The 103110-nt window shown below is 44.2% G+C and overlaps 1 protein-coding gene and 1 long non-coding RNA gene across 6 annotated transcripts; one reads left to right on the top strand and one right to left on the bottom strand.

Moving 5' to 3' along the window:
• Positions 1-2201: 2201 nt before the first annotated feature.
• On the bottom strand, positions 2202-88071 carry hipk2 (homeodomain interacting protein kinase 2). Of its 4 annotated transcripts, none has more exons than XM_074631783.1 (15): positions 87649-88071; positions 67295-68474; positions 27902-28025; positions 27088-27207; positions 25369-25455; positions 21227-21411; positions 20950-21112; positions 17938-18163; positions 17266-17387; positions 14325-14455; positions 11874-12056; positions 11415-11738; positions 10000-10244; positions 9733-9893; positions 2202-8484 (listed from the first exon to the last, which is right to left on the bottom strand). In XM_074631783.1, the coding sequence occupies exons 1-15, from the start codon at positions 87665-87667 to the stop codon at positions 8023-8025; spliced, it is 3732 nt and encodes a 1243-aa protein (XP_074487884.1). In that variant the 5' UTR covers positions 87668-88071; the 3' UTR covers positions 2202-8022. The 4 variants fall into 4 exon arrangements, with proteins under 4 accessions (XP_074487884.1, XP_074487886.1, XP_074487885.1 ...); XM_074631785.1 differs by having other exon boundaries at positions 10024-10244; XM_074631784.1 differs by having other exon boundaries at positions 14325-14452.
• LOC141765670 (uncharacterized) lies at positions 17386-48099 on the top strand. 2 transcript variants are annotated; one of them, XR_012593541.1, is made up of 3 exons: positions 17386-17716; positions 22941-23022; positions 47250-48099. It is a non-coding gene; the product is annotated as an uncharacterized LOC141765670 (long non-coding RNA). The 2 variants fall into 2 exon arrangements; XR_012593542.1 differs by lacking the exon at positions 47250-48099 and adding an exon at positions 23842-23947.
• Positions 88072-103110: the final 15039 nt, after the last annotated feature.

Here is a 103110-nt window from a genome sequence, read left to right as displayed (position 1 = left end):
AGCTTAGCAAGGTTTTGTGGTTGAAAATAAATGGAGATGATCAGCACAACCTAATCACGTCAGTGCCAGTTTATAGGGAGCAACAATTTGGTGCACACCGCCACCTAGTGGTAGAATAGCATGAATGACTGCTGATGCTGGATCAGTCTGGCTTTCAATTATATGATCACATTCAGTTGGTATTGTGTGGGCCACGGTGTCATGGAAAATAAAATCCTAAAATTTTATTTATCTAAGTATTTAAAAAAAAAAAAAAAAAAGTAGATTTATATCATTTCATTTATTTATTGACTTACTTATTTTTATTTTATTTTTTTAATTTCTGTCTTTCTTAGTTATCCATTATGGAGGACCACAAGAGTCGCGTAAATAGTAATAGAGCATTTAATTAACACATTAATAGATGTGTTTACAAATTAATTTATTAATTGTACAAAAAAATAGGCATTAATAAATGAATAAAAAAAAAATGCTAAAATATATTTGGAAATAAATTAATAAATATTGGAATGAATAAATACAAGTTGATAGTTAAACAGGACATATAAAATTAAATGTTAATTTATTTCTACATTGTTGTCTATCTATGTTTTCTTTACTTTTTGGCTGAGGCAGTGACAGTTGTGGGAGAGGATGACATGGAGCAAAGGTCCGCGGGTCGGATTCAAACCCACAGCCGCTGTGACAAGCCTTGATACATAGGGCGCTTGCTCTACCAGAAGAGCTAACTGAGGGTCCTATCCTCATGTTGGTTTTGTTGCTCATGCTGATTCTGCTGAAATAAATACATAAATAAATAAACTGAATTACTGCTGATTTATTTCAAATATTTCGATGGTAAATTGATATCAAATGCACATTCAATTCTACATATTCCAATATTATGAGAAAACTCAAGATTCAAGAAATAAGTCTTGAATGAATCTTGGGTTTTCTCCTAATGTTGTTATGATTTTAGGATATAATCATTAAAAATGCTGTATTGAACATAATGACGGTGGTGTGTCAGTGGTGGAATGTAACTAAGTATAGTTACCTAACCACTGTATTTAGGTACAATTTTGAGGTACTTCTACTTCCCTTGAGTATTATCAGTCTATGTCAGTCTCCCCTGCATTCCAGAGGCGAATATTGCATTGTACTTTTTACTTCACTACATTCATTTGACAGCCATAGTTACAGTTACTAGTTGCTTTCCAGAATCAGATTTTACATACAAAACACACAGGATGAGTTTATGCAAAATATTATAACTAACCAACAGTATATAAAGTAAATAAAATGAGCTCTACCTTGACTAACTATTAGAATACAATGCTACTTATACATTTATGCATTTGTGTTAAAAGAAAATCCTATAATATAACACCCACAACGGATATGTGTCTGCAGTGATGGACTGAGGCTCTCTGAGGTGCAGGGAAGAAAAAATAAAAAGGGCACCAGCGTGCAGAAAATTTGCTTGCAAGTAGGGCAGCCTATAGGGCACTGCATCATGTTTTCTCCATTCAAGGGTACCTACCGTACTATTGCACTGCATTATGTTTTCTCCATTTTAAGGCCACTTGATCTTGTTTTCTCCATTCAAGGGCACCTACTGTATTATTGCACTGCATCTAGTTTTCACCACTGGAAGAGCACCCTAGAAGTCACTTAATGTCGTTTTCTCCACTGGAAGGGCACCCTAGATGGCACTTTATCATGTCTTATCTCCCAAGAAGGCACTTTATCTCGTTTTCTCCACTGGAAAAGCACCCTAGAGGGCACTTTATCATGTTTTATCTACCACAAGTGCATCCAAGAGGGCACTTTTGTTGTGTTTCTTTTGAATATGGGGGCTCCAAGGGGGCGGTGGCACTTGCAACATGTTGCACTTTTCCACATAATTTAGTATTTTTTATATAGTGGTGTCTCCACTTTTACTTACGTATGTAAGGGAACATAATCTTCTTCCACGACTGGATTCAATGTCTTTCTATAGGGCCACTCCAACAGGGTGTATAAGTGAAATAAGTGAAAAATGGCCTTTAAATGTTTTTTCAAACAAAACAATTACAAATTTTGGAGTAGTGTGTAGTATGTTTGCTTATGATTGTATGTTTTTATTTCCTTTCTGATTTAAAAGATTTATCATGCTCAAGCACTCACAACAAACCTCAAGCACAAACACACACACCGCAGTAGAAAACAGGAGACTGGTGCCGTGACTTAACAGTTTAATGTAAATCCAAGACAAAGTGTGATTACATTTCTACACATATACAATATGCATATGTGAGCATACAAATTCTCATTAATAACTCGATTCACCTCGGAGACCGAAAAAATGATCAAAAGTAACAGTGAATAACAAGCTATAACATAGTTCACCACAACGCGAGCCCCTTCTCACCCTACAGTTAGTAAAGAGGACAATTAAAATAACTCTATTCTTCTATTTGACGAAGCTGTTTGTCTGTTAAAATCCTCCCGTGAAATTTACAACGCTATCATTAGTTTTTTTTCCGAAGCCTAATATAAATTCACTCCATTTTTCTACAACGAAAATGATTAAGAGAAGCACACAACATCATAATGGTAACACAAGCGCTTAGTAGCAAGTACTCAACTTGTTAGGAGGTTTAATTAATCCTTCTTCTTATTGTCATTATTATATTTATTTAAACATTCTATAAAGCCAGTAAAATATCCATTCTCATAACATACTTAATAATATTAGGCTAAGGAACAGGGTATACATAGAACGCTACGTCAACAGATTGAAATAATGAGACATCACACCCCGATAAACAAAAGTAAATAAGAAAAAGACAATTAACAGAGAAGTATACTAGGAAATACTGCAGCACACGTTAGCTTTATCGACAAAGAATGAGATTTTACACCGTTGAGAAACCATACAGCAATGGACACAAAAGGGGGTCAGGGTTTGATGCACTCTTAGGTCTTTAGAAAACGCAAATAAACTGTTGTGCAGGTAGCTATTTGAGAAATTGAGCTACGCTAATTTACAATTTTGAGAAAAGGGATTTTAACTTTTGACATGACCTCTAGCTTTAGATGAATATTTTTGTAGTGTACATCTAGCTTTGACTGTAGCTTTGGTCTACCACTTCTAGATTTCGTTTATGAACACCACAAAAATAACAGTCTTTGGCTAGAAATCTCTCTGAAATGGGAAAAGCTACATTTTTCAGTTAAAAACAGCAATTTAGGGGATTTACGGTGGTAAAAATGAATCCACATCCTCACCTGGTTTTAAACAAATTAGAATAGATGAAGATAGTAGGAAAAAACAATCGTATTTCAATCAGTTTTGGTTCTTAAATTCATTCATTGTAATCGAACACTCTCTATCAGCAATGGCATCAAACCTTGACCACCTCACCCTGAATTCCCCCAATGAATAGCCAGCGAAAGGAGCAGATCTCCTCAACGAAAAGTTTAAAAAAAACATACACTCTCATCCGAAAGGGCTTTAAGAATGCTTGTGTAGCTAGATTATGAATTTGAGAGAACATCAGCTCGTGATTAATCCACCTAACACCTCTTCCTAACCCCTTTGTACTTTGGGAGGCAGCTGCGACTTTGCCAAACGGTTTATACTGAACTGAGTGTGTGGGTTTGATGTTGCGAGCTCCAAGTCACCTTAGAGGAGTCTGTCTGAAGACTTAATGTAGCACTATGCGCCATCATGCTCTCAGGAATGTTTCTCAGTGTTTTCCAGGAGGAGGAGTATTCATGTTAACACCGTGAGCAAAGCTGGAAGTTTGAGTGTATTTCATAGAGAGTGAGACACTGCCTTATTTAGTCTTCTCTAATTTAAATGTCACCTTAAACCCTTTGGAGGTACTGTTGGTTATTTGGAAGGCAGTGCTCTAACAGTAAAGTCGCTAGCTGGGAAGGCTCTGCTCACCTCAACAACACAAAACATCTTTACGCTCTACTTAAGCACATTTTGGTAATTGTAAGGTCACTCGATCTACGTTAATGCTCACATTTCTGATTCCCCTTTTTTTTATAAAACACAAAACATTGGTTATGTCTGAACAGAGTAATAGACAAAAAGGTATCACACACATCAAGTAATTTTCCACATTGTTGCGCATACCAGGCCTCTCTTAATTGGATGTTTCATTTGAGAAAATAGCTCAAAATTATTTGACAGCCCCCTAATCGTGAGGATAGTGGTCATTTTACATTACTTCTCTCATATGGGATTTTTGCTGGAGATCAGATGTGTAATTATTGCATCATGCGTGGCCACAAACGGTGTAGAAATCAAACGAATGGTCACCCACTGAGAAAGATCTAAAGCCATTTCAGACGTCGCAGGTCACGTATTACATTCATTTTTGTGTGCGGGCGACCGTAGTTTTTAAAGGTATAGTTGGTACATTTTTTTGATTAATTCATTTTTTTACAGGTCATTCTATTCCATGGCACGCTAATGTAAAACAAACTTTTTTAAGTTTACAAATTCATTTTTCGTACAACACCGATAAAGCTACAACATCAACAACGTAAAAAAACAAACAAAAAAACAACTGGCTTAACAATTTGGAGAGAGGTTAGATAATTATTGATCATCCAACCTAGACAGGGCGCAAGTGTGAGGAGTAATGAAAAGCTTTAACACAGACTGCAGCTCCTCTCATAGTTGAACGTCCAGATTCTAAACAAATTAATGAGTATGCATTGAGTAGGTTAAATCCTCCTTGTGTGCTCGTACATCGTGTCCACACATGCATTTTGCTTAACAACATGTCCTCAAACTTGTAGCGCGTTTAAAGATGAGACCAGAAGTTATTGCCTGTCTGCTGCTGGAGGATTGCTTGTACTATACTATACTGTGCTGTGCTGTACATGATCGATCTGTTGATGTCTTTGGTGGGAGGAGCGAAAAGAAAAGTCCTAGAGTAACAATGCTATCCCCTCGCTGACAGGACAGGAGAGGGGACAGGACAGCAGTGTAGCATGTGTTAACGCCAAATTCCCTCAAACAGTGGAATGTTTCAGTAGTCTGTCTCATAACAGAGGAGCCAAAAGATTTCAATGGAAAATCATCTCCCTTATATGCGTATGTGTGTGTGTGTGTGTGTGTGTGTGTGTGTGTGTGTGTGTGTGCTTAGGCCCCGATGACCTGGAGGAAATTAAGTAGATAAAATAAAATAAAATAAGACAGAACAGAGAAGAATGATGTAACCAGCAATGTACTATGTAATCACATCTTTAACTTTAACCCTAAGGCTTGCATGCTGGAGCTGACGGGGAGTGGAGAGGGGAAAGTACCAGGATGACAAACCACTCTGGGGCCCGTCAGGGGGATCGTTGTATTTCAAATCCTGGCTGTGGCTGTGGCACCCTCAAGCCAAAAGCATCTATAGCTATCTATCTATAAGGGCCCCATTGGATTATCATCAACTTTACTATCGCCAGCAGTGTTGCAACACTTTTACACAGGTGCACCCACCTCCACGGAATACTAAACATCACTGTACATCAACCCCCGGGTTACAAAATAGAAATGACCCTGAAATATAATAATAATAATAATAATAATAATAATAAAAACACACACATACTCTGATAAAACATCCACGAGAATTATTGCAACAATCTCTAAAAAATAAACACAACATGTACTACAGCCATGTCAACAAAAAAAAAGTTCAAGATAATGTTAAGTTAAAAAAAAAGAAAAAATCACTTCAAATGCAAGTACTATGGCATACCATGAAGGAGAGAGGGGGTGGGAGAGGGGGTGGGGGGGGGGGTTGAGGGCTTTCACTAAACCACCAGCAGTACTGATGTGCTGAAGAGGACAAATGAAGAGAGGAGATTATTTGTAATGTTGGCTACGAGAGAAAAAAAAAAATTAAATGAAGCAGCAAACACACAAAGTGACAGCCCTATTGGTTCTCTAAGTGTTCAGGTATCCCGTTCGGCTGGCGTGGCGATGTCTGTGGTGTACCTGGCTTCGAAGACAAATGGACAGTGGCGACAAAAATCGTCCACAACAAGGTGCCCTTCCAGGTGTACGCTGCGGCATTTTTCCCTTCTGTTCTGTTCTTGCAGCTCTGAGATGCCAAACCTCAAACGCAACTTCCAATTATCTTTGCTGGACAACAACAACAACAGGATTCATGTCGGAATTCTAAGTGTGCATTCAGGTAAAGGTAGTGCCACTTCGGCTTCCTACCTACCGACCGACCGACCACCCGGGCTCAGTGTTACTATCAACCTGCTCAGTGCCAACTTCTGCTACCATTTTAGTCCCATTTAAGATAGAGTTTCACCCGTGCCCTCCACAGTCCCTACCTAAACTGACCCTATACGCTCTCAAACAGCCACCTCACTCGTGCCTACACAGTATCTCTCTCGAACAACCCTCGATACTCTGCCTCCTCTCTGCAGCCTAAGCCTCCGGAACCATCCTCGTGGCAACAATAACTTCCTGTCAGGCCCCTTCTCTCGGACTAGCTTTTAACGACCTCTACTGTGTCTCAAACATTGTACTGTAACTCATTTCCCTGTACATGAGCTCTGTGCTCCGTCGTCACGATGCATGAATTCCCTTGTGTGATTATATTAAAAAAACAAAAACAAATATATTCCAAACTAAAGCCACATTTTGGGTGATAGAGGTTTACAGCTACAGCTATACTGTACATTTTTTCATATTTACATTAATATCCAGAGCAAAAATGTAACAAGAATTTATCTATGACTTTGGTTAAGTACCCCAGGCAAGTTATCTCATGCACACATAATAAAATAGCTCAGCGCGACATCAACTCTGACGTTAATCTTCATCATTCTATAGGATGCTGTCGTTAAGGGCAAGAAAACAGCGAGGGCTGAGCCTACACCTGGAAGAGAGCTACAACTGCCCCGACTAGGATGTCAAACCAGGGGGAAACATGTCTCTCTAAGTATAGCTATAGTCTCTCGTGGCTCTCAGGATCCAAGCCAAGTAAACTGTGTCGTTATATCTGTAAGGCACTACGAGGGAACAATGGTCAAAACCTAAAAAGACTGAGGAGAGTTTTGAAGGAGGTGGACTACACACGCATGGCTGACAGTAGCACACACAGACAATCACGTTGTACATGCCTATGTTATTATAACCACTTTGTGCAATCACATTGAGAAAAAAGAGGAACAAATAAATCTATTGGTATCAGGAGAAAAAAAAAATTTGAAACAAACGGGTGCAGACTGCTACATTCTAAGAACGGGGCCCAGCTAAGACACCTAGAGCTAAAACTGAAGTATCGTCATAAAGGTGAAACATAAAGGAGAAAAAAATATCTATAAATACACTAAAAAGTTTGTTGTCTTCTGTTGGTTATATTTCCAGAAGCCTCCTCGGCTGGAGAAGGTGGAGTGTGGTGGGGGGGGAGTTGCCTCTCTTTTTCTCCCCCACACCATGAATGATTTGGAAATATTAAGACAGTTCAAGGCCATCAATATTTTTTTTTCTTTGAAGAGCAGCAGGTTTCCGTATTTCACCTTCTCCCAAGCCTCTTGGGATCCCGAACTTCCAGTCAGTAACCCCTGTTCAACAGTCACGTCCCAAATTTAAGAGGGGAAAATAAAAAGAAAGCAAACCAGAAAAGCCTCCGCTTGTCCCAAAAGGTCTGTTTCAAACTTCCCTGTAAAACTAATGAGACATTACTGTCCTCGTAAAGTAAAGCGAAGAATAGACAAATAAAAGCAAAAAAACTGGCCCTTTCAGGAGAACAAAAAGAAAATTGAAAGAAGAACTGTACCCCTCTGAAATTCAACTCCATCTTTCCCTTCTAGAGAGGCTGTGAATCTTTTTTTTCTCTTTTTCTCTCTGTCGTTATATCTTCAAGTTATACGTGACAGTTTCATGAGGATTGCATGTTCCTCTGTCTCTGTTTATGTCTGAGGTCGAGGAGAGGATGTTTAGGATGTCGAGTGGGTTCGGGGGTGGGGGTGGGGGCAGCAGCAGCGGCGCTGGGTCGGGCTCTCCAGTGTCAGTCAGTGTCTTCTCTAGAGGTAAGGGTACTGGTTGACCTTGGTGGGGCTCAGCGGGTATCCAGTGTAGACAGTGGAGGCGGGCGAAGCGCTGATGTAGGCCTGGTGGGCAAACTGGGCCTGGTACTGGCTGTGGTGCAAGGTGGGAGAGGGCAGCACGCGGTGGCCCATGCTGACCGGGACCTGGTGGACGATGCTCGGCGGGTAGCTCCCGTGCTGGACCGCGTGGCGCGCCGAGCCCTGCGTCGCCACCAGGTGGGCCACGGTGCCGGTGGAGCCCAGAGCGGCGGGGGTTGTGTAGGTGTAGAGGTGGGGCTGGCTGGGTATGTGTGTGGCGGCCAGGTGCGGGTGGACGTTGCCCGTGTGAGAGGGGCTGTTGTGATGGAAGGAGTACGGGACCTGAGTGGCGATGGTTGGGGTGATGTAGGCCTGCTGGCGCCGATGACCATTTCGATCAGCTACCATATGCTGCTGGGCCTGAAAGAGGAGATGATAGACGGGCTGAATGTCAGTTTTATTGTTCCTGAACTGTCACAAATTAATAATCAACCTTAAAGGTACAGTCTGTAGGATTAGGCGACATCTAGAGTATCTCCGCTCACTCCTCCCTTTCCGAGACTGCGGTAACTTGAGCAGCCGAGTGCAAAACCAGGCCACCCTTACCATAATGACACTACTTTAGTACTTTAGGAGCAACTGAAGTCAGACGTCCGCTGGCGGTACCACGGTTTTGCACTCCACGCTCACGTTACCGCAGTTTCACAAGCGTGACCAACCCCCGTTCTAGGGTTAGGGTTCAACCCCCCAGAACCTTAACCCTAGCCCCGTTAACTGCAACACACATCAGACATCAAAATTGTTTTAAGAGAAAAATTAAGATTTTTATTTTCATAAATAACTGTATTTATTATAATATATATAAATAATTAGTCCCTGATATTGTTGGCTTGAAAGTGTTTAGTCAGTTTCACTACAATTTAAACTTAACACATTAACAAATAAGTGCGACCGGGCAGATGAAAAAGTGTGAGAAAGAGAGTTACAGGGGTGAAAAGTGTATTTCTCTCTTTCTTTCTTTATTTGTTAATTTGCTATCTCAGTGCAGAAAATGAGGAAGGGTACCCACTGACATTTAATAAAAAAATATTATCTTTACGACCAACGCCCCCCAGAAGGTGGCGCCCTAGGTGACCGCCTATATGGCCTTTGCCTTAAGGCGGCCCTGCCGCTTCCTATATACAGAAGATATGAAGGGCTCATTCTAAGATAATGTACACACAATGATTCTTAGTTTCAGGTGATTATACACTAATGAAAACATAGTTATGAATATTATATTCCATTTCTGCTAATCGATCCCCTGAAATGAACACATTGTTCCTTGCTTATTTGCTTTCTTGCATAGCGTTAGATGAGAGGATCAATTACATTCTCTTTTGTTACCTTTGGACAGAGCCAGGCTACCAGTTTCCCCCCCAGTTTGCAGTCTTTGTGCTAAGCTAAGCTAACTGGCTGCTAGTGGTAGCTTCATATTTACCATACAGACATGAGGGTGGTATCAATCTTCATCTAATAGAACATGAAAAAGCTTATTTCCCCAAATAAACTATATACATACCACAGTATATACTATATATACTATTCCTCTTAATCATGATCCTAAAAGATCTGAGGTTTCATACACACATATTCACACGCTGACAGTGATAACATGTTTCCCCATACCTGGCTGAGATTGAGAGGCTGGTGCTGGAGGGGGTGTAACCCAGAGCGCTGCTGTCGGTAGGACCCGCCTATGGCCACGCCCCCTGGTAGGTGATTATTGCCAGACATCAATACATTGGAGGATTTGAACTTGTAAGCTATATTCTGATGGTTCATTGCATCTGTACAGGAGAGGATACAAGTTTGGTTAATTGGGAAGCTCAACACAAAACAGCTTAATAGCTGTGTATCGGCTGTGTTTTAGGGTTAGGGAAGAATCTGTCACACCTGGCATCAGGCGCTCACACTCACTGGGGACCTCACTGTTCTGGGTTTTGAGAGGGGGGATGATGATGGTGCGGGGGTTCCCATTGTTATAGTTGTCCAGGATGGTGGTCTTTGTATCGTAGCTGTTGTTGTTGGGGGGTCTGGACTCCACAGTGTAGGGGCTGTTGTTGCTGGAGCAGTCGGAGTCGGGCGAGTCGTGGACCGTCACGCAACTGATGACATTCTTCCTCTGCTTTGAAGATGAACTGAGAAGAAACAGAAGAGGGGGACCAGAGAGGACAGTTAATACTTAGAAATCAACTCCAGTGACTTAGGTAAACTCAAGGTCACCAATGTCATAATATCAAATCTGCTGGCTGATTAGTAAAATGTATGGGTGTCAATTGATTAAAATATTTTATTGTGATTAATCGCATGATTGCCCTTAGTTAATCACGTATTTAATGCTCTTATCAACATGGGAATCAATTAACGACACAAAACGACGACAAATATTGTTCAGAAACCCTCACAGGTACTGCATTTAGCATAAAAAATATGCTCAAATCATCACGTGTGCTGATTTGACCATGACTTGCCCAAAACTGCATGTGATTATCATAGAGTGGGCATGTCTGTAAAGGGATTCCAATGGATACCTTTGGATATGATCCCAGTATCTTCACTCTAGCTTTAAAACTGAGGCCACTACAACCTATAAACCGCAAGTTGCGTTAATGCGTTAAAGAAATTAGTTGCGTTAAAACAAATTTGTGTTAATGCGTTATTATAGCGTTAACTTTGACAGCCCTAGTAAAATGTAATCAGATTTTACATCCTCTCTTTAATTGTATATTGTATGCTGTAGCCAAGTATAGACCTTGAACCATACAATGTGTGTCAAAACATACTTGTAAGTTATTTTTGCAGTTTATAAATCATTTGTCATGATTGCTGACTGCTTGGCTTTCTTTTTCTTCCTACTCTGCGACTGCTTACTTTGTGTTTCAGTACAGCATATCACAGCACACAGGAGTTGTCTTTGGCACATCTTTTCTTTTTCTCTTGTCAGATGACTGTATGGTTATAAAATTGATTTGATCAATGGTCGCGAAATACCATTAACCCCCATTAGCATTTTATGACTTCAGATCAAATTACTTTTATAGTCGCACAGTCTGATACTAGATATGTCATTGAAAATGCCTTACAGTATATCATACACAACTATAAAACCAAAATATGTGAACACAGAAACAAAGTAAGATGGCAGAAAGTTGGCTTCTTAGTTAATGGTGAAAACATGTCTCTATCCCGCTAAGTCAAAGCAGACGCATGGCGTGCTTCGAAAGAGGTCTTGGGTTTCCTCTGACTTCTTAGCCTGTATCAACTGAGTGAAATAGAACCACGTTAACCTCTTCAAACCTACAACTGACCTCTTGTTTTGTTTGTGGTCGTCTTCCTCATCTGTGTCACTGCTGATGGTGATGATGCTGACTGCTGGACTGGGCGTGTCGGGGATGATGATGGTCTGTCTGGGGACGTGGTGCTGGTGCTGGTGGTCGCGGGTAGTGCTGGAAGCCTGCTCTGCTTCGCCGGCCCCCCACCCACCGCCCCCACAGCCCTGCAGGGGCGGGCAGTTGGAGGCCGGGCCGTTCTGTAGCACGGCGCAACGCGGTGGCGTGTTCTCCTTCACCCGCTTGGAGCGCTGCGGGGACAGCACCACCTGAGAGGACGACACCTCGTAGGCCGACATGTTCCTTATAGGAAGACAGAGAAGAGGGTCACATAACGGTGCAAAATACACAGATACTGAAGATCAAAAGAAAAAGCAAGGGGATGACTTTTAGCTACCAGAAGGACAATTTACAGTCTTATGAGTCATGTGAGAGTACCTGGCAGACATCTGGTGCTGTTTGTTCTTTTTGGAAGAGGAGTTGTTATTGGTTGAGGGCTGCCTCATAACGTGTGCCACTCCAACATTGAGCGTCTGGTTGGATGGGAGCGTGACGTGGCCGGCCAACAAGGCTGGCTGCTGCATGATGGGATTATAATGGCTGCCATGAGGATGGGAATTCCTGCAACACAACACAGTTAAATGTTACCACAACAATAAAAAAAACTCCAAGTGAAGCAGCAAAGGACAAAATGCTGAAAAAGTGCATTGATATTAGGGCTGTCAAAGTTAACTCCACTAATTTCTTTAACGCATTAACGCAATAGATATTTCGGTCGTAGCAGTCTCACTTTTAAAGCTAGAGTGAAGATACTGGTATCATTATGAAACTAGAGAAACCTAAGGAATCCATCTTGTCGTGAAGGAGGCTAAATAACGCTCCAAACTTACGATAAATTTTGGCGAGGAAAAACTGGGATGGCCATTTTCAAAGGGGTCCCTTGACCTCTGACCTCAAGATATGTGAATGAAAATGGGTTCTATGGGTACCCACGAGTCTCCCCTTTACAAACATGCCCACTTTATGATAATCACATGCAGTTTTGGTGAAAGTCATAGTCAAGTCAGCACACTGACACACTGACAGCTGTTGTTGCCTGTTGGGCTGCAGTTTGCCATGTTATGATTTGATCATATTTTTAATGCTAAATGCAGAACCTGTGAGGGTTTCTGGACAATATTATTCATTGTTTTGTGTTAATTGACTTCCAATAATAAATATTTACATACATTTGCATAAAACAGCATATTTGCCCACTTCCATGTTGATTAAATACTTGACAAATTTCCCTTTAAGGTACATTTTGAACAAATAAAAAATGTTAGATTAATTTTTGATTAATCGCGATTAAATATTTTAATCGATTGACAGCCCTAATCGATTTATATCAGGATAATCAAACTGAACATTGGTGAGGAAAATAAAAAGACAGGGCATGTATTTCCCACAGGAGCCAGCAGGTGGCAGCAGCTAACTTTTCTAAAGAAACGAAAGGAGGAGAGCGAGGAGAGAGCAGAGAGGGAGGGCAGAGGAGCTGACACCAGCAGCTGTGGAGCGATAGCTCTGCAGAGGAAGTGCGACACTTTTCCCAATCGTCTCTCTGAGGACAACAGAGCCGCCACTGGACAGGAAGGGGAGGGAGAGATGGGGGAGGTGGGTGTCTGGTCACAGACGGACAGCTCCCAATGAATCCATGCATGCATGGGCCCCCAGCAGTCCTCCGCATACACATTATATACCTGCGTCCCCCCTTATCTCCCTGCAGATCGCCTTCTCCAATCTATCCATCCATTTATCGAGCCATCGAGGTGACAGGCTATACCAGACATGATGTCTCAACATGTACATATATATCCCATCTCCCTGAGGTGAATGTGCTCTTATAAAAGCACGTTGCGGGGACTGTGATTCATTGGCGATAAAGGACAAGCTGTCAGGGAGGTGCAGGCTCCTCGGTCAATCAGTCTTATGCCGTACCATCTTCCTATAGCACATTCTGACCTATAAAAGCCATAAAACCACCGCTGGCCTTTGAAATCAATTTATCTGACCCGACCTACAGACTTGCCCCCGATGTTGCGTGTATAAACTTGATTGTGCAAAGTGTTTTGTTTTTGAAGCTTGACACATGTCAACTCTATTAGATAGAGTTGTTCCAATACTGATACCAGTATCACAAATGCGACGGATACTGCCCAAAATTCTGTATCGGTTATCGTCGAGTAGAAAACAGTGGAAAATCTCGTACTACTACTAAAACGGCGATATGTACAGTATGTAAGGCTTCCGTTTCGAGGGGTGGCGCTAGTGTTGCCGATTTCAACACCATTAATCTTATAAAACATTTGATAAAACATTTGAAGACGCATCACACGAAAGAGCACGACGACTTCACCAAGGCATAGGGGGGGAAAAAGGACGAACTGCAGCAGCAAACGTTGGAAACCGCATTCTAACGACGAGATAAATTCCACAGAGATAGCCCAAAAGTGACGAAGATGACCGACAAAATTGTGGAATTCATTGTTTTCTGGACGACCAACCTGTCGGTTGTCGAAAACGTGGGATTTTGCTGCTTAATGGAGAATTTGGAGCCAAGGTACAATTTGCCAGGTTACAAATACATCTTTGACACGGCCATCCCATAATATACGAGACAACAATATATTTTTTTTATCACGCTGGTATCGGATCGGTACTTGGTATCGGCCAATACCGCAAGTTTAGGCATCGGAAAGGAAAAAATGGTACCGGAACATCTCTACTTTTAGATTTACTCATCCAGCTATAGATGGATTCTGAAACTGTAGGCCTCAATATTCAGACATCAATAAAAGGTTTGGGATTGGGCTGGGGAGCAGTTACAAGACAGAAAGCAGTGCTGTTCACCTCCAGTTGGCGAGAGGCTGTGTGCTGCTCATGGAGTCGGGGATGACAGTGGCGTGCTGGACTGAGGTGTGGGTGAGTTGCTGCCAGGCTGGAGGCAGCAGGATCTGCTGGGTGCCGCTGGGCCAGGCCTGCTGAGGAAAGAGAGCACAGAGAGGGGGAGAAAGGACAGAAAAACAGTCAGCTGTCGTGCAACAAAATATCCAAATGAAGTCTGTCAGAGGACTGCACGGTTACACATGATTGAGTCTTTTCATTTAAACATTATAAATAAAGGAACTCATTTAACTCATTGATTAGTTTCAGGGTGTTGTGATAAATGACAGTATCTTTTCCAAAGTGCATAACAGCTGGTCTTAAACCAGCATGCAAAATGAACTCCGCCAGCTTCAAGGAGACATCCATCGACAAAAGAGATAAGACCAGGACTTAATAAAGATGTACAGCAGCTCCTTCCTTTGTCTGCATGCGTATGAGTGAGGGTATGTGTGTGTGTGTGTGTGTGTGTGTGTGTGTGTGTGTGTGTGTGTGTGTGTGTGTGTGTGTGTTAGTGTGATTATGTGTTTGACTTGAGTCAAATCAACCTGTGTTCTAATTAAATTCTCAGGCCCATTCAAGCCGCTGTGAAAGAGGCTACTTTGTATTTCTGATGCGGAACAGGAGGAGAGTATCCGGCATAATATGCCCCAAGACGTGCCAAGATGTGCGTGCATGCATGCCTGATCGTGTTTGTGTGTAACCCTAATAGTTTAATGCAGTTCTATTGATTAGCACTTTAATGTCAGGGCTAATGAATTGTTCCTTTAATACCATTTGCACATCTATTTACAACGGCATCAGTATGTGCTGCAGCGCACGCACACGTTTAAATAGAGAAAGGGAAAGACAGAGAGAGAGAGGGGGGGAAGAGAGAGAGAGAGAGAGAGAGAGAGAGAGAGAGAGAGAGAGGCACCATACAAAATGCTAAGCAGATAATCTGTGCATATGCTACGGTAACTTTATTTTTACCTTCATCTTTTAACTTTATCTTAACCTTTATCTTTGTATTCACATATTTGCTTTTGGAGCTGTCTGTTTCCATTACATTCTCACACAAAGTGTTCTGTATTCTGCCTGCAGGCTCGTAGAGAAGCTGAATTGTTTTTTTGTCTGAGGCAGGTTGCAAAGTCCAAACCGAGCAGCCTGTGGTTGAAGTGCTGCAGGGGGGCATCTGCAGGCCAGCAGCGCTGCCTCGTCTGTGCACTGATGACTGACATCTCTAATGGAACATTCTGGAGCTGGAGATGGTCTTTACATCTAAGACCACATCCAAGGCCTTTTATCAACATGCCATTAAGAGACTGTAATACATCCATCCATCTCCCGCTCCTCCTCCTCCTCCTCCTTGCTCGCTCTATCTCCATTCCCGGCACTCTACGTGCCTCTCTCTCCAGGCGTCTGCGTTGTGTAACCAGCCTGTCTGCCCTGAAATGGTAACCCAGTTAAGAGGCCGTTTTCTTTCTACTCAGAGTACACCATCGCTATCAGCAGGGCCCACCGCCTCCCACCTCGACCTACGCTCCCCCCGGGTTGAAAACCCTTTGTCACCTCGGGGCTTTGAAAGCCCCAGCTCTCACTCCCCAATTGTTTCCACATTTTCTGCATTCCTGCTCCAGATAAAGGTCCTGCTGGTTTCCCTGCCTCCCTGCTTAGAGCTTCCTTCGCTCTGTCCCCCCCCCCACCCTCCGCGCACCCAGGGAGCTAAACGTGCATGGGTCCGATGTGAGCAAAGGGTGCAACGGTGAGCAGTGGGTGGGTGAAGGCGCAGGTGGGGGAGAATGCAACCACAAGGACTCAGCCGAGCCTGTGAGACCTCCCACCGTAAAGGAATAAACACGGAGAAACACACACCACACACCCAGTTATTAGGCGTGCTGCTCGCTGGCCTATATAAACCATCTGCCTGTCTTTGTTTAACATGTGTGCAGACAGAGGTGAATACCTGCAGAGCGCGGCAGCAATGTGTGATCCGCACTTGATATATCACATATTTTCCTTAATGACACGTTTTTATTTGATTTGGCCTCCGATAGATCCATCACATCCATGGATCTGGTGAAGTCTCTGGTCATGCAGAGACTCATCTGAGCTTTTCCCCTGACCTCTCTGGATCCTCTGAGGCCTGTAATTTGGAGCGCCTGACTTGGAAGCAGCCCTAGAGCTAATCACCATTTGGTATCTGACAGATTAACCCACCATAGAAACACAGGCACACACACACACACAGACACAGAGCTTTGCTGCCTGTCTGCCTGCCTACTGCATGATTAACTGGAGATAAGGGAGTGCTTCAAACTCCCTGGATTCACAGGGATATTTAAAGCCTTCATGGAAATTTCCATAGGGAAAGAGGTGGCGTGGTGATGGAAGTGGTCTACAGTGTGTGTGTGTGTGTGTGTGTGTGTGTGTGTGTGTGTGTGTGTGCGGAGAAAGTGATGCACAGTCACTCTCTGTTACATCCAACAACTGTATATTAGCAGCTAAAGCTTCGGCCCCACTGTGCAGGCTCCAGTGAAGGCCTTCTCTGTGTGAAAAGGCTCCTGCCTTTGTGTGCATCAGACCGTGGCAGCCTCAGCCTCCAGGAGAGCGGGACAGCAGAGAGAGCGAGCGAGCAAGCAAGCAAGGGGGGAGAGAGTAAGAGAAGCAGGGAGCAATGCACAGGAGAGCTTGGTCTGACTACGCTCAGGAAAAAAACAAAACAGCTGCCAGCAGGGGCAGGGTCACGAACATTGAGTGATTTCCAGCCTCCATCGATAGATACTATTCTTAGTGAAGGCTTATGGAAAAAAAAGGATGCAGAGAGCTCTGTTTGAGCAGTTCCAAGTCTGACAGGCACTGTTATTCTTCAGAGCCAAAAAAAAAAAAAGAACTCTATTAGTTCCTTTTCTGTGATACTCTTCCCTACCTGTGTAAGCAGGCCAGGTTGGATCTGCAGAGGCTGGGCACCGGGGGCCTGCGTCACTATGGGAACAGCGTTCTCCATCCGCACAGAGTAACTGGTGTGCTTGGAAGGGGACGCCTGCAGCCCTAAACAAAGCACACGTACAGAAGGATGTCAACAACGCCGTCACCAATAAACAACATATCTGCAAAATTAAGAGCGTGTTTTGTATGCACACTGATTTATGTGCATTCAACAGATGTCGCAACCCTTCTGCTGCGTTCGAATATAGCAACGGCGCTTAGGAAAAAAAACAAAAAAACAGTAGTCATGGCAATAGTATAAAAACAGTCTCTAACAATGGATTTATTTTTAATTTATCACCCATTCCATAAAAAGAATAAATAAACAAAGAGAATAATGCCTTAGAGCTCTTCTGCCCTCCCGGTGCAAACACAGAGGAGACAAACAGAGGGTGAGTACGCCTTAAACAAAGATATTCAATTTCCTTTCACATGATTAATAGCCTCATCAAGTTATCATTGAATCGCTGTTTGTGTGGTGCGATTGACTCTACCTGTGGCTGCAAAACAAAACAAGATAGAACTGAACCAGTGATGTATGTATCGCACCAGATAAATGCTCTTTAGTTGTGTTTTTATCCTTATACCACGGCCTGTTCTCAGACCTCCTTACCTTGGAAGCCAGGTGGGCAGACGATGAGCGCCTGCTGGAAGGGGTCGGGCCGGGCGGCGCAGAGCTGAGGAGGTCCCGGCTGCAGGGGCATGCTCCTCTGGGCCACGGCCGCCATAGAGGCAGCGGAGGGCTGGTAGAGTGCAGATTGGTAGTTTAGTATGGAGACATCGGGACTTGCAAAGGAAAGGGTGGCATTGTTGGTGGAGGAGGGAACCAGGTTGGTGGCCTAAAGGAATGACGGGACCAAAATAAAAATCATGAGAGTGGAGGCACTGATGGGAATAACAGGGAAGCAGTGGAAGGGGAGGGTTGAACAGCAGACGTGGTAAAAAAAACAACAACAGAAAGATAACAATATTCTAACAAAATAATGCACACATAAAGATGCAACACAAGCAGCAGATCGAGATAGGATGGGTGGTGGTGGCGGCGGTGGTGGTGGTGGCGGCAGGGCATCCATCATTGATGAGAGCCGTTGGAAGAATAAAGAAATTGGGCGACTGATTTGAACACGTCTTAAAATATGCGGACTGTTGATTTGATTAATTAGAGGGAGGGAAGAATGCGAGGAGAGATGCAATCAATGCTACAAATCTTAGAATAATCAACCATCAATGAGCGAAATGCCACCAGAGCACATTTAGACTGATCATTTTGCATCATATACAGCATTTAACTGGCAAACAAACTTGAATTCTTTAGACTGAAATGTATTATATGTCTCAGTTCACAATTTAGCAGCAAACAAACCCCACGGCAGCGTAAACATCTCCCTCATTATCCCGCTTAAATGATGAGTGATCAGGATCATATTATAAGACTGTTTAAATGTAAATGTTACAGAATCAGAATGAGCCAATTTAATGAGCTGCAGCAAGACTTGACATTTCATGTCACAGCTTCACTATCTGGCCGCCAAATCAATATAACTGACAGGAGTAATATTTCACAGTCGACCAGTCATTCTATAATTATGTAACGTTAGGTAACTCCAGCATGTCTTGACCATTAATAAGACATGTGGCAAACTGCTGGAACATCCAAGGTACAAACAAATCCTTTTAAGAGACACCGTTTGCTCGGCTCGTAAGTAGTATTTGCTCCACGAGACACCGTCTAATTTTAGCCCTTTCATTAAGCGCGCATAGGGGCGGAGGGAAACACGGAGACAGCGCTTTCATTTTTCATTTGCTCTCTTTAGCGTGTTCGATGAACACCAGGGGAGGGAACATAATCAATATGGCACTGTGGCATTCATCATAAAACAAGCACGGAAGCAGCAAAAACACAAGCCAGAGATGCATTCCAGCCCTCGCAAATGAATCGAGCCGAATAAATCACTAACTTAAGTCTGTCTATATGCCCTGAGAGCCGGGTGCGGAGGAAAAAAAAGACAAGCTGAGGGAATGTTAATCCATTTAAATCACAGCAAGATGGGGTTTTTGTCGCATGCTACACAGTGTGAGCTGGCTCGATATAGTTGGTGATAAAGAACTCTGTTTACTAAAGAGAGGGGTGGGGGGGGGGGGGAGCAGGAGTTGTAACTAAGCACAATCTGGAAAAACCTTGCAACACGACGCTCGGCGATTCCGGCATAAGCCAAAAGTCAGCAGTTTCGATTCACAGAGCGTACGGGAACGAAGCGGTAAAGCACCACGGGCTCAACCCGGGGAAACGGGAGGAAAGAGGAGAAGACAGAGGAGGACAGGAGCAGTGAGAGGAGGGGAGAAAGAGAGGAAGCCTGGCGAAGGGATTCTTAAGGCCTGAAAGCCCCAGAATGCAAGGCAAGCAGGAAGTGGGGCTTGTCATGTGTGTAATCAGCACTTTGTGACAATCCCACAGGACCTGGGGCACAGACAGAAATGCAGGCAGACAGATATACATGCGCCAAGGCAGAAAGGCAGGCAAAGGAAGCATGGAAACGTGCAGACAGACAGGAAGAACGGACAGAGAGAAATAGAACAAAGAGGAAAACAGCCGCTTCATGGGCTGCTGAGCTGTTACACGACTGACAGTTTAAAAATACAATTATTTGGTTAAAGCGACAGTAGGCAGAATGTTTTTTCCATAATAACCTTTCAGCATATTGTGATTCAAGTGCTCTGAGAGAAAACTAGACTTCTGCACCTCCTCATGGCTCTGTTTTCAGGCTTTAAAATATCTAGCCCGTGTTGGGAGACTTTGGCCAATCACAGGTCATTTCAGAGAGAGAGCGTTCCTATTGGCTGTTCATTAACGAATGCAGCTGTCATTCACTCACGAACTCCGGTCAAACTAGGCAGCGCTGATCAAATATGAATCAATATTCTGTTACTGTAATGCCTATTTCTCCCCTCGGATGTTTTCAAAAACATCTTGTAGTGTACTGTTGTACTGTGAAATGAGAAAGTTTGCTCCAGCTGGTGGGCGGTGCTTGGTATTTCCTCAACTGAGCAAACTTTCTCATTTTACAGCTAAACAGTACACTACAAGATGTTTCTGAAAACATTTTATGTGAGAAATAGTCATTACAGTGACAGAATATTGATTCATATTTGATCAGCGCTGCCTAGTTTGACCGTTTGATCAGAGTTCGCGCGTGATTGACACCTGCTCAGAGACGGCAAGGCTCCAGCTCATCTCTGATTGGTTGTTTTCCTCCGGTCTGTGAAATCCTGCAGATGCTCTTAAGAACACCGGAGGACGCAGAGGTACATGATTTTTATATAGTATAGTTTTGATATAGTGACCATTTCATAAAAATAACTTTTTTTAATCATATTTGCTTCAATCTGCCTACTGCTGCTTTAAGACAGCACCTGACTGGATATATAAGCAAGGTGCATCTTTCGTATTGTTGCTTGAGGGTATCAGCTCGGCTTTAATTATCCATTGTGATACATTTATGTGATGAATATTCCACACTTGCATCTACGCTGCATTTCTTATGTTATTTTAAACCATAGCTAAAATAACATTTAAATACTTGAATCTGTCAGTGGTTGCCTAACATACTGATGAGTGAGGTGTTACCTGGCTGTGCACAGTGTTCAGCTGGTTGTTGAAGGTCATGGTGAGGTTGGTGGAGGTGCTGGGGGCCACGTGGGTGATAAAGGGCGTCTTGCTCTGGTTGACCGTGTCGTACATGTTGACACGACGCTTGCAGATCTCCATGTTTTGGAAGCACGACTTCACACTGCACGGACAGACAGACAGGGAGGGAGGGAGACGGGAGAAGGAATGAGTGTCTTATGACAGCGGCAGATGTTATTTCACTGTTCGAGATGATAATTATATAAACAACACGTACTGTGTGCTGTGTGGGAAATCGAGGAGGTGTGTCATAGTAACAAAGGGGTGGTTGAGCGTTTCGATGGGGGTGATCCTCTTGTCTGCGTCGATGGTCAGCATCTTGGTTAACAAGTCGATGAACTCCCTCCTGTCGGCCTTCTCCGCCAGCATTTCGCTCCCCTCCAGATCTGACGACATGTTCACCTGGACGCACGGAAACAGAACCACAGGCATCTTAGCATAAAATACATACTAGGGCTGTCAATCGATTAAAATATTGAATTTGTGATTAATCGCAAATTAATCACAAATTTTTTTATCCGTTCAAAATGTACCTAAAAGGGAGATTTGTCAAGTGTTTAACACTCTTAACAACAAGGAAGTGGACAAAATGCTGCTTTATACAAATGTATGTATATATTTATTATTGGAGATCAATTAAACAATGACAAATATTGTCCAGAAACCCTCACAGGTACTGCATTTAGCACAAAAAATATGCTCAAATCATAACATGGCAAACTCAAGCCCATTAGGCAACAACAGCTGTCAGTGTCATTGTGCTGACTTGAATATAACTTGTCCCAAACTGTATATGGTTATCATAAAGTGGGCATGTCTGTAAAGGGGAGACTCGTGGGTACCCATAGAACCCATTTTCATCCACATATCTTGAGGTCAGAGGTCAAGGGACCCCTTTGAAAATGGCCATGCCAGTTTTTCCTCGCCAAAATTTAGCCCAACTTTGGAGCGTTACTTAACCTTCTTTGTGATAAGCTAGTATAACATGGTTGGTACCAATGGATTCCTTAGGTTTTCTAGTTTAATTTGATACCAGTATCTTCACTCTAGCTTTAAAACTGTGTTGTAAAATTAGTGGCGTTAAAAGGAATTTGCGTTAACGCCTTATTATCGCATTAACTTTGACAGCCCTAATACATATGTATTGAGTATTCAAGGTTTTTTAATGTTTTTGCAGACGACGAGGAGAAAAAATCTCTCCCAAGACTCATTCCCATAGAGAGGCCTATTAATACTCACAAGGCCTCGTCAGTTAGGGTGTCAGTGTGAGCGTCGCGGGGCCCGGCGATAACCTTGCACCTTAGTGACATTATAAACATTTGCACTGGTATTTATAGCGCCACTTGAAATATCTCCTGGCGCCTTTCGCTGAGATTTTTATCTATTCCTGAGATGTGAAAACAAACAGAAAACACGGACCCAATAAATGCTGCCATTGGCTTATAACACTTTCACAAAGGACACCATTTTGTGAGAGCCCCTGAGAAACGCTGACAACTTAACCTAAATATGTTTCGAATTCTGGCATTGGAACATCGTGTCGCTTCATCTCTGTTAAACATTGCGGCTTACGGTTGTGGATGGCAAAGCGGCAGATTGCTGCAGATTTTGAAAAGCTACATAACTAGCAGGGGTTGATTTGTGTTAGGCAGGGGACTTGTTCTGGGTTTACTTTTATATGAGGAATGAAGGAAGTGGGACAAGGTCGTGATATAGCTAGTCTGGGTTTAAAGCGAACAAGCAGATTGCAAGGACGGAGACAGGGACAGTGGCAACAGACAGGCAGCCTTGTTTATTGTGACTGCCATGCAGAGGTAGCACGGCTGTTTTTAATAAAGACGCAGCGCTTATCTGTGGGCCTGCTCCAGGGGCTATCAGATGTGCTGCCAGTCAACACCGCGAATCTGATTCAATTCTCTTTCTCTATGCAGGTTATTCAGGCTCTGTAACCATTCCCTCTCTGCTGCTCGCCACCTCCGCCGCCTGCGATAAAGGAATAATCTGCAGAATGAGGTGAGAAATAATCACGCCGTCCTCTAGCTAGTGGAGGAGATGACTTTGGGAAACGCATACAGTTTGGCTGCACGTGCATAGCATGGTGGGAGTTGGCTGAGGCGTGCCACAATAATAATCAGACTGGATAAGATTTTCCATTAAATTAAGATATGTGAATTTACTAGATAGAAAAGGTATTTTCATGCTTCATTTTCTTTCCATAACAGCAAATAGGCAACATTTGACATTTTCTTATCTTCAGTGAAAATTAAAAAACGGTAACATAAAGACAAGGGTTCTTCGGCTAACACGGTCAGCTCCTTCGTGCCTCGCATGTCAACGGCTGTTTATGGAGCCACATCTGTGCCGCGGGGAGCCTTGACATGCCACTCTGGAGTAAGGGCAGGGATGGCAGATGTTGAGCAGCGAGACAGATCGGGCTACGCCTCGGGAGATGTGGGATGCAGGTCTTAGGCACAGCAGCACTACGAAGTGTGCAGTGTACCCATAAAACTTAGTTTTCTAAGCGGGGAAAGCAGCAGAAGAGAGTGAAAGCGTGTTTGTAAGTGCAGGTAATAAAAGAACGCTAAGGTGAAGGCCGCGCTGCTCCTCCTCTCCTATCAACGGAGATATTGAAGGATTGCAGATCAAAGTGAATCCATTTTGGAGCAGGTCTTCCTTCCTTCCTTCCTTCCGTCCACATCAGGCCTCAAGCGGGGGTCCTGCATTCGCTCCAAGTTGCTCTCTGATTTACTCAAATTAGATATACTTGTGACTAAAGCCTCCCCACATTTCCCACGACTGAGAGGAGGTTCATTATCTCTTCCTGGCACCCAGCCTCTCTGTCTTTCAGGGCCTTCAGCTACATCATCCATTATACACGCGGAGACAGATGTCCACAATGCTGACTTGTTTATACGGTCGGGGATGGCGAGATGGGGGCAAACTAGGCAGTTTTCTCCCACATTAAGCTTGTGCTGCTCCCCTCCGTGTTTTTGTAGTAAGCCGAGTCTGGCTGCAGCAGTGAGAGGAAGATGGGACACAGAGCTTGAAGCGTAGGAGACAGAGATGACCCAGGGGATATCATACCAGCGCAGGTTGGTTTCATTAAACTCTGCTGCTGCATGTGTGTGTGTGTGTGTGTGTGTGTGTGTGTGTGTTAACTGTAAACTCAACAAGCCCAGGCAGCGATACTATCTCGTCCCAGCCGACAGCGTGTTATTCCAGACGGGCCTGACAACGGCCCTGGGCGCTACTGGACAACCATAATTGTCTCCATCACTTAAGTCACTACTTATCCACATGGACAGTCTCCAGGAGCTGGTCGCGTACCAAGATGACCATTTTCACAAAGAAAAAGATTCACCTGCTTAACTCTTATCTCTCGGCTCGTCATTATCGGAGGCAGGATCGAGGTGAATATGACGACGAGAGAGTATATGTCACAGATTTCGAAGCAGCTTGGGAGTATAAACATTGTAATTTTCCATCATCGCCGTCGTATCTGCCAGCAGAACCGGTATTTGGCCGAGTGAGGGTGAACAAAAACAACACTCGCTATCATCTCCCTGACAGGCACGTCCTATCAAAAATGTCATAGCTACATGTGAACTTTCCCACCGTGGAGAGATAAAATTCACTCCGAGTCAGAGAGGGAAGTGACATTAGATGTAGCAGTGTTTTTCCATATAGAAGTCTTGCTATGAAAGTTACTTCCTGTGGTTACGTAATATCTTCTGAAAAGGTGACATGCAAGGGCTGCAAGGGTGAGAGGGGCTAACCAGCTGAGTCAGGAAGACACAACATGGTGCGGGTCCCACTGAGTTGGTCTGAAAAACTGGTCGGGACCCTGTAGAATGTGTTATTGTGGGGGTGTATGCGTTGCCCCCTACATGCTTATAGATGTACAAAGTGAAGACATAGCCACAACACTCGCTCCGGCTTAAATAAGAAAGCAAACTGTATATATATACGTTAACCGCCCTCACCACATGTTCAGCTCAAATGTCTGCCTGTGACTTATTAGATAGCGGTTAAGCAAAATGAAGAGCAGAGACAGGAGTCGAGGAGCGGTTTCCAGTGAACAGCTGCTTTCATTTCACTCTGTAAAATTCTATATAGAAGCCGCATCTGGAGATCAGGACCTGGCAGGATAAATATTTTAAAGGATTTCAAATATTTGATAGATAATTCTCGGGGATGTGATGGATCGAAGTGATGCGAGACCCCAGCAGACCCATCAGACCGGAGCTTCAAATGCGAGACAGGTGGATGTGATGCAAGCAAAACAGACAAAATAATACATCTATCGTGCGATTCGTTTGGGGAAAGAGTCGTTGCTTTGTGTTACTGGAAACAGCATACCTGCGCCATATCATCCAAGCAGTTGAAGATGTACTTGCGGGCCTCCTTGGACTTGATCCCCGTCTCGCCCTCATGGTCCTCTGGAGTCTGCGGGAGACAAGAAGCAGATGTTCCACTCAAATCCCATCACACTTCCCCCTCTGGAAACGCACTATTTACATTTGGCTCATTACAGCCTCTTGTTGTTGATGTGCAGCAGGACTCGGCTCGCCCTCCGAGCAACCCCGGGGTAGCACACAAACACTCATCTAGCAGCCGGGGAAGACGGGGGAGGCGGCACGCGGAGGCGCACGCTATATCACTGTGACAATATGCAGAATATAAAACCGCACATGCACGCTTGGGTGCACATGGACACACTTTTTCAGACACAAGTATAAACACGTGATCGTTTCTTTTTCAAGGGGATTTAAAAACATACCCAAAACTAATCGGAGACGACTACAGCAAACCTCCTGACTGAACACATGATAGTTTTTAATTACAGTCAGCAAAGCGATGCAGCTGCTGTTGCGTGGAAACACATGGCAAGGTCAAATTAAAGCTGAGCAATCACTCTTCGGAGTGGAAAAAAAAAGCGGTCAGGATGCTTGACGTTTGATTTTCCACATAGCAAAGACACTAGAAAATCAAGAGGAGTTACAGCAGTGGTGTCAAGTGCAAGCTCGGTGTCTTCCCCACAATGCTGCTGTTAACTCTTATCTCCAGGACCCCCTAAAGCCCATATATGTCATACAGTTTTCCAGAGAGGACTGAGACATTCTTGAATTTGAGCAAAAACATGACAAGGTTGCGCAACTTTTACCTGACAACTGCTAAAAGCCCATGGCTCGAGAGCATGTACACTATGCACTCTATGTCGCTATATGTCTTCAGTTAATGGGCAATTATCATCATCAGTGTTGTCAGTGTGGTACTATGTTGATGGGATTCATAAGAAATAAACAAACTTGTCTCTTTTCGAAAAAGGTCAATCCTATGGGCACAGGCGGAGCAGACACGCCATACCCTGCAGGAGGTGGATCAGTATTTGCAGTTCCACACAGTCAAGAACTCAGCGAGTAACAAAAGTTCAACTCAAGTTAATGATGGTAAAAAAAGAAAAGGAGCGGACTTCCTTATTGAGTGGCCTACATGGAGGGACAGTGGGAGGGGTTAGAGCTGGATTCATCAGGCTGGGCTTCCATTTGACGAATCCTCTCACACAGATCCATTTTGCTCTCGTTACCCTCTGAGTTTGTTTACAGTCAGCGCCGTCAATGCCTCACACAGAGGGTGTCAGACATTTGGGAGAATATTAATGCAGCCCGTTCGCACGACAAAGGCGCATGAAATGCACGATAACGGGCAAGGTATTTAGCGTGCAATTACAACGTTTCATTTGTATGCCATGTAGTCTGTACTGACTGCAATGTAAACGCACCCACGTGAATATGCATCGCTCAGAGCTAGTGACGTAGAATAAATTATGGCGGGTGGGTGGGGATGTGGGTGGGTCCATGAAACACGGAAACCAGTGTTCGAGAGCGGTGTCTTGTTTTTGTAAGGCCCTGTTCAGACCTGGTATTAACATGAGTCCCGTATTCAACAAAGCCGTGTAATAATATTACAGACATTGCTGGCAAAAATATCACCTGCTCCTAGAAGGATGTTCTTGATGCTACCGGAGGGAGTTTGTGTGTTTGTGTGCATGCGTCTGTATCATTCAATCAGCCGTACCTTGAGTCTCCAGAGAGGATAGGTGGAGTCGGGGTCTCTGTTGAAGAACCTGGTGGTCTTTGTCCCCGCACTCAACAGATACTCTGCAGGCAGACCCTGTGTCTGAGAGATGTACCGGATCTGCAGGACAGAAGATGAAATCGGCATTAGAGACTTTTCGCATCATATGCATGATTGAACCATATTATGTTGTATTGAATTGGGGAGGACGGCGAACCCGTCCTACTGATGACAAAAAAAAAAAATGCCCCAAACTTTAGGATTGATGGTCTTTTTGGCAGATTGAAAATCTAGGCCGACATTAACTACTCCAGACTCATCTGGCTGCAATGTGCGTAGCACCCCAAACATGACCTCAGCTCGAGAGCCGTAGACTGATTTGAGACTTGTAAATGAGACACTTTGCTAAGTTTTTCGGGGGCTTGTGAAAAATCAGGCGAGCTTGTTCGGTGATGGAGCGCAACTCGCTCAAGGTTTTCCCGCTGAGCCCTCGTCTGACTGATAGAGAAGGGAGGGGGGGGGGAATGCGGCGATGTCTTGCTCTGGAGCACAGGGGCTGCGCTAATTGGACAAGTGGCTCTGTGGCATCTGTTCAGATAAACAGGGAGGCTGCGCAAGAATCATCGGGGGCTGTCAGGGGGATAGGAGAAGCATCCCACCCTCCCAAACACACTCGCGAAGAGAGAACACACACAAATGCACACATAACCGCCCTCAGATTCATGGGTATGCGAGCGCCCAGATGCACACAATCATTGTTGCTAAGAGGTCAGGAAGACAGTTTTGGAGGTTCCAAGCATCCATTATGTGTTACCTGATCGTACTCTGAGGCTCCGGGGTAGAGGGGCCATCCCAGAAAGAGCTCGGCTATCACACAGCCCAGGGACCACATGTCTATGGCCTCGCAGAACGGCAGGCCCAGGATGATCTCCGGAGCCCTGTGGGTAGAGGAAACACACATACATTGTTAGACATAAATGTATGAGACCATACTGAGCAGAGCTGGAGCTGTAACAGGATTCTGCTGTGACCGACTCAGAAAAATGAGACATGCTATTATAACTGTGACATGACTGCTTTGCCATTTTCAATATAAAGTCATATCTGCAAAGGCACGGCGAGGAGCTTCTTTTCACACTTTTCTTTGAGCTTACGGAGGGCAGCCCAGTCTGGTACGCACGGGGTCAGAAGAGGAAATAATCAACGTCGCATATGAAGGAGTGAGCTGGAGACGGTCCACAAATTTATATTAACATTCCCGAAGCCAACGAGATCTAATTAGACGACACAGAAGTAGGGCTGACCCGAATGCTTCGAAGCTTCGTCCGTTGCCATGGTAATCAAACTCAAAATCACTTTTCGAATGCTTAGTTTTAAAAAAATATATATATATTATTTATGTATAAGAATGTAATAATAATGTATAAATCCCAAAATGGCTCATGAAATAAGGAATAATCCCACAAAATGATTCATTATCCTTCTGTGTGGAGTTTGCATGTTCTCCCCGTGTTTGCTTGGGTTTTCTCCGGGTTCTCCGTTTTCCTCCCACAGTCCAAAGACATGCAGGTCAGGTTCATCGTTGACTCTAAATTGCCCGTAGGTGTGAATGTGAGTGTGAATGGTTTTCTGTCTCTATGTGTCAGCCCTGTGATAGTCTGGCGACCTGTCCAGGTTTTACCCCGCCTTCGCCCCAATGCCAGCTGGGATCGGCTCCAGCCTCCCCGCGACCCTCAATAGGATAAGCGGTTGCAGATAAATGGAGTAAATGGTAAATGGAGTTGCATTTATACAGCGCTTTTCTAGTCTTCCGACCGCTCAAAGTGCCTTACACTACGTGTCAGCATTCACCCATTCACACACACATTCATACACTGATGGCAGATGCTGCCATGCAAGGTGCCAACTTTGCCCATCAGGATCTAATCTCCATACTCCATACTCCATACTCATTCACACACCGATGGCTATGCCTTGGGGAGCAATTTGGGGTTAAGTGTCTTGCTCAAGGACACATCGACATGTGACCGGAGGAGCCGGGGATCGAACCACCAACCTTTCGATTGGTGGACAACCTGCTCCACCTTCTGAGCCACAGCCGCCATTATAATGGGTGGATAGTTATTCACAGATGGATATCGCTTTATGCTGTGTGTAGAGTTGCGTGTGTGTACAGTAGTGTAGCAGCAGCTGTCCTGGCCACTGAAACAGGGGGAGATGGAGACAGACAGAAGAACATGTCTGCCTGTAGCGCTGATCCGAGAAGCTTCGAATACGTATATTTGTGACCAAATCTTCGAAGCCCAATAAATGGTATTCCGGACAGCCCCGCACAGAAGTACACATTTTGTTTTGCACGCAAACACACATTTGCCAGACAGACAATCGATCCATCAATCTTCGTCTGAAGGCTACGTTATGTTATCTTAACATTGATCACTCCATGTAGCCTTGTAGGGTGTTCCTTTTTCATATCACGTGTCTAGGCAGTTTCCAAGGTGCCACATTGCAAGATAACTGATAGATAAGCGTGCAGGAGCACCAATCGCTGAGCCCCATCTCTGGTAGGACCACGGAGTTCCACGGTCCATGGCCACGAAGCAATGTGGAAGCAATTACGCCAAGAAAATACAAGCAACATCAATGTTTTGTAGAGCGAAGCTTTTAGTAGGTTGCATTTCAGACAATAATGCCAGTGCTTAATTCCTAAACACTGGCCTTTCCCAGTCACACAGTGATCCCCACAGAGACCATTTCAGTGGAAGAGGAGATAAATATCTATGATTTGATAAAAAAAAAAGAAACATTGCTTCGGTTATTTGAGCAGCTCTGCAGTCCAAGACAATTGCCAACTTCCATTCAACATGTTTTATATCCTGTCAGAAAGACTAATGCGCTTCTTGTGAGCTCACGTCTCTGATGGGGCTTAAAATAACCAGGAACACAGTGACTCCGCTCTCGAACAATCCAAAGCCCTTTTCAAGTGGGTTTCTGGCCATCATCAACATATGGCGGGGACGTTTCTGGTCCAACATGTTACCTACTGGTGAAATCTAGTCACTCTATCACTATAAATCTGAAACAAATCCTTCTTTATCTATTAGTAACATATCAACAGCATGACACACAGATCACAGGATCTCGGAAAGTTTCTCATTCATGGCCGAGATCACAATGCTGATTGCCGTGGCCATGGTAACCAGGCTAGCGGTCCCCCCTAAGCCTTGGCGGGCTCTGGCAGGGTTTTCGGTCGCAGAGGGGGCCTGGCCTCAGTCCCGATGGAAGTGTAGGTACCAGGGAAACAGAGAATGTGGAAAACAGCATGGGGGGACGCTATAGGACTTTATACGCCTGTAGGGAGGGGGGGGGGAGTGGTCCAAGGGCAGCTGGGGGGGGGTTTGGAGGAGAATGAATGAACATACCTCACATACTTAAAAGCTAATTTCCAACTGTAGCTCCCTGCCCCTCTATTCACTGCTCGCTGACAAAAAAAAAATGAAAAGAGGGCACAGGCGATTCATTGTATACTGAGATGTGTCTAATATAGAAAGGCAGAAGACGCCACGAAGACAGACGATGAGATAAGAGAAACAAAAAACCAGAACGAGAGAGTTCAAGAGAGGCAGAGACACAAATAAAGCAAATGAGGGGGAGGGAGCGGTGAGGAGCTCCTGTCACAGAAGGTGGTTATTGGGGTCTCGAGGGCAGCGGTGGAACAGACACCAAGACAACACTCTAGCAACAGTATCTCAGGGCACCGTTACAAAGACACCTTCGCACACAATGAGCCCAGACGTCTATCAAGGGGCTGCCAAAGAGGCATAAAGGAGCCTGCTACGAGGCGATAGATAGCATGAGGGAACAGCGAGGTCTGGGGAGTGAAGAGATGGAGACGCCATGCAGGACCTGGGTCAGCGTGATCCTCCTCTAAGAGCCTGCTAGAATGGCTGGACTTTCACTGTGGACATAAGGGAGAGGGAACAGCTGCACGCACATGTGGACAGGTAGAACACCACACAGAGAGGCGAGCTCGCTAGAAAAGTTTAGGGGTTTAAGAAAATATCGATACACAGGGGTTACCCTCTAAAACAATCCGACAGCCTGCCGGCGGACCCGGACACTATTCTGTCTCTTTTGGAGGTTGTAGCTGACGCATTTTTAAGGCTATAGTGAAGGTCCTGATATCATATCAAACTAGAAAACCTATGTAATCCTAAATAACGCTACGAAGTTACACAAAATTCTGGCGAGGAAAAACTGGCATGTCCATTTTCAAAGGGATGTGACAAACAATGTAAGGTGGTCGCGCACATCAAAAAAACGTAGTGCTGGACCGGTAGAAGACAGCAATGAAAAACGTAGAAGAAGGTCGACACACTGCAGCTCCCTTTAAGTACAATTTAGTGGCACATCTTAGTTAGTAAGTGACGTTTTGAGGACACTGACTCCAGTTATAGCTGTTGTTTCCACCCTCGTTTTATATCCATGGGCTCATTTGTATAGATTCCTGCTCCTATATATGTTTGAGGTACATCCTGTTTTTGTTTTTTTATATAGAGGCGCCTCTATTTAATTCTAGCCAATTAGAAAGTATGACAGCCATGGGCTTGATGTTATTCTTATGAGCTGAGAGGTACATTACGTTTGATTACATGTGGAATACTTGGGTCACTGGCGGTATCATGTGACCATCATGTGACCGAGCTCAAGATATGTGAATGAAAATGGGTTCTGTGGGTATCCACGAGTCTCCCCATTTACATCACTTTATGATAATCACATGCAGTTTGGGGCAAGTCATAGTCAAGTCAGCACACTGACACACTGACAGCTGTTGTTGCCTGTTGGGCTGCAGTTTGCCATGTTATGATTTGAGCATATTTTTTATGCTAAATGCAGTACCTGTGAGGGTTTCTGGACAATATCTGTCATTGTTTTGTTCATTTGTTTTGATGTCAGATTAATTTGTGATTAATCGCAATTAAATATTTGAATCGATTGATAGCCATCTAAATATATACCGCTTTATTTGTGCGAGTACGAGTTTTCCAAAAAACTCATCTGACTTTGAGAAACCCCAAATCTGTACAAGCCATTGCGAGCTGCAAAAAGGCAGAGGCTGTTCTCACAACATGAGGCTGTTTTTTGACTCGGCTCGACTGCGAGGAAATTCTTCCCATCAAAACGCATTGTGGAGATGAAAGCCACAGGAAACTCTTTCATCAGATGGTCCTCCAGATCACTGTGACTCCAGCGGACACATGCAGACCCCAGGACCTTCAACTTTTTAACAGAGACACTGAACTAAGTCGCTTCAAACACCAGGCAGTCACCACCGTGGTATGTAATTCATACTGGCTCACAAACAGGCCAAAAACTGACCCCAGTGCCACATTTGATGTAAAGAAAGATGGCTTTCATAACTTCAACAGATTTCATTAGAGCAAGAATTAGTATTCAGCTGTAGTGCAACGTTTCTATGCATGTGTATATAGCTGTGCGCCGTGACCACATGGACTTTGCCCTTGTGTGTGATGGACAGATTTGCTAGTGTTGATGTTATGCTTGGATCCATTTCAGCTTGAGCCTTCCTGGGTTATGCTCCAGTGCTCCACTTTGGCTGTTCTCATGGCTCCTCTGCCTCTCACAGAAAGCTCCTCCCGTTCAGCGAAAGTCAGACAGCGAGAGAGAGAGAGAGAGAGAGAGAGAGAGAGAGAGAGAGAGAGAGAGAGAGAGAGAGAGAGAGAGAGAGAGAGAGAGAGAGAGAGAGAGAGAGAGAGAGAGAGAGAGAGAGAGAGAGAGGAAGAGAGAGAGGGAGTAACGTCGTTGCTCATGATATGAAACCACAAATGCAAATCTGCCCCTACCAATGCGCCGCTGCCATCGCATGCAAAGCGCCCCACAGCTGCTGCTGCTGATGCAGGCCTTTCACTGGCAGTGATAAACAGCACACACATCTGCGCAGCTCACAAACCTTGCTCCTTTCCTGTCCCCCCTTTTCCTTCCTAAGGTGGCAGAGCACATGAGATTGACAATTTATGCAGATATTCTGTTTTTGATGCTAAATAGGATGTCATGGTTAATCCCTAGTGAAGGTGAAATCAGCACACGAGCAGCCAGGTGTTTAGTGGGCACATTTTTGTTTTTTGATCGTTCGGTTAACAGAATTCTGAGGTATTTCAAAATTTAAAGCAGCAGTGGGTAGAATTGGAGCAAAATACGATTCAAAAAAGTTATTTTTATAAAAAGGTCTATATCCTGACAGTAATGCATGAGACAGGTGAAATGAAAAAAATGATGTGCCTCTGTGTCCTCTGGTGCTCCTAATGGCATCTGCAAGATTTCACAGATTGGAGGAAAACAACCAATCAGAGCCGAGCTGGAGCCTGCCGTCTCTGAGCAGCTGTCAATCACTCGCAGACTCTGATCAGACTTCAGAAACATCTTGTAGTGTACTGTTTAGCTGTAAAATGAAAGAAAGTTTGTGACCCGGCAGCCATGTTGAGATCAGTTGAGGAAATACCAAGCACCGCCCAACAGCCGGAGCAAACTTTCTCATTTTACAGCTAAACAGTACACTACAAGATGTTTCTGAAAACATTTTACAAGAGAAATAGGCATTACAGTAACAGAATATTTATTCATATTTGATCAGCGCTGCCTAATTGGACCGTTTTATCAGAATTTGCGAGTGATTGACAGCTGCCTTCGTTGAATGAACAGCCAATAGGAACGCTCTCTCTCTGAAATGCCCTTTGATTGGCCAAAGTGTCCCGCCACGAGCTAGATTAAAGCCTGAAAACAGAGCCATGAGGAGGTGGAGAAGTCTAGTTTTCTCTCAGAACTCTTGAATTACAATATCCTGAAAGGTTATTATGGAATTTTTTGCCCAATGATGCAAAAAATATTCTGTCTACTGCAGGTTTAACAGAATTCTGGGGTATTTCAAAACTTCACTAAAGCACTTAAAAACAAAAAAGACACCAGAAGAATAATAAATAATTACTGTTTTGTCTATCAATGTCTCTTTGTGGGTCAAAGACTGAACATGCTCGGGGCTCTGTGAGGCTGTACTTACTGAATGTACAGCAGGTCTTTTAGATGAATTTTAATTTGAAGGTATTTGGTGAAAAACATCCAATTCAAGATTTGACCTGGTAACGTAAGATGATCATCAAAGTTACTACAAATTGTCCTGAGGTGGACATGACCAAATTTCATGGCAATCCATCCAATAGTCACAGTTAGCCACAAATGTGAACCTCATGGTGGTACTAGAGGAAAATCAGGGGATCACGTTGCCATTCAACTAGAGAGCCCACATCACTATAGCGTGGCTAAAAACGTCATTCTCGCCACCTGGTAATCTCTAAAATCGAGGTGCTTGGCTGTACCATCTGAGCGAGCTACATTCAGCTGACATTGCCAATTTATCACCCTTTAAGCTGTGCCCCACCTAGCCCATCTCCAGTTGGCATGGCTACCGCAGTCGGTGCCTCTCGGAGGGTGGTGGTGAGCTCCTCGCTGCAGACCATGGATGTCAAATAGAGTACAGACGGTGTGCAAACCAACTGGCTAGCCAGAGGCTTTCTCTGGATCTCAATGGGGACCCAACTGCATGAGAGGCCTCAGTGTTCGGGCTAGTGGCTCCGACAGCACTGGCCCTTGACAAAAGAAGGAGGGAGGGTAAGATGGAGAGAGGGAGGGAGGGAGAAAGTCTGCATGCTGACATCCTCCCAGCTGGCCTGGTCATTGATGAGATCCCAGTCCCCTTGGGAGCCAGAGATGGCACGACTCATGAATGGAGCCTTTCTTCTGCCACCCCAGCCCACCCCCCGACACCTCAGCCCCTTCACCCACCCCCCCTCTGCCAGCGCGGCCAACCCCTACACCTCACCCAGCCTCCCCCCTCCGTACAACCCCTGTGCCAGCAAAACCCCCTTCAAACCCCTCAAACTAGGGCGCTGCCGAGGCCAGGCTACAGCGCTCCCTCCCCACTCGCCTGTCCGCCCTCTGCTCTGCTGAACCATGCCTGCGCTTGGCTGGCCTGCCAGCGCCCACACACACACACACACATAAACACACATGCGGACACACTGGCGCTGACACGCACACACAGCTGACATCACAGGCTGTGTGCATGTCAGGATGTATCCATCAGGCTGACCTTCCCTTAGCTTGGCTCCAGACGGGAGACTGATGGATCCCTGGAACCCTGCAGCATTTACACACACATATAAACACACAACACACACACACACACACACACACACACACACACACACACACACACACACACACACACACAGGGGTCAGCCAGTCTATGGTAATGGGTTTGATCTCTTTCCTTTCTGTTTCAAAGACTTTCTCATTGGCCTTTATGCAACTATGTTTTATTCAATAGGCATGCAGCTATACGTAAAGAGCAGCATGTACACTGGAGGTAGATAAGATCTTATACTGGGTATGTTGAGAGCACTGTTATGACATGCTGGTTTGGGAGAGAGATAGCCGTCCGGTACTAAAAGGAAAAAGCACTTCATGAGAAAAGAGCCTGCCATTAACTTTTCTCCCCTCTATCTCCCTTCCCTTCTTTCCCTTTCCTCCCGTCTCTTTGCCTCTTCCCCTCTCTCCATCCCACGCTTTGCCCTTGCCTAATGTAAAAGGCTCGGGCACGGCGCTGTGAATGACTCCCTTCCTCCCCCGGGGTACTCATCTACATATTCATGCCCTGAAAAGTTCCCTCCACAGCCTCTTTGAAGACGCACCATAGAGAAACACTTTTCTAGATATATTGCATGGTGGTCGCTGACTGTGAAATCAATGTGCAGAGCTACATCCCCTACCGCGCACCTGTGGCTCACAGGAGCCCGCCCCAACCCAAGACACACACACACACACACACACATGCATATACACTATACCTCTCCAACCGCTCCACCTGCTGCTCCCATCACATCAGAAATTGCCGCACAGCGCACAAGCCAGGCATTGCAGTACTCATGTAAATGCACATTTTATGTAGACTGTAGATTGCATTTAAATGTAGAGACTGGGTGTTCCAGGTGGTTTCAGGGGTGGAAGGGAGGAGGGGGTGGGGGGGGGTATCTGGACAAGGTGAAGTTTTTCACAGAGTCCTTGAGAAATGTTGTCTCACTCTCTTAGCAGGGGCGACATTCCTGGTGCTCAAGGTCCTGAAAACAGGCCTCCCTCTCTCTTTTTTTCCCCTCACTCTCAGAAAAAAGGCGCAGTGAAAGCGCTGACGAGGCTGTCACTGTTTTACCTGTTAAAGTATTAGCATTCCCTGTTGCTCTAGCAATGCATTACAACAAGGCATATGAAAGCCTATGGAAGGTAAGGGATCAGCATCCAAAGATTTGGAACTGTTGATAATGCGAAAAGCAACAGGGAGACTTACAGACACATATTAGCAACCTCCATGGACGGATTACTGGGCACAGGCCCATGCAGGGGCCAAACAGGTTAGGGAGCCCCTGGGCCCCAGCTTCTGTTTGAAGTTACTGCTCACATTTCTTGTTGGGAAGTCATAAAGAGATGCAAAGCAAACAAAAAGAGAGACAAAAAAACAACTACAGAGACATGCAAAACAACCAAAAAGAGATGCAAAACGACTACAAAGAGATGCAAAATTACCAAAAAGAGTCGCAAAACGACTACAAAGAGATGCAAAATTACCAAAAAGAGAGGCAAAACAACTACAAAGAGATGCAAAATGACCAAAAAGAGACGAAAAACGACTACAAAGAAGCAAAAAACAATTACAAAGAGATGTAAAATGACTACAAAGAGACACAAAACGACTACAGAGAGATGCAAAACGACCACAGATGCAAAATGACTAGAAAGAGATGCAAAATGACCAAAAAGACACGCAAAACGACTACAAAAAGATGCAAAATGACCCAAAAAGAGACACAAAATGACTACGAAGAGACGCAAAACGACTACAAGGCAATGCAAAATGACTACAAAGCGATGCAAAATGACTACAAAGAGATTCAAAATGACCACAGAGAGATGTAAAACGACTACAGAGATGCAAAACGACCAAAAAGAGATGTAAAATGACTACAAAGAGACACAAAACGACTACAGAGAGATGCAAAACGACCACAGATGCAAAATGACTAGAAAGAGATGCAAAATGACCAAAAAGAGACGCAAAACGACTACAAAGAAATGCAAAATGACCAAAAACATGTCTGTGCCCATTGTCTAATAATCTGTCCATGGTAACCTCAACTTCTACAGAAGTGAGAAGTTGTGTTGGGATACATCCTCTCACATGGCATCACCTGATGGCATTACACACAAGCTGTTTTTTTTCAAATGGGGCTGTGTTCATAGCAGCATTAGATAACATATCAGATTTACAGTTAGGTAACCGAGAACATCAAACACATGTTTTATTGGCCTGCTATGGAGACTTTCTCTCCCCTTGGAGGAGCAGTGTAGTACCCTCTTCCACCCGCCCTCTCTCTCTCTTTCTTCTCCCTCTGCTCGCAAAGCTTCCATTAGCAACGCTAACAACTACAAAAACCAAACAATGAGCGCAGCTACAGCGCCGCAGCCCAGTTGTTCGCTGAGACGTGTGTGCAGCGCTTCATCGTTCCCGGCTGGTAATTACCTCTTTCCTGTGGTTATTATTATTCTCCGGCATGCTGCTGATCCTATAAGTAATACATCTCATTTCCACCTGCAGCCAGCGGGCTGTCCACACAGTCCACCCTGCAGCACCCTCTATACCCCCAACTATACCCCATCGCCTGGTGCAGGGGTCAAAGGGACGGACCTCTTTCAACTAGGTGGAGGTGGAGGGAGAAATGACAGAAAGGAGATGAGGCAGGGAAAGACGGAGAGGGTGGAGTGGGCACAACAACTGGAAGATGGATGCCCTCTCGATCAACACCCACCCACCCACACACACACACAACCACACATTCTGTCCCTTCTGCCTCTCTTGTCAAAGGGAAGAGTGCCGGGAAGGATTTGCGATCGGTAAATGATGGGTATCTGTCATACAGTGATGCTCTCGGGCACAGCAGACAGCCTGGAGAGAGGATGTAGGGGACGCAAACAGGGAGCCTCAAGTCTCTCCAGCCCTATTAGGGTAGTAGACTGACAGTCAGACAGTATTAGGCCAGTCTACCAGCCACTGGCCATACACTGACCCAACCCTCAGGCATGTGCAGCTCTGCTCCATGAAAATCACACTTTTAGTGGAAACAATAACTTGAAAATGGATAATTGATATCACATCCTGGCAAAAAAAAGAGTATATTTCAGAAGAGAAAAGTGTGACACGTTTCTTGGAAAGTATTAAAACGCCGCCGCTGACCCCTTCAGAATGATGCCATCGCACCCTCATTCTCTGTTTAGTCTCCACTCCCCACTGTAAACAAGCCCGGAGGAAATATGTGGGTCACACGGAGAGCCGGCTAGAAGAGGGTGAAGCCGAACTAAAGGCAGAAATGCAGACAGACGATAACACATTCTAACATGCAGTCAGTCAGTCAACCAGCCTAACCAGCTGGCAGGCCTGTCAATGCGGCGGAGACGCTCACCAAAACGGACAGGGAAGCAGCGAGACGCACACTCCGTGGACGGGGCGCAGGCGGTCAGTCAGGCAGATGAGATTGTGTCCGCTCGTGGCGAAGGGATGCTAAAAACCGAAGCCTTGATTAGAGTGTACAAGGGATTCAGTGAGCTAAAGACTTTTCCTCGACTCCAATCAGTCCAGCACAGAGCAGGGCAGCCCGGGCCCCAAACTGCAAAATAGACTGTATATATATAGTATAACGTAATATTCCATCTCAGTCGAAAAGCCCAGCATGACAGTTGTATAAACTGCTGGCCAAACCAATCACAATCTCATCTGCTTGCTTTGACTGACTGTCTGTCTGTGTGCCTCTCTTGCGGTTCGTCTGTATTTTTATGCTGTCTGCTTGATGGGCATTATTGTCGTTTTTATTGTCTAGTTTTCCTCCAGCAGTTGCTTTAGTCCAATACAGTCCGGAACGAGAAATGGCAAGGCTCTGCATTGATACGTCCCATTCTGTTGATTTAGGGTGACTAAGACAGAGATCAAGTGATGGGGGGGAGGGGGCACAATCAATGTGGTTGGCTGGCAGAGCCGTACATACTGGATATATGTGGTAAAAAACAACAGACGGAAAAGAAAATCCATTTGAAACGCGGCGCCTGAGAACATATAGCTAGGAGCCATGGGGGCGCCGTCCTCCCGTAATGACATACGTCTCCCCGCCATTCAATACACGCAAACACACATGCACACCGTTTCAATCATAAACGCTGCTCTGGTTGACTAGTTCCTTATTTGAAAGAGCACATGGGGGAGACATTTGCAAGGCAGACTGAGAAAATTCCCCTCCACCTTTACTTACCCCCCTTACAGCCTGGCGGCATGCACTGACATACAGTACATGCGCTACATTTCTCTACCTCCACCCATCCCCCCCCTCCCTCTCTCTCTCTCTCTCTCTCTCTCTCTATCACTATCCCTTGTTTGACTACCGTCTTCCTTCCTCCCACCCAGTCGGGCAGTAATACCATCTCCTGCCTAATCAAATTCTACTGTGTGTGACATGAATTCTCGGTGCCCAAGGCTGCGCTGCCTCGCGACGAGCTACGGGGCCGCGGAGAGCAGTAACTAAACCTCACGCAGGTTTTAGAGCGGGCCCCCATCTCTCTCTAAAATTTAACACAGGGAGAGCCCTCCTGGATATGATTCACCGGCCTTACTCCTTCTTTCTATCTGCCTCGGTGTCTGTCTCTCTATGTACAGTGCTGCTCTCTTCTTTGTGGTGCATGCGTGTGTCTCACTGAGTCCCCGGAGTGCAGCAGGCTCATGGTTAATTAGAGAGTGGATGGGACAGACCGAGGCTGATCCAGATTATCACCCAGATGTGGTCAGATCACAATGACACATCACGCACGCATGACAGCAATCACACGAGCATACAAGGAAATAAGCACATCCCTAAACACACTAACGCCCTCCAGAGCGTCCTTCGGGGGAAAGGTGAAGCCTCTACCGATCAGATCACGAGCCTCCTCCTCCAGATTCGCGTCCCTCTATCTGCCCCAGCGTGCCGCCGGCCCGCTGTGCCTTCAGACAACTCTTAACACCGTTTGTCACGCTGCATTCTTCCCTGACAAGAATTAGAAATGTCATCACGTAGAGAAACAACAGCAGGATTATTAAGGCTTTCGGGAGGAATTTGGACGAATAGGACGTTCCCTCATAGCCTCATCAGAGGACAGTGTTCTTGCTAAGACAAACAAAGACGGATAGTGATGTGTTTTTGGGCTTGGAGCTGCAGTTTCTCATGTCAGGATCAGTCTTGGAAGAGGCAAAGCCATGTTTCAACCTAGGGCTGTCAATCGATTAAAATATTTCATCCCGATTAATCGCAAATTAACCGCACCTTTTTTATCTGTTCAAAATGTACCTTAAAGGGAGATTTGTAAGTATTTAATACTTTTATAAAACATAAGAGTGGGCAAATATACTTGCTTTATGCAAATGTAAATTGGAAATCAATTAACAACACAAAACAATGATAAATATTGTCCAGAAACCCTCCCAGGTACTGCATTTAACATAAAAAATATGCTCAAATCATAACACAGCTGTCAGTGTGTCAGTGTGCTGACTTGACTATGATTTGCCCCAAAACTGCATGTGATTACCATAAAGTGGGCATGTCTGTAAAGGAGAGACTCGTGGGTACCCATAGAACCCATTTACATTCACATATCTTGAGGTCAGAGGTCAAGGGTCCTCTTTGAAAATGGCCATGCCAGTTTTTCCTCGCCAAAATGTAGTGTAAATTTGGAGCGTTATTTAGCCTTCTTTGCGACAAACAAGTATGACATGGTCCTTACGAATGGATTCCTTAGGTTTTCTAGTTTTAAGTAGTCATAGTAGTAGTAATGCAATAAAGAAATTAGTGGAATTAAAACATATATGCGTTAACACGTTATTACTGCGTTAACTTTGACAGCCCTATTTCAGCCACATTAATACACATGGCTTGGGCTGAGAAACTACCACTGGTAATTTTCACACACTTTCATGGATATGTACATGCACGGATTTATAAAACAAGATGATATTTCTCATGTTTATTCAATACACTCTACTTCCTTTAAGAAAGAGCAAACACAAAACTCAAAGCAAATCTCTCTCTGAGCCACATATGAATTAGAAAACAGGCGCACACAACATGTAATTTGGCTTTTTAACTCCTCTATTTGTGTTTATGTTGCCACTGCATGGTGGAATGCAGAGTGAACTCCTTTCTAGGAGCAGACAATAATAATAAGACATGTCTTCAAAAACAATCAGTCACAGTGACAGGTAATTAATTTGGCCAAGCAACAGTGGCCTGCAGTCATTTGTAAGTATAGTCACAGTTAATCACCTCTCAATGACAATACCCCTGCATTGTTTTTCCTTCCCTCTGTCATATAGAGAGCGATCATTTTCTCCCATCGCCTATATGGTCCGCCATGACAAACAATGAAGGCACGCTCGCCATTTAATATGCCATACAATGTCTATTGAGGGAAAACAATTACTGTACAGCAACAATCAATACGACATTATCCTTTTCATGTAGCCATACTTGAAGATTCAATTATGATGGACAAAATGACATTGTTATTTCTGCTGCCGCGGCCTCACTCAAGGAGAAAGCAGACAGCTTTGATTCTAAATAGTAATTTGATTCAGATTGCACTATCTATTCTGGCTATCACATTTCTATGTCCACCATGTAGGCACAGAGGGGGAGAAATTAAATACATTTATGTGTCTGATTAAGGAAGGGGGTCTTATCATTGTGGCGGACTCACCAAGAGAGGGAAATCAATGTGCGATTGTAAAGACAAGTGAGGGTTAAAGACGACCTATTATGCTTTCCCCTTTCCTTTAGTGTGTTATATACATTTTTGTGCTTGTAAAATGTCTGCAAAGTTACAAAGCCCAAAGTCCAGGCCAAAGGCAGTTCCTCTCCCCCACAGAAACACTACTCCTGAAACGCCTTGCTCGAAGTCCCGCCTTTTCTTCCGTAACGTGATGATATCACCAAGTAACACATTTGCATAATACCTGCCTAGCAGCTAGTTTGGCACGCCCTCAAACAAAGCTAGTTAGAGCGGAGCTGGAGCGGAGGCCGAAGAGTGTGGTTCGGTTGACCAATCACAACAGAGCGGAGCAGCTGACCAAACAGAGCAGACTGGGCTTTTTCGGGAGGGCGGGCCGGGAGCTCAAACAGAGCGTTTCAGACAGAGGGTGAAAAGAGGTGCTGCAGCACAGCCGGTATGAGAAAAGTGAAGCGTTATTTTGAACATAAATCATGTAAACAAAAAACCTGAAAATGAGCATGATAGGTCCTCTTTAATATACATAAATATACCTCTAATCAACGGGTTAACACTGAAAACAGGTTCTGGGTCAAGCTTGATAAGAATTAGACCTGAAATAAGCAATTATTTTCATTATCAATTAATCTGTTTTTAAATTTTTTTAGTTAAGTGGTTCCCAACCTGGGGTCAGGGCACCAAAGATCACTGTGGGGGGGGGGCAGGATTTGTCTGCTCTGTTGTCAAAATCATCATTGCTCATGTATAACTAAAATCAGAATATCACACTTAAAAGTCTGTATATATAAATCTATTTAAAAGATACATTGTTGGTACTTAGTAGCAAAATCTAATTAAATGATGTTTGGCCTTTCAAAAACAACATTTTCACTGCGAAAACCCTTTTTGCTCTCCCGCTTCATGCACAGAAACACCATAAATTACATTTATTCAACCACAATAACAAAAAGTCTATTTTGGTTCTAATGCTATTATAATAAATGAATTAAGTTGTTATAAAAAAAAAAAAGATCATATTATGTACCTGCATTTGCTGAGCAAATCCGTCAAGACGTCATCGCTTAATTTATATTGACGAAACTGACAAGTTCTATTCATTAAAGAAGGTTGATTTGATTTAAAAAAAAGACTAACTCATTTAATACACTGAATCACTTTATTCAAATTGAAGATTTCGTTTGAGGATTTGTAATATAATGTAATGATGTCCGGGGGGCTCAGCTTTTCTTAGATACAAGTAGGGAAAAATAGGTTGGGAACCGCTGGTTTAGTTAATAAAATAGTGAAATACGCACGATTTTCCCACAGCCCAAGGTGACGCCTTCAAATTGCTTTTGTTGTCAGATCAACTGTGTTGGTTATTTTTATGATCTAACTTACCCAGCCTAAAACATGAAATGCTGCATGTGAGCTGTAATGAATAGAGAGCACCTCGTGTTTTGTGGCGGCCAGGTAAGTTAAGTGCCCTTAAACGTGATAGTCTTTGGTTTTTATTTCGCCCTGAAGTTAAAAACCTATAAACAAAGATACAGACAGGGGGTAAAGGTCACGTTTACGAGTCAGATGATAGAGTATAAAAAAGAAGTGATAGCACCACCTGAGATTGGAGACTGTTGTAATGACAGACGAGATAGTTCGGCTCTTTCATGGATGATATTTTTCCACGCCAAGACAGACCAGGGAACGGAAGACAAATATGCTTTCATCGTGGTTTGCATGTGATAAAAACAAAACATTCCACACAGATATGCATGTCCTATGACAGCTCTGTAACTGATGGTTGCCTTCCTTAACCAGGTGTTTTCCTGTCTTAGCTTACCTTGCCCAGAGGGAAGACCGTCCCCTCTCACTGAAAACACACACACACAACAAAGGCATTCTGGCTCTGAATATTTCTTTTTGTTGTCGAGTTGGAAGCAACAGACAGTTTTACAGTGTGAGCGCAGACTGTGTGGAGCAGCAGCAGCACTGGAGGTGCCCGCTGGAGTCAATGTGAATTTTAAACCAGTGCTAAACATGACACATTTACAATTTCTTAGGCAAGAAATCATAGCGCACTGAAGGCTGTGTACAAAGGAATTCTCGTCTATTTGTCTCCCCTCTTCTTCCTCCTTTTCTTCCCCACTTTTCTTCCTCTGCTGTCTGTGCGAGCGCTCTGAGGGTGCTGCTGGAGGGAGTCCAAAAGGACACAGTGTGAAATGAACACAGCGCTGACCTCCCAGACACCCCCGACACAGCCAATCAGATCACTTCTCCCCGACACATAGGGCACTATAATTGGTCGGTGGGTGGGAAATATGACCGGTGGGGATTGGAGTGGCGGGAAAAAAAGGGGAGGAGGAGGAGGAGAGAGGAGCGGCGCTGTGGCTCCTTCGTGCACTTTAACCGACCCCTTTGCCCAGGACAGGACAGGAAATCTCCAGAACAAAAGCTAGCTGTCATCTCCGCCTGACGGGCTCCCTCTGAACAAAGCTGCTCTCAGCTGACACGGCGGACCGACCGATCCTTGAGGGAGGTAGCTTGTTGTAATCTGGTCCTGTCTCGCATTCCAGACGTCTCTGGTGAGCGAGGCGAGGGAGCGTGCCCTGAACCCTCAAACAGGAAATGAGTCCGAATGGCGTTCCTTTTCCCTGAGACGGGGCCTCAGCTGTGGCCGACAGAGGGTCGCAAACAACACTGCATGTATAAATACAAACATGCCCATAAGCTGTTGCACACATAGAGGCAAAAAACACATGAATGCATCCACAAATTGTCACACACGCACACACACACACACACACACACACACACACACCCTTCTCCCAGACATCACCGCTCACAGCTGCATGCCCCGGGCCTTTGCTATCTCCAGCCCAAACCCAGACTCACATCAGCCACATTCCACAGCCTCCCAAAGCCCCCAGGGGCAGCTTCACAGCTGGGCACCGAGCTGGGCTGTTCCCTGCCTCCCTGGCTCCACTTTCACCATCACCATCATCCCCCCTCCCTTCTGCTCACCATCTTACTGTACACACCCTAAAACAGAAACACCCCTGCATCAGTGTTTCTTCAAATTGGTCTGGACGAGAACGTCAGCTCATTCACAGTCAACAAACACGATGAGGTTAGGCAGAAGTGGCCGAGGCCACAACAACAAGTGGATCAAAATGACAAAGAGCTGCCCGAATGTTAATGAGGTCTTTCGAAATTCTGCTGCTATTGAATATGGTTTTATTCTCTTGTAGTAGCGGTTTCTTTAAAGGGTCTTTTCATGTTGACATGTGAGCAAACCGACGACATAATCTAATAACTTCATCTGTGACTGGGAGGCTATCTTGTTGCCAAGTGAACAGCGACGGCAGCCGACCTGTGAAACTGACCTCATAATGCAATAAATAAAAGTCTGAGACAAGTTGCGAAGCCCCGCAGAAACAGGAACATGGTGAGACACGACACTTCTCTCTTATCAGCTCCTCCTCTCTTCGTATACCTGCTCAGCTGTGACGTATACAGTAAGACAGTGTGTGCCATCATTTACCAAACTACCAATTAAAGAATCAATGTATAATATATCTATTTTAATAAATCATAAAATGACCATGATGTGTCATCAGAGATTAAGGAAACATGCTAAATTGAAATACTGGTTTCTCTGACAACGTTAGGTTACAGCCGGCATGTTCTCCTTTGAAATTTCCATTCCGGTCCGCAACATCTGTTTTTGTTTTTCTCCGGTGTGATCCCGTCCACTGCCCATTTCAACACCCCGTTGCCACATATGGCATGCAAACACAGCCTTCTGCAGCCATGGAAGCAAGCAAACGAACTGGATCAACAGAGATAACGTTAACATTAGATTCTACTCGACCTGAAAAGCCTCGGCAACATGTCTCTGTGGTCCGTGTGCAGCTGGGTTATCAAGGCAGCGAGAATTTGAGATACACAGCCGGTGAAGTGATTACGACTACTGCTGCTGGCTAGAGGCGTAACGCGGTCGTGTCTAGAAGGTAACCCTCAAATTGCGAAAATGTGTGCTGCTATCAGTCACACTGGAGGAGCGGACAGGCGACGGTTCCAATGTTTTGAATTTGGATTGCTGTTACCCATTTTAAACGCTAGCCATCAGTGCTACATATTGTTCCTTTAAAGGCGAGAATGAGTTGACGGATAGTTGAGTCAGGTCTGATTAGATATCAGCATCAGAATATGTTTGATACTCCAAAAGTTCCCACAGCAACTCTGAGATCCAGATGTAGAAAAAGGCAAAAAAGCACATTAACCACATGTGCAAAACTGCATTTCTGAGAAACAAACCCACAAAGAAGCCTCAGTGACATGTGTCCTTCCTGTCTCACTGGCTCCAAAAGTGGGAAAATAATGATATCCAGCAGGTCAACTGGACAAAAAAAGCTGGATCCACACACACCTGACATTCACAGTAAAGTACCCCCCCCCCCCCCCCCCTAATCCCCCCCTCCCTCCCCCAACTGGTAGTACATTTACATGTCTCTGAATGGGAGTGTGCACACATGAGTGGATTAGTGTCCATGGATGTGTGTGTGTGTGTGTGTGTGTCTGTAAATAGTTAAGGCCGGGGCTCTGTTTTCATCATTTCGGTAAATGCCACGCTGTATATCAGTCTAACTGCATACGTCTCGGGCCATTTCCATATCTGTAATAGAGAAAGCCCATCTCCCATCAGAGCCGCTCCTCCACTGCGCTCAGAGAGCCCAAATAACACACAAGTGTCTGCACACACACACACACACACACACACACACACACACACACACACACACACACACACACACACACACACACACACACACACCGCATCTCTGATGAGCTGACACAGAAAACTAGATTTATTAAGGGGAGGGAGAGAAGGAGAGATGTGGAATGCGTGCGGGGGTGTAATTTCAGCAATGGACACAGGTTGTTGTTGACAAAAACACACACACACACACAAAAATAAAAACACAACCCCCCCCCCACGCACACACAATCGCAGCCGTAAAGTGCATCACTCTCCTCTAAGAGGACCTGTTTATTTCAGACCTGTGACACAAAAGCCACAGCGGCGTGCAGGCTTATCTCTCCGCATCCCTTGAAACGTGGCGCAGCCCCCAAAGAGCTCCCCGGCGCTCCACATGCCACTTTCAATTAGTTCCACAAAGAGTCTTCCTCTACCAAAAGGAAGATGGGAGCTCATTACTGAATTCCTCTCTACTCTCCGCTTTGAAATATAGATCAGGAGGCTGCGTCTGGCTGCCGGGAGCCCGGGATGTGCCACTCGCCGACCGTGCCACGCCAGTCCGGAGCAGAGGAGCGCAGAGGAGCGCAGAGGAGCGCAGAGCGCGCGTCTCATGGATTAAGCCACTCCTCAGGTTTAACAGCCCCTACAGCTTAACCCTCTATCTCACCATTAGCTCTCTTTCTCTCATTTGCTTCTATCTCTCCGCTAAACAGCCTCCCCGAAGCCACGGCTCTCAGCAATAAAAACCCACAAATGGGAAAATACCAGTTCTAATAATCTGATGAGAGCGTAAGGGAGAAGCAGCGGAGCAAATGTGGATATCATATCGCACAGTGGTACTATTATAGTAAGCGTAGACACGGAGGCAGGCGCTGATAAGGCGATGCAAATTTCATTCAATGTATTCTAATGAAAGTAAAGCTTAGCAAAGCTGCAAAAGGTGGAGTTCATTAAGGTTTCGGTTTGACGCATTAACATCCAGTGACTCAAAAGTACTCAATGATGACAAATACGGCATGACTGCTCATAAAATAACGCATAATTGTGAATTCCTCGGACGCACGGTTACAATTCTGTCATAAAAAAATGCCAGCTGCATTCGCCCAGAGATTAAACAGTCGGTGGGAATCTATTATCTGTCCGGAGCAGAGAACACAATAGCCGCCGTGATGCTAGTTAATGGTTTCCCCTCAGGACCGAACACAGCACGTTCACCAACATCTAGCTGTTTACTTTTTGACTGATAATCTCATTAACTACACATGGGCCTCCACGCTGCTGCGCCACATCCACCGCATGCATGTGTGTGTCCGGTATATGCACGTGCTGTAGCCGGCGTGACATCTTTATCCGCACGCGGTATGTTTATACCTTCAATTAGCAACCTCCATTAGCGGCATCCTCGGTGGAACGCTACCAGCTAGGTTACAAACAGGCAGTTAATTAGAAGCTATTGGCTGGAACTAGAGGATGACCATTAGGGATGGCGCAGGGAAGACGCACGTGACCCTGTGACATTTTGGTCATGGAAAATAAAATCACTGGGTTTGTGCCCTCCAGTTAGTCAATTCAGCCCAATCAGCCACAATGTACAGGAGGTATCAGACGCAGGGGTTGAAGTTTCGGTTGCTAGGCCACTGATGGAGGTTCGGCGTAGCGAAGGGAGGAATGGAGGGAGGGGCGGAAGTGAAAGGAGGTAGGAAAGGAGGAGTGGGTGGCTGTAATGGCAGCTAGAGAAGAGGGGTATAGGGTCTTGATACTCGCTCTGATTCGCTCTCTATGCAAATCACAACAATCACAGGAAATGCCTGGGCCTTGGCTTCGGCTAATTGCCACGGCAATAACAAAGGAGGGCTTCCTTTGAGCGGAGAGGCAAATTAAACATTAGTTTAGAGTTTTCTTGGAGACCGAGGGATGTTATAATTACCCAGAAACCAACACATCAGCACTTTGCACGCCACGCGTCCCACTCTCGTAGCCTGGCGGAGGAAAACAAATGTATCTCATATTCGGGAAGAGAGGCGTTTGGTGGGGTTGGGGGGGGGAGTACCAGGAGAGAGATGGAGCAGGAGGTGGGGGGGAAATGGAGGAAAGAAGATAGTGAAGGGCATGGAGAGAGATGAGAGCAGAAAGCAGGGGATGGGGGGGAGGACAGAGATGGAGAGAGACGCGGGGGGATAATGAGGGGAAAGGAGGTGGAGAATGATAGCCTGTCTCTCCAAACCACTCCATGCTGGTAGCGAGGCATCAAAATGTACACCCACTATTAGCATATTGACCCCACCCCTCTCCTCTGGCCCTTTTTCCCCCTCATTATCATCAGGCATGGCGCACGGGATGCGGGAAAAAACACAAGCCGAGCTCATTTCCCATCACAAGTTAAGCCTAAATGTCACGCCATGACGATGAAAATGAGAACACGGAACAAATGGCGCCGCGCAAATAAATGCGTGTGCTAGTTTAGGCCCCCGTCTAGCTATGCCACCCAAGGGTTAAGTCCGCGAGCGCTTCGTTAATGTGGGTCGGTGCAGCGGAGCATGTTGCAGGCGAAACAAACAAGGCTGGATCTGGCTGAGATGTGCAGCCATGGAAACTTCAGGAGACGTCCTTGGATCCGCTTCCCCTCCAGGGGGGGAGGGAGGGAGGCAGAGTCGCCCGCCCCAGTCGGGAGAGGGCCGACGCTAGGCCTTGAGCGATGCGATGTGTCCTGGATGGCTGGTTCTATGTTTGATCTATGTGTGAGGGCAGACGCAAACCCTGCTGACACATTCACCCGGTCTGTCTAACCTAAATGTTCACTCAAAGGGCTGGTCTCTCCCTGCAGCCAGACCCTGCCCTCTATCCGTCTGTAGACCCGGTTTCTTACCAATCTGCTAGATTGCCTGTCTCTCTCTCTGTCTTCCTGGTGCTCTATCTGTCTATACGTCTGTCTGTCTGTCTGGCTGTTTGTAGGTCAGGCCTGCTCACTTGCCAGAGAACGTCTGCCTTGCCTCACACCGTATAGATGCAGGAGCTCATGCGAGCCACTGACCATGGCCTGGAAATCTAATCACCCAGCACAGTTGGATGTTTGTTTGTGCTTGTACACACAGATGTGCATACAGGGGTGCAAACAGCCAGCCATGTACACAAACAAAAGGAGTCCCACCCTGCTACGATAGGTTTTTTTGTTTTTTTTCTAAAGCAGAGCCCGGCTGTTATGTGTTAGTATTTGTACTCTAAAAAGCACAGGTTGTGTGTGTTGTATTAGTCACACAATGCTAACCCCCATTTACTCTCACACACACACACACACAACAAATCCCTCTTCGTCAGCAAGCCAAGCTCGTAAAGCACTCGCCCTCTAATTGGCATCTAGTAATTTCGCTAGTTCTTATAATAAAAGAAACTTTTTTTTCCTACCCCAATTTCTTCTCCATGTTTATGTAATGGGGCTTGTTATTTTCTGCCTTTTAATATCACCCCCCCCCCACCCCCCCTCATATAACTGTAAGCTATGTGAGTAACAGCCTTAATAGACCACAGGTCCTCGAGGATTTGTTACTTTAAGGGAAAATCGGGGCTGCAGTGATACTGTGTTTGCAAGCAATCCGGAGCGGTGACATCAGTTAATTACATAAATTGGAGCGGGATCGGGCCAGGCATGAGAGAGATTATGACACAAGGGCAGACTGAGCGGCTAGAGGGACACAGCTCGGTGTTTCTGACACCGGCGTTCAGGGGGGAGAAGGAATTACATCACTGTGTTAGGGGGTTATGTAAAACACTAGACCTGCTGTAAGACTCAAAACCTCCTCTGAGCAAAACATTTACAGGGAAATAACTCCTTATTTAAGAGGGACGGAGCGAGCCTGGAACCAGAATGTTTTTCTCTTTGTGTTCAGGATAGCCATGGTACATCGGGAAAAACAATCAAGAAAAGACTTTTGCATTTGCTCTATATTTATGCATCATGAATAAAGAAAATTGCAACAAGAAAAATTAATATCACCCTGACACCCAGGCCTTAAGATATGCTCCGTGTGGTTAAAAAAAGACCTGCTAGCGAGCCGGCACTAGAGGGGGTATGAGATCTCCACCTCCTCATCAGCAGGCCTAAAGTCTATCCCGTAGACGCTCAGGAACCCAGAGGGGAGATCAAAGCCTGTGTGATCCAGTGGCTGTTATATCACCCCCAGCCTGCTCTCCCACTGCGGGGCCTCCTGTTACGCCGGCGCAGGCAACAGGGAAGAGAGAGGGAATACAAAACACTGACCTGGTCCCGTCTACACATGCAACCTTCCAGGATCTTTAGCGAGGATTTAAATCCTACCCTCCACCACCACCTCTGCAACTACATTTACATTCCACTTTGCATTCCATTAATTTCCATTTGACCACACTTGCATGTTTTTGCAGGCCAACATGAATAGTCATGAGCTGCACATGCGCTCACATAAAAAAAAAAGATACGTAGCTTCAAGAGCAAAAATAGGTTGAATCTGTTTTCAGTCATTGTTCACACTTCCAGTAAGGGGTTAGCCTCTGCAGGTAAATGTGTTTTAATTAATCGCACATTTTTTATCTGTAAAAATGTACCTTAAAGGGAGATTTGTCAAGTATTTAATACTCTTATCAACATGGGAGTGGGCAAATATGCTGCTTTATGCAAATGTATGTATATATTTATTATTGGAAATCAATCGACAACACAAAACAATGACATATATTGTCCAGAAACCCTCACAGGTACTGCATTTAGCGTAAAAAAATATGCTCAAATCACAACATGGCAAACTGCAGCCCAACAGGCAACAACACCTGTCAGTGTGTCAGTGTGCTGACTTGACTATGACTTGCCCAAAACTGCATTATCATAAAGTGGGCATGTCTGTAAAGAGGAGACTCGTGGGTACCCATAGAACCCATTTTTATTCACATATCTTGAGGTCAGAGGTCAAGGGACCTCTGTAAAAATGGCCATGTTGGCCATATCATGCCAAAATTGACAAGGATGACATGGTTGGCACTAAATTATTCCTGAGGTGTTCTTGTTTCATATGATACCAGTATCTTCACTCTAGCTTTAAAACTGAGCCCACTACGAGATCAAAGTTGTGTTAATGCGTTAAAGACATTAGTGGCGTTAAAATTGATTTGCATTAACGCGTTATTATCGCGTTAACTTTGACCGCCCTAGTTTTAATTCAATATTTATTTCTTGTCAATTATGAAAAATAACCGCCTGCTGCTTCCTGCTATCCCCTCTCCATTGTTCACCTTGTTATATACTCTGACCTCAAATCAGCGCTGCCTCCTTTTCCACCGTCTTCTTCCCTTTTCCCCCGTGTGCTTCCAGATGAAACGAGGAGACGGGCATGATTGGACCCCGTTTTCTTCCCTCAGCGGAAAGGCATCTCAACAGGCCCCGCTATTGACCACATCCACCAGGGGAGGGAGCGGGTCAATGTAACAGAGAGCAGGGGACCATTTTGGACCACTTAACTATAATCAGTAAATGCACCCCAGTTGCAATTAGCGCGGGGCCACCCTGAGAGTGTTCGTTTTGCTCACAGCTCTGTCTGTGTTTTATTCTGCTCCACAGGAACCTTGTAATGCAAATAGCACTCCTCACTCCCAGCTTAACAACGGGAGAGGAGGCGGGAGGTGTGTCGGAGCATGCTGCTGTACTAACTTGGAGGGTGTTTCGACGAACACAGTTGCTCTATACTGGCAGAAGTAACCTATAAATCCTTATATATCCTTATAGTACATTGTTCTGCTTCAGCCGACGTGCTGTAAAATAAACCTTCGGGCTCATGTGGTGGGAGCAAACTGAGGGTCATCATCTGTTGTACGCAGGCTCAACATTCGTGGCCAATGATTTGCTCTGGACCAGCCATGCTTCAGCTGTCTGCAGTATATCTAAAAGGGCTGTTACATGACTTATCCTCAGATGCTTCAACAGCCCGGCTTTATGCAATTAGCCCCACAAAATGGCTTCTTTTCATAAATCAAGACTTGGCGGAGCGTGCGAAAGGAGAAAGAGGAGCTTTTTTAGGCTGGAAAAAACAAAAGAGGAGACAGAAATGTGACAGGTAGCTGGTGCTATTGCACTGAGCCTCTCCACTGCACCAACACTCTCCTCCTCGACTCATTTGTGATTCACTGCACTTAGTCATCCATTCTCCTCCCTGCTCCCGTGAAGAAAAGACAAACACAACAGACAGACGGACAAACAAACAAACAAACAAACAGGGGTTCTCCTTTTTAACTGACGCTGGCATTTCTGCAGAACGGGTGCTGCTGCAGTTATGATTGATTTGAGCTGCAGCGTGCGCTGACGATTCAAAGACGGCGAGAGACCCGAGCGCATAGACGTGCGTGCGAGTTCAAGGAGTCTGTTAAACTCTTTCCTCCCGCGGTAACGCTCGCCTTTGACTGATTCAAGAGCGGCAGAGTTAACTCCGCCACAGCGAGCGTGTCTGTGATGCTTGTGGGTTCAGATACTTGACTGTAGGACACCTGTTAGCACGCGCACACACACACACACACACACACACACACACAAAGGAAGGCACAATAAAGTACCTGACCTCCTTTTCCCTTAACCACCTGTTTACGGTGCTTAAAGGACAGAACAGTACCCGTACTGTACTTCTTCCACAACTCCTTTGTGCCACATAACACGCACATGTACACGTGAAAAGATTTCAGTTAGATGTGTCTTTATATTCAATGCACCTACACTAGCCAAGGATCGGTTGAATGTTCTGAAACATGCTCCTGCTCAAACACCGCACGACGACTGTATGAAGAAATCCAATACTGGCACATATACCGATATGGCCAGCTGAGAGGGATGAGGCTTTGTGGTCCCATATGTCCTCTGGATGTGCTGATTGAAATGCCAGGCAGATATGTGCCAGGGACAGAGGTCAGGATAAAGGAAATGGAGAGAGGAAGGGAGGGATGGACAGAAACAGGAGGACGTCGGGGAGAGGGAGGGTGGGAGGTTAAGGGAGGATGACGACGGACGGAAAGATGTAAAAAGAAGGGGAAAGGGGGGACATGGGGCAGGGATCACTAATGAAAGTTCCCTGCTGTTTTCTCAGCTGTTCTTCTCGGTGCCCCGAGCTGTGCTACAGTGCACGAGGCCAGAAAGTCTGGGTATGCTAACTGGGCCATCTCTCCCTCTTTCTTATACTCTAGTCTGAAAAACGAATGGCGATTGAACACACCTAAAAAAGCACATCTCTTACTTGAAGCCTTATTGTCACCATGGTGACATTGTGAACAACAGGTGTGGGACTTTGGGCCTTTTTTTTTTTTTTTGTGCTCCTCCAACACCATTACGTGTGTTATGTCAAGAGTTTGGCACACATATTGACCCAGCATTCTGGGGGCATATCTAACAGCACTGCTGACAGCAAAGTCACGCCAAAGACTTTAATAAGAAATTAGAAATCTACTCTGGAGTTGTAAGAGAAGAAAGGGGTTTCTGCGAAGAGAGCTTTGACTCAAAGCCAATAATAATAACATTGTCATGGGTAAAAATCTATACTTTTTTCTTGCGCTGACTGAGAGGGAGCGTGAACGTACAATGCACACAGCTGGTAACGGGCTGCAGATGAAAGCCAATTTGGTTTTCTTTGTGTAAGCGAGAGCTTCAGTTGGACCACAGGTCCCTGTGGAACAAAGACAGAGAGAGGCAAGGGAGAAAGAGGAAGAGATCGAGAGCAAGAGAGGGAATGAGATAGTGAAGGGGAGGAGAAGGAGAGCTGGGCAGAGAAGAGAGAAAGAAAGAAAGAGAGAGGGGGGTGGGGGAGAAAGACGGGGCGTCCTGGCCCACCTGGGCAAACAATAGCAGCAAGATGAGAGTGTGGCTCAAGGGCCCTCCCTGTCCCTAAAGTGCACAGCTGTTGGTTGGGGCGGGCAGGCAGGCAGATCAAAACAGCCCCGGTCTAATTCAGGTGTTGCACCTTCAGAGGCACATGGTGCTTTTGGAACAAGAGCCTTGGTTGCTATGGCGACGGCCGCAACAGAGAGACTTTTTTTTTCTTTTTCAGAACTCGTGTTAAATGATGCGTGTCAGTGTTCTTCATTCATTTCGACGAAAAACGCAGAAGAAGAAAAGATTTGTATACACTTTGAAAAGGCGCAAGGACGTTTTATTTAAGTCGCTGAATGCATTTCCTGCTCGAACGAGAGTATTATGCTGTGGTTTATTTGCGTGCTGAAAGCAGCTCGTGCAGGATCCAGGGTTAATGGATTTGTCTATATACTGAGCCTTGATTTCTGCTGGAGGTATTCAAGCCTTCAATGGAATACGTACAGAAAACTCCACTTTCATGTAGCTGCTTTTGATGAGTGAGAGACGTCTGTGAAGAGTGTAGTGTGTTGGTGAATGGACAATGAAATCCTGCGTCAAGGATGGTATGCATGTTGATGGCATGTATGTATGTAAATGCAATCATAAATAGAACCACGGGCGGGGGGGGGCTGGGGGATGCATGTAATTCCCCATCGCTGGTTACAAGGACAATACCGTGGCAGGATCTGGAAAGATGAGACCTGGAGGAGCAGTAGGGCTGGGACGATACGCCTATCTCCCGTTTCGATACTATCACGATACTTGGTGTCGATTCAATATGTATTGCAACTTTTAAGTCTTGTGATTCTACAAGTATTCCGATTCAATATTATGATTTATTAAGATTTTTAAAAAAAAATATATTTTTTTTTTTAAACACTAGACCATGGAAAAAAGGGAAATCATACACTTCTAGGGACCTTTACTTTGGGAAATATCTAAATTAATACAGTGTTTGATTTTCAGCATGTATGAAGTCAGAGATGTCCTGAGATCAAATATATCAGTTATTGTCAGGAATTATTTATTATTTTTTTTCCAGCAACCTAAAATTAAAGAATAAACTCATTTCCCTCACAAATGAGTGGTATTTTATTTTAATTTATAAGGGACATGTAATGTCTCATACTTCTGGTGAATATAATGCAATCAATCTTATTTCCATATACTGTATGTATTTTGTATATACAGTTCCCTTTGTTAACATCTTATTTTGAAAACCGGACATAGTCACACATGTATACTTCTCCAAGGTGGTCTCTAGCTCTGCCGTCAGCTCCGTTCTCTTTATACATGCATGGTCAGCTCCATCGGGGCCGTTTGAATGCATTTAACATAAATGTCAGTATATGGGTGCTCTACAGTTGTAGCGTCGGCCCATCTGACCACGGAGATGAGAGTGACGACTGGTTTGACCGCACGTTACCGCGATACGATAATGTTTTTTAGCATGCAGCTCTAGCCATGATGTCTAGCTCTGCTTTTCCTGCAATGTGTGAAACCCAAAGTGTTTCCATACTTTACTGGATGTGTAGTTACATATGTGTAGTGTTACAGGTACGGAACGGATATGACGTCACGTTACTCAGACTACAACAATAAAAGCGGTAACTTCCTTCTACCTCCACCGAGACTCAAATGAAGCAAATATATCGATTCTGGCATTAAAAAATCAATTTCAAAATCGTAAAACAAAAAATTATGATACATAGGTGCATTTCTTTCCCCATCCTTAGAGAGCACACAGTTATAGCAGGAGCTCTTAATAAGATCTCATCTTTCCAGACCCTGACTCATTTGTCCTGCACTGGTTTGAGCTTCAAGTTGGCTGACGCGCTGAGACTCCTTCACCTCTATACAACAACACTGTCCTTGTTTAAAGAGAAGCCATCTGTTTGATGATATATACAGTAGATTCTAGCTGTAATGAAAGACTGTGCGGCGGTGTGTTGCTGCCTCCCTGACGTCCCTGCTGTGTTTAAAGGGGTGATGTGAGTTATGGTCCAGTTCATGCTGATAACACACACTGAGATTGCCGCGTTCGCTCAGCTCTCCGGTCGGGGCAAACCCGTTGCCACATTGCGTGCGTTTACTGTATGCGGGCGGCCACATTTGAGGATGTGAACAGGTTGTGTGTAGCGGGACGGGACATAACCTCTGTGTTTAATCAGCCAGTTACACACACACGCCAAATTGCCTGGAACGGTTGAGCAGCTATACTGTTCACATTTACAGTGATTCATTTGCCTATTGTTCTTCTTTTTTCTCTTCTATTTTATTATTGTAGTATTTCTGCTTTTTCTTCTTTTTCTTATCTACAATCTCACTAGAACATCTTTTTTTTCTTTTCGGTTTCCTCCGGCAGGCTGATATATAGCGTCTTAATGCTCTTTGGTGCCTCCCAGCTTGTGCACTCAATAACCAGCTGAACTCAACAGACAATCCGACGCTCCCTGCTCATAAAACACTGGGATTACTCTTCAAAGCTTGGTGGCAAATAAAGAGCACATAGGAGAAGTTCATTAGTTTGCATTGCTGTTTTTTTGTGTGAAATTTAGCAATGTAACAGTTTGAATATAAAAATAAATAGAGCAGTTTTTCCACCCATTTGTGACAGCATGTCTGCAGTAGTGATGTCTAAAGCAACGGGTTTGCACACAAGTAGACTCAAACACCCTTGGATGCTGCCCCATTCCTAATGCTAACCCTTTTAATATTTAACCAGGATCCAATTCAGGAGTAATTATTTTTCCAAACAAATTACGCCTCGGGCCCGAAACCACCGCAATCTGATACACCACAGCGATACATTCTCTGTCACAAGGCACTATTAGTCATTTTAAATTATTTATCAAGCACTGGGTGAAATAGGATTTGCTTCAGACCTGTTTTATGACTCGCATAGCGCTTGAACAGAATCTTGAGTGGCCTTTATATTTCCAAAAAAGCAATTTCTATGAAAAGCTCCTCCGGCTCATCCTCAGAAAACCCCTGAGACGTCCGTATGTGAGGAGTTCACCGAGACACAAGGTCAATAAAAGAATGACGATGCCTGACGTCCATTTGAGATTGCTATAAAAAGGCTTCACCCCCAGACTACTGCACAATGATAACAGAGAGCTACATCAGATCCTTTGTGTTGATAAATGTCATGTCCTAAACTTCCCTTTTGTTGACCCATGCATTTCTTTAAACGGTTAAAAAACTTCCTGTAAACCAGGACTGTATTATGCATCTACAAACCTGAAATACTATTTTCCTTCTTTGCCATGTCTTTTTCTTTGCAGATTTCCTTCTTAACTAAAGCAAACTATCTTTTATAAAACATCCCTGCATGATCCTATATCTGAAACTGACGACCGCAAATGTGAACAAAGCAAGGCGTTAATAATTGGAATCTAAAAGTCACATGGCGACGTCGCTTTTACGACTTCACGAGCGGCGCTGAAAATAGCCCCGTGTGCGGTAAGAACAGAGCCTCATTTAATTCTGCCTTCTGCAATGAAAAATAGCAAAATTTTTATAGAGCGACAACTGTCACCATGAACTTGAGCTATGTTTAACCGGGCCCGTCGTCACACGTCTTCTATCAAACACGATGAACACATTTAAAAAGGGAGAGGTGGGGGGGGGACATAAAAGCAAAAGCAGATAAAATCGTTAAAATGGCAGTTAGAGGAAAAATCAAGTTATTGTGTTGAGTCAGGGATGATACTAAATGAAGAGAGAGAGAGAAATGAGAGATGGGAGGTGAGGGTCATCAAAGCCTCTTTTTCTCTCCTACACAGGGGCCCCAGCTGGCTGGCCGAGCGACGGGGAGCTCTGCCCACTTGCCTGCCGCAAATTAGCCAAACTATTTACCCTTGTATATGCACATTAGCAAATTCCTCCAATTGAGAAAACAAATGCATCTGTTTTGTTCTGTTGAAAACTTCATGGGAGCCTGCATGGGCCTCTGCACACCAGGCATTCTCTGTCAAAGTGGCAGTCAGTCCCAACACACACACACACACACACACACACACACACACACACATACACATACACGGCCAGCATGGAGCCAATTGCAGGTCCCTGCCGGGCCTCCCCAATCCCCCCAATCCTCTCCCCAGCTGGACAGCTACAGCTCGGATCAATCTCTTTCTCTCTCTCTGCGTCTCTCCTGCCCTCTGTGTCTGGCTCTCTTTCTGACTGTTGTGTTTTTCTCCATCTTTATAACTCTCGCCCTCAGTAATTGGACCACTCTGAATTTCTCCAATACTCCCATGACCTGAGAAGGGAAATTCAGGGTCCCAAAATGAACATTTCTTTTTTTTTTTCCTCTTCAAGTCTTCATTGCCCTTGCTGCATATTTTCCACCCTGGTGCTAGCTTTTAAATATTCATGCAAGTGGATGGAAAAGGTGAAGGGGGGGGGGGTGTGAAGTGAAGGAAAGGGGAAGGTGAGGGGAGGTGGGAAAGAAGAGAAAGGGGAAGGAGGGCGGGAAGGAGCTCGCAGTGGTGGGGGCTACCCTCGTTCTGGAGCTCCCTGCGGAGGGATGGCGGGCATACAGGAATGGTGGAAGGATGGGGGGGGGGATCAGCAGGAGGCCTCATGATTTATTTAGACCCGGGGGCACCTGTGCCAGTCAGCCGCTGATGGCAGCCATCACCCTGCCAACCCACCGGCGCTTGACTCCGGAAAAGAAAGACAAATCTGTGGCGAGGAGGGAAATTAATATACGACTACCGCTGGGAGAAATTTCACCTGTCCAGTTAATGATTTTCAGACTCATAGTGAGAAAAAAAAATCCCATTGTTCTGCGGCCGTAACCCTACAGTTGAGTCTGGACATTTTAATGACCCTCCACTTGATTTTCCCCCGTTAGCCCGCGGTGTGTCACGCCAGCAAACTCTACAAACACCTGTAAGGTTGAACAAGTTCCTGCTCGTGTGCTGCTGCTGCCCAACATTTGCTAACCACCCCGAAAAAGCTTAGGTGGAGGGAAAAAAAAAAAATCCGATGTTTCAAATAAGCCAATCAATATAGAGCAGACAGATTGCAGCCTCGCTGAGCTTAAGTGGGTGGCTCGCTGCGTTTTATCAAGGCGGCTTAATTTCCGTCAGCTTAATATCTTGGGAAATGTATGGAAATTGAACTGTGAGGGAGAACAAAGACAAGTAGCCGGGATGAAACGATGTGGTGGAACTCAGAGAGCTCCGTCTTATCGCAGCAGTGCCACACACACACACACACACACACACACACACCCGGGGCAGCCTGCATTGATAGGTGTATCCGTGAGCTATGTGGCCAAGTTCACTTTTTCCTAAATAATTCTCATTCATTATTCTCCGAAAATGACTGCTAGCGGTTGACTACTGTATATGTTCCGATGCATATGCTTGACTACCGGTAGTTAATTAGCCTAGCTGCTACATGTCTCCTGCTTGCCGGCTTGCTCTGTGGAGACACATGGAAGAGCTGCCCAGAGGCAAATGATAAATGAGAAACAGGTTATTAGGATTCTGTCATGCATACTAAAGGGTTGTGACTGTCATAAAAAAGCAGCACACTAGTGAATACAGGGAGCAGTAATTATCATTCTTGGGGTCTTTTTTAGTATTCCTGATAATAGCCGATGATTTCAACACCTACTGTCAGCAACAACACGGTGGCCCAGGCCCTGAGTGGTCATGAGCTGGAAATATAAAGAACGTTAAAGTCAGCAAAAAAACATAGTCACAACGCGGCGCAGCAGCCACCCAGTCAGGCTGAACTTAATGAAAGCTCATCTGCATTAGTAATAATCTACCATGGCTTGGGGGGGTTGTGGGAAGAGCGCTGTTCCAGGTGCTGGTGAGGAATGCAAAACAACGACCTTCTCCACACCCCCGCCTCCGTCCCTCTACCCTCTTCTCCCCAGTTCCCCTTCCCGTTCAAGATACTTTCTCGAGGATCTTCGCATAAACAACACCTGCACTATTAACAGCTCCGCTGCCACCGAGCGAATCTGCCTTTCCGTCCTTTTCTAATCCATCTTCCCTCTGTGGCAACCCGATCCTGCGTGGCGTTTACCTACCTCTCTGTCACACACACACACACACTTTAAAACACGCTTCGCAGAACAGTAACTAATAGCAACCTCATTCATTAAAACACCCCTTGATGTTTTCGCACGGAGGCAGGGTAAATGTGCTGGAACGCCTGCCCTGTCTGTCTGGTTGTGCAACGCTAACAACAGATCGAGAGACAGATAGACAGGTGGGGCAGGGGCTCGTCTTACACTCCAGCCGCCTCAGCAGCGAGCAGGCGACTGCGCCGCCCCTGATGGAGACAGATACATATTTCATCAGTTATTAAGGCTTTCGACATAAGCCCGGCGGTGTCGGGAAGATACTGCCGTAGCATCAGCTGCACCCATCTTTACTGCCAACATGAATAAAAAGATACAGACTCTGAAAGTAGAAAGTGCGGAGAGTTCCATAACATGAGCTTTTTTGCGAAGTTTCCATCTGGATGCATTAAGATCTCTTCTGCCAGAGGCCTTTTTTCGCCTCACACTGATGAGCACTGAGAGTACACAGACACTGGCCACTTCAGATCGCTGGTGACATCAACAAGCCCTTTCCTCCCTCTCAGACGCTGTTGACTCATTTTCCTTTCACCCACAATGTCTAATACGGGCTAAATCTTCTACTACAGCAGTGCCATATAGGTTTCTTCTAACACACGTGTAAGTATGTAAGTCTGTGATGTGTGCAGGTAAAAGCTGGCAGGTGCTGACATGCGTGCAGTATGTGCAATACAGCTTCCGGGTTGTTAATATTAAGATGTTTTAATTACTAGAGGAAATTGCTGTGTCTCTTTCTCTTTCCCTCTGACTTGTGGCAAATTAGGCAAGCCTCTGTGAAACTGCCACCGTGAGGGAAGCCTTTTCTGTATGTGCACAGAAAAAGAGACTGTGGAAATGAAGGCAAAAAAGCTGTTTACAGCTGTTCCGAACGGCCGCACTCAGAGGTGGGGTGAAAAGAGAGGGGCTAGATGCGATAATGAATTATTTAAATATGGGGATAATGGTGCACGCTTTCAGACGGTGTCTCTCTGGGAAGCCGTTCACAGTGTTGCACTCATTCATGCACACAAGAATGAAAAGAGAGCTTGATAAAGAGGTTTATAAGCTCTGCGTAATTTCTCACCTGCTCTGCACACCTTGGCCTGTTGCTGCGTGAAAGGCGCTGTGATTGTGGGTTTACTAAATTTACAGAAATTGTCAGACGCATTCCCCCCAAATTTTGACGCTGGGAAGGTGTGTGGGTACGGGGTTTCAGACACCATTCGACCACTTCCATGGAGGTATGCTGACCCCTTAAGTGTATGTCTAGGCGTTCTATGATGAGGATTTTTTTGCGATTTGCATGAACCGACCCTTTAAAGGAACAGTGTGTAGCATTTAGGAGGATATATTGAAATGGTATGTTTTCTTTACTGTATAATCACCTGAAAATAAGAATCATTGTGTTTTTCTGCAACATATTCTCAAACAACAGTTCGTACGAAAAAGTTATTCCTCATTTTTCGTGCGTTTTCCTATGAATGTCCAGCAACAGGTGTCAGTTTCCGCTCGTTAAATGCATACAGTCTTTTCAAAATAAACTTCTGTCTTCACAGCAAACAACTTCCTTAGATTTAGGCAAGAAAATTACTTAGTTAGGTTTAGGAAAAGATCGTGGTTTGGCTTAAAATAACTCAGAAAGTGGCGTTACTTAACGCTAAGTTACATGTACGTAACTTACGTGACAAATAAATCAACGTTGACTTCTGATTTCACACGGGACATGAATGCCGGTCTCCTGGGTCGAAAGTGTGGTGTTTTTTGACCCACCCAACCACCGCGACCTCCTCCCAGCCTGCTTTACATTACCTTAGAATGAGCCGTGTATATCTACATACAGAGCGGGTCCTCTTTACGGACCCGGCCTCCATGTTTCTACAGTAGCCTAGAACAGACAAACCGAACACCGGCTCTGGAGAGGGCCATTCGAGTTTTCACGTTTTTGCGCCGGCCCCTGTAGTTCTCCCAGGAGCTTAGCACAATGGAGAAGTTTCAGTTGGTTGCAATCTGCAACCACACTGCTGGATGCCGCCAGACCCTACACACTGCACCTTTAAGTATAATATTGGTTTGGATTCAGCTTTCAAATTTGGGAACCCCGGTTAGACCCAGTTGGTATTTATGTCTGAAAGTTGCAGGTGTGGACCAGACACCAGCTTCAGTTCCATAACCATGCAGACCTCTCCTGGATATACTGTACATAAAGGCATGGAAACAGAGCAGTCCTTTGGAGTCACTGAAATCCCATAACCTAAATAACAAGGCCGTTGTACAGTCCAGCAGACAGCGTGTTCTCCTCACACCCCTGCCTCCGTCTGCACGTTACACCTCCCTCTCTCCACCAGCAGCCACCACAAGGCCGGCTCCTGCCAGCTGCACCGCCTCAGGAAACTTCACATAAACTTAAATAATGTCTCACTGCATTCCACCCATCTCATGGCCTATACCTGATGAGATAAATAGGACAAACATGCCCAACTGGGACAAGACAATAATCCCTTTATCTGGCGCAGGGTAGGCTTGACTAGCCCGGCTTACCTGTTACATCATTAGCTATGGGCGAGAGGGTAGAAGGGTGGCAGGGGTGGAAGAGAAGGATAAAAGAAGTAGGACCGGGGTTAGGTCACAAGTTGATGTAATGAGGACGTAAACAATAATTAAGAACAGGACGGAGAGACAACGTAGCAGAGAGCTTAAAGTCATAATATATTCAAATGGGGAGGCTGTACTGAAGTACACCGGAGTGTGGAAGTGCTACAGACAGGCCTGTTTGACAAGGACAGATGAGCTCAGCTACATGAGCCTGTATTCGCTAAGCACTGAAGCGAACAAAGTTGAAACTCTAAGCACCCTGAGAGCTGTTCTTGCAAATAGCACATCACTTGTTTACCTTGAACACTGGTGTTTTATTTGCATGAGTCAACCTTGTGGAAAATCCATAAGTCATTTGCGAGGCACTTTACAGCACACGTGACGCTATCTATGGCATCCAAAACGCAAACAGCCACATGTGAGGGACGTGAACTTCCCACACAAACGGATGAAAGCAAAAGCGAGTGATAATGGCTTAGTGTGTATAATGTCTGGGCTTAAAATGACTGTTTCCTCACTCTCATGATATGAAATGATCTCACAATTCCTCCCCTGTCATATCTCATGTCATTTTCACCGCAAGAACAGGGCTTGTTGAGAAAGGACGAGACACAAATATTTTATTTAACAAGAGTCAAAGCAGACGACGGGATGTTTTTGCTATTGCGGAGGATATAGAGTAACACAGAGCCGGCAGGTTGGAGCTGGCAAATCCCACCTGTGTGTAATCTCTACCCTGTAAAAAAAGGTACCGTCTGCAGAACAGAAACAGAAACCGTCCTGCAATCTCCTCATCTGAAATCATCAAAGATGGTTTGATGTTCTCCTCTAAGCTTTTGAACTCGCCGTGAACTCTACCCGCAGCCCAAGTTTGTTTGCTGCCCAAATGGCGTGCGATGCCGAGACACCCGTAGCGCTCGTCTCCCATGAGCTCATGCTTTGAATTGAATTGTAAGACTTGCCTCATTCCTCACAAGGAGACCCTGTAAAGCAAACACACTCTTGTTGATGACATACTGTACGTGCATGACTTAATACAGTACAGAAAACCGTCACACACACATACCACTCCCAATGCCTCAAACCAGGGTCACCAAGGTTTTTGGTGGCTGCTGGGTAATTTTCTGGTCAATGTCAGCCTTTCTTTCCCCTCCTCCGCTGCCAAGAGGAAATGAAGGGATGATCTCTCCGCTCTCCTCCGCTCGTCACTCCACGAGAAAACAAACAGGAGCATTTTACGGCCCGCTTGTTGACCTACAGCCCAGGAGCAACAACGGGCTACTAGTGGTGTTTACTTCGGGATGAGCTACTTAAACTGATCTAACGGCACTGCCCTGTTGACACCAACAATCCCATTCCCTTACAGCGATCTTAACATAGTGTAGGTTTAGGAGACAGTTGGGGAGAATACAGTTCAATAAACACTATACAGTAGCTCAGATAAAATAATACACCTGTCAGGTGTGATAACAGATCAGGATCTTCAGGAGCTTAATGATATTTTTTTATCTTGCGAATGCAGCAGTTTGAATCCCCATTACTGTTCACAAGTTCTCTCTACTGTAAGTCTTGCCACCTTTAATCCTCTGAGACCCACAATAGATTTGTTTTAGTCTTTTTTAGGGTGGTAGAGGGGGTCTTTAGGGGGAGATAGCAGGTCAACAGTAGATGTCACATAGAAGTGGTGTACATCATCTGAAAGCTGGGAACCTGTAGATGAATTTGAGATGCAGCTCAGCACTGTGTGTCAAGTTGTTCTAGTCATAAATCAGAAATAAACAGGAATTCATGAATTAATTAATTAATTAATTAAAATACATTTTAAAAGTGTATAACGGCTTAGAACATTATGGTCAAAATATATGAGTTCCATTCCCATGTTCTATTATGTCTCATAAGTTGTTGCAGCAATTTGGGGGTTGATACAATTTGTTACACAGATGTGGTGCTAAATTTTACCACTTTTTACGACTCCAGAATTGATCAAAATGATTAATAATCCCTCCAAAATACCACATTAAGACACCAAGACCTTGAGAAACACCATAGAAAAAGCCATGCTGTGATTTGGTTTCAAAAACTTTGGAGATTTCTGAAAGAATTGCATTTTTTCGGCGATTGAATAGCGAGCACTTCTGTTGTGTAAACTGCTCAGAAACCTCCTTATTGTCAATCTAGCTAGGAAAGTCATCCATCCTCTGAATGCTCTAAGTCTCTAGTTTGTGGCTGTAAAGTTTCATGAGGCTGTAATTATTCTAAAGGTCACAACAGGTCATTTTGTACAGTGAGGTCAAGTTTTTTTTAAAAATGGTCTCATTACAATGAAATGGCTTCTATGGGGATTAACATCATCACACATGAATACAGTTGAGCTCATTGGATCCACAACAGTCCCAGCTTTACAGTGATACCCAATTTATGTAATTCAAAGACTGTTTAGGGACCCCAGTATGCAGAAATACTCAAACACATCATTTTAGAGTAGGCGGAAATAACCCATTTATACTGCATTCAAAAAACTGCATGTTTTTTGCCCAAAACTGCATGTCATTATCGTAAAGTAGGCATATCTGTAAAGGGGAGACTCGTGGGTATTCATTCACATATCTTGAGGTCAGAGGTCAAGGGGACCCCTTTGAAAATGGCCATGCAGGTTTTTCCTCGCTAAAATCTTGCCTACATTTGGAGCGTTGTTTACCCTCCTTCCTGACAAGTTAGCATGACATGGTACCAATGTATTCCTTAGGTCTTCTAGTTTCATGTGATATCTGTACTTTCACTCTAGCTCTAAAACTGAACCTGCTACATCCCGCGGGCCTCCGAGGGTTAACAGGAAGCAGTGAGCTTCAGAATAGCACATTTCAAAAGCCAGTGATAAACTGTAAAGATAACAAACTCAGAATCCACAAACTTCTCTCCACAGAATCGACACTAGTGCAGTTGCAGAGACACCACCTGGCATGTGTCTATGGGTATATATGTGTGTGTGGGTGTGTTTATGTGTGCGGTACCATGGCTCATACACACACACACCTGTTCTTCCCAGGCACCAGGCCTGAGCCCCCAAAACAAAGCTTCTCTCTGTACGGAACATGGACACTGTTTGATTCCTCGCGCAGTTCCCCCCAACACTGCCTCCGCTGAAACCTAAACACACGACTGTTTAAGAAGTACGGGGAGGAGAAAGAAAAGAAAGGGCCTTCCCGGAGACTCATCTGGTTCTAATGCAGGGCCCGCTGGTGTGGATTACAGGCACATATTACAGGAGAACTCGGGCTGACCCCTCATCTCTATCCCGGGGGGAAATGGGAGCCAGCTAGCTATGGTGATGGGGGTCTGAGGGTCCGGGGGCCTGGGGAGCAGAGGGCTGAATAGGAGCCTGTGGGCACGCTGCCCACCGCACATGATTGGTGCCCTTCTTCAATGAGAGAGTTTCTCAAAAAAAACTCTATTGAAAAACAGGAAAACACACTGTCTTGTCCCCTGAACCTCTCGATGACACTAAAACATCTTCAAATATTTCCTGCGTCTTCACCAGAGTTTCACCAAGTTGTTGGAGGAACAAAACAGGCCTTTGTTAATCTTCAAAGTAACATACAACATTGCTCGTTTTTTCACATTAAACACAATAAGCAGCTGGCTACTCAGCAAGCCTTTTGAGTTTTTACTGTTCTATCCCACATTGGTTGACTACGGGGGTAAACAAGCTAACAGGAAAGAGCAGAAATCGTAGTCAAGAGAGAGGACTTCGGCAGCAGCTCATACGGCTGGCAGCAAATCTGTGTGTTTGGCCAAATAATCAGCCCAACTAGGAAAACATTCCTATTAAAGCTGGGATAAATCAAACAAGATGCAGAAAAGCACAATGATTGTCCAAACAGAGCGAGCAGGAACAAACAGAGGGACACGTCTCTTTTTTCTCTTTGCATCTGCGGCCTTTCATAAAAAGTCTTTCATTTCATAACATAACATCATATCATATCAAAGTTGCAGCTCTTACCTGTAGTATCTGGACTGTAGATAAGTGGAGCAGACCGCTTTTGACACATGGCTGGCCGAGCCAAAGTCAATGACTTTGACCCTGTAGGGCTGTCGAGACGGGTCCACGAGCATGATGTTCTCTGGCTTCAGGTCAGCGTGGATCAGCCCCAGGCTCTTCAGTTTCATTAGCGCTGTGGCCACCTGCTGCAGCACAGGTCGGATGTATTTGAGCGGCAGAGGGCTGAACTTGTTCTGCTTGAGGAAGTCGTACAGGTTCTGCTCCAGCATCTCAAATACCAGGCACGTGTGGTTCTTGTGCTGGAAGCACTCGTAGGCCCTCACAAAGTTGTAGTCGTCCGCATTCTCCGTGCTGAGACGCGCCAGGATGCTGACCTCGATCTGACCTTGCCGTGCGTACGAAGGGTGGTTCTTCAAGATCTTGATCGCCACGATCTCGTTGGTGCCCCTCTTCCAGCACTTCACCACCTGTCCAAAGGTCCCTCGCCCCAAGAACTCCAGCACTTCGTAGGTGTTGGTCATGGAGCAGAGCACTTCGTGCTGCACCAGCTGGTAGTCCCCTTCGCTGTTGGATCCGCTGTTCTTGGACGTCGCGGTGGAGGTGGCGGTGGCCACCGTAGCCACCGTGGCCCCGCTGGCCGCTCCGTTCTGGATCATCGGTGGGCCGTGCTCCTCAATGATCTGCACACTGCTGTTGTTGTCAAGCTCCTCACTTTTGCGTTTAAGCCCGCATCGCTGGTAGGTGTCAAGGAGACTGACCGTGCTGCGGCGCGTCAGGTTGTGAACGCCGACCACGCCACCCACACCACTGCCACCGCCGCCACCTCCACCACCGCTGCTGTTGCTGTTGCTGCCTCCACCCCCGCTGCCCAGCAGAGACCCCAAGGCCCCCGAAGTGCTGCTGGCTGAGGCGACCACGATGTGGCCCGCGCTGGCTGGGAAGATGAGCGCCTGCTCGTAGGGCAGGGTGGAGCTGGCGACCTGCAGGGAGCTGTTGATGGCGAGGGGGCCACCGGCGGACGACAAGTTCTTGCTGCTGTTGTGGCTGTAGACTTTGCTGTGTGTGCCGTACCCTGTCATATCCCAGTTGAAACTCTGCTCCACCTTCAGTTTCTTCACGCTAAAGAAGGCACTTGATTGGAGAGTGTGAGGGGAGAACACTTGCACTTGCGAGGCCATACCTGTGACAAGAGGAGGGGGGGACAGAGGGGAGGAGCAAAGAGGGATGAAAGTGAGAGGTTAGGAAATTGAGAGTGTCTGAAACACGAGTGGTAGCCAGTAGCTTTAAATAAAGACAGCTCGGGTCAGAGCAGGTCATTAAAACACCAAGCGTGGATGCTGATGCGTCAGCATGTTAACCTCTTGAACTCTTTAACATCACAGTAAAGTAGCGAGCGTGAAATGACCTTCAAAATGTCATTAAGCATTTGATGCTTTGGCATTAAATTGTTTCTCTGTAGTACTGCGTCATCAAAACTGCTGGGAATTTAATACAATGCTTTTTTTTATACCGTTATATAACATAAATAAAAGCCAGAATGTTTAGCAGGAAGATAAGCGGGTTTAGATTGAGTAGTGCTTATGCAAACCACTGGTACATGCTGAGGAAATGCCATTTCCCCCACTGTTCCCATCTGCAGCAAAGTAAATAGGCTGAGTGAATACTAAAAGAATATCCTTTCAGGGGACACTCCACAGAGACAGCGGAGCAACACAAAAACCGTACACAAAAACAGGCCCCACAAAAAAGTCTCAAGGAATGATTGCAATTTCCCAGCCCTTGCATTTATTGGCACACAATTACTCACTTTAGGGGAAGGTGGTGAAAGAAATTTTGTTCGAGCAGCTATGAGAACAGGAGAGGGGCGCTGAACTCCCTCTCAACCACAGATCCCGAAGACAACAAAACAAAAGCAAAACAAAAGCAAAACTGCAGCGAGGCTGTGCTCTGAACTCCTGGGAACGAGCTGCCTCAGAATAAGCAAAAGCTTCTCCAAGCAAACAAGCGCCCAAAAATAGTCCCTTTCTTTATCTCTCGCTTTGCAAACAGGCCTGTTTGCAACATCCAAATGATTATTACGGCACAGGGAAGATTATAGGAGACTTGTAGTAACGCTGTGTTTGAATAGTTTCCAGTAAAACCCCCAAATTAGTTTACTGCTAACAAACTAAAGAGCTTCCACCTGGCCGTGCCGACGCCCACGCACAATTAGGCCCTCGCTGTTGATCAACCGATCAAACAACGCTCCGGTCGCACACAAACACTAACAAAAATCCATGCATGCAAACAGCCCCCTTTAAACTTTGTTTGCTGCTGGGTGGGAAAAAAAAGCTGCTTTTGTGTGTTTAATAGACATCTTGTAAGCTGGGAAGTTTTGTTCTGCTCAAAGAGAATTAGAGGAGCATTTCCCTCCCAAGATGGGAGGACTTCCATGATTGTGGGCTCGCTCTCTCGTCTGCGGACAGAAAGAAAGTGGAGAGGAGGGGACATGCCTGGTCACTTTGTCATTATTAGCCCTTTGAGTGGTGGTGATGATTAATTCAGTAGGAAGCTGGCAGCCCTCCACTCCACTTTGCCTCATTTGTTTTATTTTAACTCTCCTAACCTCTCTTCCTTCTCCTTTTTTTAGTCGCTCCTCTGGCCTTGCTCGGACTTACTCGTTATCTGCGTGGTCATCTGGTCTTAGCCCTAATGCTGCGGGATTGAAGCTGCAGTGCACATTAGAGGGCTCACTGTAAGCTTGGTGCGGGTGTTGCAGTAGCTGACGTAGCATGTAGCATGTAATACTTATTTAAGCCTTAAAATATGATATCTGATCATATGTGCTCTGAACATATACATTTTTTAGCTTGAAGTGCCCACGCCTAGCCACTTCACGACCAGCCCTGAGAGGTAATGAAGATCGTCCGCTTGGCTATTAGGGGCAAGGCTCTCTCTGCTAATCACATAAGCCCTGAAGGCCAGATGTCACTCCTTGGATTACCGATTCCCTGTGCCTGGACTTTACGCTAAAAATAATTTGAATGATGGGTTGCGTCACTGAGCAGCGTCGACAGTGTGTGACCGGGGAGCCTGACGGGATAATCACAGACCGACGGACACACACAAAGATGGATGGACGGACACAGGGCCGGCTTGTTCATCTTATGGAAAATTCCTTGCGTTGCATATCTGCCAGCATGATTATTATGGATAGCTCAGGGGTTGTGCAAGGCCAGATCGAGGCTGGCTGCTCTTTGCGTTAGCATCACATGAATTCCTCCTCAACCCTGATCTTTTAGTCACTCATTGACTCTCTGTCAGTTTTAACACGGTGCATGGTCAAAGAGTTCGCTTGACATGGCCTGCACGGTGCAATGAACTGAAGGCCACACATGTTCCCCTTAAAGCCTCTAAAGAATAAAGCTGAACATATTTAGAAATGAGTATCTTCAAGACTTGGTAAGAAATTCTGCACAGCTGCCACAAAGCTGTTAGAATACAAACAGCGCCGCAGTTTTGAGCCCTGTGCGGAACACAGATAAGTAATTAAATGGAGCAAAAGTAAGAGGTCAAATGGCTGGAATGTTATCTCATGACAACATACACAGGCAACAATGTGACCAATTATATTTCATTGGGAAAGGCGGCTCCGGTCCTCATGAATCACTCTGCATCCAAACTGAAGTTCAAACATATTTATGATGTCGAATCTGAACAGCCAAACCCTCTATACTGCTGTCAGAAACAACACGGTGCAAAAAAGACCTTCGCTTGAAAACGTCCTCTTGAAGTTTATTTGAATTTCTGAACCCTATGTCGAGTGCAAAACTGTAAAGGTCCATTGTTGCACGTTTACAATGTTGGAATGCCTTCAGTAGCCAAGGCTTTCCATTTAGCATACCTAAAGGAAGACTGTGTGTCCCACATACTGCAATTAAGCATACCAGAGAGGCATTTTCCACTGTTTAGAGGCAGCATGTTGAAATGGTAGGAGTCAATGTTTTCAGAGAGATTACTTCTCTGTCAGGGCTTTGTTAATCTTCTTTTTTTGGGAGGATCAGGGCCGTTCTGCATGCCATGCGAGGGCGAGAGATGGACTGAAAGGGAGGGAAGGAGAATAGAGCGTGGAGAGAGAGCGGGGCCGCGGCGAGTGGCCCTCGCATTCTCGCCTGTGACCTGCTTCTGTTTGCTCTCTTTTATTAAACCCGTCATTTATACTCCGCTGACAACATGACAGAAGAGTATTGATGAGGACGCCTTTAGACGCCACCAAACCTGCCAAGTAGTCCTTTTGTAATTACAAATAGGCTTTTAATATAAAACCTGCTTATCATTCAACTCACCCAGGCCTCTCCTCACAGCTCTGTGCTTTATATAAATCAGGATTTAAGGAGCATAAGTTTAAATATATACCCCCAGCCATCACAGAGGAGAGACTATCCAGAAACAGCAGTCGGGTCTGTCTGGTCGATGTTCCCTGGCCTGGATATATTTGGACTACTTCCTGAGGCCTAATGGCTACCGACACCGACGGAGACGCTCTGATGACCCTGTCTCTTTACTGGACATCCCAGTGTCTGCAGGACTGGAGGGTGAGGGGGGTGCTGGGCCAAATCGCTGGCTAATGAAATGACTTCTGACTGTCTAGACAAAGCATTATCTCACCCTTCGCTGCTGTTTGCATGTGGGTGTTGGAGCACTATACTCGCCGTCGCCTCCCTCCATCCCTTTTCTGAACACCCTGGCACATGCACACGGAAGACAAACTAAAGGAAAGACCACCAATGTAATGTCCATCCATCCATCTGCAATGGATTCTCCAATGTAATGTGTCTTAGTAAAATATTGGGCCACCAGGACACCTTCAATTCATCCTGTTAGAGATTCCCAAAGGAAATCTTCTGGAGGAACATAGAGGTTCACCTACATTCACCTATGTATCGCTTTTTTTCCCATCGATATATTTGCTTCATTTGAGTCTATGCGGAGGTAGAAGGAAGTTACCGCTTTTATTGATGTAGTCTGTCCATTTCAATAACCAAAACAAAGCCGCTGTGAGCCGAAGCGAGAAAGCAAACGGCGGAGGGTCGGCGTGGATACAACCTGAACCCTCACATGTTAAATCCAAAGTGGTAAACACTACACATCCAGTAAAGTATGGAAACACTTTGGGTTTCACACATTGCCAGGAAAAGTAGAGATGGACATCACGGCTAAAGCTGCATGCTAACTCTGTCATGGACAGGAAACGTTATCGTATTGTCGTAACGTGCGGTCAAGCCGGCCTTCACCCACATCCCTGTTCTCAAATGGGCCGACGCTACAACTGTAGAGAAGAGCACCCATATACTGACATTTATGTTAAATGCATTCAAACAGCCCCGATGGAGCTAGCAAGGATGTATAAAGAGAACGGAGCTGACGGGGAGTATACACGTGTGACTACATATGGTTTTCAAAATAAGGTGTTAACGAAGGGAACTGTATATATAAAAATATCTATGGAAAGTATAAAATAAGTTACATGTCCCTTATAAATTAAAAAGAAAATACAACTAATTTGTCTTTATTCTTTTATTTTTCGGGTTGCTGGAAAAAATTAAATAAATAATTTCTGACAATGACTGATATATTTGACTTCAGGACATCTCTGACTACATACAAGGCTGAAAATCAAACATTTTTACGGTATTAATTTAGATATTTTTCAAAGTAAAAGTCCCTAGAAGTGTATGATTCAACTTTTTCCCATGGTCTAGTGTTAAAAAAGTTTTTTTTAAAAATTGAAATAAATCGTAATATCGAATACTTGTAGAATCGCAATACTTAAAAATCGCAATACAAATCGAATTGGCACCCGAGTATCGTGATAGTATGGAATCAAGAAGACAGGCCTATAGCCCTGGAGGAACATCATCCTTCCAAAAGACATTTGCAAGTTTGATGTTCGTGGTGACAAACACGTTGATCCAAACTCTCTCAGACAGTTGGGTTGACTGCAAAGGCCCTAGCATGCGACTCACATCTATTTTGTACTCAAGCCATTCAGTGAGCGCCTGTACTCTGTATGGAAGCATTTGCATTTTCTTTCTTAACTCATTTATCCATTTTTTTCTTGTCATTTGTCACACATCTGTACATGCAGATGTACCAACAGTGAACGCACCACTGAAGAGGAAGATATTGTCCACACAGAGCAGCCTAGCCTTGAGTTTCTGCCTCCTGTCTGAGCTTTGTCCTCAGTAGGGAGCATAGTCTCTCTCTCTCTCACCCCCGGCCACTATTGACCATCCTGTCTGCCTTTTTAGCTCCCTCATCTCTGCTTATTTATAGAATAATGCATCAGACGAGCTCACGGGGAGACACTGTCATGCAGGCTGCCGCTCCATCGCCCTTTACGCTCATCCTGACCACAGTATTTGGCCAGTTGGAATGGGGCTCGTCCGTGTCTCTCTCCGTTCTAACACACAAAAAGAGGGCAAATATCCATCTAACATATTGACGGCGTAAGAGGAAAATGTGAATGCCGTTTGACAGACACATGCAGGACTTCTCAGCTCGTAAAATCAGCAGCATGCCTGCTGTAAATGTGACACTCCCCTCAACTCTCCCCTTCCTGGAAGCAAACAGCCAAAGATACAACGTGTTGTGTTAGCTGTGAGATAACATGCTCCGGCCGGTGCTTGTTCAAATGCACATGCATAGATAATACAAGAGGCGCACACTGTACAGCCACACTCATTCACATCAGTCGGCGTGGCGGTTATAAATGTTCTTTTATAAACCAGGCAATGATAAAAGTTAAAATATTAACATTTCTAATCTGAAGCAAAGCCGCAAAGCCCCGGTTCCCCCGGGCAACTGTCAGGAGATAAGGAGGCTGCCATTAACGTTGTAAGTGGCGGTCATAAAAACGGCTGGTGTGAGAAAAACATTTGCCTTGTTTATACTGCCAGGTCAGCCTTACCAGGCACTGAACCGAGGCGCAGGGAGGAGGAGAGGAGGAGGAGGAGGAGGAGGAGGAGGAGGAGGAGGAGGAGGAGGAAGAGGAGGAGGAGGAGGAGGAAGAGGAGGAGGAAGGGTGCAGAGTGGCTCTGGATTTCTTATTAATCAAATCACGAGTGTAGCAAGTGTACAAAGCGCAGCGCCAAACTTCCTCCCCACCGAGAAAGAAAAGAAAGAAAGACAGACAGAGGCGTTGTAATAAATGCTGCAGCTTAATGTTGAATGTGGGACAGAAAAACGATTTGTTCTGTGCAGACGTCTCGTGTGTGGCGGCATAAAAATGAGCAGAAGGGGGCTGAAAACCAATGGCACCTGTTAACTCGGGGCTCGACCACACCACGCCATTGACATCCACCGTGTGCGTCGTGCCGCGCTGCTTTGACTACAGTTGCAACAACAGTGCAGGGCCACGCAGGGACACCCACCTGATAAGCAGCCATTCTCCAGAATGCTTATCATGTACACACAGCACGAAACGCCCCACTACACCGCACTTCCTCTTATGTCATTAGGATCAACAATGACAGCTGGACACAATGTACTAATATAATGAGATCAACATTATGAGAACTGCAGGCGAAAAAACAGTAACCCGACACAGACACAACAATGGGGGAGGACACACAGATGAGTACAATGTTGGTACAATGGCAAATTGATTTGAGGGTGGGGGGGGCAGCGCGGTATGGATTTTTGCTGCGTGCCGACCGCGTCGCGCTATAATCTACAGACAAAGTGTGAGGTTTTTAGTGTGAATGCGAACGGCGGCCTTGTTTGCTGCCCTTGCAAACGTGCCGCAACCTGAGGTTTTTTGAAAGGACGGCGCTTCAGCGAGCGAAGGACAAAAGCCGGCAATACGCAAACATAAAATGGAATACAATGAGGCCGATGTTCACAAGGGGACACACACACACATGCCTGCATACACAAACACAAGGAGCCGGGTTCCTGTTAGCTACAGGAGTAGAATGAGGTTTGTAAAGGAAACCTTTTCCGAGATGGAGACCTTAATTTTATTTCTAAAAGGGTTTAACCTCTTCCTGGACTCACAAATATGATTATATCCTCAGACAAAGACGGTCAATTTTACAAATAATCCACCACAATTTTCATTTTGTGCGATCCCTAGTTATTTATGCATGGGTTTCCTAATATATTCCGAACAGGTATTCACTTTGTGAGGTTCAGATCTGTATTAACCCCTCTAATATGATTATCAAATCCAAAGTCTTAAGTGAGTTAACAGTCTTCGCTCTTTACTGCATTTCTGGAGCACTACTTGCAGTTGGTGCATTATTGATTCGGAGTGCAAAGTAACAGCAGGAGACAGTAAAAACTGAAGGCAAAGGCGGAGACAGTGGCAGGGAAAGATGAACAGCATTTTGAGAAGATGGCATCATTGCCCCACCCTGCCACCCTGCCCTGTCCCCTGGAACCGACTACTAAGAATTGGTTTTGGGTGTGTTCTTGGACTCGGGGTCAGAGTCTGCTTCTCCACTAATATCCAACAGAGACAGCTGCAATAATGCCTGTCCTGCTCCACCAAGGATGCACCCAACACCGCACACTAAACTCCCTGCATGTGTGCAGAATGTGTCAGTAGGCGTGTACCCACAGACACGCATCTCTGCATTTCTGAGACTCCGCATGTGTGTGTGTGTGTGTAATTTTATGACTATTGGTGCTTCTTAGGATTTCCTCAACTATGTGTCAAAGCTCTAAATTCTTAACTGTAACAACATGCATGAAACCACCATCCCAAAACACACGCACACACACCCACAGGGATTAATCTGATGCCCCACCCCTTTCAAAAACCCTTGCGATGAACCAGAGCGGAGGAACCAGTCCAACCTGACCAGGCACCTGGGGGACCAAACACACACAGGCAGGGCCACCACTTCCTGTATTTCCAAAACACGGCTGTATTTAAATGGCAAACTGATAAGGTTTTCTGAGGAGGAATGAGTTGCTAGGAAAAGATATTCATAAATTGAAATACCTTGCAGATTCCTTATTTTTTTCCGTTTGTTTTATGCACAGCTGGTAAAAAACAAAACTACCAATGCGTGGCTGTTGCTTTCAGCTCTCAGTTACTTGCAAGTTGTGACACACAGGCCAGTCGGTTTGTTTGATAGCGATAAGTGCGTGAAGCTAGGGCTGCACAATTAATCAAATATTATAGGGCTGTTTGTTGGCAAGAATCTGGAGATATGATACGTATCATGATACAGGGGTTACGATTCAATGCGATACTGTAAGTAAGGCGATATATTGCTTCTTTTTTTTTAAATCTAATTTTAGAAAAACTGTCATAGTATAAAGAACACGCCACCATATCACGCGTCATATCTTCGATGGTATAACACATGCGCAGTAAAATCTGGCCTGCACTCGCCGAAATTGAGCCAATCGCAACGCACGACCGCAGCTTCAGTTACACGCATGTGTTATACCCCATACCTAAAGATCCAAGTCCGCCCATGACCCAGCCTCCTTTCCATAGGCCTTGGTGCGGACTGTCCTCAGTGTGTCAAGGGTCTGCGGCAACGTCGGCAACCCACCGATTTATCATTGCTTTGTGGGTGTGACTTTTTTGTTGTCATCACCATTCATATCTGTACAACCAATGTGTTTGTGCTCTTGTAAACAATTTAATCATAATGTTTGTCATAAATCTAGCCTCTTCCTTTTCCTCTCCAAATGTAGCAGATTGATGCATTTAACTTTGAGATGTAGCCTACAAAATTTAGGGTGAAAATTCCTGTATTTTTTCAGCGCAGAGAAAAAAAAGTTTAAAACATAATTTTTTTTCCAACATCTTGAAGCCCTAATTTGTAAATTAGCAGGAATGTACAACAACATGTAAGTGACAGCGGAGCAATACAAATATTTTGACGCTGAAATCAATCGTGATAAATAATCGTGATCTCAATATTGATCAAAATAATCAGATCATCATTTTGGCCATAATCGTGCAGCTCACTTTTTACTGCCTCAAAGACGGCAGACGGGAAGAAACTGGCAACTTCTATCCATTACACATCAGAGCTCTCTATAACCCCCACTGCTCCCCCCGTCTCCCCCAGTATACTTCACCTCCCAACGCTATCAAATGCAAGCTGGAGATGGTGCGCATGCCTCCCCAGGCGACAAGAGTGCGTGGTATTTCAGTGGGGTGTGTGAAGCTGCTGCTCGGGGCCTATTAAGGCCACAGATCAGACTAATTTAGACTACAGATGCCTTTTTTTCTCCCTCGAAAATGCCTCGACATGCACCCCTGCCTTCATACTGCAGGTGACTCATCCACACACATGCTTGATAAATTGTTTTAATCTCCTAATCTCTCTTCATCGTCTCCTTTTTAACCCTCTCTCCTTCTGTAGCTCCTCTGTCTTTGACAAAGCAAGGAGGCCCACCACCGTACTATATATTCAAACAGTTTTTAAAAGATTACAGCACACACACACACACACACAAATACATGCTCTCATACAAATTTAGCAAAGCATATGTGTCCTTAATCCAACTGACAGTGTGTCGTAAACATGGCTGTTGAGTCCTTTTTGGCCACAGAGCTGAGGTAATAAATACGGCTGGCCAACTCAGCCCTCTGCGTCTGATTCAGCGTGAAAATCATGGCTTTAGCCGATTATATTTACAGCGTTCTCGCAGTCGCAAATAGCAGCCAATGCCAGGCAGGAAACGGCTATTCTGACCATCAGTTTAACTCCCACACACGCTGAGAAGTACACATTTGAATTGGCTTGCATGAAAGGTAAACACCTTCAGAAGGAAAAGAAGAGCTGTTTGGTTTTACAATTATAATCATTATGATATATGACAAACTTTGTTTAGCAAATCACAGGAAACAAGATCCATCGACTGGAGGAATTTGGATTTGTTCCTGTGGTCTCAACTCCCAGCTGAGTAGTGGCTGAGAGGGATTTTAACAGATGGAAAAGATGACCTGTGGGAAGCCAGTAAATAATGATTCATCACACTGTAAGATGCTCTACTGTGAATAAAGGTAGAAATGCCAATAGTGTGTTATAGCCTAGCTGTATACAGGCTATTCAAAAGGATCTGAATGAGGTTACTGAGACGGTGCCACTTAAACCTGCTGTAGGCAGAATGTTTTTGGCAGTGTGGCAAATCGCAATATATTGAATCGTAACCCCTGTATCGTGATACGTAACGTATCGTCAGATTCTTGTTAATACACAGCCCTATTCCGTTTTATAAAAATAACTTTTTTGAATCATATTTGCTCTGTTTCTACCCACTGCAGCCTTAACGCTGCCATGATTGTGTCCAAATGTCTTTAATGCTTTATGAATGCAGAACTCTGTCTCACAGAGCCTGGACCACTCTGGAGCAGTAAAGGAAAGAGAACAGGTCCTCATAGCTAAAGGTCAACTTCTGGCCTTTTTCTGGGCCAGCTTCTCTAAAAGTGATGGAGGGGTGGCAGAGCGTTGGTGTGTGTGTGGTAGCAGCTGCTGGGCTCCATCAGGGGAGCTGAGGGGCGGACGGCGTTGATCCCAGATGTAAAGCGGAGACAGGTTAAAGGAGACGAGGGGTGAGATGTAACCCCAACACCACCACCACCACCACCGCCACCACCACCCAAATCCCTCTTAGACCACTGACCCCCCTCAAGCTATACGCTGACCTCTGGCAGTGCCTCTAAGGCCCCCGGGCCCCCTACAAGAGGGTATTCACCTCTCCACCCCAGCTCCACTGGCTCCCTCCCTCCGTTTTCTTGCCTTATACTTTTTCAATCTCTGTCACTCCCCGTCTCTCTGCCATTCTCCCTCTCGCTCTCTGTCTCTCAGGCTTGAATGGAGGGGTCATTCAAAAGGCTGCCAGGCAGAGCTGCTGGCTGGCCAGGATGGTAGCCTGAGGCTTTGAAGTGAAGAGTGGATCTGAAAAGGTGTACAGCTTGTTTTTCTCATGCTGCAACACACTTGGGCAGCAGAAACATAAACAGGTACTGCCATTTGTAGTAATAATAACTCTCTCTATGTATGCCTATACTTAAACTTTATAAGAATAGTTACACAAACTTACTTATGAGGAGTGTATGAGTGAACATTTTTAATAATAAATGTCACTATTGTTTCTGTTTTGTGAGTGCTAAAGTTCTTCAAAGCTACACAAACAGTGCATGCTTCAACTATAAATGTACTAAAATAAAAAAAGCACTTTGTTGGAACTAAAAAAAAAAGTAATAGGACTAGCGAAGGCATAACCATTCCTTCAAACCTTTCTACATTTTTTATAAACCTCCATTAAACAACCACAATCATTCACTTATGCTGCAACTGAATGTTACTAAATGTCTTCAGAGATTCTCATGCAGCTGTGAGGAAATATGTCTTACAGTTAGGACATTCAGCGTTTCTTCATGTCAGCACTGGAGTGGTATTAGAGGAGCCACAAGATAGTCTAATTGAATCAATGACTTTTTAACATCTCTCTCTCTACATTCTCCCTTAAAAGCTCATAAAATCTCGGTTTCCAGCGTTCAGTACAAGCGAAGAAATCATTTTCTCCACATATGTGAATATCAAATAGACATAGAGACCTTTTCACTACATCTCATGACTATAATTCTTAAAACCCTCGGAGAGATTTCCATCAACACACTTCCACCTCCTGCTCCTTTCGATGTGTAACTTGTAGGGCTTCAAATTAAAATATTGAATCGCAATTAATCGCATGATTGTCCATAGTTAATCACAATTAATCGCAAATTAATCACACATTTTTTGTATCTGTTCAAAATGTACCTTAAAGGGAGATTTGTCAAGTATTTAATCAACATGGGAGTGGACAAATATGCTTTATGCAAATATATGTATATATTTATTATTGGAAATCAATAAACAACACAAAACAATGATAAATATTGTCCAGAAACCCTCACTGGTACTGCATTTAGCATAAAACAATATGCTCAAATCATAACATGGCAAACTGCAGCCCAACAGGCAACAACAGCTGTCAGTGTGTCAGTGTGCTGACTTGACTATGACTTGCCCCAAACTGCATGTGATTATAATAAAGTGGGCATGTCTGTAAAGGGGAGACTCGTGGGTACCCATAGAACCCATTTACATTCACATATCTTGAGGTCAGAGGTCAAGGGTCCCCTTTGAAAATGGCCTACAGTTTTTCCTCGCCAAAATTTAGCGCAAGTTTGGAGCGTTATTTGGCCTCCTTCTCGACAAGTTAGCATGACATGGTTGGTATCAATAAATTCCTTAGGTTAGTTTCATATGATGCCAGTATCTTCACTCTAGCTTTAAAACTATGCCCACTACAACATAAAAACTGAAAGTTGCATTAATGTGTTAAAGAAATTAAATGAATGTGCGTTATTGACTTTGACAGCCCTAGTAACTTGTTAGTTTACTGTGTAGTGAAACTGATCTTTCACTGGGAATACAGGATTCCTAAGAGGTCTGAACTAAATTAAGAATAAAAGACATCACTTGAGAGGGAGGAGGCGCCTATCTGTAACAGTGACTGACACTTTTTTATTTCCATTTCTGTCTAGCACGAGGATGTGTCATCATCACAACTGCTTTCCCGCTAATAGAATGATGAGAATCACACAGCATGTAGAGAAAGAGAGAAAAAATAATGAGATTGAATAAGAAGATGAGTAGTGGAGGATGAATGTAGGTGTAGAGCAAATATTGCACAAAAAGCGGGCGGGGGAAAGGAAAGGGCCAAAGCTGCTCATTTCCATGCCTGTTGACTCCTTTGACTACCGCGGTCCTCGTCTATTTGCCGTCTCCTTTCTCTGTTCTGTGCCTTTTTCGCCTCCTGGCTCTGAACAGAAACGGGCTCGAGCGCTCGTCTGAGCTTTGAAGTCCTTTGGTTATCAGCCAAGCGTGGCGCTGTACCTGCAGCCATCTGTGAAGGGGCCGCCAGCAGCCACCCATCGCTCCACTTCCCTTCCATGACCGAGAGAGGCCGGAGCCAGGAGTGGCGATGGGGCTGGCAGCGCCACTTAGTCCACATTGGCTGGACATGGCATAGCTGTGAGAGCATATACCCTAAAAACACCGACCTCAGTGCCCTAGTGTTATAAGTCAATCCCTCGCTGCTCATTTCAATATCTGTCTGTAAACACTCTCTATCCTCCTCGCCCTCCCACCTCGTCTCCTTCACTCGGAAGAAGAAGAGGAAGAGTGTGGCGGTTATGAAAGGCTTGATTAAAAACTGCAAACCATTTTTCACTCCGCGCTTGGTGTAATGTGAAGAGACGGTTGGGATCTTTTGTTTAAATGAAGTGGCTGTGAGTGCGGTAGTTGCCTTCACCATCCAGCTGTAGTATCTTACATCATCCGCTGTCTTTTGCACCACATCCAAGGCTTTGTTCAACTTTGTTTTTTTACCAGCTTCACGTGTGCAATGTGACGTGTCAAGTTGAAAGGACCAAATTAGCCGGTGATAAATGCAGCCAGCAGCACGGCAGCTCTCTTCCAGAGAGTGCCATGTCAAATGGACTGGTATGGGGTTTGGGGTGGGGGGGGGGGGGGGGACATTATCACAAACAGTAGGATTAAGACCTGGGACAATGTGTGACACAAACAAGCTGGTTTGGGGGTTTAGTAGTGATGGCAATAAGACAAGCCATGCAGGGGGGGGGGACTGAGTGAGGCGGGAAGCGGTGGGGGAGTCTGAGGGCTTTTTGGAAGGGGGGGGGGTCATGATTAGGGAGAACAAAAAAGCTACAGTAGTTAGACCTCTTCTCAAACCAGCCTCCAATTACACACACACACATTCATGGGGGCTTCCAATCTGGCCATCAGGCTGTTGCTGAAGTGTCACATGGGCACCATGTGTGCTGGCCAATGGCCTCTCGGCTTATCAACAAACAGAGCGGGATGGAAGGACAGATAAGAGATGGATGTGGGGGTGGGGCGGGGAATGGGTGTGGGGGTCATTGGCGAATGATGATTGCAAAGTGAGAATGCAGTATGTGGCATGAGAGTCAAACACTGATCATGCTCACGCTGTGCAATATTATTCACTTACATATACTGTATGTATATATATATATTAAAATGATTTGACACCTTCGGCATATAAAGTGCCCTTTATGCTCGAGGAATCCCGTGTAATTATTGCTTAGCGGGTCCAAGTTAACAAAAGGCTTCATTCACTCTGCGCTGTGTGGAGAAGCAGTAAAATGTGAACCTTTGTTTGAACCGTGGGCTCTCGTAGCAGATGTGTCATAAGGTGCAGCACTTTTTAACAGATGCTACTCTCATCCTCGCTGGAGAGCGGTTATTAAGTTACTTTTAGCAAGAGGACGTTCTCTAGATGTAAGAGGTTACATTTGTCTATTTCGGTCTCTCACGCTGATCCTCAAATACAAGGACGTGGACCTTTTTTTAGACAATGTACACAGGCACCCCACTGAGAATGAAAAAATTGTTTCCAAAAGGCGACAAAAACGTTCAGATAATAAATCACACATTCAGCATTCAAAGAATTAAAAGAAACTGTGAGTTGTGTGTTTGCAGTGTTAATTACGGCAATAAAGGGTACCTTTAGATGCAGATATCACATATTTGCACTAGAGCTGTCAAAGTTAAGGCCATAATAATGCGTTAAATTTCTTTTAATGCATTGTAGCAGGCTCGGTTTTAAAGCTAGTGAAGATACTGGCATCGTATGAAACAGAACTAAGGAATCCATTGGTACTAACCATGACATACTAGCTTGTGAAGGAGGCTAAATAATGCTCCAAACTTACGCTAAATTTTGGCGAGGGAAAACCAGCATGGCCATTTTCAAAGGGGTCCCTTGACCTCTGACCTCAAGATATATGAATGAAAATTGGTTCTATGGGTACCCACGAGTCTCCCCTTTACAGACATGCCCACTTTATGATAATCACATGCAGTTTGGGGCAAGTCATAGTCAGGTCATCACACTGACACACTGACAGCTGTTGTTGCCTGTTGGGCTGCAGTTTGCCATGTTTTGATTAGAGCATATTTTTTAATGCTTAATGCAGTACCTGTGAGGACAATGGACAGGTTTATTGACAATAATTCTCATTGTTTTGTGTTGTTAATTGATTTCCAATAAAAAAAGATATACATGTACATACATTTGCATAAAGCAGCATATTTTTCCCACTCCCATGTTGATAAGAGTATTAAATACTTGACAAATCTCCCTTTAAGGTACATTTTGAACAGATAAAAAATGATGAACGATTAATCGTGATTAACTATTTCAATCGATTGACAGCCCTAATATGCCACTTAAATATAAACTGTTATATTACAGGTCATAAAGTAAAGCAACTTTAAGATGCCTGCTACACTAGCTTCCTCCTTAACAGAGCCTGGAGCCGTTACACTGCTAGTCAGAGCCAGAGGCAGCTGTTCCACACAAGCTGACACCATACACAGTGTGAAACAACAGTGCAGGAGGGGGGGGGGAAAAGGCCTTCACACATGCATGACAACCAACACGGAAATGCCTTGTGTAAGCAGTCGACAGTGTTGAGGCTCCATCCCAGCCAGCCTCCCCCTCCTTCTCCTTCGATAAAAACCAACTAATGTCAGCAATTGATGTGGTCTCCTGCTTCAAGGACCTCGGAGCCCGGCTTTCGGAGTTGTTTCCGAGAGAGGTCTGAAACATATGGCAGAAGCACTAAAACAGGAGGCTTACTGACTGAGGAGAAAATGAGAATTGCAAAGTCCCCCTGCATCTCAATTGAATTTCCTCCAGAGCCAGAAGAATGATGTGCTGGAGTACTGTAGGCAGTTTTACTCCAGAGAAATTTGCTGAAAAGAGTATATGAAAAGTTGATCCTGCTGAAGTAGCCAGACGTGTTCTGCTCATATTCAAGGCTGGGCCTCCTGTGTCAGACTGGCCTCTACTAACCTGTCATTTCAGTTCAGGCTGACAACTCCCCCCCACACCTCACACCCCAAACTCCCCACCCCTCATCTGTTTCCAAAACCCTCAGATCACACCTGTGAACTATTTCAGCACATCAGAGCGTTCACATATTCCCTTGTCTTCAACCGAGAGCTCCAAACACACACACACACACACCTCATCTCACACAAAACTCACATTCTATCTCCCTCCAAAGCCTCAGCTTCTTCTACTAAATGCTTCAACAAATCAATAGCACAAAGGATCCCCGAACACTGGATTTCTCTATTCCTTTTCAGATAGGAAGCTTTGAATAATGCAAAAGCAATACTTGTAAAGACAGCTTATCCATTTTCATAACCCCTTTCGGCGCAAACCGCCTTCCAAAACAAGTCACGAGGTGATGCATCGGGTCGACAAATAGATCAAAACGGACGCTGAGTGACAGTGAAAAACAAGAGATAAACATTCACAATGGCAACGACGAGGGTTTTGCACACCCACAGTACAGGGTTTTGAGTGATGACCGTTCTTTCCTGTGAGCTATTTAACTATCATCTCTTTCCAACTGTTTAGCTATCCTCCCTCTCCTGGGCCTTTCTCCCTCTCCGCCCTGGATAGTGAAGAGCTAAACACACCACCCAGCTTGTCATAACAGTCCGGAAGAGAGACCCTCCTCGGTTCCCCTGACTCTGCCACGGGACGCCGCCGCCACCGCCGCCGCCGCCCCCCCGAAGGCCCCCGGGGTTCTTCCTGCAATTCTAATCAAAGTTTAAAAAAGCTGCAACCTTGGGAGTCTACGCCTGGGTCGCGGCCTGTGAGGAAGATATCAATCAAGCGGGTCCAAACAAGCGTGAGGGGGAAGAAGAGGGAGGGGAGACGGAGAGAGTTGAGGGCCGTCTCTGAGAAAGTCTGTCCTTCTGTCCTCAAGAGGAGCAACTTCCCCCTACAAAACGAGGGCAGGGTGCATTCCCCATACCTGGAAAACCACGAGGTAATTCAAAGTCGCATTAACACATAATGGCGGTGTGGATGGATAAATCATTAATCTGCCCTGTGATGCTGCAGCGCCTGTCACCACTATCATCATCATCATCAGCCTCTGAGTCATACGTTTTTTTCCAGGCGTGAATGAATGAATGGATCCTCTCTGGAATAGTATGCTGATTGACCTGCGAGAGGCAGATCTGCAAATGAAGTTGCCTTCCAAGCATGGTGCCCAGCTCTGCAGCTGTCTAATCCTCTCGCAGGCACTGCCCTGCAAATGGGTGACGACGGCACATGTGCGCAGAAGCATGTACCCGGATAGAGACAGATGCACACGCAGGCATGAGCACGCCACAACACCAATATCTAGCCAGGGATAGAGGGCAGGCAGGCAAGGGTTTGGCGGTGTGTGAATATTAGCTTTTTCCACAGCTGGGGGCGGCTGGACCTGCTCCGTTCATCAGACATCCATCAAGGTGTCAGTTTGGGTTATGAGACCAGGCTCCCAGGGTGATCAGACCGCTGCCCTGCCTGCCAGCAGGCCCGCCTGATGGCCTTCTGTCTGGGCCAAGAAGGACCAAAGGCAAACACGTAAAAAAAGCAAAACCAACAGGAGCATGGACACAACAATCACAAGCTTCATGTTTAAACAAGTTCATCAAACAAAAACAAAATGTCTACTGTAAAATGTTTTCCATCAGCAAGCTCAACTTTAAACTATCAAAGGAAGCAGTTAATCATATAGATTTAAGTTATTAGCCGGCCTGCAGCAGAGGGTGAGTAATCACCATAATAGCCGGTCTACGTGAAGGGCCCCCCAAACCTATTTTCCACAGGAGACTTCGGTCCTTTCCATGACTGCTCTACATAACAGGCCTCTCCAACACCGAGGAGGACAGGCAAGGTAATTAATTCCCCCTGCCGCCTCTTTCTCTTCCCTTCTCCTCCTCCTCTCCACGGCGGAGGGGAAAGCCGGGGAATGTAATTTACACTAATTACCTTTTGCATAGGAGTCTCATTTCAACTTTCCTTTTCATGTTGGAAACGCCGCCGTCGTCTCGGGCTATGCCTGTGAGCTCCAACACCCCCTAATGAAACATCTCTACAATATTCCTACAGTGACATCACAACTGCAATCAGTGAGGAGTTTTTGTTGTTCACCATACTCTATCTTCTATAACAGCCTATTAACCTAAACATTCCCATTAGAACCCACTTTTTGCTTGTGATATTTCTATAATGTCACTTTTGAAATGTGTACTTTTAAATAGTTCTTTTTTCTCAATGGTAGTTTTGAATATAGAAGAGAAAGGGGTTCCCTTTAACGCCAGCAGAGGGACTATAGAGTATCAACATGAGGCTGCTCAAAAATAAATATTGGAAACATCAAGGGGTCATCATTTTGCTTTGTGCTACTATTCAATTTGCAGGAGCTTCAGATCAGCATGTAATCCCTCTGTTTTGCTTTGGAAATACTGTTAAAGGTCATCTGTCTCTATTGTGTGTCAGAAAAGCATCTCTACAGTTAAGTATAGCTACCACTTCTGATTCATTACAGCAGAATTAGAGCAAAATCTAACATGCAATCTTATTATACTAATGCCCCGGTGTTACCATAGTATCTAATCTATTTGTATTAGTGTCAGTTGTACCATCCACATCCCCCCACCCTCCTGATCATGCACGGATTATAATGCACCGTTTAACATGTATAACCCACCTTTTGCAACCACTTTGCAAAGCAAACAGTACTAGTAATTGTGTGTAAAATGACTGTTAGAATAAAAGAAAAACCTGCAAACAGTTTAGAGAAGCATGCAGGAGGAGCATATTCTCTCTATTCGATTAGTCACAGCTACAATGCTGCAGCAGATAGAAAATAAACGCTGGATTTTATAAGCTTGCTTTTGGTTTCCCGGAAGAAAAAACATTTGAACGAATTGAGAGAAAGGTACTGGAGAAGATGATGATGTTCAGATCTTCCAGTTTGAAATAATTGGTGACATAGAAAAGAATGAGGGTGAATAAGAGGGATCGGTCTCCGACCTTCTTTCATTCCTTCTTTAAGCAGCAGAGCTAGAATTAGTACCAGGAACAAACACAACATTTACAACACTGTGTGTGTGTAACACATGCTTGTATTTGACCTTATTCAGGAAGGTTTGCAGCCTTATTTTAGCTCAGACTGGCAGCTCAATCTGTACTCTTATAATTGGGACCAGCAGCACTAATGCACCGGGCTGCATGGATGTGACAGGTAGGTTTAGATATTATAATGGGAATATTTATATGTTTTAAATGCTGAAAGAGGAGAGAGGTTGCAAACGCATCTCTCTCTCTCTCCGTATATCAGTCGCAATTCAATTGTAGCACAATTGATATACAGTATATCTATAGGCTCAGTGACGGAGCTCCGCACCAGAGGAGGAGGAAAAACAGCCCATTTGTCAGGAGCATCTTACCTTCGTATACAGGGGCCATCGGTGCAAGGGTTTCTGTTATTCATGGCAAAAAATAAAGCGAGATTTCTGCTCAAAACTCAATGAAAATCTGCCATCTTGGAACAGTAGTGCTGATGATGAGAGAGTCTCCGCGGCGGTCTCCTCCTGCATTACTGGCCCGGTTCATTAGAGAGGAAAACGATCATAATCCAGATCCAGTGCGACGGTTCCGACCGGAGGAGAGCGACCAGAACCGGAGAGGAGAGGAGAGAGAGGCTGCTCAGAGCTGCTCAGGTCCCCGCCTGCTGCTGTGTTGTTCCTGGAGGCTCCGGTGATGAGAGAGAGAGCCTGCGGTGACAGGTTTACTTCAGCTATTGTGCGACATGTCTGTGGAGTGAGGAGTGAGTCTCTCTGCAAAAGTTGCAGTGGTCAGAGAGCGCAGCGAGTTTGGTTGTACAGTGAGAGAGTCGAGCGACGAGCGAGTCGATGGAGGCGACGAGGAGACGCATCATCACTCTGTCTGTCTGGACTCACAAACAACAATCATATCATCATTATCATCATTTACAGGGGGGATATTACAACAACAACAAATAACAATAAACAACAATTTGCATAAAAAGGGGAAAAAAGAGAAGAATAAGAGAGCTTTAGAGTATCAACCATACGAGTCTATACAAGTTTATTTCTATGACACATTTTAAACACAAAAGGCAGTTCAACGTGATTTACATACAGTAAGGTGAATAAAAAATATTAGAAAAAACATTTAAAACACAATAAAATGTACATATAAAATGTTAATAGTAATGAGTACATATTAGAAAAAAAAGATAGAGTAAAAGAAAAGAAAAATAGACAATATCATAGACCAGAAATACAGTTATAATGCACTAATAAATACTACTAGGCCTACCTAGCCTACCATTACTACTGGTCTACTACTTATAACGTATGTCAAGTTATTTATTCATTTTGAGGAGGTAATGGATGGATAGGAGGTTGGATGTGTACACTGATAAAAAAAACAACAACAACAACCCCCAATGTGATTTAATGTGATAGCCTACTACTACTACGAATAATAATAATAATAATAACAATACCAGTAATAGTAATAAAATAATAAAATATATAATATTAATAGTAATATAACAGTGATAAAATAATAACAACATGATAATGATAATAGAATAAATATAATAATAAAGAAGTTATAAAATAATAACAACCATAATAATGATAATAGAATAAATATAATAATAAAGAAGTAATACAATAATAACAACCATAATAATAATAGTTATAATAATAATAATAATAATAATAATAGTAATAAAATAATAATATATATCATATTAATAGTAAAAATAACAGTCATAAAATGATACCAACAACAATAATAATAATAATAGTAATAATAATAATGATGATGATGATAATAATAATAATAATAATAATAACAGTCATAGTAATCAAAATAATAATAGATATAATATTAATAGTAATAATAACAGTGATAAAATAATAACAACCATAATAATGATAATAGAATAAATATAATAATAAAGAAGTAATAAAATAATAACAACCATAATAATAATAGTTATAATAATAATAATAATAATAATAATAATAATAATAATAATATTAAAATAATAATGGGTATCATATTAATAATAATAATAATAATAAAGAAGAATAAGGCATAGAAGTGAAGTAAACAGGCTGCTTAATGTTACATCATGTAGTTATTTGGACGTGATGTGACTCAGAAACAGCTGTCGACATTATTTTCACAGGCTGCCGTGCAAAGTGCATGTGTGTCGGATGACTCTGCGTGTGTTTGGTCGTGCCTGCGCGCTCTGTGGAGCTGGAGCGCTCCTACAGTAGGCTACAGTATGTGCATGACGACATGAGGGTTTGCACAGAATGAACTGGAGCGGAATCGGATTACATAGACTCACACAAATGTGAGTAATCTGTCATTTACCAGCGACCCTAAAATGCACTCCCAGCAGTATGCGCACCAAACCTCTAAATTAAACATGTCGCTTTAGACGTGTGGGCGGTTGTTAATATAGCAGCAGTGCATTAGAGAGCAGAGCTGCTTCACCCTCCTATAGCCTACCAAAGTACACTAAGCTGCAAATAAATGTGAAAGCTATACATGCTTTGATCTCACCGTTGCAGGACAAAAAATAATCATCTATTTCATCACACAAAGTTGCATTGTCTCCCTGTGAAAAAGCAATCAGTGATGCTCTATCTTCAGCAGATAATGTGCATGTTTCTAAGCCATGCAGCTTTGCAGTGAGTTGTGCAATTACTCATTCAATTTAAGTATGTCACAGGGCCTTCAGCGTGCATCATATACATAGAGCTGACCACTGCACATGAAAGTGGTGATGTAACTGTAGAACATACATAACAGACTGTAGAAGGAGGTCTTATAGAGGCCCACAGGGTGGTGCAGACCTGTATTTGTTTGGCATTAAAAACAGTAATGCAATTCTCCCATCGGCAGTGCATTGTTTATTCATGCTACTTCCTCAACAAAAGCCACTAGAATGTTCCTAAAGGGACCTACTGTGTACCACGCTGTGGTGAACTGCTCAATACCGAGAGTATGCTGAGCATGTAAGACATAATATTGAGAATATACTGAATATACAATAACAATAAGTCCTAAACTGTATGGTACAGTGTCTTTATATAGTATTCTTCTAAATCTTTCATAGGTTTATCCTTATTATTTTATAGGTTTCAATTGCCACACTTTTTTTTGTAGTTGCATTGAGGCTTAAAGCAGATCTGTGCAGGGCTGTAGTGGGGATTTGAGCAATAAGGAAAAATGCTAACTTGTGCTTCTTAATTGCTGGTTTTACAACAGGGGGAAAAAAGCAGGTGCCAGTCTTTCTCACAAGGAAGTGTCTGTGTGGCATAAAGGCACTCAAACACTACAGGGCCCCCCTCAGGACAATCAGCAAGTCTGAAAACCCTGAAATAGAGAAAGGATACAAATCATTCTTCTGTTTCCTGCAAATCTGATCAGAAACATCGGATTTATTGTGTATGACCAAATAAACGTTGCTATTGCGCCTCCCTTAGGCCTTTTAGTCCAATTATAAAAAGGTGAAATGGAGCAGTGAGACATATCCTTCCCCTCTTCTCCTGTTTCCTAAAAATCCAAGCATCCAAATCCTTTGTTTTATAGATATATGGTCCATTTTTTAAAATGTAGCTTTCATTCGTATTAATAATATTTTACTCACTAGGTTAATTTTAAGGATTGTATAAATGTGGCGACACAGCTTTACACAGTCTGATCAAAATATTGAAACTTATTTGGAGATTTTAAAAAAAAGTGAACGTACTCAAAATGTTCATTGCAGTCATTCATTGCATGGCGAGATTGTGTTCACTCTCAACTACAGTATGAAAGTGCACTCTAGGCTGAGGTTGAACCAGGATAGTTCTGCAAAAGGCATTTCCCAACTGTTTGGGAAAGAACTTAAAAGTTCAATTTCACCTTTCACTTCCCAACAAGTGTTTTATGTGAAACTGAAGACTTCTATAAAATCTTTCTAACCGCTAGAGTTGCTTTCCCGCCTCTATCTCAACAAAAAATGGTAATTAACACCCCACTTTAAATTTCGAAATGTCCGAACACAGCAATAAAGTTTCCCAGAAGTTTCATTAAAGCTCAGTCAGGGGTGTTGAAGACATCGTGCGTGACAGAAAGACCAACAGATGATGACATGCTGAACAGACGGACAGATGGTCCGGGGCAATTACTTTGGATTAATGCAGCTCCCTTCCCCCAAGTTCATCACGTAGGACAAATATGAGTCACAGACCAGAACCACAAATCCCAGTGAGTCACGCTAACACACAGGTGGATGTGGGGCATGTGGATATATCTTACTCAACAATAAATCAGATTAATAATTAATAAGGGGCGGGAGGTTGACTGTAAAAAGATAGCCAGAGATAACTAAAATAATATTGAAACAATTTCAACTAAAAGTTAATAAAAGTTACAATTTTTCTTAATTTTATTGTAATAAAAAAAGACACAGTCGTGTTACTGCCGGCAGTGCAGTATGTGCAATTATAATAGAGCCCCAGGCCTCCAGGGCCCCCGCTAATACTAACTGCTTCTCCAGCCATAGCATACACACCCTCTCACAACGAAATATCAGCTGCTGCTGTTATAGATTATAATTCTTACAGTATTTAATGCACAATTATTTTAAATATGTACATATTGTCACTGTTAATAGAAATCCTACTCACTGTACATACAGTATACAGACATCTTCACATGTACATACTGTACATAATCATCCAGTCCATTTATATCCATTCAGTATTTACTTATCTGCACTATGTGTATTGTTTACACTTGTATATAGATGTTTTTTATTTTATTTCTTATTTTATTACTGGTCATTGGTGTTTTTATGTATATTTATATATACACCTATTTGTTCACTACTTGTATAAGTAAATAACAGTCCTGTCTATTCTTTACCTTTATTTGTCCATATGTACTTGGCAAATAAATCTGATTCTGATACTTTGAGACCAAACTGTCTCTTGTTATACCTCTTTCCTGGGCCACTTATCTGTACCATGCCTTGTACTTATGGTTTTGAAGTACATTTTCATTTAGCTGTTACCAAAAAAAATAAAAACACATGCACATTTTACACATTCAATAATTGAGTAATTGACCACAAATTCATTTGATAAAACAAGGCTGGATATAACTGTGTACAGCATGCTGGTATCAAATATCAAAGCCAGATGAGTAACAGTATAAAACTGGATTTATAATTTCTAACTGTTTTTTGAAACACCTGTCTTCCCAGGTGACCTGTTTGTTTTCAGTCTCTGTTATACGATACCATATTCTCTGGGTGGGTAAGACAAACTGTCATTAAACACCAAAAATATGGAACGTGTACACAGCAAATAGAATTAACACCACTGTAATTAAAGAGACTTACAGAGTGTATTTACTCACTAGTGACTTCTACTGAGTACTGGATGCTCCTGTTTGTGTTGACACAGGACGGAGTGCAGCCTGCACACAGAGCAGAGTCGGCAATGACCAATTTGGTACCCTACTGTAGGCAAGATTTTGGCTGGTGCCCCTTGCATGCGCCAGGGTGGTGCTGCGGGCAACCCAGAAAATAGGGCCTTTTTAATAGACTGCGTAGTTATGTTGTTGTGGGGTTTTTTGGTCATATTTAAAATAATAGTATTCAAATATTATATATAAATATAACAGTAAAAAATAGTATGGCTGTCAATCTATTAAAATATTTAATTGCAAATTAAAGGGAGATTTCTCAAGTATTTAATACTCTTATCAATTGGGACTGGGCAAATATGCTTGCTATATATAAATGTATGTATATATTTTTTATTGGAAATTAATTAACAACACAAAACAATGACAAATATTGTCCAGAAACCCTCACAGGTACTGCATTTAGCATAAAAAATATGCTCAAATCATAACATGGCAAACTGCAGCCCAACAGGCAACAACAGCTGTCAGTGTGTCAGTGTGCTGACTTGATTATGACTTGCCCCAAAACTGCATGTGATTATCATAAAGTGGGCATGTTTGTAAAGGGGAGACTTGTGGGTACCCATAGAACCCATTTTCATTCACATATCTTGAGGTCGGAGGTCAAGGGACCCCTTCGAAAATAGCCATGCCAGTTTTTCCTCGCCAAAATTTAGCCTAAGTTTGGAGCGTTATTTAGCCTCCTTTGAGGCTATCTAGTATGACATGGTTGGTACCAATGGATTCCTTTGTTTTTTTATAGTTTCATATGATGCCAGTATCTTCACTCTAGCTTTCTTTCCTCATTTGTGGCGCCCCTATGGATGGATGCCGCCCCTAGCATTCGCCTATACTACCTATGCCACGGGCTATGCCGCAGAGTCAGAGGACACACACACTTTATCACTTGGCCTGTGTTTAAACAGAAGCTAAGTCTGGTTGGAGATTGTGGTTTTGTCGAGGGTATTCATGAGACTTCAAACACAATATAAAACAAATATTTCATCACTATTATTACACAGCAAATTGCGTCCTATAGTTGTGCTTCGTATGCTGTTGGCTAACACTCTCTCATTATGTTCTATTGCCTCGTACACGTTCAGGTGTATCTTATATCCAAAAGTGAGTTACGTAGGTGGTCCTATATAAATAAATATCTCTTCCCATCTCTCATTATGTTCATGTGGGCGGCATGTGTACTCTTTTGAAAATTCACCATAAGGGAAGTCAAGGAACCCAAACATCTTCTGTTTTCCCTCCGCCCCCCCTCGGTGTCAGTGGAAAACATGCTCAGTTGTTACTGATCTCTGACCTCTTGTATAGCACTGAAATAGCCCCTGTGCTGATTCAGACCCCTGACTGCTGCACTCCCCGGTTCAGTCCCGCAGGTCCAATTATTACCTCATACATGTTAGAATCAGGGTTGTTTCTCGGTTCGCTGACATGGATGACATCATTGACTTTGAAATTGACATTTCCATGGGAAAATCACTTTTACCCGACTGGTTTGAGGGGGGAAGAAATGCCAGAATAACAACCTAGAGAATTCCTTGTTTGGCCCAACCAAACTGTTTTCATGTGTAATGTCAAAAAATGACATGCATGAGTAACACTTGTACGTTAATGACTTTCAAAGGTAATAAGAGTAAGTCATAAAACATCCACTCACAAACACCTAAAATCAGAACTTTTAGAAACAATCATTGATGTCTGCATGTTATCAGCCTAGTTATACTTCCATGTTAACTGCAGTTTGAGTAGCTGTGTTGCAGTTGTCATGAACATGTTACAGATTACATCTTAATGACAATTAAGCTTCATAGTGAACTCAGAAAGATTTAATCACTTTTATGCCATTAAACCATCTAAAACCATCTGATAAACAACATATGGGGAAATATTTTTTTAAAAGAGGAAATAAAACTGACATACGTGTCTGAGTTGTTAAATGAATGACAACTCTCCCACACTAAGGCTGTGTTTTCTTTTAGTGCAAAAGGCGCTTTGTGGTTTTTGTTGGTATGTACGAGTGTGATGTTTTTCCTGTGCTGTGAGAACTTGTGGTTTACCAGGCATCTCAGCAGAGTAAACAGAATTTGGATTTGTCTTGACAATGATTTTGGCATTGACTACCTTTTTGATTGAGCTACGGTACTTCTTTAACAACAAACAAGCCGCATGAATTACAACCCAAAGCTGTAAATAATTATCCCATATGCTTCACACGCACCGACGCATGCGGTTCGGTTTTCAACAATCATGCAATTTGTCATGCCTTATAAAATCCAGAGCACACACAATAGCTTCTCTTTCTCCTTTTTTTATTCATTAATTTTTTTTGAGTGTTCAGCAATATCCTTCTCAAAATGTTCTTTTTTTTGTGTTGCAACGTCCTGTCTCGTGTCTCTCTGTGCCTCTCTGGTGCTGCTTGTTCTTTCTGTTGCTCAGCCCTCCGGATATTCTTGAGAGGTTTATCATTGACACACAATGTTACTGAGAACGGGACGGACACGACCTCCTGGGTCACGTTGAAGGGAAAGGGTGAGAGCTCTGCCAGGCTTCAGACATAGCTGCTGGAACAAATAATAGACAGGTTGCCTTGGAAACCAACCAACTAATCTACATGAGACAAATCAGTGTTGCACAGTCCAAAGAGAAGTAGAAGAAAGTAGCATTTACTGTCTCCATTTCAAGTGTTAAAAGGTTTGCTTCTTAGATATGATACATGCTATGACTAATACACTTCAAATATAATAGCCGAGTCATCACAATCATTACAGAGTCATCCTTCAAAATGTTGACACATCAAGTACAAAGAGCTCTTTCTGGGTTTTTTTCCTGATTTCTTTGCTTTACACCCTGAGTTTCTTCTTTTTCATCCAGATGCCATCTCTCTGCAGCTACATGTCATTCACATGTATGCAACAACATTTTCATGCCTTGATAACGTGCTGCTTGTGTGCCACTAAGGGGTGTTTCCTCCATTATTGAGGCTGTAATTGATTTCTAAATGCATCCCATGTCGAGGCCAGTGGGCTGTCCGCGTCAATCACACTCTTCCTCATTTTTCTGGCGAGTAAATAACTTCGGCCTTGAGCTCGCCGACAAAAACCAGCCGAGACCAGCTAAAGGTGGTTACTGCTCTTTCGATGGTCTGAGTTGGATTTTAATGGGCACTGCTGGTCAGATGCTGTTTAAATCACATCACTGCTTGGTAGACCAGACACAAACAGCTCTATCGTTAGCCTGTCAAATTGGTGCAGCTTCATGACCAGATGTGACTTCGTGGCAACATGAATGATGTTGTGGAGAGACACAAGTGGAAGTCCCACTCAGTGACGAAACAAAAAGTATCACAGAACGGCTACTCTCTGTTTAGGCTAGAGGAGGAATAGAGCACAAGTTTTAACAGACATGTTGCTGTAGGCCAAAGCATATACGACATCTGATAAGTGGAAACAGGGTTGATGCTCACTGATTGATGTAAAAAATGCAAAGTGGTCGGATACATTGATTGTAGTGCTGTCTGTTAAAATTAAAGGGGCATTCCACTGATTTTACACATGAAGGTCAGTTTACTCATCATGGGGAGTACACAGTGTGTGAAAATAGTTTTATGTCTTCAGTGGCTCTGAAAGCAGTTTTCTAACGTCTGAAAATCCAACCCTGATGATGTCATCAGGGTCACCGACTCGAATTAAAGTCATATTTAGACCTGAGACTTTAAACCTTTGACAGAAAGCCTGCGTTATAAACTGAAGGTAGAGATGCACCGATCCGACTTTTTCAGTCCTGATATTGATAGCGATACCTGGGTTTTGGGTATCAGTCGATACTAAGTACCGATCCGATACCAGTGTTTAATTAATAAGCTGTATGCCTCACTGTGTGGAAGTGACTGGGATCATTCTTTATGTGTAAGGCAACATCAGGTTTGACTTAAACATTGCATTCCTATCTTTGTAAAACAAAATGTAACAAATAAATACATAGATAAGATAACATACATTTTGTGAATTGTTATTTATTATTAAAATAATAAATCGCACTTGATAAAATAATCTTCATAATTAACAGGAATTACAGTTCAAGTGTAAACCATTTTAATGCAGCAACAAATTGGTCAAAACTTAAACAGGAATTAAAATTCCAGTATATAATGTATATAGTATATAAACATAGAATTGAATTTGAATGATCAGCCCCAATGTCACCGATATTCGATCCACCTATTTGAGTCAGTATCGGCCCAATATTCAATCCGGTATCAGTATTGGTGCATCCCTAACTGAAGGCATTGAATTGGAAAGATGAAGGCATTTATTAGGCAGGGGAGAACTAATAACATTGTCTCCTACAAAATTACGTTCCCATACAAATAAACTGTATTCTCAATTACATTTCGAGGGAAACATATTTTTTCCCTCATTACAGTCTCAGTTTTAAACAGTTTTAAACACATGGGTAAAATTGTAAATTGAAACAAAACAAAACAAAAAACGCAACAACACTACTTCATTAGGATTAGGCAACATAAATACTGGGTTAGGTTCAGTAAATGAACATCAAGGTTTGGCTTAAAATGACTTAAAAGTTTCATACGGGACACAAACAGCGGTCTACTAGGGGAAAGTACAGTGTTTGTTTGACCCTTCCACCCACCCTTAGTGGACTTTCTTGCTTGTTATAGTAATTATTATACAAGTAACTTTCAATAACGTTATTACTCCATCTAACTTTCATTACCGGTCGCTCGATATACTACGTCACCTGCTCTGCGCGTCGCATGTTGTACTACGTCACTTCCTGCGGCCGTCTGCGGATTTACAAAATGTATCTCTGATACTCAAAGTCAAACCGAGACAAAATCCGTTTCCTTCCAAACGTAATGAGAATGCAGTTTATTTGTATGGGAAAATTTTTTGGAGACAGGGTTGAATAAAAGATGTGTTTGTGTTGCCTTATGGGAATTGTAGGATGCAGCGTTAGAGTCAAGATATCTCTGCCTCTGCCTTCTTTTTTTAAATCTGTCTCTCGCAAGCCCCCTCCCAGCTTTATGGAAGAGCAAGACCAAATCACTGGAGTACTCCATTAAGCTATTGAATCTAAATGTCCAAAATAGCACACTTGATCATGACATTCATTATCGCTGTGAGAGGGGACCCAAAGAACATCACCGCACTGTCCCATCACAGTCTCAATGTCCACCATGTTAAACACGGGCCAGCAAAAAGTGCAGAAAACACATATAGACCACTGCACAATATACAGTATATCCACTGTGCACACTCTGTGTTTGTTTAACCCTATTTTACCTTATCTGGTTTTGAAATCGAACCTGCATGCCAGCAGGGGTTAAATATCAGACAATACCGTCAAGGGGAATTCAGGCCTTTAAGTCTGAAGTGTTACTTCCACTTCCTCTGTGCAAAGTCTTTACACAGTTAACTAGTTTTCTACACACATTAGCCAGAATTAGCATGTAACCCAGCCTTGCATGATTGATCACACAACTGAAAAAAGGGAAAGAGCAAATGCAACCCCTCCTGTGGAATTTCTTTCTCTCTGAGCACTGTTTAGTGCTACAGTAAACCTTATTTGCAAGCAGAGTGCCTGCCATGCATGGTGTACCTTAAAGAGACACACAGCTCCTCTATTGTGGGATGAACATTAACCACTTAAGATGTAACACTTTTCCTTCAGCTGGTAAGAAGCTGTGTGCAGTGTGAGTGCTTTTGATCCACTGCTGAGGCTAGTGTTTTTATTTCCCTTTGCACTATTATTATTATGTGTGCATATACACATGGGCACCAAATGCATGCACAGAAAGACAGAGAGGCAAAGAGAAACTGTGTCCGGAACATGTAAATTCCTGTCTGTTTGTGAAGCTGCAGCTGCTGAGGGAAGTTATGTAACCTGCCATCAATATAAATGAAGATTTACATGCTTTAGAATGCACAAGCTGTGCATATGAGCTTGCGTTGCATGAAACCACTGTGCATGAAAGCAGCTGTGCCCCCAAGATTAGAAATGACAGGGTTCAGGGAAGTCGAAGTCCAGAGACAAATAGAGAATTACGCCCACACTTTCAACTTCACTCCTCGGCAAAACAAACTAAAAAGGTTGTGTCCTTGGAACACAGCCTGTCGTTGGTTTCCCAAGTGCTGTAGGCCTGTGCACTACCGTTTCTTTCCTGTCTGACACGCTGAACAACACAAGCCATGCATGCCCTGAGAAACCAAAAAGCGTTGCTTGTTTTTAACAGAAAGAATGTCTCTCCTCTTCTATTTCCTTAAGATGAATGCTCTCACGGTCTACACGCCAAAGCCACCAAATAATGAATTAATGATCGTTATCTTGGAATGGCTTAAATGCTGAGCTGAAGCCGTTCAAACAGAAGAGATAGGGGCATTTTTTTTTAGCAGCGAGGAGAAAACATTTCCTCCCCCCGGGACCGTGAGTTCAGCAGAGTGTGTTCCAGAGTGTGGCAGGCAGACTGGGTTTCACACTGCTCTGCTGGGTAGGGTTGAACCTCTGGTGAACTCAACCACGGTGAAGGCAGAGCAGCGACTGAATGACTGATTGACTGACCCAACCTCTCGCAGCCCCAGACAGTCCCAGTCAGGTTTGGTTGGTGGTTGCAGCTCTTATGTCTGGATTGGAGATCACAGGTTAGAGTGACACCTGCTGGAGTCTGCAGAAAAATGATTGGGGCAAAGTTCCTGCAATATAAATGGAATGGTAAATAGACTTGCATTTATATAGCGCTTTTCTAGTCTTCCGACCAGTCAAAGCACTACATGTCAGCATTCACCCATTCACACACACATTCATACACTGATGGCAGAGGCTGCCATGCAAGGCGCCAACTTTGCCTATCAAGATCTTATCTAAATACTCATTTATACACCGATGGCTCAGCCTTCAAGAGCAATTTGGGGTGTAAGTGTCTTGCGCAAGGACACATCAACATGTGACCGGAGCAGCCGGGGATCGAATCACCGACCTCTACCCTCTGAGCCACAGTCGCCCCCAATATAATGCAATATAATGGTTTTATGATTTATGATTCTCGAAGCGCAACCACAAGTGTTGAATGCTGAATAACGACATGGTACACACGGATTTGAAATACTTTAAATCATGTTTTCCTGTAACTCAGTCGTCAAGCCCAACAGGCAACAGCAGCTGTCAGTGTGTCAGTGTGCTGACTTGACTATGACTTGCATGAAACTGCACCTGATTATCATGAAGTGGGCATGTCTGTAAAGGCTAGACTCGTGGGTACCCATAGAACCCATTTTCATTCACATATCTTGAGGTCAGAGGTCAAGGGTCCCCTTTGAAAATGGCCAAGACAGTTTTTCCTCGCCAAAATTTAGCACAAGTTTGGAGCGTTATTTAGCCTCCTTCCTGACAAGTTAGCATGATATGGTTGGTACCAATAAATTCCTTAGGTTAGTTTCATATGATGCCAGTATCTTCACTCTAGCTTTAATTCTATGCCCACTACAACCTCCGAAAGATCGATTGCGTTAATGCGTTAAAGAAATTAATGGCGTTAAAATGAATTTGCATAAGCACATTATTATCTTCGACAGCCCTAGCACAAAGTCTAATTAAATATGAGTAAATACTAACACCTTGGTGTATCATACTGCCAAAAAAAAGCTTGGTTTAGAGTAAGCTTCCTGATAGGCACCGTGTTAATGCTATTAAAGGCTATTTAGCTTTTACCTCTTCTGAATTCTTAACTTTGCTTTACATTTTTTCCTTCAGTGGGTGGAGCAGCTGGGAGCAACATGTCATTCTACACAGGTGAGGATTACCTGGTTAGCCAATTATACCACATCCCGTTTGACATTTGCAACATGATGAAATTTACTGAACAACAATCTTTTTATGTGCAATTTTAATTGTTCTCCAAATCACACTTCACTTTTTGGTCTACTGCCAAAAAAAAGAAAGAGCAGGGATTATCAATCCACTTTATCCCCTATGAATTAATCATAACATCATATAAACAAAATATGGTCACGTCTGGGGAAAAAAAATGATTGGGGCAAACTTCCTGCAATATAATGGTTTTATGATTTATGATTCTCGAAGGCCAACCGCAAGTGTTGAATGCTGAATAACGAGATGGTACACACAGGGATTTGAAATACTTAAAATCTTGTTTTTCTGTAACTGAGACACCTGGGATGTACAGAATGAAAGCTGGCACAAAGCCCTGCAGTACTAGCCGGTCACTGTGCCCCAGACAACCTTACATACAACTACATATCCTTTACTGAGAGAGAGAGACACATTTGTTGCTCTGAAAATAGAAAACGGAGGTAAGCTTTTACAGCTCAGGGCAGTGTATGGCTTGGCCAGCATGCCACATGTGCCCACACTTAGTCCTCATAATAAGGAAGCTGATAGCATGATGAATGCTGTCTGAAATACAATGCCTCATAGCATTACTACCACTGTAATCCTCCTCTCCTGTCCTCTCCTGTCCTATAAAATGCTCTAATGGTAGCTAATCACTTAAGCTCTGCAGTATGCTGTGTAACTAAAGCAGGGTCCATTCAGGGTCCCGTGGTTGCGAGTGCAACTGATGACATATTCTCAGATGATCTCACAACAAGTGAAACTGTATTGCTAATCCAAATGGCTCCCGTTCACTCATGGACAGACTGAGTCACGGGTCAAAAAGACAAAGGTGATGCTGATCTTTTTTTTTTTTTAGGGAATGAGTAGTTATCATCAGAGTTATTGAAGAGTGGCAATGAGATTCAAAGCAGTCACGGATTTGTGTTTTGGCAGAACCACCCACCAGAGTTTCCAGAGTTTAAATTAGATTTTATAATCCTCTGCAGACTATATGACAAAGAATCTCCAACTCTGATTAAGATGAAGTTACAAAACATGACCTCACGGTAGCGATTTGCAAGAGGTCTTTTCCTGTTTTTCCAGAGGATGCTTATCCCGCTGGGAACAAGCAGCTGGATGCCTCCGCAGTGCAACTGCAGAGTCGTCGGTGGTGATAAAACGCTCAATGTCCTGTCCAGATTGTTCAGGAATGTTGGAGAGGAGCTCAATGATCCATATGTTCTTTTCCACATGGCGCAGCTATCTGGACTTTTCAGATCACATCCAAACCAATGTGTTTCATTAGAGCTGGCCGTACACGCTGCCTGTGGGGGATTAAGTCTATAAATCACGGCTGAGTTACTTATTGAAATCAGCAGCGGGCTTGCGCAGAGATATTCCCCTGCAAATCCGAATCGACTGATTGCTGACGTGAGTAGTTGCACGGTTTTGTTGTCCGCCGGTCTGCAGGAGTGCTTCATTGACGGGGACAGCAGTTTGTTTGGGGATGTTTGCGTTTCTCTCTGTGTGTGTGTGTGTCATACATGGAATAGACGTTAGAGTACAGGTGGTACAACAAGGCGCCTCTACAGAAATACAAAGCAGATTGCCCACGCTTTTCATGATGCAATTCAAATAGGAATTGCTCTCCAGTGGCAATAAAGAAGTGTCCTCACTCACACTTAAATATCCCCACATGACAGCTTTGTTACAATGTTAAACAGGCAATGGGAAAATGACTGTCACTGTATTTTCATTGATAGCTAATCATCAGTAGCCACCAAACTAACCACAGCAGACGTGAATGAGAATCAGTCATGCAGTATATAAAGTCTATTTAAAGGTGCTAAATACGGGTTTGGGAGCATTTCTATTGCTTCTCAATGGTTGTCAACATGGCGACGGTGAGCCAGCAAGTCACAGCTAATGGTGCTAACGGTGCTAACGGTGCTAACAGTGCAAACATTGGCGAAAGTGCTGATAGAGCTATGTGTTAACTTCGGGGGGGAGGAGGGGGATGACCGGAGGGTGGGTGCTACGCTCCCGCGACGACATCGTCAGTCGTTGCGGCACTATCAGCAGTAACCGCCGCATGAGAGAACTGCAGAGCGGCGGGCCATGAGCTAGCCAGTGGTGCACGCTCACATGCACGAACATGCACTGAAAGCACACGCAGCCGACCTGGCTATGACAACAAAGCACGGAGAAATTCGGATTTCAACACACACAGAGGGAGAGCGACTTCATTCTCTGCTCAGGTAGACATTACTCCTCTATATCTTTACATGGCAAATTGTTGTTTGCTGCTACAGCATATTAATGCTCTGATTGATATTTAATATATCTTCTAAATGTCTCCAAATCACTTCACTTTTTGGTCTACTGCCATTAGAAAGAGCAGGGATTATTAATCAAATTTATCCCTTATGAGTTAATCATAACATCATATACTGTAAGCAAAATATATTTTGGGAGAACCAGTTCTGTTCAAATTAAGATTTCTGTCGGAGTGCATCAGATGGAGCATTCAAGGACTCTAC

This window comes from Sebastes fasciatus, chromosome 4 (genome assembly GCF_043250625.1).
Source record: "Sebastes fasciatus isolate fSebFas1 chromosome 4, fSebFas1.pri, whole genome shotgun sequence".
In the NCBI taxonomy this organism is placed as follows: domain Eukaryota; kingdom Metazoa; phylum Chordata; class Actinopteri; order Perciformes; family Sebastidae; genus Sebastes; species Sebastes fasciatus.
The sequence above is the reverse complement of the archived record's forward strand: the minus strand, read 5'-3'. Positions and strand labels throughout refer to the sequence as shown.

What these genes read in the sequence shown, in the direction of transcription:
- hipk2 (XM_074631783.1), bottom strand. An exon ending in AACCTGGCCTGCTTACACAG is followed by an intron (nt 14,456 to 17,265) that starts GTAGGGAAGAGT and finishes CTCTTTCCTCAG; the next exon opens with CAGGCCTGGCCCAGCGGCAC. An exon ending in AGCCTCTCAATCTCAGCCAG is followed by an intron (nt 8,485 to 9,732) that starts GTATGGGGAAAC and finishes CTCCTCTTTCAG; the next exon opens with GCCCAGCAGCATATGGTAGC.